We start from the raw sequence: 144,179 nt of genomic DNA on the forward strand, positions 1-144,179 counted from the left end.
TTCCCTCACAGGTCACTCAGTGTTGCCAAAACTCACAAATAACTGACATAGGGCTTTTGTTAGACACTATTAAAATAAATGTAAAACATAAATAAAAGCACACATGCATATATAAAAGAATTCATGATAAATTACGTAGAAAACAATAAAAGATTTATTTAAATAACAGTAAATCAAGGACTGAAAAATTCAGTAATAATTGAAAAAGAATTTACTTGTTAATTAAGGATAAAAAATAGAAAATGAATACAATATAATGTTAAATAATGGGAAATATGAATAAAAAACGAATTAGAAATGATATAAAATATTTAAATAAAACTAAAATGTAATTATTTATTAAAGATAGAAGGACAGATCTTCATCCATGAACAATAGCAGCCCATCATCATCATCATCTTCATCTTTTCTGATGCCCTGTAGTGAAACACTGTGTGTGTGTGTGTGTGTGTGTGTGTGTGTGTGTGTGTGTGTGTGTGAGTGAGTGTTTTATTGTTGTGACGTCATCGCGAACAGAGGCACGCAGCTCTGATTGCGTAACTACAGTCTTTGTGAGCGCGCACGCAGCCCGTCTGTCACACGGCGCGCGCCATTGATCAAAGGTCGCGACCCCTTCATTCCTTAAAAAACCCACAAAACGATTCAGAGTTTGAGAGGAACAGCAGACAGACGAGCTGTTCATGAGAACAAAACCCTACACATCTTCGGAAAAATGAGTTTCATTACCGTTACTGACTGTTTCAGCCGTGTGTGTGTGTGTGTGTGTGTGTACTTGACAATGTGAAATATTTCTCACCAATAGGGGGCAGCAGTTCATGTGTTCTTAAATACAGACAGGAACATGTTCACCCATTTACAAACTCTGCTCATATAATAATAATTATTATTATTTTTGTTAATATTAAAACAGTATTTTCCCAACATGAAAATAACAATGTACATGTTATGTATAACAAGAATATTAATGTTAATTAAATATTTTATAAATATATATATATATCTTATATTTAGATAATATAATAATTTTAAATAATACGTTTGTTTTATTAGAAAATAATTGTTGAAAAATTATTAATTATAATAAAATAAACAGTAATAATAGTAAATAATAAGTTCAAATAAAATAAATATAATTGATCACATACTTTTACAAGTAATGTATTGATGAAAAAAAAAACAATTTACAAAAAAAAGTATTAAGATTAATTTACTATTTTGTTCCAAAGTGTAATATAGATCACGTAGCCTATATCATAAATATATGCATATGTACTATTTTTATGTTATTTCAGCATATTTGTATTTAAATTTCAAAATTTACTTACAAGAAATGTTTCCATCTAAACATGTCATGATTGCATCATAAACATTTGTTGAGTTTGTTTCATTGTTAATGTGAATTTACCTGCCCGCCTGGCGCCAGTGTGTGTGTGTGTGTGTGTGTGTGTGTGTGTTTCCTTAAATGAGACTAAATAGCACAACAACACAACCAGTACAAACACAGTCTTATTCTGTCTGTTACGCTGTAACTTTATAAAACCCGCGTCCCATGCGTCAGTCTGATGGTGCATGTTACTTTGTTTTATGTTTGCGCAACACAATCACTTTTTCCTGCCGGTACTTTTTTTTTTTTTTTTTTTAAAGCGACAGGGTGTCTAGACAATCACGTGACCTCCGACGCGCCAATGAGAGACCCGGAGACACACACACACACACACACACAGAAAGAGAGAGAGAGAGAGAGAGAGAGAGAGAGAGAGAGAGGCGTCTGATCTTCAGCTCGTTCTCAGTCCTTCAGTTCTTCATCGACTCGGAAACGTCGCGCGCTCGCGCTCTGGAGACGGATATTTGTGGATATCTCGAGCGTTGTTTTATCGTACCGTGCGAATTCTCATGAGAGGTTTTCTTCAGCGCGGACTGATGTGGATTTAAAGCCTTTTTTCAGTCCGATCCGAGCTGCAGATTTGATGTCAAACGAAGTAAACGGCAGATTAATCATCCCCGAGCCGAGCGAGCGCTGTGGATTACGACCGAACTCGTCTCTCACGGATCGGTTCCGATGATTGCGCACTGACATCAGATCCGAGCTCGTACCCAGCGAACCCAGACAGTCGTTTCAGCGTTTCCCTTTTGGATTCCGTGGGGTGAAATAGTAAAGTCTGGCGTATGAAACGGATCGCGTGCGCTTCTCCTGCTCGCCGTTTCTCCGCCGTCTGCTCTGCGCCTGTGGATTCGGACCTCCGGATCTTCATGACTTGCGGACAAAATGGCCGTTTTGTAGCCGGGGAACCCTCTTGTCGTCCCGCATGTTCAGGACCAAACGATCGGGGCTCGTCAGGCGACTCTGGAGGAGCCGCGCGCCCGCGGAGGGCGACGGAGACGCGGACACCAGCGGCGCCGCGGGCTGCTGTCTCGGTAAACCGGGCGCCAGTAAGCCGAACCCCGGCACCGAGGCCGAACTGAAGGCGCTGACATACTCGATCCTGAAGAAGATCAAGGAGAAGCAGCTGGAGGTGCTCCTGCAGGCGGTGGAGTCCCGCGGCGGAGCGCGCAGCCCCTGCCTCCTCCTCCCGGGGAAAGCGGACGCCAGGCTGGGTCAGCAGTCGCTCCCGCTGCCGCTGCTGCTCTACAAGGTGTTCCGGTGGCCGGACCTCCGGCATTCCTCGGAATTAAAGAGACTTTCGTGCTGTGAATCTTACGGGAAAATCAACCCGGATCTCGTGTGCTGCAACCCGCATCATATGAGCAGACTGTGCGAGCTCGGTACGTCCTCTCTGAGATCTACAGTGGCGTTTAATTACAGCTTAGAATGGAATAGAATCAAATAGAACAGAACAGAGGTGGAAATAATGTAGGGGATTTGAACTAAAATAATTCTGGTTGTTGTAAATGTTTAATATAGTGCTTATGCAGTACTATAATAACACATAGCATGTTTATATATATTTATAGATATATGCGCGTGTGTGTGTGTTTAGTAGACTAATATAATATAGATTTGAGAAAAGGTTTCAACTAAACGTTATTTTGGCTTTCATATGCAGAAGATCATAATAGAATAGAATGGAATAGAGAATAAAAGATAATAATAAATAATAACAGACAATTTTTCTTCTATTATATATGAAGAGTTCATTTGAAAAAGCAGATTAACTTAGTTTTTAAAAATGTTTCCAAATCATGTTTTTTTAAATCCTGGGTTCCAGTTGATATCAATCAAACTACAGCTTTTACAAAACATAAAAGCATGATTTATGAAGATGAATAAGAACGGAGTTATCAAGATAAATACAAGCAATCGTTTTGACAAATAATGCACATTCTTACATACATCATATTTGGTCTGTCTGGTAGTTTATCAAAAGCTGAACCAACCGTTTCATCAAATATGTGTCTTGGTATGAGCTACTGATTCTAATTATTATTCTTACACACTGATGAATGTTGTGTTTCCATGTGGATAAATGCATGAGAGTTTTTAGCTGGACTGAACCTCCAGTCTGTGGTTGTTCATGTGAAACCCGCCGGAGGCCCCAGAGTTCAGTGAAGTTAGTTTGCAGTGATCTGTGTGTGTGTGTGTGTGTGTGTGTGTGTGTGTGTGTGGAGTCTGGCGCCAGGCGGCCGTGTGTTTATCAGAGCTGTCCTGCCTGTAACCCTCAGCACTACACAAACACTTTTCCCAGAGAATGCCAGGCCTTATCATCAGCCCACATCTCCACTCACAGTCTCTCTCTCTCTCTCTCTCTCTTCTCCTCCAGAATCCCCCCCACCCCCGTACTCAAGATATCCCACCGATTTTCTTAAACCACCTGGTAAGTTGAAGTTTCATCTTGAATTTAAGCAGATGTGGAGGGTTCTATTGACTATGGTATTACCACGGTATTTAAATACCATCCCAATGGTTTTTCTTAAACCACCTTAAAAGTTTAACATTTAAGCTGATTTGGAATCTTACATTTGTTTTGTTTTTTAATTGCAAACTTCTTGCAACTATTTTATTTTGCACATTTATTATGATAATACCATGGTATTTTTGTACCATTTATATACCATACATAAAATTTATTTTACATGCAAACAGATGTGGAGTCTTCAAAAAGTTTAATAAAAAAAAAATTAAATGTTAATTCTTTTTGGCTTTTACTATGGTAATACCATTATATTCTCACAATTTACACACCATTCCAACAGTTTTCTTAAACAGTTTGATATGTGCAAGATTTATCTTAAATTTAAGTCAATGTGCACATTTTTTAAATCATTAGTTTGAGCATACAATGCAAGTTTTTAGACATTTTCTATAGTAACACCATGGTATTCTGTCCATTGAAATACCATCCCACCAATTTTCTTAAACCACCTGGTGTGTTTAAGTTCCATCTTAAATTCAAGCAGACGTGGAGACTTCAAAAAGTTTAGTTTGAGTTAAAAATATGCAATGAAGGTTTTGGACATGTACAGTGGTAATACCATGGTGTTTTTACCACATAAATACCACGGTGCATGAATATGGTAATCATTTACTACCCTGCTATATGTAATGATACTCTTTTGAAAATCTTAGTAAGTTTGCTATGCTGTTTAAACATTGTACCATGGTAATAATGTGGTATATGAAGATAGTAATTATTTTGTGGCATGCTTTCATGTATACTTTAGTGTTTCTACCACAGCACTGAATGATTACCATACTTAACTATCACTTCTCTGAGATGCTAAGTGCTCGTAATTGGAGAAAATGCATTAATAGCACAGTATATGAATATGGTAATGATTCGTTGTTTGGTCCGAATGATGCAAGTGGTTTGAATGTTTGCGAGGAGTTCAGAAACGTGGATCACATGAAGGAAAAGCTGAGAGAGATGATTTATCTGGTGAATTAATCTGAGGTTTTGGGAGTGTCGCTTTGCGTCTTTCCTCTGAGCGTTTGCTTTCTCTTTACCCATAATGCCGTTTGGCTCTTGAGCATGTCCTGTATATTGGCTTCAGATAAGTGTGTTGTGTTTGGCAGCGTCCCGAATTAGATTTCCTGCCGATCGCCCCGTAAAGATCCTTCTCAATCCCGGCCAAATCTGCTCAGTTAAACAGTATCACTTACGTATTGAGAAATTCAGCCTGGTTTTGACGAGCGCCTGTTTCGAAATGCTTTCTTTGCGTCCAAATGTGTGCGTCTCGATAATGTTTATACTTACTAGTGTGTGTGAGTGTGTGTGGGAACGACTCTACGCTGACTGACATTGGCTCTCGATCTTTGAGTCATTGTTCTTCTATGAATCAGTTTGGGGTTTCGGAGCGACTGCGAGAGAAAGCAAGAGCGTGAACGAGAAAAGGCACTGCGGTGGAGGACAGGAAAGACAGTTTGGGGAGGACATTTCCTGTGAGGACACACACACACACACACACACACACACACTTCCATTAGCTGCGTTTGGCTCTTGGACGCGAGACAGAGAACAATAGAAGACGGGCGATTTTCTTTGACTGAAAGAGAGAGTGACACTGAACGCTGGGAGGAAGTTATTCGTCACTTGTTCGAGTGTGTGTGTGTGTGTGTGTGTCTCATTGATAACGTCAGGGTGAGGGAGACAGTTTGACTGTCACATTCACACGTTGTTGATGTCTAGGTGCGACGAAACGGCAGTTGATGCAAGCGCAATTTACATATCAATCACTTTAAGCTCTCAGACGCAAACATTCACACTTATAATGACAATGAAAGCAAAGTTTCGCCAAGAACTAGCGAAATGTCGTTAGCTTTGCTAAATTCTAGAAGGGTTCGGCTGATTGTGGTTGTTATTTTAGCCACGTCACGCGATCCATTTACACGCTAGACTCGTCTGATTTGAGTCTTAAAGACGTCTGGATCTCTGAAGGTTTCAGTAACTGGGTGAAACTTGTGCTCGTGATGGATTGAATGGTCCAAGAATCCCACGTATTTTCCTCTCTCTCTCTCTCTCTCTCTCTCTCTCTCTCTCTCTCTTTGTGGTCAGGTTCAGGTTTGACCGTGTGTCTCATTAGACTGACCACAGCTCAGGGACTGTGTCCAACTCCCAAGGTTGCTTCCCAAAGTGACACCATTTCACAGTTAATGCTCACAAATTGGCTAATTTTTGGAAATACTCTCTAACATTAAACTTAAAAACTCATCATCTTTACATGTGGAAGGATGTCACCATGGTACACGTCCAAAAACTCATGAGAAATCAATGATACGTCTTAGATGTCAATGGAAATCTTCCTAGAGAAGCGATTCCCAAAATTTAGTGATATTGGTGGTTACATAACATCAGATAGTTTAAACTTTTTAGTAAGTGTTTAATTTTGATTGGTTTTATTTTACAATGTAATTAACTGGTATCTTTTCATTAAATCATGAAGTCCTTGCAGTTTGTGAACCCCAATTTTGGGAATACAAATTAAACATTAGATGTTGCTGTGCATTATGTACGTATTTGTGAACTTTTATTTTATCATTATTCATATTTAGGTTGAGATTTACAACTTTCGAAGATTGTCATGACTTTAGTTTATGTAAAGGCATTAAACTGATTCATATTTCATCCTACATTTACTCAGTACGTGTTTCCACAAAAGCTAAGCTAATTTGATGTCAAATATGGTAATATTTGTGGGTTAGAGACTCAAAAGTAGTATTAGCCTGTTGTTTTAGCAATTCAACCCTAATGTTTTTCACTTCTTAATTTTGTTAGCGTAAACCAAGTATTAACTAAACTTCTCCAAATTTACCATAAATCACTATTTACTAGAAAAATATTCATGTTTAGCCACAAATTCACAAGCTTGCAAAAGCTAATGCGAAGAGAAATCTTGTTAAACATAGTAAGTCAGGCTAATGCTAACGTTTGAGGTGTTTTCAAAATGCTAAGCTTGGGTTAGCCTAAGTTAGCAATAGCCTGTTCCTTTAGAATCCTAAAGTTTTTGGCTTCTTATCTTTGTAGCATAAACCATGTGTTAGCTAAACTGCCACGAATCAGATTTATGAATATATTTACCATAAATAACCCCGGTAAGTGATCTGCATTGAGAGACGTTCAGCTTTCATTGAGACTGATGCACTTTCTCCTGCAGTTGTTTGATCACAGTAACTCTAGGATCCTGACGTTAGATCCAAACATATGGAGACAATAATCCAGCCCCGCTTATTAAAGGGTTAACATGAAAGAGGGAGCGACAGAGTGTTTTTCCTGTCTGCTCGCACGCCAATTAGAAATTTTACTGTACACAGTTTTCAAGGCTGCTGCTATTTCCTGACTAGCTCGTTGTTTTGGACTGGATGGAGTATATCCTGCTAAACAGTGTATTGCTATTAGAGTGCAGCCGCTCTCGCTAGTTTTCTTGGCGCAGACTTCGATCTCAGAACTTTATGAATTTTGCATGACAGAAAAGTGGAAGGAGCAGGAAAATGAACGACCCAGAATGAGGCCGATCTGTATTTTTGTTCTAAGAACTGGGCGGGTCTTTTAACCCTGTGATTGACAGCTGTCACTCTGTTTCTCCGCAGATTCTCCAGGTTCTGTGCCTGCTTCCACTGAAACTGGAGGAACGGCGTATTCGGCCCCTATGGGGTTCTCAGGTAAGAGCTCCAGACCGTCTTTGAACCCGTTTGTGTTGGTTTGTTGAATCCTAAACAGAGCTGAGGAGCTGGAAGTCAACATGAAATCCTTAATGCACATTCCTGATCATATCATGCACATAATTCCAGAGAACAGGCATTTGTCTGTGTAATCTTTCATCACAATGTTTTAACTTCCTGTGCATCTAAAAATACTTTCCTGATCCACTGATGTCTGCAAGGCCATGCAGTCTACTGGATGATGTTAACTAATAGTCAACTAGGCTTTTTTTTACCAATTTAAATTGATCAAATCTGTTTGATCAGAAAAAAATAGCAGTATTATTATTCTATTATAAATCTATAAATGAATACTTGTTCTATTTAATATTATTTTGAATTAGCATTTATTTTTATAATTTATTCTTTAATTTTAGTTTGTTTTATTAATTGTTATACACCTTTTTATTTAATTTTTTATAAATTTTTGTTTTATTTTATTCCATTTATTTCAGTTAATTGCCAAGGCAACATGTCAAATTGTAAATTCTGTCGATTTTATTAATGTATTTTGTTAATATTTTGCTTTTTGTAATTTTTGTTAGTTATTTTTTTAAATTGATATTTAATTACATTTTTATTTTTTATTTATATATTCAACTTACTTTTTTTAATCAATAGCCAAGACAACATTTCTAATATTTTTTTTTTGCTTTTGTCATTTTTATTAATACATATATGTATATATTTTTTAAGAATACATATTTATAGTATATATTATTTTTACTCATTTTAGTACTTAAACTTTTTTTATCTCAGTAAATAGCCAAGAAATATTTTCAAATTTTTGTTTATTTTTTTACATAATTATTTACATTTTATTTAGACTTTATTTCAATAACTGAAATTATTTTTAATTCTTAAGTTTACAAAAACATCACAAATTTCATGTTAACATATTTAAGTTAGCAGCCAAGGCAACATTTAATTTTTTTTTTTTTTTTACAAATATTTATATTTCATTTCAGTTTTATTTCAATGAACGAAAACAATGTGTAATAGTTTAATTTTAGTTAACAGTACCATCATGTTGACTTGAGAGAGAGAGAGAGAGAGAGAGAGAGAGATTAGTTTGGTCTAGGCCTGGTTCCTGCATACAGATGCTTCTCATTACAGTGACTTTAAAGAGTTTTTATGATGGTGTTTAATTCAGTGCTGGGCGGAGTGTGTGTGTGTGTGTGTGTGTGTGTGTGTGAGTGAAGGTTCTTTAGATGGGTTTTCAGATAAGAACGGCTAAATGATGGAAGCTTTACATGAACACATGTTAAAGTGTGTGTGTGTGTGTGTGTGTGTGCTGCTCCCTTTCCCTGGCCTCCTCCAGCATTTGTTTTGTGTTTCTTGTTTGTGTGTGTGTGTGTGATGAAAGATGGAGTGCTTCAGTCCCAGACAAATGCCTCCTCCCGACTCCATTTACATTTCTGACTGCGTTTGCGTCCCGCTTTCGTTGAGAAGTGTGTTTTTCCTGCTGAAACGAGTGAATGGAGCTCAGAGAGACGAGGAGGAGGGGAGGAAAAGTTTGAGGCAGAGGAAGAAAAGTCGGGCTCACAGGAAACACACTCCCAGTGAAAGCGTCTCTCTGACCTCCTAATTCACTCGCTGTGATGAGACGCTACGAAACATGCTTGAACTTAAATGTTGTGTGTGTGTGTGTGTTTGGGATTACTGGATGAGAGTCTGAGCTCTGTTTGTCCTGGTTAGTCTGAATAAAGAGTTAACCTTAATATATCAGACAGACTTCCTGTGCTGAGAGACAGATGAAGGGTTTCTTTACAATACTGTCTCCTTTAGGTAATGCAATAGTTAACAGTATGGCTGCTCGATTATGGCAGAAATCATAATCACGATTATTTTGGTCAATATTGTATTATTGCACGATTATGAGAGGACCATAAGACAAAACTTTACATGAGTGATTTATTTAAAGATATGAGCGCTTATCTCTTTCTGAGGAGCAGCGCAGGTTTTCTTTCATGCTCTTAAAACATTAATAAATATAGTTTGATAAATCCATCACGTCCCATTTTGCAAATGTCACGTTACATTATTTTACTGATTTGGACGGGAAATTGGGCTTTTATGGACGAAAGAAAGTGCAGTGCTGCAAAACGGGGCGGAAGGGAGTTCCGTTTTTTGGATTTTCATAATCGTTGCATGCCAAAATCGAAATCGAACCGTTTTTTTTTTTTTTCAATAAATTGCACAGCCCTAGTTAACAGTGAGCAATAAAAAATATTTAAATAAAATATAGCAAATAAAATAGGAATATAAATTCATTTTTTTTTCTATTAGTGTTGTCTTACATTTCTGTTTTTTAAATATATATATTCATTTAATGCTATATATATATATATATATATATATATATATATATATATATATATATATATATATATATATATATATAAATATATATTGGCCAAGCCAATTTTTTATAATACATTTTTATTTTATTTTAAATTTAACCAGCTGTAAATTACTGTGATCTTTTTATGTTTTTAATTTTAGTTTAGTCATTTTATGTGCTTTTGTCTTTTTTTTTACTTTTTTTTTTTACGCATGTTATTTTATTTAAGTTCTAATTGACGTTAACATTTTTAGTAATTGTAGTATGTGCTTTTGAAGTTCGTATTTATTTTTACATATTTTTAAATAATTATGTTAATACCTCAATTTAAATCTATTTTATCTCAGATAGTTACTTTAAACATTTCTAATTTTAGTTTAAAATGAGAACACTTAATGTTTTCACATGCACTTTTTGGTTGGCTACTATTCTTGAGTTTCTTTGCTTGTTTTTCAAACAGATAAAATGTAAAATATATTGCATCAGATCAACTGAACCTCATTGTAACATCTTTGCTTCGATGTGGGAAAATGACTGGATTTTGGAAGAATCTCTCCCAGCGTCCGCCGATCTAGGCCGTTCTAAACGTCCCGTTAATGTCTGTAAGGCCCTCGAAGACCGTAATCCCCCCTTTTAAGGGGACTAAACGCTGTTACTGTGGCAACCTGGTGCCTCATTCCATGGTTGTTTGGGTTAGCCAAGGAGGAAAGGGCAGCACAGGAAATGACATCATGCCTCGGAGGAAAAAGCCTTGAGTCTTGGGTTGTGCCTCCCGGGCGCCTCCGCCGAGCGGAAAGAAAACATTACGAGAAAATGACACAAAGCGGCTAGTTGAACGTCCAGAGCGACTTCGTTTGACGACATGTTTTGAACTGTGAACGCTTTGTTGTGCTTTTCGCTCGCTGCCAGCCACTTCCTCTGCCATCAAGCTTGGAATCTGACTGCAGCTCTTCATCCATTTCAGGCTAGAAGAGGAACATAGCCCTCAGGATCCAGACACCTCAGCCGCAAATATTTTCTTAAACCGCAATCTAATCGCTTAACTAAACACAGAGACAGACGGCATGTTTTCTCACGCACACACGTGATCCGTTCATTCAGAAAGTCTCTTGACTGGCTGCTTGATCGCAATGAACAACTGAACATCCCACTATAATTATTTACCGTCTAAATGAGAATAAAACAGCAACTGGGGCGTCTCTGCTCAACAGGTTCGACTGCTTGTTTAAACCGGGGTCTGGAAGGGAGTGCTGGTGGAGACGGGGAAAAGTTTATGGAAAAATAGTGTCATAAATGTAAACGAATAATCAAATGATAAATATTAAATAAATAGGACTAAAATAAATAAATAAAAAGGAATAAAATAATACAAAATATGATTAAAATAAGATAAGATAAATGAAAAACAGGCTAAAATAAAAGACATTAATTAAAATAAAACGATAGAATGAGATAAATAAAAATGTGATTAAAATACACAAATTAGGCTTTAAATAATTAAAAAACAAGCAAATAAAAAGATGCCAAAATAAACAAATGAAAACAGAATAAAATATATATATGTAATATAACAATTTGGCCTAAAATAAGCATTAATTAGGTTAAATAATAAATTTTAGTTTATAATAAAAATGAGGGAATTTGTTATTTTATTTTTGATTATAATACATAAAACATAGTTTGAAATAATGAATATAAATGAGAAAAAAAATTATAAAATTTTATTATTATAAAATTAGAACTAATAAAAAGAATTACATTTTTAATAAATAATAATCTGAAAATAAGTAAATAAGTACTGTACAGTATCATATTTAACAACATAATTTAATGTAGCTGAACAATGGCGCTAGTTTTTCCGATTATCACCATATCATCACTCAGAAATCAGTCGTGACACCAGATTTAGGCGAGACCGCCATGGCTTTTTATTAGTGGATAGAGTTAAACTGCTGACCTTTGACCTCGTAATCAACATGATGTCATAAAAGGTTTCCTTTGGCCCGACACTCCCACAGCGAGCGTACAGTATACAACCTGAGCGTCATAAAATCCCAGCCGCCTGATCAACGTATTAGAGCACAATGGAGGACGACGTGAAGTATTTCCTGTGTGTGTGTGTGTGTGTGTGTGTGTGTTATGTAATGGCTCTCTGTCTAATTGCCAGTTTCCTTTATTGACTTCCAAACAAAGAAGTTGCCAAACATCTCTGTCCGTCCATCGGTCCGTCTGCGTGTCTTTCGGTGGAGCGAGTGTGAGATTGTTGTTATGATAACGTCGCCCGAGGAAAAAGATAATATTTATAGAGCCGTAACTGACACACACACATCAGAGAAGTTGCCTCCGGGTTTGTTTGTTTAATACTATTGGTATTTTGCCTGACGAATCCCAAACGTCTGCCAGTTGTCTGCAATCATTTCGTCTGCACAAGAACGTGAGCGTTAGCGAAACCCTTGTTTGTAGTTCAGATAATTACCAGAAGAGGCGCTGTGGTGTGGACGTTTTTCTTCTATAGCTAGTTGTAAAGCTGCAAGATTAAATCTTAGTAAATATATGTTAAATATTAGTATTCTGCTTTTGCAGTTGTACTGTAAAAGAAAATTATTATTGTTATTCTTGAATACTTATTTTTCTAATTTACAGTGAAATGTTATAATAATATTAATGTTTCTAATTTAGTAAATTGTTTATTTAGTAATAATAATCACAATAACAAAGACATTTTTAAAATAATTTCTTAAAAAATGATTAATGTTGTTATTCTTAAATACTCGTTTTTATTTTAGAGTGAAATGTTACATGTGTTTTTTTTATTTTGTTAAATTTATGTAGTCGTAGTAATGATATTAATAATAATCATAATAAATATTTTTTTTAAATACTCAGTTTTTTTATTAACAGTGATATATTACAGTTGTGATACTTATTTAAATATTTTTATTTATTATTAATAATAATAATAATAATAATCGCAGTAACAATATTTTTATTTAGTAATAAGAATAATTAAAACAGTAATAATAGTATTTTTTTTTTTTTACAGTGAAACATTACAATCGTAAAGTTTCCTATTTTGTTTAAAAAAGAAAATATATATATATATATATATATATATATTTTTTTTTTCATAAGTAATCACTAAATTGTGCAGCCATACAAAGAAACACAACAAAACTGCTTCTCCGTTTTTGCATACTTGTGTTTCTTGCATCTGAAGACTTCCATCCCCATGTTGAAGATCATTGTGTGCTGCCGTCGTCACTGGTTTAGGTTTAGGCCCCTGACCTCTGACCCCTGACCTCACGGCAGCTCGCTGGATTGACGTCCGCGTGCCGTCAGCTCCGGCTGGTCGTAAATGAGACCGACGCCTCCCGTGAACCTCAGCCAGACGAGAGACGATCAATAAAAACACCGACTTCCCTCCAGTGTGTGTGTGTGTGTGTGTGTGTGTGTGTGGAGACAGACAGAAATAATCATTAACTTCTCCAGACTGCTGAGTGACTTGTGTGTGTGTGTGTGTGTGTGTGATTCCATTAGATGTCCAGACACTTTCTGCTGTTTTTTTGTTTGTTTGATGAACAAAGTGACTGTTTAAAAAGCAGAGTTTCCTTAAATGGAAAAACTTTGCTCTGTGTGTGTGTGTGTGTGTGTGTGTGTGTGTGTGTGTGGTATTCGAGTGCTCAGACCAAAGGGAGCCAGTGTGGACAGAGGAAGGATGGTTTGTTACCTGAGGCAGTAAAGCTCTAAATAGAGATTTGACTTCAGCTTAACCATAAACAAAGACCCTGGGTGTGTGTGAGTGTGTGTGTGTGTGTGTGTGTGTGTGTGTGTGTGTGTGTGTGGAGTCGTTTTGTCCCCTCTAGAAGAGAAAGAAAGAAACTGTTTGGGGGGAAGAGAGAGAGATTGAAAAGGACCCTGTGAAATCAGTGTTATTTATGTATTAGTTTATTTACTTGCTTGCTTACAAATTCTGTATTTCCTCTAGTAGTTTTTCTGGATTCCATTTTATTTTTTTCTCAGATTGTGTTTGTTTGTTTATAAATTTAATGCTTTGTTTAAATTTTTATGTATTCTGGTTTAATATTTTTTTTATTGTATTTTATTTTATCCATAAATTCTGTTTTATTGTTTCCTAATCATGCATTTTCAATTGTAACTTTTATGGACTACGTTTTAATAATTTAATGACATTTTTAATCATTAAACAGCCTGTTTTGAATTCATAAAATGTAATATAATACAGTATAATTTACAGTAAGACTTTTTCTTTCCAAATAGAGTGCTGTGCAATAGATCTTTACTTTATACATTTAAATGTTACAGTAAAAATCTCTTGATATTCTTTAATATATAAATGTTAAAATTCATAGGCTAAAATCAATATTATTTAGTCAGTTTTTGTTTTGAAGACCCTTGAGTTTCTGTTTCTGTGCTCTAGTTGAGAGTGTTTGGACTAATAGAGTTCAGGATGTCAACTGAAGGCTTGAGGCTGTAGAAGACATGAGGTGTGTGTGTGTGTGTGTGTGTGTGTCATGTTGCACGCTCTATTTCAGGAAACTCTCTGCGTCTGGCTGTCACCATGTCATTCAGGGTGACACTGTGGTCATCCAACCGACCGACACAGAGACGCCACACACACACTAGTAAATCCATAACTTACACGCACAAATCCGTTCACACACACACACACACAAACTCAGAGGTCTGTTTGATGTATGATTTGTGTGTGTGTGCTACTCAGATTTGCTTGCTGTTCACGATGTCGTCAGAGAGACTAGTCAACTATTAAGACTGAAATAGCATCAGTGTGGCGCATAGCAACCACACACACACTAAACATTAAACTGCTAGTTGTGTCTCAGTATAATGGCTCCTCTTTGTAAAGAGCTGCCTCCATATAATAGTAAACAGGAAGTAGACGCTGTACTGTGCTTCAGTGATGGTAATACTTTCAAATAATTATATATATATATATATATATATATATATATATATATATATATATATATATATATATATATATATGCCATGGTATTGGATTGGAATTGCTGTGGTTTTTACAGAGTGTAATATGATGCTCATCTGAATGACAATTTGTCATTCACAGAGTCTTTTATACTCACCAAGACTGCATTTTTTTAAGATTAAAAATACAGTAAAAAATACAAATAAATAAATAAACATTTTACAATTTAAAGTAACTGTGATCTCTTTGAATATATGTTACAATTTAATTTATTCCTGTGATAAGATCTGTATTTTCAGCATCATTACTCCAGTCTTCAGTGTCACATGATCATTCAGAAATCATTCTGACACTATCAGAAATATACACAGCATAAAGTATTAACTTGCCGTTAATGATTCAATAATACTGTGTTATTTTAATATATGCCTTGATTCGGTTTGATTATTGTATTCACATACAGTACAATGCTACTTAAATTGCACCGTAAGCCTTTCAAAGCATATAATGGTACTACTATGGTAACATATCCAGACAAGCATGTTTGTAAGGGTTATAATGAGGCTTTACCTACTCTAGTCATCAACTTAGTCTGGGTTGGTGCGTAATTAACTATCCTGCTAAATTACGGCCTACTAACCAAATCTGAGATTAAAGAGAGACTGTCCTTACTGTGGACAAACAAAGATCTTAACTTTAAAATTGTATACTAACCGGACGTCAGATTGATTTTTGTTTTCACTCAAAGCAAAAACATTGCGCAAAGCATGGTGTAGAAAACACAGAGCAAGATGTGGACCAATGTGTTACCAGTAGGCGGCACTAAATTGCATAATTTTCATTGCATTATTATATATTTGGTGTGTCTTCTATACTGTTACATCACAAAGTTCAGAATGGGGGTTGACAGCGGATTTCTCCCCTATCGCTGTTAAAACTGTCGTTAGTTGGTGAGGGCGAGCACCATTGCAGATTTATTGTTGCGTTGACGTCAGAACATTGTCCGGGTTGGCGTACGGAACAGAGGCGGCCCAGACAAATGATAAGCAGTACTGCTAATGTAAACAAGCGCTGGAGGCCAGTGGCGCGGCTCTGTGCGGGGCGGCAGATTCCTCACATTCCGTCGCTGCCTCTCGTCAACGCTGAAATTAAGGATGCAAGATATGTTTGGCAGAGCTCAGGATGGTTTTCCTGGACAGAAGGCATGCACTGGTGTGAATGTGTGTGTGTGTGTTTACCTTTTTGTGGTAGTGTTCCCATCTACTCTAGTCAATTTATCTCCTCAGCTCTCTCCTTCCTTCCTTCCTTGACAACACTTGAAAACTCTAGTAAAGCTAGTTTCTGATGGTTCTTACTGGTCTAAGTTGGTCACAAACTATTGGTGGTTTTGGTTTTAGCCCAATAGACCATCTTGGACCAGCAAGTACCAATTTGACCACCTTGATCTAGTATCTTCTGGTTTTTCCAGCAAGGATTCTTTGACAGTCATTTGATGAAGTTAAATTGGCATAAATAATATTTGGTTCTTGTTGGAAAGTCTAGTAAAGCCAATATTTTATGGTTCTTAATGGTCCAAGTTGGTCATAATCTATTCTAGATGGTAAATCAGTTGGCCTACCCATTGGTGGCCTTGGTTTTAGCCTGGTAGACCATCTTGGTCAGACTGGAAGAGCTTGAGACCACCTTGGACCAGCAAGTACCAATTTTACCACTTTGAGCTCAAGCAGGGATTCAGCGAAGTTCACTTGATGACGTTTAAATTGGCATAAATAATAAATGGTTCTTGTTGGAAAGTCTAGTAAAACCAATTTACTGATCCAAGTTGGATATAATCTAGTCTAGATGGCCTTACCCATTGATAGTCTTTGTTTCAGCCTGCTGTAAACCATCTTGGATCAGCAAGTATCAGTTTAACTCTCTTGATCTGGTATCCTCTAGGTTATCCAGCAGGGATTCATTGAAGTTCACTTTGATGATATATTTAATAATTGGCTGTACTCTTTACTTCCTCAATCAACACTTTGTTCACGTTTCCTCTATTAACTCTAGTAAAGACAATTTTCTGATGGTTCTTACTGGTCCAAGTTGGTCATAATCAAGTTGGTTAATCATTTGGCCTACCCATTGGTGGGATTGGTAGACCAGAAAGTATCAGTTTGACCGTGGTAATCAGGGATTCAGTGAAGTTCACGTGAAGTTAATTTGGCATTATGAATAACCATGTTTTTCTTCTCTCTCTGTAGATTCCCTGGCTCTTCAGGAGCGTGGAGAACAGCCTCATTGGTGTGTGGTGGCGTACTGGGAGGAAAAGACCCGCGTTGGGCGCCTATACTCCGTCCAGGAGCCATCTCTGGACATCTTTTATGACCTACCTCAGGGCACAGGCTTTTGCTTGGGCCAACTCGCCTCCGACAACAAGAGTCAACTGGTGCAAATGGTTCGGGCCAAGATTGGCTACGGCATCCAGCTGAGCCGCGAACCCGACGGTGTGTGGGTGTATAACCGGAGTTGCTACCCTATATTCATCAAGTCAGCCACACTGGACAACCCCGACTCGCGTACGCTGCTGGTGCATAAAGTATTCCCTGGCTTTTCCATCAAGGCCTTTGACTTTGAGAAGGCGGGAAGCCTACAGCGGCCCAATGACCATGAGTTCAGCCAGCAGCCGCGGACGGGCTTCACCGTGCAGATCAGTTTCGTGAAGGGCTGGGGGCAGTGCTACACCAGACAGTTCATCAGCAGCTGCCCCTGCTGGCTGGAGGTCATATTCAATAACCGATAACAGCGAGCCCCACCCCTCACCACGCCCCCCATTCCTTCATGGAGACGGACTAGCCCTTACCTTTTATGGACTATGTTGTCTTTCTGTTTTGTTTTTCGTGAGAAGTTCTCAGAAGGATGCTTTACGAGAGAAATGGAAACCGGAAGCTCACTCGGACTTGTGTAATGAATGACTAAGATTTAAGTGAAATAAAAGCTAAAATGTATTTTATGTTAAATATAAATATATTATTACCTGTAAATACGAAGTTTTATATGCATTGTTATTTATGTATTGTGCAATGTGTTGATGAGAAAAAAAGAGATGCACTTTGCTTAATATAAATGCAAACAAAGAAATGCCAAAATAAAACAAAAAATACAGAATACATCTCTGAATTTGTGTTTGTTTTGCTAATCCACTAGTTATTCTTAGTATAACTGTTCAGCAGTTTTATTTCTCAGTGTTTTTTTTTCTAGTCTTGTTTACCCACAAATTTTTTAGTTATGATTATGGAAATGTCTATAAATGTATGTGTATATATATATATATATATATATAATAACACCTTAAACTGACAAATTAATGATGGACTAAACTATTAAAATCAATGATTTAAAACAAAATATTTTTCTAATGCTCAGCTCTAAATTATTTGTTAAATAATATTTAGTGTTTATTTTTTATTATTAAAAAATATATAAACATAAACATATGTGTTTATATTTTTCTTATGCTAAATTATAAAAAATATTGAATATATGCAAGTATACATATATTAGATATTCATATATATATAATTTATTATATATATATATATATATATATATATATATATATATAATTTATTATATATATATATATATAATAAAAACTAGTCTAGTCTAGTAGTCATGATCAACTCTAAAAGTCATGGAAATGTATTGGTCAAAAGTGGTTCATGTAGATAGAAACTCTCACAACTAATGACCCACATTGCTCTTTATTTTCAGAATCGCATTTTATTTCCATCTGTGTCATGTTTTAATATTTAATGAGGCTTCACAGACAATGTGAATGAGCTCCTGTGAGAGAAAATTCCCTCAGTCTAACTCGAATGCCCCGTGGGCCGGTTGTGTGCCAGGAACAGCAGGTCTCTGGGGGAGGGGAGCGTCTGCGGGCCGTCTAGACGAGCGCCACACCTCCTCCTGCCGCTCCTGATATGGACGTCTGCAGGGGGGATTACAGCGTAAGCCTGTTCTGACCCGACTGGCCGGCCCTGAGAGACCTACATTCACCAGCCCAGACTCCCACAGACCTGAGAGCCACAGAGACAAACACAGCCATTATTTCATGATGAAAACATAACAGTAAAAATGTGGTTTTGGTTCTCAGTCTGCGTGTCTCTCTCAGGTCTGTTCGGAGCGTGTTGGTGACTAAAGGGTATTCCTGGGTATTAGTGTCATGGTGGTGTCCTGGTCTCTGTAATCCAAACTCTCCTAATGCATCTAAAGCTTGTGCTGGCCAGGAAACCTGGACAGATGCTTCGACCCGACACCAATACCAAAAGCTTATTTATTCCCTTTCTGATAAACAACTAACTCCACAAAGAGACTGAACCATGAACACACACCAGCTAATTACACCAAAGACTAAACTATTACAATTAATGCATTGAAACACAAAATATTTGTTCTTATGCTCAGCTCTAAAATATGTGAAAAAAAAAAAAATTATTTCATTATCACTAAAAATATATATGCATATATTTTAAGTGTCTTAATGATTTAAAATATTGGACTCAAAAAAAAAAAACAAAAAAAAACAAACAAAAAAAAAAAAAAAATATATATATATATATATATATATATATATATATATATATATATATATACCTTTATGCAAAAAAAATTAAATAAATATATTTGCAGAATAAAACTGAAATGAATATAAATAAAATATATTCAATGAATAATTAAAACTTCTCAGTATGCATATCATAATACGAATTTATGTAATATGTTTAGTGGTCAGCATACAGACATTTTGAGTGAATTTTGACCCATGAATCATTTGACCCCAAAATAAAATACTTAATTGTACATAAGTAATAATTGCAAAATCCAAAATACAGATAAAACACCTGTGTAAAAATAAATACTTGAAATTCAAGTATTGACCTTAAGTTAATCAATCAATCAATCAATCAATCAATGCCTAATTTTAGAACTTTTTCATGTTAAATTTTAGTTTCATGTTAAATAAGCAATGGGAAATTCAATTAACTACTATTAAAAAATGCATAATATCATATTACTTAAAAGTTTTAGTAGTACATTTCAAAGTAAAGGTGTACTGAATTTAATTTAACATTTAATTCAGCTTTCTTTATTACAAACAAAAATGGTTGTTAACATAGGAATCATTATTGTATTTAAGCAATATATCTTTCTATTTTGAACACAGATGAACGTGTGTAAGTGCATGTTACAGCGACCGACCGCACAAGCCAAAACCTGCTTCACTTCACCACACTAAACCACAAAGTCACTTTATCTGATTTCATTTTCTTTTGCTCTTTCTTATCAATCAGATAATGTCGTTGCCCTCATATGCCGAGTGTTTTCGGTTCGCTCTTCACACGCTACGACTGCTACTGACTCCGACGTGGAGCCGAAGCGTCTGTGCGTCAGTCAGCCACCATCCTCCACCGAGTTCAACAAATGAGTCTGGTCAATAGTCTGCCATTATTTACTTGCCCTCATGTTGTTTCAAACTCGCTTTGAGGAACTTGTCATGGTCCAAAGAAGACAAAAGCATGCTAACAGTCATCTGTATGACTCAAATGCTGTTTTTCTAGACTTCTATATTACATTTTAATAGTCATTTAACAGCTTTGTTTGAGGAAATTTAAGTGCGTTGAAGCTTTAAAATCATTCGTAATATATATATACATATATGAAATGGAACGCATGCAACATGTTTGAATAGAGCAAATGCAGAATTTGAAACAGTGATATTTTACTATCACTGAGAAATTATTATAGTTTAATATTTTGCATAATTTTGTACATTTGTAAAATTTTGTAAGATGTTATTTTCAATTGATTTTTTTTGTCATTTGTATTCTTTTTATATTATATTATATTATATTATATTATATTATATTATATTATATTATATTATATTATATTATATTATATTATATTATATTATATTATATTATATTCTACAAAATATATAAAATGTTATTTCAATTAACAAAAATATATTTTGATGTTTTAATAGTTTCAGTTAACTAAACCTTGTTTGAGCTTAGTTAACAATGCTGCAAAAATCCTGTTGATTTTACAGAAATAAACTAGTTGAAAACTCAAAACAATTGAAAATTCACTGTAATATTAGGATATGTAAGGTTAAATCCATTACAGTTTTTATACAGTAAGGGAATGTAAAACTACAGATTTTTTTTTTTTTTTTTTTGCAATCACTTTCTACAGTGAAGTCACTGTAATGTTTTTCTAAATGAGGTCACATGACTGACTTCTGTTGTTTTTATATGAAGCTAATTATAATTATAACAGACAAACCCAAACCCTGCCCTAAACCAAACCCTTATGAATCATTTTTTACCTTTGAAGTTGTCTGTGTAGTTCATTTCCAATCTTTCAGCTTGTGGTAGTCCGCATGCTGTCTATAAGCAAAACAATTAAACTTTCTTTTGCTCAACAAGGCTGCATTTATTTGATCCAAAATACTATAAAAATTGTGAAATATTATTATAATTTAAAATAACGGTTTACAATGTGAATATATATTAAAATGTAATTTATTTTTGTGATCAAAGCTGTATTTTCAGCATCATTCCTCCAGTCTTCAGTGTCACATGATCTTCAGAAATCATTATAATATGCTAATTCGATTTTTTTTTTTTTTTTGATTATTATCATTGTTGAAAACTTTTAGTTTAGTGTAGGTCCAGGCGTCTGTTCAAATCACTAACTATAACAAGCATGACTTGACTCAGTTACCTACTAACAAACTCCTCAGATCTCCAGATGCTCAGATAGTCACCAATGATAAATAAACACGTCTATAAATGTCTCATGATGCAACATTCTCAATATGACAACAGGAGCCCACAGGACACGAACATACCCCTGAACTCACAGCACTTATAAACCAATGAACGAATGAGACGGAGCCCAGAAATCTGAGAGAGAGAGAGAGAGAGAGAGAGAGAGAGAGAGAGAGAGAGAGAGACTTTTAACACCTTTACACTATAAAGACATTCTTCATAAACATCTATTTTCTCAGATGTACATTGATAAACACATATACCCACTCAGAAACTCCTACATCCTCATAGACATTACAAAGTATTGAATAATTTTTTTTTCAAGTCACAAAAGAAACCCTCATAAATTTAAAACCAGCTCATTTTCATAATCCACTGAGCACAAAACATCATTCAAAGCCCAAATTTCAATAAAGTTGTCCATATCATTCATTAGTTTAAAATATGCAAACTCTGCCTTGATTCTGGATGTTATAAGAGCCATAAGGTTGTTATAAGACAGAGACAGAGAGAGAGAGAGAGAGAGAGAGAGAGACAGAGAGACAGAGAGAGAGAGACAGAGAGAGAGAGAGAGAGAGAGAGAGAGAGATAGAGAGAGAGAGACAGAGAGACAGAGAGAGAGAGAGACAGAGAGAGAGACAGAGAGAGAGAGAGAAAGACAGAGAGACAGAGAGAGAGAGAGAGAGAGAGAGAGAGAGAGAGAGAGAGAGAGAGAGAGTTGTGTTCTCTGGCTGTTGTCAGGGAAAAGCTGAGTTGTGTGAATTCCTTTGTGGATTGCCAGTAATTACAGTGAAGAAACGTACAGAACAGCATCGATTGGATTGTGTAGATTTGTCTCTCTCTCAGAAGTTCAAACCAGAAAATAACATGTCAAACTCACAAACTTCTGTCTCCACAGAAACCGAAGGCTATAGTCAGAACGCTGGATCAAAACATACAAAATCTCTTGCCTGCTTTCTTTTTTTAGTGCAACTGCATTCGTTTGTGTCCTTGATATTTTGTTTCTTAAAGAGAGAGAGAGAAAATCGTTATGCACCACAGAAAAATGACTGTAAAAAATATAAAATAAAATAGTAAGTTTATGGTGCTTTGACAAGCGTTTTCAAATTAAAACTCTGACCTCTAATTTATTTTCTACCAAGTCAAATCAAAATAATGATTTGAGATTAGATTTATGCTTAAAATAAGAAACAAGCATTTGCCAGTAAAAAAATAAACAATTTCAGGACTTTTCTCCGAAAAAGTTTAAAGCATATTAAGACAATATTCTTGAAATGAACTTAACATACTTAAATATTTTGATTTTCAAACTATATTTGATATTTTGTGAGTCATTTTAGGTTTACAAAGCCGACATGCCTAATTTTCTCAATGCAAACTGTATAATCCAAGCGGCAGCGTATAAAAACAGCACTGTGACCAGCAAACAAACAAATAAATGCTGTAAACTATAAATCAGTTCAATAAACAGTGTTCAGACAAACAGTAATAAATGTGTTAGCGCTGATGCTAAACAGAACTAGAGGTCTGGACTCCATCAGACCTTCAGCGTATGGTATAACATCTGTGCCAAAACACAGTCAACTGCCTCGACGTCTACATAGGGAGCAACTTTCTCATTAGAGACCAACCTGAAACACTTACACGAGCAGCAGCAACAGAAGCTTGACTAGCACACACCAGAGAGCATCATGTTAGCATGTTTCTCATACTTATGAGCATTGACTATCCCCCATGATTTCCAGTTTTGAACAAATTGTATGTTTATAATAAGCATGAGCAACTCTAATCTAATGCTAAAATGGCACACTGTTTATATTTTGGAACTGAGTGATAGAATTTGGAATTTACCGCGTTCAATTACAATGTTAACACTAATATTTATATTGTATTTAGCTTGTGTATGTAGTATATTTAGCATAAATACACAAAGTGTGCTAATGTTTTGCAAAGCTTGACTGTTTTTTGGGTCCAGAACATAAACACAGTGGATCAGAAAGTGCATTATTTAGAAATTTAGAAAACTAAATTTTGATTTGAAAAAAATGCATTACTATATTTACAAAAGAGATTAAGATTTTGAAAAATCAGGGAAAGACATTTTTATCTGTATGTTTTTTTTTAAAAGACAATCTATATAAATATAAATATTAGATTAAATATTGCTTTCGCAGCTATTATTAAAAATAACAAAAATGAATAAATAATTGTATGTTGAAAAACTAAAATGAAAAAAAAAAACTATATGGAGATATAAAAACACAAAAAAAACAACAACAGAAAGTGATAATAAAAAAAATTATTAAATTGAAATTAAAATGAAAACTGAAAATACAAATGAAAGGTTAATTTAAAATATTAATGAGCTATAGTAAAAATATATATTATAATATAATAACAATGCATTTTATATAATATTATATATATATATATATATATATATATATATATATATATATATATATATATATATATATAATATTAATTTTATTTTATTTAATAATTTATATATTTTTTAATTTTTCTTATACACTATATTAATTAGTGTTTTTTCTTTGTAGTAGTATTAGTACATTTGTGCTAGACTTATGTTTAAATAAGTCTAAACAAGATGAAATTTTAGATTTGAAAATATGAAAACTAAAAAAATATAAAAAGTTATTAACATATTAAAGAACCAGAAATAGTAAATAATAGCAAAAACCTGAAAACTAAAAAAATACTATATAATATAATATAATATAATATAATATAATATAATATAATATAATATAATATAATATAATATAATATATTTAGTAATGATTCAAATGAAATTCTGGAAATAAAAATTCAAGGTCAAATTAAATTATTTAAATAAGCTATAACATTAAATAAAACAACTCTGAATAACGCTGTTTAAATGTGAACTAATGACTACACCACTAGCTGAAGTGTAAAAGTTATGACTGTTTTCAAAGAGGTTTCCTAAACACACTCCTCGTCTACCATTGGTCAGCCCTAGAGAAAGCCACGCCCTAAACTTTCGCCATTGGTTCAAGTGTTTGCATTCTCAAAACAAACAATTTTGGAAGTGCCACAGAATGCTCAGATGACTCACTTATGATTGTTTCTGCATATTGATTTGCAATTCCAAGTATTTTACCATTGTTAATGGCTGTAGGCTTGTGTGTCTGCTCTGTATCTGTCTGTAGTTCTGTCCGAGTGTGTGTCAGGTTCTCCATCAGTGGGGGGTGCAGGACTGTTGTCTCCCCCACCTGCGGAGCTCCTGACTGGGCAGCTCTGTCTGCTAAAGCCCCATAAATCAACTCTCCACCGCACTGGAGGGAAGTCTGCACTAAGGAACTGCCTTTAATCCAGACGCCTTTTATCTAATTAAAATATCTGAAAGAGGAACTACAGGGAGTCCTACACCCCCGTTACTACACACACACACACACACACACACACACACACACACACACACACACACACATACACACACACACTGCATAAAGCAGAAACACATGTGTCATAAACAAAGACACACACAAACATGAAGCGTGTCATCTAGCCGTGTACAGAGCTGGATCACTATACAACCTTATTTATGGGTCTGTGGAAAAACAAACACACAGAGCAAACACTGAAACACACACACACATATAATACACACACACACGCTTATTTGATTCCTGAGGTCAGGAATTCAATTTCCTATGTAACACATGTATATGCATGTATGAATCCTGAGAAGGACATGTCCAGGTTTTTTTTTTTTTATATACACTTTTTGCATTTTATTTAGTCATTGTACCAGAAAAAATATCTGTAGTTTAAGTATTTGATTCTGTTTTGGTTTGTTTGTTTTTGCTGCAAGAAGACACACAAACAAAAAAGTTGCTATGATAAATAAATTAATATATGTAATATTATTTATTATATATTTATATACTTTTAAAAATAACTTTTTAGGGTAATTATTGGACTTTACACTGATAGAAAATATATTTTTTTGTTACTGTGTGTGTATATATATATATATACAGCAGCCAAACGTTAATGCATGTGAAACACAAACACACAGCAAATTTCAGTAATATAAAAATAAATCAATAAATATATAATGTATAAAGAAACGTGAATACATATATAAAATTTGTGCATATACACATACATATTACAGTAACTTTTATCTATAAATGAATAAATATATATAATATGTAAAGACTAAATAAATTAATATATATTATGATTATATATGATTATATTACATACATTTACATATATATTACAATTTTTTGTTATCAGACATGCAATATCATAATAATGAAAAATAATAATTAAGTTAAACGTTATATTGAAATACATAAACTGTAAATGCAATATATTAATGATACTAATCATTTAAATCAGCATTTAGTTACTCACTTACTTTATTTTGGATTTTAGATTAAAGACAACCCAGATATTTTGTTTATTTTTTTATTTTATTTTTTATGGTTGTGTGCTTGCTTTTTCCTGAGAGATCTATAAAATTCACCAATCAGAATTTAACTATTTATTTTTAAGAAAGGCTCTTTAGAGGAGTTCAAATGTACTGATGTCCTGCACTCTGTGATCGTCTTTATATTTTTAACATATTTTATCATTAAGCAGGTGAATGGCATCAAAATATCCAACAGGAAACTTTTTCTGTAAAATTGTTTAGCATCTTTGTCGAAATGAAAATATGAAGACAAGCTCCTTTCTGAGTGTTTGAGTGTGTGTGAATGTGTTTGGCATTTAAATCACAGTAAAACAATCAACATGCAGGGTTAAAGGCATGTCTGTACATCACATCAACACATCACCATGCTAAAGGAGAGGTGGATTATGGGATGTCATGGGAACACACACAAGCACAATATTGATGTCCTGTCACACTGATTGATGTTAGAAAGAGTCACACCTACTCAGAGGCACATAGAGAAGACACCTGATCATGAGAGGAAGTGTTGGGTCCATCACAGCCGAATGATCAGAATCTTGTGGATTTGAGTGACAGCTCAGATTGAGCCACTTTTGTGCTGAATTATCACTGTCAACCAGATGGAAACTGAAGGAGGGAACAGAGCCATATAAAGACCAGAAGAACACAGACTCGAAAGTGAAGGCTGTTCTCACTTCTGACAGTGTGAATCCACCTAGCAACCATCCAGGACACCCTATCAACCATCTAACATCCATCTAGAACAACCTAGCAACAACCCAGAACAACATAGCAACAATCAAGAATACTCTAGCCACCAGCTGACAACCACACAGAACACACTAGCAACCACCTAGAACACCCAGAACACACTAGCAACCACCTAGAACACCCAGAACACACTAGCAACCACCTAGAACACCCAGAACACACTAGCAACCATCTAGAACACCCAGAGCACACTAGCAACACCCAGAGCACACTATCAACCACCTAGAACACCCAGAACACACTAGCAACCACCTTGAACACCCAGAACACACTAGCAACCACCTAGAACACCCAGAGCACACTAGCAACCACCTAGAACACCCAGAACACACTAGCAACCACCTAGAACACCCAGAACACACTAGCAACCACCTAGAACACCCAGAGCACACTAGCAACCACCTAGAACACCCAGAACACACTAGCAACCACCTAGAACACACAGAACACACTAGCAACCATCTAGAACACCCAGAACACACTAGCAACACCCAGAACACACTAGCAACCACCTAGAACACACAGAACACACTAGCAACCATCTAGAACACCCAGAACACACTAGCAACCACCTAGAACACCCAGAACAGACTAGCAACCATCTAGAACACCCAGAACACACTATCAACCATCTAGAACACCCAGAGCACACTAGCAACACCCAAAGCACACTATCAACCACCTAGAACACCCAGAACACACTAGCAACCACCTTGAACACCCAGAACACACTAGCAACCACCTAGAACACCCAGAGCACACTAACAACCACCTAGAACACCCAGAGCGCACTAGCAACCACCTAGAACACCCAGAGCGCACTAGCAACCACCTAGAACACCCAGAGCACACTAGGCACTAGCAACCACCTAGAACACCCAGAGCGCACTAGCAACCACCTAGAACACCCAGAGCACACTAGCAACCACCTAGAACACCCAGAGCACACTAGCAACCACCTAGAACACCCAGAACACACTAGCAACCACCTAGAACACACTAGCAACCACCTAGAACACCCAGAACAGACTAGCAACCATCTAGAACACCCAGAACAGACTAGCAACCATCTAGAACACCCAGAACAGACTAGCAACCATCTAGAACACCCAGAGCACACTAGCAACCACCTAGAACACCCAGAACACACTAGCAACCACCTAGAACACCCAGAACACACTAGCAACCATCTAGAACACCCAGAACACACTAGCAACCATCTAGAACACCCATCTAGAACACCCAGAACACACTAGCAACCATCTAGAACACCCAGAACACACTAGCAACCACCTAGAACACCCAGAACACACTAGCAACCACCTAGAACACCCAGAGCACACTAGCAACCACCTAGAACACCCAGAGCACACTAGCAACCACCTAGAACACCCAGAACACACTAGCAACCACCTAGAACACCCAGAGCACACTAGCAACCACCTAGAACACCCAGAACACACTAGCAACCATCTAGAATTGCTTTGAAATCACCCATAGCACACTAGCAACCACCTAGAACACCCAGAGCACACTAGCAACCACCTAGAACACCCAGAACACACTAGCAACCACCTAGAACACCCAGAGCACACTAGCAACCACCTAGAACACCCAGAACACACTAGCAACCATCTAGAATTGCTTTGAAATCACCCATAGCACACTAGCAACCACCTAGAACACCCAGAGCACACTAGCAACCACCTAGAACACCCAGAACACACTAGCAACCATCTAGAACACCCAGAACACACTAGCAACCATCTAGAATTGCTTTGAAATCACCCATAGCACACTAGCAACCATCTAGAACACCCAGAACACACTAGCAACCACCTAGAACACCCAGAACACACTAGCAACCACCTAGAACACCCAGAACGCACTAGCAACCACCTAGAACACCCAGAACACACTAGCAACCATCTAGAACACCCAGAACACACTAGCAACCATCTAGGACACCCAGAGCACACTAGCAACCACCTAGAACACCCAGAACACACTAGCAACCATCTAGAACACCCAGAACACACTAGCAACCACCTAGAACACCCAGAACACACTAGCAACCATCTAGAACACCCAGAACACACTAGCAACCACCTAGAACACCCAGAGCACACTAGCAACCACCTAGAACACCCTTGAAATCACACAGAACACAATAACACCATCTAGAACACACTAGCAACCACCTAGAACACCCTTGAAATCACACAGAACACAATAACACCATCTAGAACATCCTAGCAACCACCCGGAACACCCTAGCAACCATTCAGATCACCTCATAAATCACCTAGAACATCCTAGCAACAATCTAGAACGCCCAAGCAACCAATTAGAACACTATCAATCATCCGATTCACCAAAGCAACCACCAACCCTCCAAAACCCTCTTTTTGGTAGAAGACATTCTCAAAGACTGATTTTAAGAACAGAAATTCATAAAAACAGAATGCAGATAATTCAGAAGGGCTGATGATGTGAAACTGAGCCTGTGTTTAAAACACACCGCACCTGAGAAATATTCACATTGCTATGCATCTTTAAAAGTCGTGCTTTGAATTGGCGTAATGAGAGACCATGAACACCACAAAGAGATACAGTCGCCAAGCAACAAAGCGTTTGGAAATAGAGATGATGTACGAGTGTTACTTTTTAACAATAGAGGCGATCGAGTGTAACCCAAAATACACACAACTGAGCTTCATATCCATCAACATGAGCCTGACAGCTCAATCCAGCCTCATTATATCAAACAAACTCAGCTGAAGCAGTTCTGCATGTCTAAGATCAGCTGAGAACAGTCACACACCTGATGAAATGTGTTCGCTGTAGATGGAGTGTTTCGTCCCGCTGCAGTCTGTGCAAACAAACACATTTTTGTAATGACAAACACTTTAAAACCATTATCATCATGATTGATATTCATAACAGCAATAAATATGACATAGCCTTACCTGATGGATGACAAAACTATGATGAACCATTCAGAACACCCTAGAAACCATGTATAACAACTAGCAATAACGCAGAAAATTCAGCTTTGATGACAGGAATAAATTACATTTCACAATATATTCATATAGAAAACATTTATTTTGAATTGTAATAATATATAGCCATTTTTACTGTATTATAAAAAATAAATGTAGCTCTGCGAGCAGAAGAGACTTTTTAAATGTAAGTAAATGTTACAATGATTTTACCTAATTTTTTTGTCACAGATTAATCACTGGCTTCAGATGGTTTATGGGTTTATTCTAGAAATGGGGGAAAAGCTAAAAATAGATCTGAGAAGTTTAGGTTTCAAACATGAACAGCTTGAATGCCAAACTCAGTCCTGACAGTTCTGAACTCTTAGCTGCATTTCACAAAGCCTGGTCTGCTTTTTGATTACAGCACAAAACATCAAGCAGGAGGTGATGATATGTGATGATAACGCATGCATGCAGAGCCAGAACTCATGCAACATTTAAACACACACACACACACAAACCTCAGTGACCTTATCCTGACTATAACACAGACTTCACACATGCACACTAAAAGTGTACGATGCAGAAGCAGACTGAAATAACTGTTTGTGTGTGTGTGTGTGTGTTTGTGTGTGGACTGACACAGCTAACATTGAACGTTCTCTCACGTTATAAAAATGTTCTTCCAATAAATAAATAGAACATTTATTCAAAGTTATTTGGTCTTTAATAATATTTTCAAATTGTTAACACAAAACATTTATACATTTTTTTTTTCTGAAATGTTTTAGTTAGACATTCGTCTAATGTTTTTTAAATGTTGCTTCAGAACGTTCAGAGAACATTCAAAACTAACATTCCCATAATGTTTGCACAGTGAATGGTAAAATGGAATTTTCCCTCAAAATTCGCATAAAAAGTACATTCCAAAATAATGTTATTTTTTTTTTTTTTTTTTTTATTAATGAAAACGTTACAAAAATGTTTTTAGAACATGTTTTTGCTAGCCCCTGAGCTGTCTGGGATCTTTAATAATGTTTTCAAAACATTTACATATGTTATAAAAGTAAAAAAATCAGTTTTCAAATCACAAACTAGCTAACAAAAACTCTGAACGTTCAAAACATCTAGTTTTTAAACTCTGAAAGGATTTTTTTTCTTGGTTATGTGAATGTTAAAGAAAATGTTACAGCAACATTCTGTTTTATCAAGCGTTATGGGAACGTTATTTTTGAATGTTCTCTGCACCATAAATATTTACGTAAAAAAAGTGAACAAATCTGTTTCTGAAAAACATTGAATGATATATAAATAATATTTTTTTTTAATGAAAAACGTTTAGAGAATGCTGTTAAATACCTCATAACTCTATAATAGAACATAACATTCTGGACTCAGAACTTTGGGATAGCATTGTCAGAACATTCTGAGAACATTATAAGAACATTCCATTATTTTAAGAATGTTAGCAGGGTGGAATCAAGATGATGATGATGGTGATGAAGGTGTGTTAGAAGAGGCAGGATGTTGTGATTTCTCAGAACCGCTCTGAAATCTATTTTCACGCTTGCAGATCTAAAGCGAGCTGGTGAGAGACGGGACGAGGTGTGAAGCGAGGTAAGCAGCACATCTCTCACATATCATGTCTATGCCTCCGAGGCCGACGGTTGCCGTACTGACAGGAAACCACAGTGATGTCACTCTTGAGAGAGGTTATTCTCCAGAAGCGCTGACAAAAACACCTCATCTGATTAATAAACGCTACACCCGTGCTGAGATGCTGAAACAGATAAATGGTTGCATAAATTCACCACATACTGCAGACTTCTCTCATATCTGGTTCCAACTCTGCCTTTGAAATAAAGGCATTGATGTTTCCACGAAGAACATTTAACATCCATAGAATTTTTCAATGCACAAAAAGTTTTCGAATGTCTCACTAATATGAATGTCTAAATGTTGAATGTCTTAATGCATGAATAAGGTTTGAAACTTGAAAAAGCTTATTTTAAACAAAGTACACTACCCTTCCAATGTTTGAGAAACACATTAAACTTGTCATAAAAGGAGAATCCAGGCAATACAAAGGATTTCTATTTCAAATCAACTGAGCAGTAAATCTTCATATTAGAATGATTTCTGAAGGTCATGTGACACTGAAGACTGGAGGAATGATGCTGAAAATACAGATTTGATCACAGAAATAAATTACATTTTACAATATACGCATATTGAAATCAGCTATTTTAAATTGTAATAATATTTTACAACATTACTGTTTTCAGTGTATTTTTGAATCAAGTTCACGCAGCCTTGGTGAGCAGAAGAGGCTTCTTTCCAAAACATTAAAAAAATCTTACCAGCTCCAAAATTTTGATTGGTAGTGTACATAAGTACACTGTGCCATTTATAATAAAAATTAAATTCTGACTTAATTAACAGTGAAAAATTTACTTGCAGTGATTATTAATCCATTTTAATCTATATTAAATCTATATTCATATTAAATGAATTAATTGTTAAATTAAAATAGAAAAACATTAAACGTCTAAACTAACATTGTCCATAACAAACAATAATTAATGTAATAACATTATTATAATATATTAAATACATTTTAAATATTAATTTTAGTCATTTAAAATATTAATATAATGAATAAATGTATGAAATGTATTCATTGTATTAATATTTTAAATTATTAATATATATATATATATATATATATATATATATATATATATATATATATATATATATATATATATATATATATATATATATATATATATATATATATAGTGACATTCTTTTTTCTTTTTTTTAATGCAATTTACTACATGAAAAATACAGAAAAAAATGTAGGCTACATATTTTTCCTTCTACAATTGCAAAAATGTTCCACACACACACACTCACTCACACACTCATGCTTCATAGTCTACAGAAGTATTAAAAACATACATCACTGAGATGTCTTGATATGTTGCTCGGCACGTCTGACAATAACTGAAATGCAATATTATACAGCAGAGCTGCAGCATTCATCATGAATATTGCACGCAGCTCTCTAGGTTTTTGCGGGCTGTTTGATTGCTGCTGACTGATTAAAACAATAACAGCATCCGCTCTGGAGGTGTCAGAGATATGAGAGACATCTCAGATGAACAGCAACAGTCTCAGACCTATGAGTGTGTGTTTGTGTACTGAAAGAGGCTAATGCTGGTGTAGACTGTGTGTCTGTTTGGACTCTTGATCACATTAGTGTGTTCTGTTGCTCTTGATGAATATTAATCTGCAGAGATAAACTGCAGTTATCTGATGCAGTGCGTGATGGGTGACCATCTGCGGCTCTCTTGGGGGATTCTGGGATTGTTGGGGGCTGGTGATGAATCTGTGTTTTGTGGGGGTTTCCTATTGTGCAACAATAAAGGCCTGTCAGTCGAGCTAAAGGAAAGATTGATGTGTGTGTGTGTGTGTGTGTGTGTGTGTGACGTCTGAGGATCAGCTGTGTAAAGAATGAAGAGAATGGACGAGAAAAGGCCTGTTAACAGCAACTAAATGACACAAAAATATGACAGTATTCATTACATGTCAACTAAAAAACGTATAAATTAATAAAATGATTGCATGAGGCAATGATTGCACGAGACAAAATTATTAAGTATTAATTTGTCAAACGTTTGTCATTTTCTGAAAAACCTAAATAAATTGTTCGTCATTCATTAATAATGAACGAATGAACAAACAAATAAATAAATAGATGTGATAAAATTATTTTCACTTAAAAAGTGAATACCTGAACACATTTTTCAGCATTCAGACAGTGTTTTTATTTTATTTTTTATTTATTTAAAAAACAAAAACAACAAAAAACAATAACTAATCAACATAAAATATAAAATTTTCATTTAATGTCAAACTTTTTTTTTTTTTTTTGGAAAACCTGAATGAATCATTAATTAATTAATTAATTAATTAATCAATCAATCAATAATCTTTGAAAAAGTACACTAAAAAACAAAAACCATAATGACTAAATGACACTAACATTATCTATCTATCTATCTATCTATCTATCTATCTATCTATCTATCTATCTATCTATCTATCTATCTATCTATCTATCTATCTATCTATCTATCTATCTATAAATGCAGTCCATACATATATATTTAAAAATTATTTAATAATTGGTAAAACTTGGTAAAACTTGACAAACTTTGGTAATTTTCTGAAAAACTAAATTTAAGTTCACTAAGTTCAATCATTAATCCATTAATTTATAAATAAATAAATAACCTGAACTCCATAAAAAACATATATGTAAAATATATATATCTTCAGACTGTATATGTTCACACTGTTGTTTGAAAGCAATGTGGAGAACTGAAATAATTGTTCAGCATTCAAATTATTCTGAAATATACTCTTTAAATAGTAGACATAAAATAAATAATGATAAAATGACACAAAAAATTTAAATAATGCATAAAACGCCCTTAAAATACTTGAAACACGTCAAGCAATTAAAATAATAATAATAAAATAATAACAAAGACCTTTTCAGTGAGTTATGTCTTCATTGAGATGTGCTGCTCTCATGTCTGCTGTGAACAGACCAGAAAGACATGAAAGAACAAGAGAGACAAGAAACAAAGGATGCGGCAGTCAGTTCAGAGCTCAAAATACACCACAAATGATCACTTCTATAAATAATCATTCAAAGAATTCCCTTTTGCTGTGATTCCAGATTAAAAACATAATGATGAATGATCATAGTCAGTGAAATCAGTCCAAACTGCTTGATCTCGTGCTCTGACAAGCTCTGCGTTATGTGTTCAAACCTGAGCCCATCTCTGACATTCAGCGCTGCATCTCTCAACAAAAGAGCACGGGGTGTGTGTGTGTGTGTGTGAGATGTACTAAAGCCTGCAGTTTCCCTCACATGTCTTTGATCGTTTCTTGCTACCATGCAGCGTTAATACAGGCTTGACATTTCCCCTGGTCAATTAGAGATAATTAGTCGAAGAACACACACACACACACACACACACACACACACGTCGTTGGTTATTTAGTTATTTATTTAGTATGTGTTTGACGAGGATGGAGGAGATTAGCTGGAGACAAACATCATTTATGAACTGATTGGTGGTTACTCAGGAGGTTTCACGAACATTAAGTGTGTATGTGACATTAAGAAGAATAAAATACACTTTTGCAAAACTTATGTGGTACAAAAACTGTCTGAAAAACATGGTAAAACTGTCTCAGTAATGTTTTAACCCTCATTAACTATCCCAACGGATTATTATAGCTTCTTCTCATCCTTTATAATTAAACACACTTTAAAAAATAATTTAGAATAATTTATCTACTTATTTATTCACATACATATTTACACATACAAACATATACAATTTTTGTGCCATATGTGAATACATAAATAAATACATGTCATAAGTATGTGATTGCAAATGATTCATGTACATAACTGCATTCGTAAGATAAAAGTTCAAGACTCAAAAGCAGACATTAAAGAGTAATCAGTTTTTTCTCTCAGTTTTGTTATTAACTAGAACTAAAACTGATACAATTAGAAGTTGTTTCCAGAACTTAAAATAAATCTGAAAAAAAAAACTTAAATTAAAATGAAAAAGAGAATTAAAAAGAAATGTTGGCTGTGTAACTGAATGAGTTTTGAAGTACTAAAATAACAAAAAAGAGAAATATAAATATATATAAAACTAAAACTAATTTAAAAAGACAAAAAATCTATATATATTTATATATTTAACATGAAATATTTATTTCCTGTTTTAAATTTAATTGTAACTTTTTTATTGTATTTCAGTTCATGTTTATCTTATTTCACTTATTAAAGTTTAAGCAATTTTTTGTTGGGTTTTTGCTTTTTAAATATTTCTATAGAATTTTTTAGCTTTAGTTATTTTAGTACCTCAAACTAAAGGAAAATGCGAAATGTTGGCAACTATATAGCTGAAATAAAAAAATAAAGTTTAAGTTTTAAAAAATATATTTTAGTTTATGTTTATCTTTTAAGTAATAAAAAGGTTTGTTTTTAGTTCATAATGATAACGTTGATTCATAGAAGGAAAGTAACACAGGTTTGAATCGACATAAATAAATAATGACAAAATCTTCATTTTAGGAAAACTATCCCATAAACACACACACACACACACACACACACACACACACACACACACACACGCACATGCACGCACGCATGCACGCACACACACACACACACACACACACACACACAAACTAACCAGTGATGCTTCCAGATCGTTTTATACATATCTAATATAATCCATCAGCAGTCATAAACCAAAACCGTTTAATATTGCGTGTACATATTACAGCGGGAAACATCACATGCAGGTCATTATATCTGTTTAATTGGCTTTAATTATAACTTCATGAAGCATTACAGGTATTTATATGATAAATTACACGATTCCAGTCATGTAAGCATGCAGAACAATTACTCTGAATAGCTGAATGAAATTGGGTGTGTGTCTGATGCTGAATCTGTACGTGTGTGTGCCTGTACTGTCCTCAAACACAGGGCATTTCCCACAGACTGCATGTGTGTGTGTCTCTGGTTGTGTGTATATGAGTGTGTCTGCTTGTGTGTGTGTGTGAGTGTGTGTGTGTGTCTGCATAAGAGTGTGTGGGTGTGTGCGTGCGAGTCTGCATGTCTATGTTTGTTTTTTAATGCATGTGTCTGTGTGTGTTTCTGTTTGTCTGTATTTTCAGAAGTGAGGGGGACAGAAATGATATTTATTTATATAACATTACAATATAACACATATATTTATATATTTATGTATTACAGTTATATTTCTAATATATAACATTACAATATAACATTTCTGTAATCTATAGCCTACCAGTCAACAGATTTTGAACAGTAAGATTTTTAATGTTTTTAAAGAAGTCTCTTCTGCTCACCAAGCCTGCATTTATTTGATCCAAAGTACAACAAAAGCAGTAATATTGTGAAATATTTTAACCATTTAAAATAATTGTTTTCTATTTGAATATAGTTAATTTATTCCTGTTATCAAAGGTGTATTTTCAGCATCATTCCTCCAGTCTTCAGTGTCACATCCTTCAAAGATCATTCTAATATGATGATTTGCTGTTTATTAATATTTAAAACAGATGAGTATATTTTTACAGTATTCTTTAATGAATAGAAGGATCCAAACATCAGCATTTATCTGAAATAAAAACCTTTTGCAACATTAGACATTATATAATTCAAAAGCTTAGAATGATTTTTATTTTTTTGGAAAAGAATTAGAGAAATGAATACTTTTATTTAGCAAGGATTCTTTTCATTTATCAAAATTGATGATAAAGACAAAAAAATGATTTTACAAAAGATTTCTATTTCAGGTAAATGATCTATTCATCAAAGAAACCTGACAAATTCTACTCAGCTGTTTTCAACATATCATCATAAGTGCTTTTTTTTTCTTGTATATGTGTGTACATGTGTGTGTGTGTGTGTGTGTGTGTGTGTGTGTGTGTGCTCTTGTTTTTGTATCATATCAGGACACAGCTCTGTATAATGACATGGGTATGACACAGGTATTACAAGGAGAGGGTGACTTATGAGGACATAACCCATGTCCCCATTTTTCAAAACGCTTATAAATCATACAGAATGAGTTTTTTTGAGAAAGTAAAAATGCACAAAGTTTCCTGTGAGGGTTAGGGTTAGGTGTAGGGTTGGTGTAGGGCCATAGAATATACAGTTTGTACAGTATAAAAACCATTACACCTATGGGATGAACACACTTTACACTAAAATAAACATGTGTGTGTGTGTGTGTGTGTGTCCACAGAGGTTGACTGAAAGGTTAGAATCTGCTGTGGTCAGAGCGGTCAAACACACACACACAAACGTGACGAGACGAGACTCAAGTGAACACAGAGACACAATGAAGTTCACTCTAACAATATTCATAAATATCTCTCTCCTGGTTGGAGGAATTTAATGCTGGCATGGTCACGGCCAACACATCATGAGCTGCTGAAGCTTCTAATCGTTCACACCACAACTTTAACAACAACGCCACTGAGGAACGGTAGCATGGACGCTTGCTTCTGCCATGGGATAATAATAAATGAATAAAAAGGTCATTGCAACTTTTTTTTTTTTTTTTGCAGTTCTATTCTTGTTAGTTTATATCTCACAGTTCAGACTTTTTCTACCAATACTGAGAAATATCTGTAAGAGCTTTAATTGCAGGATTTGTGTGGTGTGGGTGCTATTATACTGCTGTTATCGTTCTTAGTGTGAACAGAGTGTAAGAGCTTGACATTAGAGTAGCAGCAGACATTTGGTTCATCATGCATTGATCCGCTGATCATAACAGTGTCGTGCTGTATTATGGCAGAGCTTGCAGTGTAGACAGCAGTATTGATTAGAATAGTTTTGCTGTGTTGCATATCGTGGGTTTGTGTGTGTTCAGCTGAAGGAGGGCTGCTCAACTGCTGCTAACGATTTGACATGCCAGACACCGTTTAGCAGAGAGAAATGCAAGACAAGCGCAGAGTGTGTGAAAGGAGTGTGGATGGAGAACAGGAGGAGGATGAGAGAGAGAGAGAGAGAGAGAGAGAGAGAGAGAGATCAGGAGGAAAGGAATGAAGGATGAAAAGAAAGGCCAGCGTGATGAAAAGAGCAGAGAAATGACTGAGGCAGATCAGACGAATAATGAAGCTCTAATCAAAGCCCTGTGCACTCTCTCTCTCTCTCTCTCTCTGTCTCTCTCTCTCTCTCGTCTTGTTAAAGAGTTTTGTTTATATACAGAATTTTCTCTGCAGTTTTTCTTTACAGTTTACATCATTTAATTCAATATTCATATATACATACATAAATATGTATTCATATGTATATATAATAATAATAATAATAATAATAATTAGTATTATTAAAATTATAAACGGTTTTCTATGTGAATAAATCTTAAAATGTAATTTATTCCTGTGATGCACAGCTGTATTTTCAGCCTCATTCCTCCAGTCTTCAGTGTCACATGATCTTCAGAAATCATTCTGATATGCTGCTCAAGAAACATTTCTGATTATTATCAATGTTGAAAACAGTTGTGCATTGTGCATAGAATAAATTTTCAAATGTTCAAAATTATAGAACTTTTTTGTAACATTATAATGGATACACGATAGTTCCTTAATGACATCATCCACCAGGAAATTACATCATTTTGGAGGGAAAATGACAAGAGTACAAGACCAAATATTAGTAGACCAAACAACAAACAAACAGCTTTCTTTGAAATGTTTGGCTTGGAAGTGTGTTAGCGTTGTGTCACTTTACAATAAATGACAGGTAGTTTCATGTTGTGTTATTGAATCCAATCATGTTCATATATTTATAAGTGTCCGCACAGTTTCTGAGGCCGCTGCAGCTGAACATGACGCTGCCATGGTGACGGCCAACATAACATGAGCTTCTGATGCTTCACAGTGAGAAACACTCCGCTCTGTGTGTGTGTGTGTGTGTGTGTGTGTGAGAGAGAGAAGCTGTGACAGAAGGAAATGAGGAATGAGACCACAGACCCCCTAAAACCAGGCAGTGGGGTGGTCTGTCTGGAATCTCTCTTACACACACACACACACACACACACACACAATCTCTGACTACATTCTTAGACAAACTTTGGGAAGTAATTATGTTAGCAATTAAATCTTGAATCAGAGTGGAATACAGTGGGAAACACACACACACACACACACAAACTATTAATTTCATTGCTTTAAAACTGAAGTGTGTAATTTTAGTACCAAAAGCTTAACAAACACTCTTCCCATCCATCATTGGTCAGACAATTAGCCACGCCCCCAAACTCACACCATTGGTTGAGTCAGTGTTGCTGTCTCTGAAGTCATTTCAACATCTAGATCACACATTTAATCATTAATTTACTAATTTATTAATTTATACTCACTCCATTAAGAACCAAAAAGGAAAGTTTTTTTTTTCAGGAAAGTAGATGTATGTGTATGTTTGTTAAAAAGTGTATAAAGACCTTCTGACCCTATTCTGCTACTGAGATGACACATTTGGGTCAGTATTCAGCGGTTATTCAGATTATTTCAATGCAAACACACACTCTCGAGGTGACATGTTTTTCTCTCAGACATCAGTTCTCACTAATACTGCACTGTGTGTTCAAGATTTCACACTTTCTTATTTAGTTTGGCCTTCAGACGCCGTTCAGCAGGCGAGAGTCAGAATGATTCAATCTGGTGACCTGCGCAGCGGTTCATGTATTCACAGCGCAAGGTGAGAAAATCAAAAAATCCTTTCACTGATGTGAGCTGTGATTTTATACGAGCCGACTTATGCAAACACTACACAGTTAAATTATTTCACAAAAAATCAGACTAGAATTTAACATTTTCAACTTGTATGTGACTCTAAAAGATGAAAGATGAGAAAAAAACATGAGCTGAATAATGACACTTTCATAAAGTAAGTAAGGTTATGGTTTATTGCGCAGTAAACCCTACTAGGAAAATCTGACGTGTAAAATCGATAAAATGTCAGGACAATGGCTTAAATAGTTGAATTTCCTGTTTATTACTGTGAAGCTGCTTTAAACTTTGAACTCTGTACTAAAGTGCTACACTACAAAAAAACTGATTAATAAATAAAAAACAATAATGCACAAAATAATAACATTTGAAATCATAATAATAATAATAACAACAATAATAATCTTGTCTTGAAAACTTACAAATCTTTAAACTTTCTTAAATCAAGAGATATTTATAAATGAATGAATGAAAAAAAAAAAAATTTAGTCTAGGATATTATGATGTTCTGTTTTTTGTTAAAAAATTATTAAATAAATTAGATTTTATGTGTTTTTTTAATATGTTTAGCGCTTGTCACAATATTCAATGCTTCAAAGCATCTTTAGAGGAAACCGTTATTTTAATGTTAAAGTGAGTAACTGAGTTTATACTTAATACAAAAAATAAAAAATCTGCAAGTGTGGTAAACACATAATTCAACGGAAAATCAAGATAATTTTTCTCAACAGATATTTTGCTTGTTTATGCATGAACTCAATTAATTTTTACACATTTTTCAGAAAATATTACTTCTTCCCTTATTTTATTTGCTTCTCAAGTAAATGTATCTTTATTTAAAAATGTTCAGATATTTGTCCTGAATTATTGAGTAAGAAAAAAAAAAAAACATTTCAGTGTATACATAAAGCAAAAATCATTTTTGGTCACAATAATCAGAAAAAATACATTCTACATTTAACAGGCTATTGAAAGCATTTAACCAATGTGAGGAACTCAGAGGAATTTCAGGATCTCACACACACACACACACACACACTGTAGGGGACTGAAAGGATTGTTCTGCCAGAGATGAGAAGACTTTGCCCAAGCCAGCAATGTCAGCCAGAATATCACACACAGGAAGAGAGAGAGAGAGAGAGAGAGAGAGACAGAGAGAGAGAGAGAGAGGGAGAGACAGAGAGAGAGACTGACTGTATGAAAAGAGAACGAGGATGTGGATGTCAAGCGATTAGTTGTGTGTGTGTGTGTGTGTGTGTGTGTGATGAATGCGTCTTTGTCTGGCTCACGTGGCGGGGCAGATTCGCTTGACCCGCGTGACCCCTGACCCTCAGCAACGAGGCAACTCTTGACTGCAGGAGACAATGCAGAAGAGCTGTGTTTAGCAGATGGAGAGAGAGAGAGAAAGAGATGAATTATCATATCAATTACAGACAACATCATATCACTTATGTCTCGCTGTCAGTCAGAACTGAGTCAAAATCCATCAGTAAATCAACAGAATGATCTCAAGCACTGTATACAGTAACCAGGCTGTCAATGATGTACTGTATTTCATTACAATCACCTTCTGACAGGGCAAACCAACCCTCTTTACCATGGTCATCATTATTATTGACATGATTAATTCCATTTTTGTCACAAATAAATGCTGTTAAACTTTTTATTCATAACAGAATGCTGAAAAAAATGCATTACGGTTTCAAAAATAAATAAAGAAAAGAATAATAATCATTTCAACATTGATAATAATCAGAAATGTTCCTTGAGCATCAAATCAGAATGATTTCTGAAGATCATGTGACACTGAAGACTGGAGGAATGATGATGAAAATACAGCGGAGCATCACAGAAATAAATTACATTCTACAATATAGTCATATTGAAAATGTCTATTTTAAATTGCAATAATATTTCATATTTTCTGTTTTACTGTATTGATCAAATAAATGCAGCCTTGATGAGCAGAAAAAGCTTCTTTCAAAAACATTTAATAATACAGACTCCAAATGCAATGTCATCATAATAAAGATGCATTACAAAAGCAATAAACCGTGAAAGGCTGTTCATCATCGGTGATTTTACCAGGATTATAGTAGTTTGTGTTCATGTTTGTGTTGTTAGGTGTTCGGTGCCTGAATCCCATTGAAAAATCACTGGTAAAAATCACTGCTTAACACCAATAAAAACACCAGTGTTTACTTATTAATCAGAAATATTGATATTTTAATTATTTTACATTAAGATTATAATTTTTTGTAATTATTTCAACAATTTTAAATGATTTTCTCATATTATTTTATTACAAATTTGACTGCAGACTGCAGTGATTAACCAATCAGCATCAAGTATCAATAACAAGAACAGCACAGAACTGTTTGAGTTATATTTGATATTTCTCTCTGTCAGACCTGAGGACGTTTATATGACCAGAACTGATCCTGAAGAAATACAATAATGTCTGGCAGCTGACAAAGAGACAGAGATGATAATAGTGACCACGCAAAGGAATGCTGTGGGTGAGTGGATGGAGAAATATCTGCTCATGTTAAACGCTCCTCTCTGTCCGTTCCAGCGGTGACCGCGTCAGTCCTCAGTCTGTTTGTGTCTCATATTCTCAGTAGTCTATTGTGGCGAGAAACAGACACGCGTCCTTGGTGCTCGGGCTCCAACGCTGCTGGATAGAAGAGACAGAGAGGAGGTTCTGGCTCCAGACACACACACACACACACAGTCCGCGCCACTCAAGTATGCAGACAGATCCGAATGCCGCTTATCCAATCAGATTTCAGAGAAGGGAATGTTTGTTTTATGAAGAATGTTTTGGAACACAGACTGCATCCCACAATGCAATGCGATTAAATCAACCTCTTGTGTGATGCATGAGCTGAAAGTATTTCTGACTGAAATCCAAAACATTCAGTGCAAATAATAGCAATAATAATAGTATTTAACAATGAACATTTAAAAAAAAGTTGCTTGCCACATATCATCATCATTATGCATGTTTAATTAAAAAAGTGGTCAAATTTTTCAATTTTTATAATCATCATCATCATCATCATCATCGATAAATAGAAATTAATACAAGACAAAATAACCCTAAAATAAAATATTTTAAATAATTGTAAATAATTTTTTAAAACATTAAAAACAATAATAATAATAATTATTATTATTATTTAAATGTCAAATAGTAATAATAAAATAAAAATTTTAGTAATACCTTATAATAATATTTTATTAATATAAAACAAATATAAACAAAATAATTTGTTTTAATATAAATAATAATTAAAAAAGGTATTTCATTACAACTAAAAAAAATTATGAATAATATAATTTTAAAAAAGTAAAAATAAAAATAAAAATTTATATTACGAAATTTTAATTATTTTAATATAAAATAAAATAAAAAAATATTTTTTAAAAGTATTTAAATCTCAGATAATAATTTAAAAGCCATTGGCTGATTTAAAGAGCTACTGTTAACATACTTAATAGAAAGTATAAATGGTCAGTATAAAGACTACAGATTGTGCACTGCACTATATTCCAAACACTGACTGTGAATCTATGATGAGCGGCATTTTGAAAGGGTGAAAAATACTTTGAGACAGTTTAAGTTAAAGTGATGTTGAAGGCTGATGCTGTTTCCTCATCTCAGTCTGTCAGACAGACAGAACACACACACACACACACACACACACACACACACACACACACACAGTGGGAAATGTGAACAGTGGCATGCTGACAGCGCTCACCGTCACACTGTTTCTAGGAGACAGGAAGCTGTTATTCACAGCATGTCAAATCATGCGGTCGCGCTCCCGCCCGCATCATATTCACACGGCATGAGTGTGTGTGTGAAGGAGCCAGACAGAAATGATGAAATGCTCTTTGTCATTCTAGATTTTTTCCATCCATTATCATTTCATCTATAATTGAGTTTAATTAAAAAAGTTAAAAAGATGAAAATCTATTTATATATATATATATATATATATATATATATATATATATATATATATATATATATATATTCATATATAAAGAAGAATACAGTGGTTCACTATACGAGAGTTTGACTTGCATGTGTAAAAGGAACAACTCAGGCATTGTCTTTGTTTCTGGAGATGTTTAGTGGGATGTTCATGCAGCTCTTTTCCATGCAATAGTGCCCAGCATCCGCTAAACCCCTAAACAAACAGAAAACACCATTAACTTGAAAATGGGCTAAACATTATTTAACGAAATACTTATTTACAAAAAAGTAAACTACAAACTACAAAAAGAGAACACACAAAAAAAACATACAGGGCCTTCTAAACAAGCAAAGAATTTAATACAAATATTCTATGATAAAAGTTTAATTTAAAGTAATACATTTATTAAATTTAAAACAAAAATAAAAGCACAAAAGAAAATTACTGAACCATAAATTGGAAATAAATATAATAATAATTCAAAGTATTAATAAATAGAAGACCATCGGGTTCAGAATATATCTATATTTTTGATTTTTTTTTTTACACTTGTCTAGTACAAATATGTGGCTTTGTTTGATAATTACAGTGTGTACTTTTTTATGTATTTACCCTCAAAAAATGGAAGTGAAATGTGACAACATGCCCCATAGGTAGAGTACATTTTAAAATGACCATATGACAGCTTAAAATTTTATCTGATCAAATAAAAAAAAAAACTAAAATATTTTAGAATTTGACAGGAACACATTGCAACCATGCTTGGGACGGCCCACATTAAAGAGCCAGTAAGATGAAAATTCTAAGCTTCCTATCACTGTTTATAAGTCCTGTACATTAGGTTTAAATCCATCCAAGGTTAAAAAACATTGTCATTTTGTCAAAATATCATTTTAAAATTACCTCAATTCTCAAAGATCCCCAAACAGTTCGCACGAAGCTGTTCAAAAGATTCAGTTTCCTTAAACCCCACCTTTCAGTAGCATACTGTGTTCTGATTGGTCAACTGACATAGTCAGGTTTTGATTGGTTGTTCCGCACACAACTTCACGGTAAACTATGCGTTAGCATCTGTTTGAGGTGAATTATGTCTTATTCCTCTCATCGCGAAGCAAACAGTAAAATAAAAATTAATGTTAATGTTTCTGCTAGTTATCAATGCATTAAAAAACGATCTGAACTGATAAATAACAGATTGGAGATCAAAATAATAGCAGATTCGTCTCATTTTAAATGAATAATAATAACTTAGATAAGCCAGAATGAAAATTTTACAATGGTAAGCGATATCTTCAAAAGATTTTAAAATTTTGGCGCACATTTTTTCTATATAATGTTGGTATGGTAACTAATAAATACTGTACATTTTGTTATGTTAGCATGTGTGGAAATATTCAAACCCTGTGTTACTTTGTGCCCCGCGCTCCCCTATACAGAGTATTTTGTCATTTTCACAGTCTCTCTCTGCGGTTTTCTCTCTTTTTGTCAAGAATATATTTGAACAGTCTGTTAGTGAGATGTAAAACCCCCAGTGAATTCTCAGCAGCGGTAGCAAGCGAGTGAAACATGTTTATTCATTCAGGAATATTCTCAATCAAAATCCAAATAAAAATCTGTGCAAACCATCAAGAGCATTGATCTTGAAATATTCTGAGATGTGCGATGCATCACAGTTTTTAAACCTGTTTTATGGTCCAGCAGGTGAAAAAGGTGCGTCTAATAATCAATATACACACTGCACGTTCACGAACACTAAACATGAGCAACATTAAACCTGATTCTTGACTTAGCAAACATCTCGAATTACTGTCATCTGGAAGCAAATCTCCGCTTATGATTTGTAAGCTAATAATGTCACATATTTCGCACTAAATCCTGATAAAATCCACCATCAAAGACTCGGCGGAGGCAAATAATCCTGCCGTTCACACAAACACACACCTGTGTGTGCAATAACTGACGGCCGGCCAAATCAAACCTGCTCACGAACAACGGGGTTCGTTGTAGAGCAGATCACGTGGCCGTGGTGTTGGGTTCAAACTTTCATGTGGAGCTGCTTTAAACATGCACGCTAACACACACACTCAATCTTCGAGACCCATGCCACCTTGCAAATCAATGAGCTGTGTGTGTGTATGTGTGTGTGTGTGTAGCTGGAGATGTTTTGAGAACCTCCTGACCGGCATGAAAACTCAAGCGCTCGGCTGAAGGGACACGGCTGTGATTTCATCAGTGTAAATGAGAGCTTGGCTCAGCCAGCAGAGAACTCGAAGAAATATTCTGGGTTATTTTCAACTTCAATTAAATGCTAGTGTAACGGAGGCCAGCTATAAGACCTGTGGAGGTAACCATTACTCCCCTGACCTCAGGAGGGATTGACAGAATAGACACTGTTGCTTGGTTTAGGCTACGCTCACACCAGTGTGCTTTCTTTTCAAAATGCATAACTTTTGCTAGAGTTACACCTGCTGTTTACACTACACCTTCAAAAATGGAGACTTTTGAAAACTCAGTTTTAGTTTGAAAACTCTGTGGTTGCGTTTCAGTATAGGCAGACCAAAGCTGAGACCTTTACAAGTCAAGATCAGATCACGCTGCATCTTAAAAAGGTTAAATCGAATCATTAGCTGCTTCATATGTATCTTTAATGTATCATGTAGATGTGCATCACATCGGCCTCAGACTACAAGTTATACATTAAATCAGTTCCTGCGTTCCTTGGGAATCAAACCCATGATCTAGTGCCTAGCGAGCTATGGGAATTTTAAATATTCATTCACCCACTGTGTATTTACTCTGACAACAGAAAACACACCTCAGGATGAAGTTGGAGAGACGAGATGAGAAGGACACGCTGCTGCCGCTGTCACTGTTGAGCGTAGCAGGGGTCAAACTGTCAGCCGGTCACCAGAGTTCACATTGCATAGCGACAGTGGCACACTCCCAGGATAGTTTTGCGGTGACAGTTGCTAGACAGGAGCAGAAGCTTAGCAACAAAGACATCAGGTGCTACTGCCTGCTGCTCATGAGCTGACACCTAAACCACATGCCGACACACACCGGGTGTGTGTGTGTGTGTGGGACCAACATAACACTGCAGAGTCAAACATAATAAAATAATCTCCTGCTGAGGAAAAACAGACAGACAGAATGACGGAAAGTCAGAACGACAGACTGACAAGCAGACAGAAAGATATACAGATATACAGACAGATAGACAGATAAATAGATACAGAAAGAAAGACAGACAGACAGACAGACAGACAGATATATAGATATATAGATATAGACAGACAGACAGACAGAGATAGATAGATAGATAGATAGATAGATAGATAGATAGATAGATAGATAGATAGATAGATAGATAGATAGATAGATAGATAGATAGATAGATAGATAGATACAGAAAGAAAGACAGACAGACAGAAAGACATAGACAGACAGACAGACAGATAAATAGACAGATAGATATACAGACAGACAGACAGACATATACCTGTATTAATTAATTTGGTGACATTTGATTAATGTTTTTGTATTTACCTTGTCTGATTAGAATTTGTTTTATGTGTTTTGTAATTATGTGAAACTTGGCTATCTTGGCCAGGACTCCCTGGAAGAAGAGATTTATTTTAATCTCAATGGGACCTTCCTGGAAAAATAAAGGTTAAATAAATAAAATAGATAAAGACAGATAGATATACAGACAGACAGACAAATCAGACAGACAGACAGATAGATAGATGGATAGATATAGACATAGACAGACAGACAGATATATAGATATAGATATAGATGGAGGGACGGACGGACGGACGGACGGACAGACAGACAGACAGAAAGAGATAAATAGATAGATATACAAACAGACAGACAATCAGACAGATATATAGATATATAGATATAGATGGATGGACAGATGGACGGACAGACAGACAGACAGATATACAGACAGACAGACAGACAGACAGACAGACAGAAAGACAGATAAATATATAGATATAGATGGATGGACAGATGGACGGACAGACAGACAGACAGATATACAGACAGACAGACAGATAGATAGACAATATACTTTTTCTACGGAAAACAGAAAGTCAAATTTGGAACAACATTTTTGGGGTGAACTAGAAACCTTTTTCTCAGTGTTTCTCTATCGAGATATCTGAGCGCTCAAGATTAACCCTTATAGCCAACGCTGTCACGCAAGTCTTCCCTCTGCAGGCTGAAGAAAGAAGCCTCTTTGAGTTAATCACTGCTGAAATACGCTCCAGCGCCTCTGTGCTCCGCACGGACGGCCTGTTGGTGTTGGCAGGCAGGGCAGGGAGGATTTGGAAACGGATCAGGCTTGGCTGGAAATGAAGAGAGGTTTGGGTTTTCAACAGAAAGCCATAGCGGGATTGGGGTGGGTGGGGGAGCGCGAAGGGCTCAAAAGAGAAGATGAAAGCGGGAAAAACAGAGCAAAAGTGAGAGGGATTGAACAAGAGAGAGAGAGAGAGAGAGAGAGTTCCAGGCTCCAATAGCAATACGTTATGTGGCAGAAAAACAGAACCATTAAACAGTTCATTCAGGAAGTGAACAGGTCATGACATCATTTCCTCGCTGGCAGGGGCAGGATGTGGCCCGATGGTTGTACAGTTCCTCCAGAGAGAGAGAAATATAAACGACAAATGGCTGTAAAACAGAACATATCTGAGTTACATATTTGAACACTGAGTTACTCAAGCCATCCAAGATGTGGATGAGTTTGTTTCTTCATTAGATTTGGAGAAATATAGCATTAAATCACCAATGAATCCTCTGCAGCTGAATGGGTGCCGTCAGAATGAGAGTCTTAACAGCTGATACAAACATCACAATAATCCACAAGTAATCCACACCAATCCAGTCTAATTAAAGTCTGCATGTTTCTAAGTAACTAATCCATCACGAAGACATTATTCAATTCAAACCATCACTTTTAGCCAAAATACCAAGTCCATAATCCATAATAATGCTTCCTCCAGTGAAATCTGGTCTGAATCAGGAGAGAAATGTGCAAAGATCAAGCACAAGACAAGAAGCACAAAATTGTGTGGATTTTTGATGTGAGTGTGAGAGACAACAGGAGATGGACCTTTTCACCGGAGGAGGTGTTCTTATGGATAGAGGACTCACGTTTTAGCTGAAAGCAACAGCATGAAGTTAAATGTCTTGATGGATTTGTTTCTTGTAAACACACAGCTTTTGTCTTCTCCAGATGTTAACTTGATTGACTGGAATGGTGTGGATTACTTATTGTGATGTTGTTTTCAGCTGTTTGGAGTCTTATTCTGACGGCGCCCATTCACTGCAGAGCATCCATTGGTGAGCAAGAGATGCAATGCTACATTTCGCCAATTTTGATGAAGAAACAAACTCATCCACATCTTGGACAGCACAATTTCACACCACTCACTCACTCACACTCTCACACTTTCTCGCTCACACTCTCACTCTCAGTCTCTCTCTCAAACACACACACACACACACATTTATTTTTGTGAAAAGTGTGTTCATCCCATAGGTGTAATGGTTTTTATACTGTACAAACTGTATATTCTATGGCCCTACACCAACCCTACACCTAACCCTCACAGGAAACTTTGTGCATTTTTACTTTCTCAAAAAAACTCATTCTGTATGATTTATAAGTGTTTTGAAAAATGGGGACATGGGTTATGTCCTCATAAGTCACCCTCTCCTTGTAATATCTGTGTCATATCCATGTCATTATACAGAGTTGTCTCCTGATATGACACATACACACACACACACGCACACTTTCTCTCTGCAGGTAGCTGATCTCTGTCCTCCTGCACAGCTGTCAGATCGCTGCGCTTGAATCTGTGTGGCAGCTGCACCAAGCGTCCAGCTGTGTGTGTGTGTGTGTGTGGAGCCAAATGCTCCTTTGTCAACTACAAACAATAGAAACAATCGGGCGACACACTCAGCCCGGACATGGCAATTAATCACACAGAGTGGGGGGTGCTATGGAGATTATGATGATGAAGGAGTGTAGAAGAAAACAAAAGGGCTGCTAGATGCTAATAAAGACACAGATACAGAACCTTTCAGTCAATATCTGCTTTTTAGAGCTTTTGTCATTTTATATTAGTGTTTTCATTAGTTTTATTAGCAATTGCATGAATATGATGTTCAAGAGGAGCTGGATGGTGTACTATTTCTAGTTGAATTTTAAAGTGTGCATTCATGCATTTTGAGGTAACATTACCCACAGTCCTTTGCACAACCAGGTTTGATGAACTTGAACAAAATGTTCGGAAAAAGGTATTTTTTTGCAAACAAATATTATTTTAATACTTTAAATACTTGGAAATGCTTGAATAATGTGAACAGTAAACCTAGATGAAGCAGAATTGAATATATAGAATAAATAAATAATTTAATTATATCACCATAAAAAAATTACAATATAAAAATCCTAAGCTGATAATATTTTTATTTTATTTTTTTATTATTAATGTATTTATTTAAACATTTTGAACCCAGACAATACCAGAAAAAAAAAACAAAGTGAAAATATTTAGTAGATCAATTTGTTAATTGGGATGTGAAATGTAGGGCCAAAAAAACCAACACAAAACAGCAGTGTTGTTATTGTTATCTGTTAACTGTTGTTAAAAAAATTATTAACAAAATTATTAAATAATTTTAAGCTGCAGAAAACTTCTATAAATCGTAATACATTTTTTTATTAAACTATAAACAACTAATTAAAAACCCAAAAGCACATAAAATCAGCCAAATTTAAATTAAAAAGAAAACAAATAAAATAAAATCTCATTCAAAATATGAAAAAATACTATAACCATCTATAACTCTTAATAACAGAACACTTGAAGTTCTTCACTCTGCACGAAAGGAAGATAAATGGATAATAAACACGACTCTGAGCAATAATCACCAAAGAAAAGGACAAACACTTCATCTTACACTCCTCCTCAGTTTATTTTCATTTGCATAAAAAACAAAACAATCGCTGACATCTTTGAATGAGTCCAGATCTACAGTTTGGTCAGCTGACAAGGCTCCCACATCTGCTTTGCATGACAATAAGATGCAAATGAAGATGGTCAGCATTGAATAGTCTGGTGGGTCGCAACACTGAAGAAGTCAAAGGTCACATGATGCCTGCTGCTTGAATGGCGCGGAGCCTAAAACCAACCCTGATGATGCTGAGAGCAAATCAAAGGAAACTCTAAAATACAAAAAACAACCCAAATCATGTTTGAAAGACAAACACACACTCACCGAGCATCAGCTATTCAGTATGCATGGATAAATCACTCTATGAGGGGAAATCTGACCAAAAAAAAAATAATAATTTGAAAGGAAAAATTGCTAAATCATATTTTGCATGAAGAAAACTTCAATTTATTTAAAATCATGAATATTCATGCAAAATATTAAAATATTTTTCCTTTCAAATTTAGGGTGAAATATGGACCAGATTCAACCCTCATGTGTGCATTCGTCTTTTCTAATGGATTCTTGATGCAAGACAGAAAATACACAAACCCCAAACCGGCCGGCAAACCACGAGGTTCTGCGTGTGTTTCCTCCCATAAATTAAGCTGGAGGCCACCGACTAGTTCAAAAACACTTCCAATGTTCCTCCTCATGGTCTAAAACTCATATTCATATGCCGTTTACAAGATTACATGTACTGTAGCGTATTTATAACTAGATGACTGGCTCGTGTTAAATCAATATCAATGCACACAGTTGTCAAAGCCAGAGAAATTGACACGTAATAGCTAGATATACCGTTAAAAGATTCGACCACCATCCTCGGCAAACAAATTTATTTCAAAGTAAATGGTTTTAAATAGAACGACTTGCAAAAAACGACCACAGCAAAACGGCTTATATACTCAACAGCCATTGTTGTTTAATTTCATTTCGATTCATGCTTGATTTTTTATGTTTTTCGACATCTCACATTGTCTATTTAGGAAGCTGAACGTCGCAGTGCGATAAAAAGAAACTGGTCTTTGCTGCACAGGCCTTTCTATCAGCTAGAGATTCAACTCGCAGGGGTTTCCAAGGCCACTATTATCTCCCAAAAAACCTGATTCTACGAATCATTCTAGCAAAAAGTGTTCGACTAACATTCGAAATCCTCCACAACCTGCATTACCTTTTACATACACATTTATCTTCATTTTCTTTTTTTTTTAAAGCAATCGCCTTAAAACAGTGCAAAACGAAAGTAATCCTGTGCAACAGATCTACGACTAAAAACGCAAACCTCACGTGAAAAACGAGTAGGTGAATCATTCAACAACACAACGTTACGGATGATTCGTGTTCCGCTTGCATTTCACAAACGAAGCCTATTACATGGACATTTATACGTTGTTTGTAAAAAAACACGACTTTGAGAGAAAAAGAAAGAGTAATATTAATAATAACAATAATGCATAATATCAAGGACACTATAACACATTATAAACAGGAACGCGGCCCGAGATGGAACGAGAACAGGAAACTCAAGCGATCCGACTGATGTTAATGAAGAACCTGACCACTTCTTGTTAAATGTTGAGTGTCCTCTCACACACACACTAAAGTGTGTCTCCCATCTGCTGTGTGTGTGTGACAAAAGAAAGGCTCGCTCCTGTAGAGAGAGTGTGACTCCAGCTGGACGAAGAACAGCCCCCGGGCCAAAGAAAAGACGCGAGAGCTCGTCCCGTCTCTGGGGCTCACAATTCTGCCAGAGAATATCTGACAACAAAGTCAAAAGAAAAAAATAGAACAAGGAATTTTGATTTTGCTTAAAGAAAATGAAGCCTATTTTGAGGAGCTTTAAGACTTTGTGCACATTGGCATTATTTCCATGAATATTAAGCACATACCAAGAATGACCCCCAAAAATGGTTAATTAAAACATATTTAAAAATTATGCATAAAAAGATTTAGGCAAGTGCCTGACTATGAAAATGATGCAAAAACATTAAAATAAATCATTTAAGTTTTTGTTTAATATTTTTAGGAACAATAAGTCAATTCTCATGAATATTTGTAACCCAAATTCTCAAGAAACACAAAACAAAACAAAATAATATTTATAAATAAATAATTCTCAAAATGAATATCATTAATGTAAAAAATAAAATAAAATGTATTAATAAAACTAACATTTATGATGCTTTTTTTTGGTGCTTATTAAAATAGTTGTGAAAAAACAAATTTGAGTTAAATTTAAAACTTTTAATAAAAATGATTTAATTCTCAAAATTATCATCATTACTCGAATGCGAAAATATTTATTCATTAATTAATTAAAATGTAAAGTATTTATGCATCATGCTAAATTTTGGGGAATGAGGATGTGCTTAATTGTGAGGAACAAAACTAAATTAAACTAATTTCATTCTGAAAATGAGCGTTCATGCAAAATAATAAAGTATTAATTTAATTGTAATTGAAGTAATAAAATAATGTATGCATCATGATAGATTTTGAGGTGGAAATGTGCTTAACTGTGATAAAAATAATGCAAAAAATCTAAAAACCTAAAAGTGATTTCTTAAAATTATCATTATGCAAAATATAATGATTTATTAATTAAATTGTATTTTTGCATCATAAAGAAAAAAATTGGGGGTGGGGGTGGTGGAATGTGCATAGCTGTGAAAATAATCGCAAATGAAAAAAAAACTGATTAAAAATAGGCTTCATTTTACTGCAAAATATTCTTTTTTCTTTTGATTTTCTTCTGTCTTTCTGTGGAGGTTTGGTCTGAAAGCATGACAGACAGTGACTGGCGTCTGAACGTATGCGTCTAATGACTGTCTGGTATCACTTCTGCACGTCTGGCTCACCTCATGAATATGCAGATGTGAAATGTGAACATAATCATATTAATTTCAATCTGCATATTTTACCCTCTGACCTCTGACCCAGCCCCATATCCCATAATGCCTCATGCCTCATCCGTCCATGTCCGATTCTTTCCTCCTACTATAGAAAGCTTGTGTGTGTTGTAGTGTGTCCGTGGCCTCTGTGGTTGGTTTGCATCTCTGGATGGTTGTGTTGTGGGTCGCAGTGGTCAGGGCCTCCAGCGGTGCGTGTGCGTCACGCGGTGAGTTTCTGGATGGTTCTGTTGTAGTAGGCGGTGGTCAGCGCCTCCAGCGGGCTCCAGCGGTGAGCGTGGAGCTCGATGACCTCCATCAGGAGCGAGCGTGTCAGCTGAGACTCAGACGGACACAGCATCTTATCCCGCACGGCCGCCAGCAGCTCCGTCATCATTTCAGGAAGCTGCTCCTCCAATAACCGGCCGGTGCTCTGGAGCTGCATGAACAACACAGAGACAAACATGACTGACAAATCCTCCCAAACAGAAATTATTATCCCAGAAAAACTGTGAAACTGAATGTTTGACTATCACAGAGTTTTTAAAGTACAGTATAACCGTAATGGTAAATAATGGCACAATGCAAAGGAATTACAAATAAAATAAAAAACTAAATGTGTTTAATTTCCTTTCCTTAAATTAACAATAAATAAAAACTCATGAAATGTAAATTCTCAAATTCAATATTATTATTCAGAAAAAGTGTGAAATTGTGATGTTTTTTTCATTGCACCACAAAATACACAATTAAAAAAATAATTAACTGATTAGTAAATTTAACAATTGATAACTTTATAAAATGGATATTTTTAATACTCTGTAATATATATATATATATATATATTTATATCATTATAGTTTTTAAAAGTATAATTCAATACTAAATCTTTAAAACAGAAAATATGACAATTAAATTCATTAAATATAAACATTTAATTATCAAAATTATCATCATTACTTTAAAACTTTTGTGATCGTTCTCTCTATATATAAATGACAATGCAAAATGTTTTTTTTAAATAATAAAATACATTGCTATCATTAACGCAAAACATTCTGTATTAATTCAATTCTCAATTGTCAGTATTCATTCATTATGCATCACTTGTGTGATGTTATTATGAGACTAGTTTTTAAATGTCATGAATATAAGGTCACAAAAAATAGGGTTAATTTTCTTCATGTAAATATGTTTATAGATATTTCATGTGAGATTCACACTGAGGCTGGAGCTGAAATGACTCTGTGCACTGACAGCACGTCACGGATGCGGTGCATCAACATTTACTCCAAATATCCTGTCATACTACTTTAAAGCGGGGTGTTGATGGACAGACAAAGAGAGGCAGGAATCACTGAGTGGCTTCTGAGAGGAGATAAGATGTTCAAAGGGAGATGGACACACTCAGGCTCAAGCAAAGGTCAGAGGTCAACTCCACAGGGGGCACAGAGAAACAGATGCTAGTCTGAGAGAAGGAGAGAGCGAGACAGAGAAAGAGAGAGAGAGAGAGAGAGAGAGAGAGACAGACTGGAGGGAAGCCGTCGGATGTCGAGACAAACTGTCTGCTGATGATCCGGTTTGTGGGCAGATGGGACATCATCTACTGGATGGATGGAGCCACACTCAAGTACACACTGAAGGCCACTATCAGAGCAACCTGTGCTCTCATAACACCTGAGCAGTGACACAGACTGATCCACTCCATGCCACGCCGCATTGCTGCAGTCATTCAGACACAAGGAGCTTTTTTATGATATTCTAATTATATGACCGGCACCTCTGTGTGTGTGTTTGTGTGCGTGTGTGTGTGTGTGTGTATGTGTATATTATAAACACAGTGTAAAATTATAAACAAAGTTTTTGCCCCCATTTTTCATGAGCTGATCTCAAAGACTTTTTCTCTGTAAACAAAAGGTTTATTATTCTCAAATATTGTTCACAAATCTGTCTAAATCTGTGTTAGTGAGCACTTCTCCTTTGCTGAGATAATCCATTCACCTCACAGGTGTGGCATATCAAGATCTGATTAGCATGATTATTGCACAGTTGTGTCTTAGGCTGGACACAATAAAAGGCCACTCTAAAATGCAGAGCAGTTTTATCACACAGCACAATGCCACAGAAACCGTCTCAGGGAAGCTCATCTGCTGCTCGCTGTCCTCATCGGGTTCTCGACCTGACTGCAGTTCCTAGTCGTAACTGACTAGAGTAGGCAAATGCTCACATTCGATGGCGTCTGGCACTTTGGAGAGGTGTTCTCTTCACGGATGAATCCTGGTTTTCACAGGACAGTGCAGATGGCAGACAGTGTGTATGTCGTCGTGTGGGTGAGTGGTTTGCTGAGGTCAGCGATGTGGATTGAGTGGCCCATGGTGGCGGTGGGGTTATGGTATGGGCAGGCGTATGTTATGGACAACGAACACAGGTGCATTTAATTGATGGCATTTTGAATGCATAGAGATACTGTGACGAGATCCTGAGACTCATTGTTGTGCCATTCATCCACGACCATCAGCTCATGTTGCAACATGATAATACACAGCCATTCATATATATATAATACATATATATATATATTTTTTTTTTTTCAAAGGATAATGTTATTTTAATCTAGCCTTTGATGTGAATAAACGCTGGTAAGCCTGGCCACCGCAAACACATCTAAAGACTTCTGCATTGTGCTCAGCTGAACACAAGAACACGTGCGCTCTCACAGCTGTAAACAACTGAGAAAACAAACCAAACGGAAGGAAAAGAAACAAACAAACAGATAAAACCACATCTTCCTCTGAAGCAGATAGTCAGAGCGGTCTCTGGTTCATCATGAATGTTAAACTCACCTCCATCGAACAGCAGAGCACCGCGTCCTCCTTCACCTCCGGAGACTCCAGCAGCTAAAACACAGAAAACAGCTCGCTTCAGCGACTGACCAATCACAGCCGAGCACATCATTAAACATTCAACATCTTCAGTACATTCACATTTATGCTTTAGGACATATTTTATCCACTGCATCCATTGAGTCTATATTTAAGTCAATACATTACAGGTGAACAGATTAATAACTAATACTGTATATCACTATGATTATCAAAACCTAAATATTATTATTATAGAAACCTTGGTTTTATGATATTCTTAAACAACAACAACAACACTAATAATAATAATACTAAAACTAATATATATATATATATATATATATATATATATATATATATATATATATATATATACAGTATTGTTCAAAATAATAGCAGTACAATGTGACTAACCAGAATAATCAAGGTTTTTAGTATATTTTTTATTGCTACGTGGCAAACAAGTTACCAGTAGGTTCAGTAGATTGTCAGAAAACAAACAAGACCCAGCATTCATGATATGCACGCTCTTAAGGCTGTGCAATTGGGCAATTAGTTGAAAGGGGTGTGTTCAAAAAAATAGCAGTGTCTACCTTTGACTGTACAAACTCAAAACTATTTTGTACAAACATTTTTTTTTTCTGGGATTTAGCAATCCTGTGAATCACTAAACTAATATTTAGTTGTATGACCACAGTTTTTTAAAACTGCTTGACATCTGTGTGGCATGGAGTCAACCAACTTGTGGCACCTCTCAGCTGTTATTCCACTCCATGATTCTTTAACAACATTCATTCACATTTCTTGGTTTTGCTTCAGAAACAGCATTTTTGATATCACCCCACAAGTTCTCAATTGGATTAAGGTCTGGAGATTGGGCTGGCCACTCCATAACATTAATTTTGTTGGTTTGGAACCAAGACTTTGCCCATTTACTAGTGTGTTTTGGGTCATTGTCTTGTTGAAACAACCATTTCAAGGGCATGTCCTCTTCAGCATAGGGCAACATGACCTCTTCAAGTATTTTAACATATGCAAACTGATCCATGATCCCTGGTATGCGATAAATAGGCCCAACACCATAGTAGGAGAAACATGCCCATATCATGATGCTTGCACCTCCATGCTTCACTGTCTTCACTGTGTACTGTGGCTTGAATTCAGAGTTTGGGGGTCGTCTCACAAACTGCCTGTGGCCCTTGGACCCAAAAAGAACAATTTTACTCTCATCAGTCCACAAAATGTTCCTCCATTTCTCTTTTGGCCAGTTGATGTGTTCTTTGGCAAATTGTAACCTCTTCTGCACATGCCTTTTTTTTAACAGAGGGACTTTGCGGGGGATTCTTGAAAATAGATTAGCTTCACACAGACGTCTTCTAACTGTCACAGTACTTACAGGTAACTCCAGACTGTCTTTGATCATCCTGGAGGTGATCATTGGCTGAGCCTTTGCCATTCTGGTTATTCTTCTATCCATTTTGATGGTTGTCTTCCGTTTTCTTCCACGTCTCTCTGGTTTTGCTCTCCATTTTAAGGCATTGGAGATCATTTTAGCTGAACAGCCTATCATTTTTTGCACCTCTTTATAGGTTTTCCCCTCTCTAATCAACTTTTTAATCAAAGTATGCTGTTCTTCTGAACAATGTCTTGAACGACCCATTTTCCTCAGCTTTCAAATGCATGTTCAACAAGTGTTGGCTTCATCCTTAAATAGGGGCCACCTGATTCACACCTGTTTCTTCACAAAATTGATGACCTCAGTGATTGAATGCCACACTGCTATTTTTTTGAACACACCCCTTTCAACTAATTCAACTAATTGCCCAATTGCACAGCCTTAAGAGCGTGCATATCATGAATGCTGGGTCTCATTTGTTTTCTGAGAATCTACTGAACCTACTGGTAACTTGTTTGCCACGTAGCAATAAAAAAATATACGAAAAACCTTGATTATTCTGGTTAGTCACATTGTACTGCTATTATTTTGAACAATACTGTATATATATATATATATATAATTATTTGTATTATTAGTAGTAGTTTTGTATTAGTTGTTGTTGTTATTATTACTACCAAACAATAATAATAATTAGTATTAATATATGTATTATTATTATCATTATCATTACATATTTTAATATATATGATGATTATTTTTATTAGTAGTAGTAGCAGTGTTTTCAGACAGGTCAGTTTTGAGATTATATTATTGTAACTACTACTACTACTACTAATGATGATGACGATGATGATAATAATATATTATTATTATAAAATAAATCTTGGTTTTACGATATTCTTTTATTTATTATTATTTGTTGTTGTTGTTACAATAACTACTACTACAAATAAGTAATAAGTATTAAGATATGTATTATTATTATTATTATAAATAATAACCCATTTTAATCCTCATTATTGTTGCTGTTATTATTAGTAGCACTACAGGGTAAAATAACAGATATAAGTGATATAAAATATAAGAATTAGTTGATTAATCACGGTACACTAAGACAATGTTTTACATCTCAGAAACTGCATGAAAAAAAATCATGTTTTTTTTCTGTAGAGTTGAGGCTACTAGTACATGCATCATTAATCTGAGCAGACTTCAGCTTTCAGGAGGTCACTGCTGGTAATCCAGACATATATCCAGACCACACATCACTGCACCAATCATCTTTCACTTCCTCTTTCACTGTTCCTCATGAACCAGCAGCCGACAGACGCCAGCGAGAGAGATATCGGTCTGAGCCAGAGACGACTGCTGTGACAGACAGAAAAAGCGCTGGCTCGGACCACAAAAACAGAAGTGCAACTCACTCAACAGGACTAATACACTTCATTATTCTGCAGCTGAGCCTGACGCAAGGATTATTTCTGTGTGTTATCAGCAATTTTAAATGAACAACAGAAAGTTTACTTTGGTGCAAAGATGATCAATGCATGAATGCAACTAAAAAGAAAAGCACCTCAAATAAGCAAACAAATGCATGCGTCTATTAATACATTTTTAGCATCTATTAATGTTCCTAGCATTATGCATTTCACAACTTCGTGACTATATTTGCAGCCTGCGGCCTGGTTTCCCGTATGTTCGGCTGTCTCTTCCCGCAACAGACACGATTATGTCATTTGACACATTTGTAAGAATGTTCTTTTGGTCTTGGCTAATGTGCGTGTGTAATGCAGAATTGCTGATATGACCCAGAGACACATGAACTCTGTTCAAATCATGAGAACTCATTAATGACTCAGTGATTCATTGAGAAATTAGTTCTTTTCGACAGTTCTTCTTTTGTAATTAGCATTTCTACAGCTTTCTCATCTGAGTGGCGACACTGCACTAAAAACACACACTAGATATGAATTATAACTAGAGATGATTCTGGATATTGACTGGGTCTTCACATTAAAAATGTCTTGGTTTTACTAAATTATTTTAGTGTTATTATTATTATTATTATTATACTTATAAAATGTATTAAAACATTATTATTATAATTATATTTGTTGTTGCTTTTGTTAATAATAATAATAATAATAATAATAATAATAATAAATATTATTAATATGCAATAATCTGTATTATAAGTATTACTATTGCTAACAATATATTATTATTAATATTAATATTTTTATTATTATTATTATTATTTTTTTTTTTTATGTTGTGCATCACCTTATTTGACATAAAATAAAAATGCAGTGTTTTGTTGTAAATTAATTGTAATACTGTATTTTCGTTTGATAACATTATAAAAAAAAAAAAAAAAAAAAAACGTAATTCAGTCCATAACACATTTTTTAAACTTGTATATTATTTTTAGATCCAGAAAAAAATTACTACAATTATCTGAACAATCTGAATTAATCGGGCCCTAAATGAAAAGGAAGCATATTCTAAGAAGTTTCCTTTAAACAAACAAACAATGATTACATTCATAAGCTCCAACAAAAAGGTGGAAATGTATTCTTTCCCTATTAGTGGTATAAAGTGAATGCTGTGTATATATATTTATATCAAATCATATGGAAAAACATAGCGCGATAATATTTTTGGCCAGATCGCCCAGCCCTAACTATTAGTGCAAAATTCCCCATTACTATTCCTGAAACTAAACGTGACTTAGTTAAGAAACTTGTACAGCTATCACGTGACTTCAGATGATACATGGACAACTTTAATAATAAGTTCATGGTGTTTTTGCTTCTTTTTGGAGCTCTCGCCTCTGAAGGTGGGTTGTCTGTGGATCAGTGTGTGTGTGTGTGTGTGTGTGTCTGAAGAGATCTACTGAGATGACTAGCAGAGCGGCAGGCGTGTAAAGCGATCGGGCAGCGACACAGGCAGCTCTTTGTGAGGCAGGGGGCCTTCAGGAGCTGATCAAAGCTGACGCGAGCGGCTCTGGACTCTGTCTCAGAAAACAGCTGACAGCTCCCGCACAAAACCACAAGAACCAGGAATCTCATTCAAACAGACTCGCTCTCAAAATACACTTCACTTCACTCATGGTGACCACTACAGCAGACCTTTATACAGATCAGCTACTTTAAGAGCCACAACCTACACTTGTTTGCCTAATGTTTACCTATAATGTTACTGCGAGCTCTTTCAAACAGGTGGTTACTGTTCCTATAAGACTTTGTATGTAACTGAGCTCTGTTATGACTGGCTGATCTTCTATTATAGTACATCTACATACCACGTCACTCTTTGCTTTCAAAAGACAATATGATGCCTTTTGGTCTTGGTTCTCTGTAAAATTAAAGATAACATGCAAGCAGTGATTCTTCAGAGAAACATGAAAAAATGGCAGAATGATCTTTGTATGAGCAAATGTCAATTAGTGGGATGTTGAACAGACGGCAGATCTGGCCTGTTTGTTACAGCTAAGCTCTGCTGTTACGTATCTTGTCCATACAAAAGCAAAACTGTGTATTTGTTGAGCAAATCAGTGTCAAAATGACAGTACAGCCTGCAGTTCATGTTAAAGAGTCTTACAGGGTTCCCACATTTGACTTCCAATCATTTCCAAGTACTGGATGTTTAAATTAAAATAAAATGAAGAAGAAGAAGAAAAAAATAATTAAAATGAAGGACATATTTTTTATAAAATAAGTAAAATAAATAAAAATATAGTATAAATAGTAAAAAAAAAAAAAAAAAAAAAGAGAGAGAAAAAGGTAACAAAAAAAGGATGCATTAAATTATTCACAAGTTACAGTGAACAAAATAAATTCTATTGTTTTGAACTTTTATGACAAAAAATATGAGTGGGGAAAAACTATTTTCAACATTGGTAATAATCAGAAATGTTTCTTGAGCAGCAAATCGGCATATTAGATTACATTTTACAACATATTTACTTAGAAAACAGCTATTTTACGCTGTAATAATACTTTAGAATATTACAGTTTTTTTTTAATCAAATAAATTCAGCCATGATGATAACAGACCTCTTGTATATATATATAAACTTTTTAAAAATCTTAACGAGCCACAAACTTTTAAATCATATACTGTATATAAACATTTCACAATAGAGGCTTTCTGAACTGTAAGACTTCATTATATTCATGACATTTCCAGCCTTAAAAATTTTAGATATCTTCAATTTTTCCTCAACTAAAGAGATCTGTTCTTAAACTTTTTAAACTTTTCTCTTTATTAGAAAATTTCACCTGCAAAGACTTAAGGATCTTTATATGCCAGCATATTATGACCGAAAACCAGCCCAAATATATCCAAAACATCATTTCCAGAGAAACGGTCTGAATATATGAGGAGCTAGCGCAGACGTGCATCCATGGCCAGCGGCGTTTGAAGGAGTGAAAGTGTATATTGGTGTCTGGAGGGATCTAGTCCTGGTGGTCTGGGGTCTCCAGAGAACCGGCTGCTTTAAGTCTAGAGTTATCCAGTCCATAATGATGTCCCCAGAGAACAGCAGCAGAGCTCAGTTACACACACAACACACATCACAATCAACATGCACCAGGCTCTTCAGTACCAGAGACGTATTTCATGATTATATTCATGTCTAAAAACCAGTCCTTTAAGAATGCAAATAAACCTTTCAGTTTATGCATTTCTCGTCTCCTCTGCTTCCTAATTCAGTCGTGTGATAAACCCGTCATTTGATCGTATATTACGAACATTATTGGCTCTTTGACTAACTGCTTCTGTTCCTTTCTTGTAAGTCACTGGATAAAAATGTCTGCGAAATGCATAATGCTGCTTTCTTTGACTCTGAAAAATAGTTATTTTTAAAAATGAGTCATCTGCAATGCTGACTCATGTCACAGAAATAAAAAAACAGTATGGCTGCAAGAAGTGCAACTAATGTGCAAAGGTCTAAATCAAAAACACAAACCAAAAACTTCAGATTTATCCTTTGTTTTTACATCTCGAGTTCTCTTTTATAATCTCTGATTGAGGATTTCAGGACACAATCACATCTCAAAACAAATAAAAATGTATAAAATATAGTTATAACATTATAAAATTATAAATATTATAATGTAACATAACATGGATTACATATATATATATATATATATATATATATACGCATACACACACAGAGTATATAAAGTATTATATTTTAATAAATATAAATTAAACATAATTATAATATAACTTACATCAAAACATATATTAAAATATAACAAATATATCTCATTATAATTTATATTTATTAAAATATAATATAAATGTGTTAATATATATTATATGGGACTGTTTTAAAGACAACATTCAACAATTTTAAACAATTCTTTCAAGTTCATTGTATAAAAGGTAATTCTACATTTTTCCTAGATTAAGAATTAAAAGTACATACACTTTCAAAGAATTTCGAATTAATTTTTTGTGAACTGTGTAGAATGTAAAAATGTGTTCTCTTTAAAAAAAAAAAATTCAAAGTTGTGAAAGACAAGAAAACACTATTCAGTTTTCTACTTGAAATCGCATTGTTATTTCAATGCATTACTTGCGGTTTCTTTGCAACTGCTTGTGAAATGTACTCTCAATTTTCTGCATGAACATTTTCAACAACTTTTTTAGTGAGAAAACAGTGCATACAAAGTCCTTTTAGAGACTACGTTTTGCATGTATACTTTGATTCCTAACTGTATGCAACTGTATGTAAAAGTGGTGAAACTGCACAAAAGACTCCAACAAAAGGGTTTGAGAAGATCAGAGGCGAGTCCAACCCTTCCAAATGAACAAGAGACGTCTCTTTTCACCCTCCCTCCATTCATCCTGTCTTTTATTTTCTCCCACACCCTCGGTGCTCCAAATACACCTGTCAGCTCCAAACTGCAGCTGGATCACCTGTAATTAAGCAACCTGCTCTGCCGGTCACACACTTCACACCTGGCTGAGACAGGCTTATAAAAGCACCGTAATCACTGTCACACACCGACACAAAGCGCCTGCTAGGACTCTCAGACCATCGTGTCAGGACGTGCCGATACGAGCGACGAATGTGATGTTAATCCGGCTGCGCTCTTGAATAGCAGCATTCATACGGCACAAACACACGCTGAACTCTCACCCAGATCACGGCTCTGTGATGAAGAACCACACTCGGGCTTTTGACGGATCGCGTCTGTCTTCACCTGAACAACTGACAGGATTCATCACAGACAGGGAAGCCCTGTTCAACAGCCGAGAAACATCCAAGTCTTAAAGGCATCCGATTATAAAAAAAACTAATTTTTCCTGAGAGTTTGATGTCTTGTATATAAAAATAATGACAGTAAAACAAACCTGATAGCAGTTATACTGTACTTACAGCACATACTCTTCAACTGAACCCTCAGATATGACCGCGCACTGTAGTCTGTATCATGTCAGATTAAAGCCAGAATAAAAATGTGTGTCAGATCTGCGTTACACCGAGCAGTGGCAGCTCTTAAAGTAATAGCAGCCAAATAACCTTATAACCAACTACTGTGATGAAAAGAAAAAGAAAAGAGGAAAAATCTATAACTTTTGTAGCTTTAGGATTCATCTTTATTTAACTGAGACTTGTTATGGCACTTATATATCATTGCTCTTTTGTTGTTTTCGATTGCTTCCATTGTCCTCATTTGTAATTTGGCTTAGATAAAAGCGTCTGCTAAATGACTAAATATAATGTAAATTTAGTGTTTGATAACTTTATTCAATTTCTGTATATCTTCTACTTGCTGAAAGGCACAGCAAATATGATATTTATTATAATGGGTTAATGTAAAGATTGTGTTAAGTTTACTTAAATTAGAAGTTGTTGTCACACTTTATTTTAGGGTCCAATTCTCACTATTAACTAACCATTAACTATGACTTTTGCCTCAATTAACCCCTTATTTGCTGCTTATTAATAGTTTATAAGGTAGTTGTTAAGTTTAGGGTATTGGGTAGGATTATGGATGTCATGAATTATGTGTACTTTATAAGCACTAATAAACAGCCAATATGTTAATAATAGACATGCTAATAAGCAACTAGTTATTAGTGTGAATTGGACCCTATACTAAAGTGTGAAGTTGTTATTTTTTAAAGTGTAATAAATGTTAAAATCGATAGCTCTTGATTACACGGCAATGTTAGTACAGCCAACATTAGATATAGTTAGTGGTTAAATATTAAGAAAAAAATTAACAATTTCCTGGGAGATCATTAGCATCACTTCAGTCATAAAAATGATATTATAATATTGAAAATATATTCAAGTTGTTTCTACATCCATTTAAAGATTGAATGTTAAATTATTGCAATATAAAAGCATATTTAAATACTTTGATGCTATGTTGGATTGATCACGATTCAGTTTGAGACGAAAAAGAGTGAATAATTTTTTTTTTTTTTTTTTTTTATGTAATCGATTGACAGCACTAATTTAAATACAAAACATTCACATTTAAACAAAAACAAGGTCTGTCCAGTGTTCAGCTCGGGCTGTCTACAGTGAGCTGATGATATACAGGAAATAGATACCCTTTCAAAACAGCAGAAGAAGTAAATGTGTAGGAAGTCTGTCTTGATTTCCATCTCTGTCTGGCTGTGGTTCAGTTCACATGTCATTTGTATTTCACATCTATCAGAGCGAGAGTGTGTAGCTGGTGAGGTGTTGTGTACAGTGGTTTGTGTACCTCTCTCAGACAGGAGTATATGGGGCAGACCAGCACCCTGAACGGCTCTCCAGCGCTGCTCCTCATGGTGCCGAACACTTCACACAGAAACGTGATGAAGCCCAGCCAGCACTCCACATCCGTCTGCTGCAGCTCCTCGCGCCGCGTGAAGTCCCTCTGCAGACGCACAGAGAGAGAGAGAGAGAGACTGTCATGATGCACACATCAACACAAACACAGAGACATACAGGTGTTCCTGTGGCGCAGTGGTACAGCATTGCATTTCCAGCGCAAAAGGTTCTGGGTTCAATTCCCAGGGAACACACACAGTGGTAAAAAATGTATATCCTGAATGCACTGTAAGCCGCATCTGCTAAATGCATAAATGTAAATGTAACATTCAGTTTCCCAGCATCTACATTTGGATTCCTTGTTTATTATTCTAAATCAGGCAACTCCTGATCAAATCTGCTGGAGAGTTATCTAAATATTTGCTATCAGGAAAAATATATTGTTAACCTGGATCAGTGAAAGTGTTGCATAATATCATTAGAGAAATTATTATTCTTTTATTATACTGATATATATTGAAGTATGGTATTTCATAATGCAACTGTATATATATATATATGATTTGTATTTTTATGTATGCATCTATCTATCCATCCATCAATCTATCTTCTCTTTTCAATTTATGTGAGTTGTAGGTAATGGGCTTTGTTTATGCTGTAAATGGTTAAATGTTATAAATAAATACAAAAGACAAATTCCTAGCATGCAGACACATTACAAACGATACAAATGCATACCAAAACAATTTGGTAAATTGGCATCTTTAATGCACTTATCAAAATAACAAAAGCAGTCTTCAAATAAATAGAATACTGTATGTGGAATCAGGATTTGGCTTAATATAATGAAATGACGCCATGCATGTTAAATTGACAGGACTCGTTATTTTGTGTCAGTTTTTCTGCTGCTTAAGGGACTACATAAGACAAATGGTCAACAAAGGCAAAAATGCTATCAATTGCATCATATTTTTGTAAAAAGTGTGACGCACTTGAGCAAAACAGCCACTATTTTTGAAATCAGCAGCTTAAAATGATTAATGAACATGTATTGGGTCTCATCCAGCAGATATGATTGGGTATGATTATGAAGCTTCTGCAACAAAAATGCTGGAGAGAGAGAGAGAGAGAGAGAGAGACAGAGAGAGAGACAGAGAGAGAAAGAGAGAGAGAGAGAGAGACAGAGAGAGAGAGAGAGAGAGAGACATTTCTGAGGCATTTCTGGAAGATTTGGTTTTCACTTCAAACAGCATCTTATATGAGTGTATCTGTGGCAACCAGGAGTTTAAAAAGCAGTGTTAGGTGTGAAACAAAAAAACATATTAACTATAAATGGACTTTCACTCACACACACTCAGTTCTCTGATAAACCGCGTGTGTGTTCGAGGCAGATTGCTAAATAAGTGGCAGCAGACGTGTTCCTCCAGTGAGGTCAGAGACGGCTGCATCTGTGTATCTGCGTTACATAACCCCGTCAGAACCAGAGCGTCTGCTCCAGCGCCAGACAGCTGAAGAGCCAACCAGATGATTCATCCTCCACACAGGGTTAAAGAACAGAATAATCATTCATAATTATAATATATTATTATGACAAATTATTTTTATATTACCATGATATTATTATAATAGTATAATTATATTTTTAGAATTATTTTGTAATCATATTGATATATAAATAACTTTTTAATACTTTTGATTTTATCCGTTAAAACATTTAGAATTATAATTTTTTTAAATTCATACTTTTATTTAGGAAGGATGCATTAAACTGATCTAAAGTCACAGTAAAGACATTTGCAATATTGCAAAAGGTTTCTATTTCATATAAATGCTGTTCTTTTGAGCTTCTAATTCATCAAACAATCCTGAAAAAAAAATATATATATTGGGCAGCACAACTATTTTTAACATTGGTAATAATCAGAAATATTTCTCGAGCAGCAAATCAGGATATTAGAATGATTTCTGAAGATCATGTGACACTGAAGACTGGAGGAACGATGATAATAATTCAGCATTGCATCACAGAAATAAATTACATTTAACTTTATATATTCACAAGGAAAACAGCTCTTTTGAATTGTAATAATATTTCACAATTTCTGCAGTTTTTACAAAATAAGTGCAGCTTGGTGGGCAGTTTTCTTTCAAAAACTAAAATAATAATATGAAGTAATATGTGTATGACAATTACCAGTCACTAAGCTATTGATATTAAAACAAACTAGTTGATCAACATGATCAACAACTCAAATTTCATAAAACAGTCTATACTATAAAATGCTAAGAGAAAAAAAAACCTTCATACAACTACAGTATATGCACAAGAAACACCTAAAAACAAAATTAATATCTAAAACCAGTATGAAATAAGCATCACTATGTTTACTATATGAGCGTGTCACTAAGAACACTGCCTTTGATTGATGTTAAATAATGGGAATGTTATGACTCATAAAAATAAATCATGAAAAATAAATGCTATACATTATTTATCAAAGGTTGGTAGCTGATGCAGTACAATCCTCTCACAATCCTGTTGCTGAAATGTTAGCAGGATCGTGTTTGCTTGATATATGCAGTGTGTATTGGTCGTTGTGTATTTGTGAGTGTGTGGAGAAGGATGTGCATTCGCAGGTCAAGTTCTGGTGTCACATCACAATGAGAAATAAGTATAACAATCAGTTCCTAAAAACAATGACAAAATACTTGAACAAATACAGATATATATCCCTGCTGCTTCAAAGCATCACAAATCAAATCAACATAATCATATTCTATTTTTTTTTACTGTTAACTAGGACTATTTTAATAAAAAATATCTATATTATATATCTATATATTATATAACAATAATATTTATATTAAATATTTATATATAGACAAAAACTAATACAACTGACAAAAGCACATAAAAGAAAAAACTAAGATGAAAAAGACTACTAATATAAAAAGTGAACAAAAACTGAATTTCTTAAGTTTAATCAAGATTAATTATGATTAATCACATCCAAAATAAATAAAACAATATTTACATAATATATCTGTGTGTACTTTATATATTTATCACGTATATATAAATACACACAAATACAATTTAGAAAATATTAGAAAATATACATGCATATTATTTACATGCATATATTTATATAATTAATATTATATATAAATATATTTTATATATAAACGTAACATTTTTCTTAAACATATACATGCATGGGCGTGTATTTATATATAAAATATACATATACACAGTACACACACATATACTATGTGAACACATTTTTTTTTTGGATGCGATTAATCGTGACAGCAATAATATATATATATATATAAATAACAAAGCACATTCAATTATTAAAACTGAAACAAAGCTAATTTAAAATGTGAATAAAACTATAATAATTATAATTAATATTAAGCATAAATAAAGTAATAGCACTTTTCCTGAGCTCAATCATCTAACTATGATAGCATATAAATAAGACTTGAGTAAAACTAGATCACAAATAATGTTAGCAAATCTAAACATAATTTAGTTTGTCATGGCCATATTCATAAACGGCTGTTCTTGTTCATGCAAAATTGTAATTGTGCGAGTCACTTTCTGGGTGTTTTTGATTATAAGGGGGAAAAAAACAAACAAAAAAACCCTTCAATTTCTGCATTCCACAGGAAATGAGGCTGAACAAACGATGACACAAATACATTTTGAACTATTTCTTCAAAATCTATGCGTTTGCATGCAGAAATTCTTCATTTCAAAATGAGGTGAAAGCGTTCGGGGCCTAAAAAGTCCCTTTTGTCCAATGAGGAAATTGTAGAGGGTCACTCAGCTTGGATTGCAGGCGTGAGTCACATCCTGATACTTCGGCTTCTTCAAGCCCTTCAGAAAAAGAGGAAGAGGACAAATTGCAGATGGAAAAGAGGAACTAAAGAGCGGAGATGAATCTGGTTGGGCAGCAGGTGGGATAATGTTTGTGAATCGTGCAATCCGATTGGTCCTCGGAGACACAGCACTGGCCAATAGGAGACAACCTGCAGAACATGATCAAGTAAGTTACAAACATTCAGCTCTTACCTGTAACATGTTGAGTAACAGAGAGCGGAATTTGGTTCCTTCCACCATGAACAGAGCCATCTTGTCACAGAGTTTGGCTGCCGTTGCCGCAAAACTTCGGTCGCTGACTGCCTTGCGGTAAATAGTGTGGACAATCTGGTTCAGCGTCTCCTCCGAATCGGCCGAGTTCTGCGCCTCCTCCATGAACGTGGTGAGCTGGTTCTCCACGCCGCTGCTGTTGTTCCTCAAGCTGTTCAGGATCTCTAACAGTCTGTCCATTCGGTTCCTCTGTGGCCCGGCCGTCGCCACGGGAACATCCTCCTGCCAATCAGAGAACAGCGAGAGCGGTCACATGACTTAGAACACCGTACACTACGTTTCAAAGCTAGGGATCAGAACGATTATTGAAAGAAATTAATACTTTTATTCAGCAACAAAGTGTCACATTGATCAATAGTGACAAAGACATTTATGATGTTAAAAAAGATTTCAAATCATATTGCTTGTTTTTGCATGTTATTTGCATGTTTTTCCGCAAGTGTCTAACATATTAACCATGTTAATATTAACCAAGCTTCTTTTAACGTTGTAAGCATTGTATATTTATAGTCTCTAGCTTGTGTAGCATGATGCTAAAGTTTTACCACTGATAGTGTGCTTCTAGAATGTTTATCACATTTCTAACTTGTTTTAGCGTGTTTTACCACACTGACAGTGTGCTGCATGTTGCTAGCATGTTTTAACACATTGGTAGTATGTTGTTAGAATATTTAGCACATTTCTAGTTTATTTTAGGACATTTTACCACATTGACAGTGTGTTGCTAGTATATTTAACATGTTGCTAGTATGTTTTACCATATTGGTAGTACTCTGCTCATGTATTTCTATCTTAGTTTACATGTTGCCAACATGTTTTACCACACTGATATTTTTCTAACATGTTTTACCACACTAATAGTATGTCACTGACATATTTAACATAGTTGCTAGCACTTCATACCACATTGATAGTATGTTGCTAGCATGTTTAATATGTTTCTAGCTTGCCTAAGCATGTTGCTAAAATATTTGGAACAATTCTATTATTATGTTAATATGTTAATATGTTGATAAAATGTAGCTAAAATATTTAACATGTTTCTGGCTTGTTTTAACATGTTATTATTATGTTGAAAGTATGTATTTAGCAAGTGTCTGGCTTGTATTAGCATGTAATTAACATGTTTTACCACTGATAGTAAGTTGATAATGTATTTCGCAGCAGTCACCTTCTCTTTCAATCTCCTCCTCAGTCTCTCTTTAGACGACTGCAGTAAGCAGATCTTCCCGCTCTCTGTCTTCTCCTCCTTGTCTCCTTTCTTTCTCTCCTCTTTCGCAGGCTCATCCTTCGCTCCTTTCTCCACGTGGGGCTCCGGCTCCCCGTGTTTTACAATCTCTGGCTCTTTGGTATTGCGTGTTAGACCCCTGTCGGCCCCCGAGGGCCCCTGATTAAAACTGTTCGTCTGGTGTTTGGGATGCTGATGCCAGCGCCGGTTCTGGCTGTAGCCGTGATGTGGGCCGCCCTGCCACCCGCCCAGGTTCTGCTGGCCCTGGTAACCCCGCCCCCCAAACTTAGTGCCAGCACCTGATTGGTGGTCTGCGTTGGGCTGCTGCATCTGATTGGGCTGCTGTTGCTGCTGCAATCCCTGCTGCTGCAGAGGATTCTGGGATTTCAGGGGAGCCCCTCCTCCTCCTCCTCCTCCTCCTCCAGGAAGGCGCTGTTGTCTCCTAGAACAACAACAAAAAGAGCCAGTTATCTTTATGTCAATGAGCTTTTTGTGGGGGTTTCCAGGGTGTTGCTAGACAGTTGCATGAGTGTTTAGAGTAGTTGCTAGTGTATTGTTAGATGGTTGCCAGTATTTTGAGAATGTGTTGAAATTAGTGGTTAATGCATTGTTATGCAGTTGCTAAAGTGTTCCTGAGTAGTTCTTACGATGTTGCTAAGTGGAAGATAATTAAATACAGAAAAATTAATTAATGCACAAAACAAACAAACAAATACATAAATAAATGCACAAAACAAATAAATTAATGAATGCATTAAATAAATACTGGTGGATGTTGTGGTCAACATAAACAAAAACTAAAAACTGAAAAACACAAATATATAAATATATTTTTATATATTATATTCTATTTTAAATAATAATATATTAATAAATACATTCATAATTATTATTATTCATATAACAAATATTCATCATAATTAATTAACAATAATTCTGGTCAACACCACAGCGCAAATTACACAGATTCAATTTTAAGTGTGTCCTGCTGGGTGGTCAAGATTAAAGAAAAAATAGATTTAAGCAAATACACAAACACAATAAATCAATAAATACATCCATCCAAATTCTGATAGACAGTGCAGCACAACTCACATGCAATTAGAGCGTTTTGGTTGGTTAAATCAAAATGAATAAAATTAAGCAAATAAATGAATAAATACACAAAATAAATAAATAAAACAATGAATTCATTAATTCAGTTATAAAATAAATAAATAATAATAATTTGAGAATGGATTATGTCCACACCACAACTATAACGATAACAATAAAGAGGAATGATACCACAGGAATGATTTTTACTGATGATTGACATGATACACTAACAGCCAATCAGAATCCATCAGGCTTCAAGAGCTTGAACAATTAAAGAGGCAGACGACGCTTATAATAAACAACATCTGTGTGGACATTAATATCTAGTTATCTTCATAGCTGTAGTTTGTGGTGTGAATGGGCCTTAACCCTAAATATGAGCAATAGTAATAGTGAGGATTAATTTAAACACCACTAATAATAACCGCAGTCACACACAGTGTGTTAATGTGTGTGTAATGATTTACAGCAGATGTGAGTCAATATGTAAACTCCCAGATCTCCGTGTTTGCAGCAGGCTGATGGGATGAGTCCAGTCATCCTAATGACCGACACTGGATTATGGGCTTTACTGTGTGTACATTACATGTGTATGCATACTGACGTGTGCATTCAGAGCGCGCCGCGTCACGTGTGAGTGTGTTTGTGTACATTATGAGAAAAAATGCTGTGCACCACTGATTGCAATAGTCTGACCCTTTACTCTTTTCAAGAAAAAAACTATATTCGGATTCTAGAATTAAAACATTTCACAAACAAATTGTGAAGCACTTCATCTAAATTAGTTGCAAACTAGTTTCAAAAGCATCACAGAAAGCGAAATCCCAAACAATCAAAATGTGTGATGTATAATTTACAGGATTTTGGACCAATGACAAAATAATATGTCAATATGAAACAGTATGAACATTATGAAACGTTTGCATGTTATGCTGCTTCTTTCAGTGTCAGCATTGTAGAATATTTATAGTAAACTAATAACATGCAAAAAGATATCTGAAATAAAAAGTTTAAATGGACGTACTAAAATGACTAAAACTAAGCTAATAATAAATAATTAATTAATAATAGCTTACAATAATAAATTAAGTAAAATAAAATAATATACAAAATATTTCTTTTATCAAATACAAATATTAAAATATTTAATATTTTATCAATTAAATATTCAATATAAAAACTAATAATTTCAGGTAATTGTCAAGGCAACATTTCCAAATTTCATTTAATTTAACTAAGTAATAAAATGACTAAAATTATAATAAAAAAAATGCATTATACATAAATAAAATACTAACAAACTAAAAATAATAACTATAAATTAACAAAAACTATATAATCAAAAATTACTAAAACTTTCATTCAAAAACTATAATATAGCATATAAATAATTCTAAAATAACACTGTTATAGAGAAACAAGGTCATATTTTATATCTTCAACAGAGAATAAACAAGCACGGAGAATCCTGTAGCGCACATAATCTATAACATCAGCAGACACTTCAAAGACGAACATCTTCACTAGTGACCGTGAACAAACGTAATTCTGTGCTCTTTTAAACCCTCAGACAGACAGGAATCTCCCCTCTCAGAGGACGGGCTTCACGTTTGACTGACAGCTTAAGAGCGAGGCGTCCAGGTTAAGGTCATGTTTGACTCTGGTGTTCTGGTTTTACTAGGGGTTAATTTTAGGGGAGACACACACTGAGTGTGCTGAATGACAGATCGAAAATAAGACGTTGAGGTGCTGACCGTCACATTCTTCAGGCTTTACGCAGGTTAACCCTTGACGTCGCTCTGAGGGAACATGTTTTACACAGATGCTTCACGTATCTATTCCAGCAGTGCCAGAAATACAGAAACAACATATATACTGTAGACTATCACTGAAAAGTCTGAAATGCTTTGAAAAAGTCTTGTCTGCTCACCAAAGCTGCATTTATTTGATTAAAGACACTGTAAAGATTTTGAAATATTATTACAATTGAAAATAACTTGTTTTATTTGAATATATTTTAAAAGTAGTTTATTCCTGTGATCAAATCATCAACATGATCCCTCAGAAATCATTCTAATATGCTCATCTGCTGCTCAAGAAACATTTCTGATCATTATCCGTGTTGAAAACAGTTAATCTCCTTCATATTTCTGTGGAAGCCATGATGCATTTGATTTTTCAGGATTATCAGATGAATAGAAAGTTCAAAAGAACTGATTTTTTTTATAGAAATATTTTGTAACGTTATACATTGTAAATGTTACTTTGGATCAATTTAATGCATGCTTGCTGAATAAAAGCCCTTTCTTTAAAAATATATCTACATTTACAATAAATGTAATTTTAATTTAAAATTTTTATTTTATAATTAAAAAAATTATTTATATTATAAACAATGTTATAACACTAATATACTGTATATACATAGAGAGCAGATGATGATGTCCTTGAATGTGTTTTTGAGAAAATCAAAGCACTTCTATTATTTTAAAATTAGACATCTGCTAACAGAGTCCATCAATATCTCAACTAGATGTAGAAATTAACCTTTGACTTTGAAAAAGATTAAACAAAAGTTGGAAACAAATAGTGTTTCAATAGTGTTTCATCTAACATCAGAATGCATTATGTTTCAAATTTGTACTTATCTTAGTGCTTATATGAATAGTGCTCATTCAATAATTTAAATGCATGTTGTGCACTGTGTTGTGTGTGTGTGTGTGTGTGTGTGTGAGTGTGTGTGTGTGTGTGTACCTCTCACTGAAATACACTTATAAGCAGCTCGAGAGCCAGATTGAATGTTGTCCACACCCAACCCTTCCCTTCCCTCCTTCACACACACCACAATACAACAAAAAGCTCTGAGAAAACCTCTTACATAACATTAACATCAAGTGTTTGCTTTACACAAGATAAACCCTGACTGACAGGTCTGTCATCAACGGGAATCTTCACACTCCACGCCTGCATCATGGTCAACTTAAAGATCTCGCTCACAATACACCATACTTAAATTAACACAAATAGAAATAAGACTGAGGAACAGAAGAACAACGCATACGATATCTCATATTTCTGATCATAAATTCAAACTACATCCTTCTAAAATGTTCAAGGAGACAAATAACACACGTGAAACTCGTCATGTGAGAATGACGGCATAATGAATAGAATAAAAAAAGCCAATTTTCTCCATCACAGAACACTAGTTCTTCACCATGTACAGTATGTAAAACAGATAATCTATAGAATATTCTAGAAGCAATTACCCCCATGTCTGTATTTTTAAGTAATGTCTAGAAGTTGTTGAACAATACATTGCCAAGACTGAATATCAGCTGATATTTGGCGTTTTTTTTTTTAATTTCTGCATTGAACCGTTAAGTGTCAAACCTTTATTTGACAGCATTGGGACTTTTATTTTGACACCAACAAACTCTAAAAATAAAACCAATTTTTAATTATCGACATTGGACGATATGTTTTTCTGTTTGACCTTTATTTTGACAAAAGTGGGACTTTTATTTTGACACAGCTACAAATTCTCAGAATAAAGTTGTATATCGCTCATTCAAACTAAAAGATTTCATTTACAAAAGACAGTAGTCCATTTAAATAGGCTCAAACGAACAAATTGAAAACACATCCTTCTAAAATGATCAAGAGGAGGAATAACTTGGGCTTTGAAAGTTATGACTGAACAGACTGTATTTCTGAGTTTTGACAAATTAAATAAGGCATTTACAGTACACTGATTAAAGTCCATAGTACATCAAATTCTCAATCATACAGCACACTAGTTCTCCTGCATGTTCATCTACAGAATATTCTAGAACCATCAACATCTATTGGTAATATCCAGTAGTTGCCGACATATATATCATAAACACAGATAAATCACCCGATATTTGCCATGTTTTAAAATATTGGCATTGAATGATACGTTCCATTTCCCTGTTAAATATCTAACATTTAAGATTGAAGTAACATCAACCTCCATTTCTGTATTTTTTTGGTAATATGTAGTAGTGGTAAACCGATATATCACCAAGACCTTATAAATGGACCGATATTTGGCAATTTTTTTTTAATCAGTAATGGACTATACATTTTTCTTTGAATTCATTAAATTAAGTGTTAGATTTTATACATGTATGTCTAATAGTGGTGAACCGATATATTGCCAAAACCGATAAATCGGACAATATTTGGCCTTTTTAATAATCAGTTTTGTACGACAAGTTTAATATATATATCATCTTGGCCATCAAAATATCCATAATTTTTACACAAAATGTTTAGCACACCTTTTATTCGACCAGAACTTCTCCAACCACTGCAGCTGAACGCGGTTAATGACCTTCATTAAAATCCCTCAGACCCGTCACCTTAATGCCTTTGGATTTAGATTTCCGTCCTGGACTTACTGTACGGAGATAGTTTGCAGATTAATGATGACTCAACTGACGAGAGGCAGAAGAGGATGAGAAAGTACTGTACAGAGGATTTATGTTGTGCAAGTAGAATAAAGCAAACAGGACCTCAAGGTCACAGATCCAGTCAGAAGGTGGTTAGTTTGAATCCCAAGAGCGGTTCGGATCCCATAAGTAGTTCAGAAGTCCAGTTTTCGTGAGCAAAGCTTGTAAGTGGAAGAACAAGAGTAAGGGGACAGGATTCGGGAACTGGACCCATTTTGAGACACTGCCCTGGACACTTGCCTCTTCCCCTCGGCTGAAAGCAGCACCATCAGCTGGTCCTGGGGCGGATCGAATCGACTATGGGTACCACAGGGAGACGACACATGAACAATGTGGATGCGAGGGTGGAAACAAGCAGGGATGGAAAACAAGAAGATACGAGAGAACTAAATAGAGCAGGAAGAACAAGAAAAAAAGGAGGAGATGGAACGGATTCAACTAACACAAAAATGCAGGAGTGAATGATTGGGACGATTATTAAAAAAAATCTACTGAGAGCTAATTTATTAAAAAAGATCTACTGAAATCTATTGGAGCTAAAACAAAATAAATTAATAATAATACATAGTTAAGGGTATCTACATAATGCTACAAAACAAAATAAATGCTGCAAAATAAAAACAAAACAAAAATGCTAATAAATAAAATAATAGAAAAAGGTTGTAAAAGTTTACAGGAGCTACAGGATTTAAGGGTGAGTACTAAATACATTACGCTGCAAAAACCAATGAAACATCGCAGTAAATAAGAAACGACAGGATGGTTGTGGAGAGGAAAGGTGGGAAAATGCAGGAATATATGATTAGGACTATTATGAAACCTACTAGGGACAAAATAAAAGAACCTTCTTTAAAAAATAAATAAATAAATAAATACAATTTAAAAATGGAGCCACAGAGTTTAAGGGCATCTAAGTAAAGCTGTGAAAACCAAAGATATGTTGCAAAAAATATGAAAAGACATGATGGTTTCGGTGATGAAAGTTTCTTCAAAATATGAAACAATAATGAAACACTTTCTGTGAGCAGCATGTGCTATGCCAAGGATCCTCAAAGAAAAACTCTTGATGCTTTTTGTGCCCATATCGTCCCTCTCTCTTCAACTGTGAAGGTCCTCATCTCTCCTCATCCAGAGGATGAACGGTGTGGGTTTATTTCAGTCCATCAGAACGTAGATTTGAGTCATCAGCTGTGAATTCACCTGATATTGAGCTTCTTTAAAGGCTCTGAACTACTGAAGCATGCCAAAAAAGCCTACACAGTCCCGAGAAGCAAAAAGTTTGTGGTTAGTTTGATTTATAATATATAACGGTTTTGAAAGAAGTGTCTTGTTCACAAAGGCTGCATTTATTTAAATCAAAATTACTGTGAAAACAGTCAAAATGTGAATTATTATTACAATATAAAATAACTGTTTCCTATGTAAACATATTACTCCAGACTTCAGTGTCACGTGATCTTCAGAATCTGATCAGTAAAGGCTTTCCTGTCAGCGAGCAGTTCATAAGTGACTGCCAAGATGTTTCGATTTAGATTGTGCAAACTAATCTACAGAGAGAGACTGAGAGAAGCGATGCCAACAAACAACACGACCGCAGAGTCCTCTCTGGCAGGAGCAAAGCATTGTGGGTGGCCAACAGCAGCAATAACAGGCTGAGAAGCCTTCTGTTGGAGGAGTGGGAGAGAGAGAGAGAGATGTGGGAAGAGAATAGTATGTAGTGATGCACACACACACACACACACACACACACACACACACAGATAAATGATTCCCTAGATTGTTTTTTCTCTTACATCCAACTTTTGCAGTCAAAGCAGACATATTCTCATATTCTGTGGTCTGAAAGCCAAGTAAGATGTTAAAAATGACACAGTATGCTATTTGTGCTGTTTGCTAGTGCAAAACTCACAAACACAATGCTGGATGCTGTGGGTGTTGCTATGCAATTGCTAAGGCATTCTGAGAGGTATTATTGCATTGCTATATGGTTGCTAGGGTGTTTAGAGTGGTTGCTAAGCTACTTATCAATGGGGTACAACAAATATATTCAAATTTAAGATCAATAATCATCATAAAATGTACTTTTTAACCTTATCTTACAGTAAATAACTAAAATTTTTTGAAAAACAATAATTGATAGGCTACTATTTTTACATTACTTTCACCAGATTTGTATATTAATATTTATTCATTTTAATATTTATACACACTATTAGGAACAGCATACTAATACTGTGTTTGACCATCTTTCCCATTCAGAACTGCCTTAATTCTACAGAGATCGAGACATCCTCGAATCCGGCGGCATCACAAAGCACACATGAGAAGCGTCCAGTGAAGTCACACACAAGGACATCAGAGCCTTTCTTCACATCAACAAAACCCTGAATAACACAAAGATGTTGCTTTCTTTCTCAATCCTTTTCTTTCGCACAAGTTTAGACCAAAATATTAGATTTTTTGCTGTTTCTTAGCAACTGCAAATTACAACAACTTCTCCGATGAGGTCGAAGTCAAAACGTAAAAGAAAAAGAGTGGAAGTGCTTTAATGGATTAAAAGAGAAGATCCTGAGTAAAGAACATGCAGAGACAGAGTATTACGTTTTACACACCGCATTAACCGTCTGACACGTGTGGAAAGTGTGAGCTGCTGTTTTCTCTGCTTTACGAGTCTAACGTCAGCGTTCTGTGTGCAATGTTTGCGCTAAACAACTAGAGGAGAGTTACAGTAACAGTAACACAGACTCACCGGCGGTCATTCCTGCGGCGACGAAACAGTTTTTTTGTGTGTGCGATCTCAGCTTCATTAGGCAGAGGAGGAAAACCTGCGGAAAGAAAGAGAAAATATCACGAGAAACGCCAAAACAAAAAGTCTGGACAGTTTGTATACAAGCGTGAACCTCATAAAAGTACCAGGAAATAAATATAACATTTTGCAGAAATTATGCAATGTTTAAAACATTTGTTAGTGTATTATTTCAAGATGTTTACTATTTTATTTTCATGATAATTATGCAGATGGATTTTTTCAATGGTGATTTCCATTAATGTTTTATATAAATAAATAAAAAAATTTAATACAAATGTTGTGCAGCAACAACAAAAAATGTATTTTATAAAACTAGATTTTGTTTCTGGAAGTATGCATGCATCTTTTTTGTATTTGTAAAAAAGTAACTGTTTTGTATTAATATTTTTCATTACAGAATATTTTTGAAACTTTTTTTCATGATAATGATTGCGCACTTCCTCAGATACTCTCATTACTGTAATGTTTTGTTTTAATTCTCATTATTTTCAATGGTGATTTGCATAACAGTATATAATTCAATAAAAAAAATGCATAAAAAAACTTCTACAACAAAAATTTAATTTTGGAAAACAAATACAACCAGGATTTAATATTTAAAAAATATACAGTATACACACACGCTTAAAAAAAATGTGTCTGTATGATTTTAATATTAATTAATAATATTCTTCATATCTTTTTGTATCAATTATTATATTAATATAATTACATTTTAATGTAAGCTATTATACAAATGTTAATATAATTTACAGAAAGTATATATTAATATATATTAAAATGCATATACACTGAAGAAAATGATAAACACAACACTTTTGTTTTGCCCCCATTTTTCAAGAGCTGAAAAAGATCTAAGACTTTTTCTCTGTACACAAAAGGTTTATTATTCTCAAATATTGTTCACAAATCTGTCTAAATCCATGTTAGTGAGCACTTCTCCTTTTGTAGAGATAATCATTCACCTCACAGGTGTGACATATCAAGATCTGATTAGACAGCATGATTATTTAGACAGATTTGTCAACAATAACTGAGAGAAAAATTCTTAGATCTTTGAGTTAATTTTCATTATGCATGCATTTTTGTTGTATTTGTAGCGTTGTATCACTATTTTGCATTACAGAAATTTGATCACTGGACATTTTTGATAATATTGTCAAACTTACTTAACAATTAAGCAATGATTACAAATTCAATCAAATGCAGATGGTTCAAATCAAATCCCAACTGTCATCATTCATTATACTGTTTCACGTGAAAGTACATCATGAAGATGTGAATGTATCTGTGTGTGTTTGTGCATGTGTTTCAAACACGCCACAAACTACAGATAAAACTTTTCAGTCTCTCTTGGATACTACAGGAGGTTAAAACGCCAAGGTTTATCGACAGGATCTGGGAAACAAGTACTGGTGCATGATGGGTAATAAAACCCTAAACTCTGACACCCTTCCATTTCACAGCATAATGGAACATTCTTGAGCTCTGAGCTGCGGTGGCAGCATCTACACACACACACACACACACACACACGGTCCTCAGGGTTTCTCTTTCTAACCCTACTGAGGCTCTGAAGCCAAAACCACTGTATGCTGATTGGCTGTCTCTGATTGGACACAGATGTGGCGGGAGATTAGTGTAATTGGCTGCTTTTCCTCGCCGGCGTGGTAATGAGGGCTTCTAAAGCTTAACCCCGCCCCCCACACAGACAGCCTGCCAGAGCCGGACACTGAGAGTCGCCAGCCATCACATTTATTACAAGAAATGACAAAAACAACCGAAACTTAAGAAAACACAACCGCAGGATGTATTCATGATGATAAAACACCACGTCAAACATCTGGCAGGGATACACACACTCGACTGGCTCAGACTAAAGTGAGAAATAAAAAAGAAAACGGAGATGTTAGAAAACTGTATGAGACTCCGTGTCTTCTGCAGAAACAAGCAGTGAATGTCTGAAGAATGTTCTGCTCTCTGTTTTTCTCTTTTACATTATTACATTATTAGGGGAAAAGGACATTGCATAAAAACAACTTGACATTTCTAAATTCTCCTGCATTCGAAAAACGTCACAATAGCCAGAAATAATGCACATTTTTCCAGAAACTCTCTTTAAAACTTTCAAACTGACAAAATTACAGACAACAGATAGAAAAACACTTTGGAAACTTTGCACAAAATATTATTATTAATATATATTATAATATACTCATTCATATTAAGTGATATTTTAATAATTTACTCATTCAAATGCATTAATATATATTTGCAATACAGTATTGTGATGATTACAATCCAATCAAATACAGATGGCCAAAATTAAGTCCTTACATTATTCCTGCAATTGTTTCTCGTGCCAAAACCCCTGCATTCAGAGGACAACTAGATAAGGGTCACATGTCCGTATGCATACACAGATGCCAAAAAGTCTCATCTTATAATCAATTTGCTGTTTACATGCAAGAAAAGGATGTGATGTGTGCCAGATGTCTGTGGAAAACTAAAATGCATCCATCTGATGGTGTGAAAGCAGCCATAAAGACAACGGAAAGACTTGTGAAGATAAAACTGTAATTTTGGGTTTGGTCCCATCAGAATCCATCAAGTCTACGAGTTTCTAAACTTCATGAGGAACTTCCTTGTGAGAGAGGCACGGCCTCAAGTGTCCATTCATCTTCTGTGTGTGTGTGTGTGTGTGTGTGGAGCTACTGTTGCAATCCTGCAGGATGTCACAAGTTGGACGTCTCCGCTTTAATGTTCTCCAGATGATAATCGCAACCACACCAAACACATTCAGACTTCAAAGCGCCTAAATATGTCAATATTTGCACAAGCGTGAAACTGAGGAAAGCGAGGCACCAGTTTTCGTTTGCCATGATTAAAGTCCTCAATTCTGATTGCTGTGCAAAAAAAGTAAACTATTACAAGGAAATCAGGTTTTTTTTTGGAGACGTAAGGAATGTGATGAATAATCTGCAGGGAGGAGACCCACGGTTTATTTGAAATAAGGGCTGATTGTTTTTATTAAAAGTGAAACAATGCGAGTAAGCGTGTATGTCCTGTGCGGATCAAAGTCAGTGACACATAGATACACATCTGCACTCGGCTCGTCCCCGCTGAGCATGACCTTTGACCCCGGGCTGTAGGACTGTTGCATGCGTGACTGCGGAGGGCCGGAAGGCGGGGGAGTCGCCCGCGGCAGGAAACTTATGCATACCGCCACATTCCAGAGGTCAAAGGTCACAACAGAATCCATGTTCACAGAGTGGGGAATGATGACTCCTCCCACTCAGACCTGATTGGTCTGCACAGAGATACAGGGGTGAGGTAATGATGAAGTAACGGTGAGAAGTCCAGGACTAGGTTATGGGGTCAAGCAAATGTCTCTCCACATATCAGATAAAAACCCACATCCAGGATTTCACATCGACTATATAACAACATCTTTCTATGGTGTGTGATATAAAATAAAATAAAAAAACATTTAATATTTTAAATGGGGAATTACAGGTATAACAGAGAGCATTTGTAGAAATTGTACAAAGATTGAGTATGATTATGTAAAGCAAACATGATAGACAAGCTACAATAATGCACATCATAACACAATTTAATTGCATTTTGTAACTATAGTTAGACAAGGTGTATAATGTATAATATGATTTATGATGTAATGCTAAATCATACTTACTAAAATCATATAAAAATACTCAAAAATATAACATCTAATAAAAACTTTAATAAAGAAATAACATTAATAACAACATTTGTATTTAAACAATAAATTGAGAATAATTTTTTTTATAAATATTGAAATAATTTAACATTTTCCTCTCTCTCTCTCTCTCTCTATATATATTTATATTTATATATATATATATATATCACATTGAAAATCAAAGGTTTTTTTGCATAATATGTGTGTGTCCTTTGTATATGTATTATCTATATATTTATTTATATGTCCATAGTTTTTATTCACATAATTTATATTATAAATGTGTATTTTGATACAAAGTAATTATATATTTATAGCCAAATTTGTTGGATTGCTAAAAAGGGTTTTAAAAAGACAAAAAATAAAGACATGTTTATTTTGCCCAGGGGTACTGTTTTTAAATGTGATGTGAGAAAAAAGACACGTAAAAGGTGTGTTTTACTTGACTTTCTGCATTTTCCCATCCAACGCCACGTCGTTTAATTAACAAATGGTCTATGGCGCAATGTTTTTTCTTTGTACATTCAAGAGCGTACATTCTGCTTATTAAACATAGGGACGCACAGCAGCACACAAACATGTCAAATAAAAAACATTTAAAGGATATATATATATATATATATATATATATATATATATATATATATATATATATATATATATATATATATATATATATATATATATATATATATATATATATATATATATATATATATGCCTGCATGTCATAATGGATAGTCATCACATGTATCATAATATATTTGCTTGCACACGAGCAGCTCCATTTCATCTCTGAGACACGTTCTGTTCTAGCACTTGCCAAATTCGTGTCGTGCGTATCTGCGTAATAGCAAATCCGTCATGGCACGAGTGCAACTGGCTCTTAAAGGGAATGGAAGATGAGTCTCTGATTGGTTTATTGCACGTTACGCCCAAAAAACACCCATTACTCATTAAGAGAATAGCGACAACCTGTTTAGACCATGCATCCGGGCAAAAAGTGGATTTGGACATGCCCTGAGTGCACCTGTGCCGTGCCCTTTACACTTTGCGTTTAGATCGTTAAAATAGGGCCCTCTATCTTCTATCCAGGGGAAGTTGTTTAAGGGTGCAAGAGAGTTTAGATTTGTCAAGGAGGTAGGATTACACTTGACATCAGTCCTGAAATCATCACAACCATCACCGCTAACAAGATCTACCCACAGAATCTGAGCTCAACATTCACTCGGGCCAATAAAACCACCCGAAACAACATCAACTTTCCCTGCACTAGATGATATTAGAGAATTATGGGATTCAGACGCCGTGGATCATGAAAGCGGGCATTAACCTGAAGTGAGCGAGGACGTCTCCCGTCACAGGACACTGACGAACCGTGACAGAGAGACTGATTTAAACAGTACGAGCAGAACTCATTTCAGAAAGATTAGCCAGAGAGACTACAGGTCTTCAGTTAGACACTCCATCAGCTTTAAAACCCAGACATCTGGAAAGAATTCAAACCGCTGATTTCAGATCATTTCTAGAAAAGTGGGTTTCTTAAGCCCACTTAGTATTTAATTATATTATATAATTAATATATAGCAATAATTTATCTCTCTCTCTCTCTCTCTCTCTATACATATATATATATATATATATGTATAAATGATTAAAGAATTTAAATTAAGGTTTAACTTTATATTAAGGTTTAATGTAATCATTTAAAAATAAGATAAAAACATGTATAATATATAAATGTCTTTTTTTTCTCAACATAATTGTTTGTGTATGTCTGTTTATATATAAATTATATTTATCATGGAAATAAGCTGGAAACATCTATAAATAATTCAAAAGGCTGCTTCCCAACAATTCCTTGAAAAAAGTGTTTTACATATTTAATCATGTTTCTGTGTTTAGCTGAAGTATCCAGATGATTTCTGAAGGTTGGATGAACAACTCTGATTTGGTAAAACGGAAACAAATTTCATGCTTTTATTTTGCTTTTCAGACAACATGCAATGCGGATACACCAAAAAAAAAAAAAAACAACAAAGAAAAAAAATCAGATATTTTCAGGCTGTTTGAACAAAGCCAGAGCGTCCCGTGTGAGATCTGTGCTTCTAAACTTAGCGTCCACCGGACAGAGAAAGCTCTTTGTTAGCCTGACTATTGCAGGATGACTGAAGCCGTCACCTCTGGTATTAACGTGACCCTTTTCCTGTTCATGAGTCTGTGTCACGACATTCCGGATGATGAGGCGGAATTCCAAGAGGGAAAGTGACACAGGAATTCCTGCGCTGCTAGCGGGTGGAATGAGGAAGACAATGAACCATCAGTCAAAGAGCCAACACTTGGCATGCGACCATGAGACTGGACGCCTTCCAATCGAAGCAACTGCACACACACACACACACACACACACACACACTAAAGATTTCCAAAGAGAAATAGGGACTGAGAATCAGGGTTCCCACACCTTTAGACCAATGAATTTCCATGACTTTTTTTCAGCCGTTCAACTTAAACTAATAAGATATAATAAGATATAGTTTTTGTTAATTGAAATATAGATGAATTCACATAAAATATAAGTACCAGATAAAAACCCTAAACGTAGTATATTTCCGTTAGTAGCAAAGACAATTAATAATAAATACTATAATAGTACAGGTATATAAATACTAACACAGTTACTGGATAAGCATCGGGAAGAATCATTTTATAGTTGTTACACTCACAAACTGCAATTTCTAGTTTTGCGATGAGCATGACTAGGAAAATGATTAAAGGGGTCATATGACAATGCAAAAAATAACATTATTTTGCGTAGTTTGTGTGTTTAAGGGGTTCAAAAACATACTCTACATTATTTCCGCATCCCGTACATTATTGTTGCTCCTCTGTGCCCCGCTTTTCTGAAACACATCGAAGTTTACAAAGCTAAAAAAAAAGGTGTGGTCTGATTGGTCAGCTATCCAGTGGTTTTGATTGGCCGAATACCTCAAGCGTTTAACGGAAATGTTATGCCCCTTACAATATTTGGAAACACACAGCATCTCCACAACATTGCGGTGTTGTCAACAATACTACAGCGAGAATAAATGATACCCCTTCTTTATTTGCGTAAATATTTGGGAGGTGTTATGCAAATCTTCCAACACAGTAGGGCTGAACGATATTGGGAAAAAATGACATTACGATATTTTATTTTTCTGCGATATATATTGTGATATTTTTTCTTACAAACAAAAATGGGGTGAGCACACTTACATTCTCATTTTAAATGATTTAAACATCAACACCATCGTGTCAATTGATTAATATGCGCGAGGGAGAGAGAGCAAGACAGCGCTCGTGTTGTTTGAAGACGGCTCTCTCTGTCTCTCTCGCGCGCGCTCTCTCTGCCTCTCTCTCTCTCTGCCCTGTTAAACTTGCATGTGGTTTTCAGTCCTGTCAATGATAAACTTTCACTCTATGATGGTTAAGCTGTGCAATTAATCCGCGAATCACATTCTTCAAGGGCCGGGGAGCAGCTGGCCCGTATAGTTAATGAATAACGGATCAACTACGACAGCCTACATCGCACATCCTGCGATGTGACTATCGTGGATTCGTACATTGCGATATCGATGCTTTAACGGCACATCGTGCAGCCCTACAACACAGTGATGTAGACATGTGGGGGCGTGTTTAAATGAAATGTTTTAGGAGGCCGTGGACTAGTCTTAACTATTATAAAAAATATCTCTTTGGGTTTGAGACTTCGTCTTTTCAACGTCACGGATCTTATAAATCCATGAACAGCTTGTAACACTCCAAAGAGAAAGAAAAACTTGAAATCGCATCATATGACCCCTTCAATCCCCATGACTATCACAGGCCTGGGAAACAGAGTTTTAACATTCCCTGATGTTTCCAGGTTCTGGACACCTGGAGAAAAATGATTGACCACTGAAACAAAGGCTCCTGCAGAATCCAAGGCTATTCTTGTGTAATTTCAGTCTGGATTCTTTAGCTCCTGAGATGAAGACTGTCTCTCGGTGTATGAAGTGTGTTCAGCAGTGACCCGTGTGTTGTTTACAGCAGCCTGAGCTTTACGTTCCTTTGGACACGTCTGCAGAGAGTGTGTTGGTCTGGTTGCCGGGTGACGCGGGATCGAGTCTGAGCGTTTATGATGGGATAGACATCATGGCTCTCTCAGGCCCAATTAGGTAAAGAGTCAGCGCATGATCTCACACTCAAACACACTCCTCAACTAGCAAACAAAACTACATCACTGCATTTTCAGATTCCCGGATCATAGCAATTCTACACAGATTTCGGTAACACTTTATAATAACAACATGCTATTAATCATTAGTTAAGCATTAGCAAACAGTTAATTCATCATTTATAGATCATTAATAGACATTTATAAGCAGTTTATAAATACAGATATAAATGATTTATACCTGATTCAAAGGTATATCTATTATGTATTTAATAATTGTTTTAATTAATGATCAATTTATCATTTCTAAATTAAGTATAGCATTATTTACACACCAGTTATTAAGGAGTTGTCAGTGGTTCATAAGATCACTTAGAAATTGTAAGTAAATGATTAATAAACTATTTAAATGTGCATTCATACATCTTTTTATTCAGACATATAGTAGTTACTTATAGTGTTAATAAATGGTTTATTAACATGTATTTCTACTGTAATTCAGGGTTAATTCAGGTAGTTGTTAGTTAACTATTTTTGTGAGCTCATCTAAATTGAGGACTATTTATGCCTTGTAAAGCTTTTACAAATGAGATTTAAAGGCTGTTAATATTTCTATGTTCTGTATCACTGTGTGGTGTTTGTTTCCGTCTTTGTTTAGAAGATAACTGAGCCTTTAAATATCCTTTATAAATGCTTTACAAGGCATAACTAGTCCTCACTTTAGATGAGCTCACATAAATGGTTAACTGAACACTACTAAATGCTTTATAACTACCTGAATTTACTACATTTCTTGTGATCTTATGAATCACTGGCAACTCCTAAATAACTGGTTTGTAAATAATGCTATACTTCATTGAGAAATGATAAATTGATCATGAATAAAGTATGAAATTACACATTATAGATATGCTTTTAAATCAAGAATAAAGCATTTATATCTGTATTTATAAACTGATTATTACTGTCTATTAATGCTTTATAAATTATGAATTACCTGTTTACTAATGCTTAATTAATGATTAATAGTGTGCAGTTATTATAAAGTGTTACCAAGATTTCTAAAACACTTCTATTATTTTGGGAGTTGCTATGCTCAGTAAATAAACAACAAGACACATGACTGAAGCACAACCTCTCACTATGAGTAGCAGTGCTAGTGATGCCCTAATAAGACACTGTATATCTCTCTCACATGCACTTTAAAATAGATGTATTTTATCTCTAAAGCGGTGGGGTTTCGTAACAAGACACGTCATACAGTCGCTTGAATCGGCCAACAAGCATCCGCCCACAAATTCCTCAACTCCCAACAGATGAATCCGCATCCAAGATTCCCTCACTGACCTCTTCATTCCCGCGTTACGACAGAGCGAGCAGGTAGGAGCTGTGTGTGACTGACAATCACAGGAAAGGGAGGGGTGTCTGACCTCCTCATTGTTGTGTGTCAGATCTGCCGGGGTCTCTCCGCTCCTGTCGGGCCGCACGTAGCTCAGGGGAGCGAGCGCTCAGTGTCTGGCCGCTGGAGGCCTTTTGTTCTGCAGTAACTAGACACGTCTACAATATCTGAGCCATCGCAGACGCACACACACACACACACACACACACACACACTATAGAGATGCATATGAATGAGTCAAAACATATGACGCAAAAAATATGAAATCAGTGTTTTCACCCAAAATACACACACACACACACACTTTTGATCTATTTAAATGAGGTCATGCTACTGATTTTTTGTTATTTTTAGATAAAAATATAATGACTATTACACAACTTCTAAAAAAGAATCAGATTTACTGCTTTATGAATAATTTTAGACCGTTATCAAAACGACACTCTACTGAAAGGCTTAATGTATAATGCATTATAAAATAATTAGTAAAGAAAGTTGTGAAGCATGATATATTTTCATAAATAATTGTTAGTTAACATGCATTACATATAAAGGTTTGTTTTTCATGTGTTTTAATGCATTATACTTCATCATACAATGCATTAAAATGTGCATTACAAGGCACAATTAATGCATTAAAATTACTTTCATAATGCATTATATATAAGGCTTTAAGTAAAGCGTTACCACTAAGTTTAGTAAGTTTAGTTAACAGGGTAAAAAAAAAACATGAACAAACGTCTACAGCATTTATTACTCATAATGTTAATCTCAGCATTAACTAACGACTTTTTAAAATCAAAAAGTATAAATACATACTTGCATACAAACACATACATTTAATCTATTTAGGTGAGTTACAGCTATTGATCTCCAGAATGATTACATCAATTATAGACATTAAAGACTATCACAAATACAAAATTTAATTAATTAATTAATTTAATTAATAATTTCAATATGTTAATGAAAAAAAGTACATCATTATCAGTTAATATGTTGACAAAGATTATAAAGATAACATTAATGAAGATAAGTAAATGCTGATTATATATATTATATATTATATATATATATATATATTAGGGGTGTAACGATACGCGTATTCGTATTGAACCGTTCGGTACGACGCTTTCGGTTCGGTACGCGGTACGCATTATGTACCGAACGGTTCGTTGGAGTAATTAATTATATTTGAAAAAAAAAAAAAAGAGAGAGAGAGAAATATAATGATATGCGTTCAACAAGGTAGCCCAATAACCCAAACAACGTAACAGGCAACGCCCCTGACACTCCCGAAGAAGAAAAAAACACCATCTTATATGTTTATGTTAGGCTACTCAGCAGGCGCTCGCTCACTCAGTACGCGCTGAAGGCTCGTTGCAAAATAGCCAATGCATTTAACAGACTAGAAATGAGAAGATCCCCCAATAACCAACAGGTCTGGTGTTTGGGTGCACTTTGGATTCCCTTTAAGCTATAATGGTGATGGCAAGAGAGTGGTGGATAAAAAAACAACGGTATGTCGCATCTGCAACATGACAGGGTACACCAGCGGGAATACAAAAAAAAAGAAAAAAAAACACCAGCGGGAATATCTGGGATATATGCGTCAGTACTATCTGGGAAAAGACGAAAAAAAGGAGAAACATGCACGCAGCAAACTATCCCTGCAGCATTTAGAAACTATAGCTTACAGGGAATCCAACCCAAACACCAGACCTGTTGGTTATTTTAGGATCTTATATTTCTGGTCTGTTAAAGGCATTCGACATTTTGCAACGAGCCTTCAGCGCGTGCTGAGTGAGCGAGCGCCTTAGGGGCCGTTCACATATCGCTCCTAAAAACGCGTGGAAAACGCTAAGCGCGTCTTTCTCCTCCTTTCCAAAGCGCTCGGGCAGAAGCGCTCATGAGGCGTCTGTCTTTGCTAAGCAACAATGACGTGCTCTCTCCATGAGACGCGGAAATTTCAGCGAAGGATAAATGGATTTGCAGCTCTAAAAATCGCTTGCAGTAGCGCTGCTACTAAATTTATTTCAAAATTGCAATCCATATACAACTATGATCAGCTGATCCTTCATCTTGGCTGAGCTCTCAACGTTGTTACGGGAAAGGATGAAGCTGATTGGTTGGTTCTTGTCACATGACCCGCGGTGCGCTTGCGGCATTCTGAAAAGTTGAGATGTTTTTTACATTTTGCTGTATCTAAAACGTATCGAACCGAACCGAACCGAACCGAACCGTGACATCAGTGTATCGTATCGAACCGAACCGTGAATTTTGTGAACCGTTACACCCCTAATATATATATATATATATATATATATACATATATATATATATATATATATATATATATATATATTAATTAAATGCATTAACTAATGCTAATTTTACTGTAAAGTGTTACCAATTTAACTTCAGGGTCAAACACACACACACACACACACCTCCAAGACGGAAACAGACAGACTGACTCTGACCTTATTGGAAACGAAACCTATTTTGTGGGAATAATGGGAAGAGTGAACGTGATGAAACACACACACACACACACACACACACACACACACGTTGTATCACTTCCTTCTGCTCTGTATTAAAGACAATAAAAGTTTACAGTGCACAGAAACATCCGCTTACACTGAATCAGACAACACACACACACACACACACACACACACACACACACACACACACAGAACAACAGCACACAATATAAACACACCAGCCAAACACTTAGATTGTGTGTGTGTGTGTGTGTGCCATAGGGCATGTGAATCTGGCAGGATATTGTGTATCAGGTGACAAACAAAACAGCTACAAAAATGTCTAACCTGACACACACACACACACACACACTTTAGTGCTCAATGAGGTCTTGGATTAGATATGTAGACTATGTGTGTGTGTGTGTGTGTGTGCAACTAAAATAAATTATTCATGCCAACAATTATTTCACACAACTCTGACTGGAGATTCTTCAGCTCAAGCTCATTATAAACACCTGTCAGTCTAGTATTCAAATGAGCTCCACTGTGATTGGCTGACCTCACAGTGTTGTCTGGAAACTTTCCAATGTGAGTATAATTAATACTCCACAATTAAATAACCACAGTTAATATCATCATAAATCTAGTTTTTTTTTGTTGTTGTTTTTTTACATGTAATGTACATGCATTATATTTTAAAATAAATTAATATTTTTATTGCATTAAATTTATCAAAAGAATTTGATGCAAAATAATTCTATTTAAAAGAAAAACTGTTCTTTAGAACTTATGATTCACCAAGGTATCCTAAAAAATGAAATGCATCACAGATTCCACAAAATCAGAAATGTTTCTCGAGCAGCAAATCATCATATTAGAGTGATTTCTGAAGATCATGTGACACTGAAGACTGGAGGAATGATGCTGAAAATACAGCTGTGCATCTTTGCAAAGAAGAAATTACTTTTCAAAATATGTTAATACTATATTTACTGTATTTGTGATCAAATAAATGCTGCCTTGGTGAGCAAAAGAGAACTTTCGAATCATTGTCTCTCCCAACACCTTATGTAATTTTTCCTCTTTTTTTTGCATTGTGAATTTTTTTCTTTTGCTTTTGGAGAGAATAGAAACAGAAATTATATATGCTATGGTTCTCCATGTACCTCTATAGATTTTTACTCAGCTATCATTTTTTTCAATGTTCTGAACCCAAAAAAAAAAGAAAAAGTGTTCATTTTAACATCCAACAATCTGCACGTTCACCTTTAAAGTGTTTAAATAAACAGACACACTTAAAATGACAGAGAACAAGGGGAAAGACAACAGATCACTTGAGTAAGAACAATGGCTGGCATCACACACAGTCCACCCTGTCTGCCATCACCGCGTCCAGACGCTGCCCACAGATGACCTTCTGACCCGCCGCTGCCACGCTAACAACATCCTGCTGGGTGGAGCCAAGAACTCACCGGTGGCCAGACACAGTAGAAAGAACAAAAAAGAAACCTATGCTACATTACAGTGGATTGGTGATGGCATTATGAAACCAGTAGATGGCGCTAACAGCGCTGTTATTTTACCATCTTTGTAGCTTTAATTATTTATTTTTTATTCTATTGTCTTCTTCATTTAATTTTACGTTTTTGAATTTTGTTGTTTGTTTTTGTCACTTTTTTCATATATATATATATATATATATATATATATATATATATATATATATATATATATATATATATATATATATATATATATATTTTTTTTTTTTTTTTTCTATTTCCATATATATATATATATATATATATATATATATATATATATATATATATATATATATATATATATATATATATATATATATATATATATATTACTTTTTTTTTTTTCTATAAATATATGTCCACAGAGTTTTTCATATTCTTTTCATTTTAGTTTGGTACATCAAGTTAGTGACTAAAATTAAAAAAAATATATATATATTGTCTTGCCAACAAGGTGAAATAAGTTCTTGTTTAATATTTAATGGTTTTAATAGTCCTATCAAACAATTAATCACGATTAATAACATCCAAAAGAAAAGTTTTTATTTATTTTTGTATATATAAATACACACACATACAGTGTACAGTATATATTGAAAATTTTGGCATGTATATGTTCATAGTACAGATAAATATATGTAATATTTAAACAGCATGCTTTTCTTAAATATATACATGTTTGTGTGTATTTATATAAACATTAAAAATATACACAGTAATTATGCATATATTATTATTATGTTAACAAAATTTTTATTTTGGATGCAGTTTAGTTGTTGGATAACACCAGTTTTTGGTTTAGTAGCTCTGGTCAACAGTGCCAGCACATCATAATTTCTTTGTTTTGAAATATCCTTTTTTCATCATTCTCTCTAGACTCCTTCTGTAGGTAAATGGACATGAATCTGAAGCTAAAGTTGCTACAGCAGTTCATAAATACATGAGCGTTAAATTCCAGGCTAATGTAATGACTACTTTGCATGTTAGTATCTAGCTAAACTCATTAGCAAAATTCACCTTAAAATTAGTAATCAATGCACATTAATAAACTGCTGTAGCAACTTCATAATCTCACATACTGTTTGTGAACAGCTGCATTCAAACACTTAATTATGCATCTCAGAACAAGAGGACTGTAGACAAACTCAATTTAGCTTGGATTAGACAGATAAACTAACTCTAACTCAGAAGGCTGGCGTAATTCATACCATTCTCGGTGTTAAGAGCACATTCCTGAGCCTGAGCCAATCCAGTAAAATCCCACACACTGTCATATCATGACTTCACCACTAGATGTCAGTGTTGGATCAGTTTAAACATGTTTCAGCATCTCTCCAGCAGAGGGCGCACTTCTAAACACTCCGATGGTACACAGCAGAACACATCTCTGCTTCAAATCTTTATTCTCCTGATCGCAGACAGACTCCAGAAAGCTGAAGGATGAGTAAAACCTTGAGATAGTTTCTTACCGGAAGGCTGGGCAGGAATTTCTCCATGTTGTCCAGGTCAATACCATCATCGTCGTCAAATTTGCCCTTTATCATCCTGTGAACAGACAGACAATACATGACTGACAATGTTCAGCCAGACAAAGAGTCTGCAGGCTCGTATAAGCGACAACAAATAAGCTGTTATGTATAATGATGGGCTTTTGAGTTTCCATACTGACTAACTAAATAAACCGGGCTGTAAAATGTAACTCTGTAAAGCCTGACATATGAAATAATAGTGATAAAATATTTTCTTTCTTTTTTTCAGACAAAAATATACATTTTATATTTTGTGCATGTGTTTTTTTTTTTTTTTTGGTGTCATATTTGATCCATTAGGCTTTTATGGCTCATATAGTATGATATAGTGTGAACGTGGAGGAAAAACCAGTTGTAAACAATTGTACAATTATATTAAAAGGCCTTTTACTTGCTAAAGGTCTAAACTATCAATCAGTTGACAGAAGGCATGGAGTAGATTGAGTGCAACAGGTTTTTCAGCAAAAGTTTGATCATTTAATTAGATGCCTTAGAAATATTTAGCAAATTTGATCCAGTCGTGCATCTCTCATTCATCCAGTAGAGGGCAGTAATGAGCCGAGGGCCACATTAACACACAGCCACACCCATCCTGAACACTCAAAACTCCCTGCACTGCAGATTTACATGCAAATAAATCCACTTTCGAGTGCATTCGAGTGAAGTGATTCAGACCGATGATCTGAGGTCAGTGTTATTGACGGTATCGTCTGTCTCACCCCTCTCGGTCGATGTGCGGCAGGTGTTTCGGTGTCCCTCTGTATGGCCTCCTGTGAAACTGTGACAAATCCAGTTTCTCCGGCTGCATGTCCCACGTAGCACCTCTGTGAACACAGAACACAGTCAACGGAAATCCTTAACTGCTGTATATTTATTTACACTTAACTAAGGTCCTCAAGTATTACACATATTTGTATATTTATACACATGCATCAAGCTCATTGTAAGCCTCCATTTCTCCCTGATCCGGGCTGTAAAACTCTGCTAATCAGCTGAAACGCTATAAAGATGCTAATTAGCTCAGGCACCTTTTCTTTTTCTTCTTAAAATACGCTGAATAGGTCAAGACAACCTCAGAGCTTGTTTTGAAAGGTAATATGATAGTGGTGTAACTCTAAATGAAAGCGTTTGCAACCTGCAAACTCGAGAAAAATATACTAAACCACAGCTTATGAAATATAGAATGTACACTGATGTTCAAAAGTTTGCACTCGGTATGTATTTTTGCTAAAGATATTAATACTTTTATTTGTCAAGGATGCATTCAATTGCTGAAAAGTGGCGTTGAAGACATTTATAATATTGCAAAAGATTTCTATTTCAAGTCAATGCTTTCTATTCATCAAAGTAGCCTAAAAGGTGTAACAGTTTCACACAAATATATGAAGTATTGTTGATAATCATAATGTTTTTCGAGCAGCAAATCATCATATTAGGATGATTTCTAAAGGAGCATGTGACACTTCAGCCTTAATCACAGCAATAAATGAAACGGTTATTTTTAAATACAGTAACATTTTACAATATTACTGCTTTTCCTGTATTTTTTTTTTTAAATCAAATGCAGCCTTGGTGAGCAGAAGAGACTTCTTTCAAAAACAAAATCTCAAACTTTTGGTCAGTTTTGATTTGATGTTAACACAGATGTTTACACACAGCTCAAATCTAATATAAGAAGAACTAGCCTCTAGTGTGTGTGTGTGTGTGTGTGTGTGTGTGTCCGAGGACTGAAGGTGACGGCCTCATTAATTAAATTTAGCCGGTGATGAGGTTTAAATTAGACTGTGAGTCAGCAGCACTGCAAAGCTCAAGCAGAACCAGAGCAGATGAAAATATGGACACACAGACACTCAACAGACTGTTTTACATGATTCACTGAACAAAGAAGTAAATGAAAATCACGAGTTTGGTTTCATTTCAATGAATCATGCAGCCCTACTATTACATGTCCTTATTTAATGGCTAGATGTATTAAAAGTATGAGTGTGAATCTCACCCATGACTGTCCAGGTTTGCAGCCCAAATGTCCGTCCCCAGAACATCGAAAGAACAGTCTCTGTTTCCATTCTACAACACACACATCGTGAAGATTTAAAAACATTGAAAAAAATGAGCCAGATGATATTAATGTATTCATATAATGTCACCTTCGCTGGGGCACTGAACTGGTTGTTTCGTCCTCTGCTGCCCGATCTAGAACCAGAACTGGGTCTAGAACCGGTGCTGCCATTACTGCTGTGCTCCCACTCATCCTGAGAGAGACGCTGGAGGTTAAACATGGATACATTTAAAAAGTGATCAGGAAACTTTCAAGATGATTATTTTCATGTTAATGTAATGATAGAACAATGTATGCAACATGGAGTAGGTCAAATGAGTTTTCAGTTCAGTCAAACGCAAAGCAGTGAGATGATCACACACACACGTTCGGTGACCTCATCGCATCACGTGACCTCAGACACAATACTGTCACTGTGTCATTCACAACGCTCTCTCACACACACACACACACACACACACACACACACACACACACACACAATACAACAGTGCATCCAACCTTCTCACATGTGCCATCTTTAATATTTCATATACACACAGTACTTGAAACCCACTCACACACGCTATAAGACAAGAGTCCCCACGGAGGAAAAAACTGACATGGGAAGGGAAATTGTAATATATTTGCTTTTGCATTCATTCACAAAATTTTTGCACTCTCACTTTCTTGAACACAAAGAATGCAAAGACATTCAGTTGGTTGCAAATGCTAAGTTTGTCAGGAAATGCTTAACTTTTGATATAAAAAATCTCTTATTTTTAACTATATAGTGCCCCTTATGACAACAAGTATGCAGTGCACTCTTGCATTGTTATGAGTACGACTGACATTTCTAAATGATGAAGCATGCAAGAAATTCTTGCATACAGTGCACTTACGGTTTGTGTTTTCAAATGTGACCCTGGAGCACAAGTCTCTGGGGTATATTTGTAGCAATAGTCAAAAATACATCGATTTTTCTTTTATGCCAAAAATCAATAGGATATTATGTATAGATCATGTTCCATGAAGATATTTTGTAAATTTCCAACCATAAATATTTCAAAAATTAATTTTTGATTAGTAATATGCATTGCTAAGAACTTCATTTGGACAACTTTAAAGGCCATTTTCTCAATATTTAGATTTTTCCAGATTCCAGATTTTCTAATAATTGTATCTCGGCCAAATATTGTCCTATCATAACAAACCAAATCTCAGATGATGTATAATTCTCAATTTTGAAAAATGTACCCTTAACATTAGCATCTAGTTACACTGACAAACATCATGCCATCTAGGAACCTGTGATGTAATACTTTCAGCTATGATTTGGGACGCTCTAACCCTAACATTGCAGTATCCAGGACAGATATTATGTGAACTGGGACCTAGCACTAGTTAGACGTTTCTGTTGTTTTCTGTGTCCATCCATTAATACGCTTGTCTGTTAAGTTTTCTGATGACAAACACATCTGTTCCTGAACACCTCGAGTCAATTTCAAACATTTCTAGAGATGGATCAGACGCACATACACACAGATGAAAACTCACTGGTTTGGACGAGCCCCTGCCCCGTGAGGACGACCAGCTCCCGTCAATCTTATCACTGCAGTCTTCTGTCCACTGAGAGACAGAGACACACCATTACTGTCACATTTGATTTATTAGTTTTTGTTCTGATTATTACTTCGAAAAACAGAATTACTGTACATCATTTTCAACATAGCTTTTGAGGTGCACCATTATGATTTTCTTTTTAAAAACTATAATTGACAGCATATACAAAGTAAAATCTATACATTTTAATGAAAAAAATAATAATTTACATAATAAAAAGTATTAAACATTACAATTCCAAAAATCTGGACAAAGGAACAGATGTTCTCTCACTTAAACAACTTTCAAAATAAAGTGCTAAAAGAGATAGAAATAAAGATTAACTGAAAAGGAGTTGCTTTACTATTTAACAAAACATATTTCATTTCCCACAGTTTCTTAAATTGTAATTTTTTCACTAGCCTTATTAAATGTGTAATTTTTGCATTATTTAAATTAGTTCAGTTAGAATAATAAGAAACTGCAGAGCTGTTAACATTCCAATGAAATCAGTTTGAAGAAACTATCTTTCCACTGCAGCAAACACAGAAGCGGCATCTGAAGCAGCATTAGATGTATTTACACAGACTGTTCAATGAAGCTGAGGTGCTATGCATGCATTTACACTTTTTTTGCATTTTTAATGCACACATTTTTTTATAAGGTTAATGTTTTAAACATATTTTTTTAAATGTACATATAAGAAATGTTGGGCTAAACCATGATAGTTTTAAATATGAAATCAAACCAGTAGGCGGCAAATGACTTTGTCTTTGAATGAGTGAGTCATTTAGTCAACAGATTCGTTCAAACGCCTGATTCATTCAGAGATGAAGCAAGTGTCTACTGTCTTTACGAATGAGTTACTGAATCATTGACTCACTTGATTCGTTCAAAGACGTGGATTTATTCAGTAACGAAACACAGCTGTATTGCATAGACACACAAAATAGTTCTGCTGTGGCTTTGATTGGAACTATATTCATCAGCGAAACTGAGCAAAAACAGTCAATATTGACAAGCTTGTAACTTTTTGTTTATTGTACTACTATGTTTTTATATAATTATGATTATTCAATCTATGTGTTTATATTTTGATTGTCTTTTTAGCTATTCATTGTACAGCACTTTGGTCAGTTTTGCGCTGTGTGTAAATGTGCTTTATAAATTAAAATTACTTACTTACTTACTATTGTGTAAAAACGACATTGCAATCATGTAATGTCGCATACATAAATCATATATAATAAATGTATTTTTTTTTACTACAGCAGTATGCATCTATATCGTTCGGTGTGCTGTTGCGCTGGATTATTTGAGTCTCTCTCACACACACACTCGGGCTCCGCGAGCCTCATGTGACACGACGTCAAAACAGACTCGAAATCAATGAATGACCACTTGATCATGTGGAAAATCGGCTAATTCCGGTCCCTGGCCTGTCGATCAGTGCATCTCTGTGCAGTGTGGGACGGGGTGTGTTTTACCTGTGAGGTGTGGGACGGTGTCTTGTCCACATCCTGGTCTGTTTCATTTTTGTCGCTCAGGAGTCCTTGCACCTGGTACTCCAGCACGTAGCTGTCGATGAAGCGCTCCAGCTCCTCGATCTCCTGCGAGCGCGTGCTTCCCGCCTCTGACGACGCTGATGCTACTGATGAGCTCTCCATGGCAACAGCCCAGTGGGGGGAGGGAGGGAGAGGGGGGGCTGTGGGCGGGGCAAAGAAAGACATTAGTAATGTGAAATGACTTTACAAATGGAGAATATAAATTGTATAATATATTTTGATGATTTCCACAATGATTTTTTATGGCACAATGATTTAATATGACATTCAAATGTATATAAATTATGTTTATTATATTTAAAAAAAACGGGAAAACTGTAGTGTTCATGCTGGGTTATTATTGTAATATTACAGATTTCATTGCAAAAAAAAAATAAAAGTGCCATGAAAACAAATAAAGAGATATACACACACACACACACACACACACACACATATACGTACATACTTATGTATTTATGTATGTATGTATGCATGCATTAGTAATTTATTAATTTGGTCAATTTATTTTTACTTTTATTTTTCAAAATACAAACTTCAGCAACAGTGTAATTAAAATTAAACTTCACATTTCTTTTCATTGCTTTAGAACTTAACTAATCAATTCAATTTTCATTCAATAATTATGTAAATATTCAGTACTAATTCCCCAAATACAATACTTATTCACAGCATCAAAGTAGCATTACTTCACACACTTGCTTTAATTTTTACTCATCCATTTGTTTTTGCACTACATAATGACAGCTCTGGGTGGGACGACATGCCCCGCTTACACCAGGTGACACAGAGAGAGAGAGAGAGAAAGAGAGAGAGAGAGAGAGAGAGAGAGAGAGAGAGGGAGGGAGAGAGAGAGAGAGGGAGGGAGAGAGTTTAATCTGGTGTTAAGTCAATACTTTTGGCCAAGCAAAGAGGATTTACAACTGGAGCAGCACCATCTTACCAGCACACCTCCACAATAACACTCCCGCTTCCACTTATAAAACACATCTGCTCTTATTTAAGATCATTTACTCAGTTTAGCAAACTTTTTCACACCACACAGGATCTGTGCATGGATCTGTTGTGTACATATTCATCATGTTACCAAGCAGAGAGCATTAGAGTAACCAGAGATCTGACAGAGAAACTGAACTTGAGAGAGACAGCTAGTGTGAAAGAAAGACTGACAAAACCAGACCGGTGGAAATTGAAACAGGAAGCACAAGCATATGGCAGGAAGTCAAACTGCTGGAATACAATAAATGTTCTGAAGATCCACATCTGCAGCTGTTCGATCATCTGTCCAATCTATATGATCAATACTGCTCCACAGCACCGCTTATTCTGGTTACAGATTGACAAGGAAGACGCCAACTGACCCAGAGTAATAACAACACAGAGTAATAATAATCAGAAATGTTTCTTGAGCAGTGAATCATCATATCAGAATGATTTCTGAAGATCATGTGACACTGAAGACTGGAGGAATGATGCTGAAAATACAGATTTGACCACAGAAATAAATTGCAATTTAGATTACAATAGAAACCAGCTATTTTAAATTGTAATAGTTTTTACTGTATTTTTTTCAGACACACACAGACTCACGGAAAGTGCATTGCTTTATTATACTGTTAAATTACATTACATTTGTAAGATTAAATAATATTTAAAGTGATTTCATCATGTGTCATGCAGATTTCACGAATTCCTCTGATAAGCATGGATTTATTTTCCTGTGTTGACATATTTCCCGTTGAAACAGGAAGTTAAGTAGCATCCAGTTAGCTCACCACTCTTTCATAAACAGCCAATCGTTTTTATTTCTATTTCAGCCCTGAACCTTTATTTGTTATTCTGTGGTTTTGGGGGCGGGGCATTCTCATTCTAGAGAGCATTTGATTGGACAAAACTCTGTACAGTGCAGGATGAGTCATGAATAGTTTTGTTTTTTTTCCAGAAGAGAAAGACTGTAAAGTTGTTAAAAAAAAAAATAATATATCAGTTTATAGATTGACCTCAAAGTTCACAGACATGAGCTGAACTAAAGTCCACTTCTGACCTTATGACCACACAGATTCACTTACAAACCCTGTCTAATCAAAGACACAACATGACCAGGTTACAATAAAAGAAATAAAACAATTCATATCTGCTGGTGCCTGTTTGTACTGCCATCCTATAGTTACCAAACTAAAACAATGAAAAAAGAAAAATGAAATATAAAAAGAAACATTTCTTATTTTCATATTCTCATCTCTCGGACAAAAACAATAATAGAAAATAATAAAAACTATGTAGATAAACCAAATGTTTTATTTTTATTAAACTAAATAATTACAGATTAAAGATAAACTAGAATAAACTAAGGATAAGCTAAAAGATAAAATAAAATAAACTAGACTACAATAAACTAACAGTAACTCGACATAAAGCTGCCATCCATAAATCAATGTTCACACGGTGCAAAGTACAATAAGAGGAATTATGTCAAAATTATGTCACCTTACAGCTCAAAAAATAAACAGCCTATAATGCTTTATATAATGTGCATTATAAGAGCATTACTACAGGATAAATTACTTTTCATTTCATTTATACAAGTGCATGTGTAGGAATGAGCTGAAAATATCATTAGGTTGGAATGAAAATCAGAAAGAAGTTTTAGGATAAAACAAAATAAATAGCATTTGACAATGTCTTTATACAGTCTTGAACATAGTGGCAGAAAAATAGCCTAAACATCTGGGGGGAAATCTGCCAGAAATAAGATTAATTGAGCTCTCATTAGGGCTTTTCCATTAGCTGGTCACATAATGGTGCTTGTCACAATGAATGTATCTGGCTCCGTGCAGAATTTGATCACATCAAGGGTAAATAATCACATGTGTCTGACCGGACAGTCACAGCAGCCTCGAGCGCTGCGACACATGATCTGCTAATGGAGCCGCTCTTTACACACCGTTCAACAACACACACAGAAACACAGCGTTTCAGTTCCATACTGTGACGCAGTTCTGAGTAATACAGATTTATTTTGTGGGACAATATTTAGGCCCAAATGTCATTTGTCATTTGTCATTTGAATTGTGTACAAAAATTAACTAGTGAATTTAACTAGTAAACATAATGTGACGCATATCTATCAGTCATACATAAATAAGATAAGAAAAGATTTCTGTAATAGTGCACAGGAAAACATTTTGGGCATACAAATAATACAAATAAAATAAAAAAATAAAAAAAATAAATGGCAAGTAGCACATTGAAAAACATGAGATTTGGAAGCAGAAAGACTTTGAAGAAAAACAAATCTATTTTATGTATGTGTTATACACAGTTTACCAGGTTTATATATTTATTACAAAAATTGTGTTGATTAGAAACTATTTTTACTAAAATTTTAAAGATATTTACTGGCCATTAGAAAACTAGAAACACTAGAAAACTGCAACATGTTGAATTAAACCGACTGAAATAATATTTTCTTGTATAATTTTGTTTTATTTGCATTTGAAAAATCATTTATTACAGTGTAGCCATATTTTAGCCATGTGTTTAATTTTTAACAGAATAAATGTAATTGTTCAGAATCAGCAGATATTCTAATCGTAATGCATTTTGAAAATATGTCTTTATAATTTAAATATTTAATTTAATCCAAATCACATTAAGGAAATTAAATATTAATGAATACTTAAAAATACTTAAAAATAAATGAATTACTTCTAGGATCCAAATACATTATTTTTTGTGTTTTTTTACTGATATTCTTAGTGACTAGCGAAATCAGGAACTAAAGGAGAAACCCCCTGCACCCTCATGGACAGTAGTGGTTGACCGATATATACCCAAAGGCCGATATATCGACTGATGTTTGGGACTTTTCAAATATCGGCATCGGCCCGATAAGTTTTTCTGTTTTGCTGATGTGTTAGGGTTTTATTTTGCCGGCGCTGAGAGCGGCTGCGCCTGAACACACAGTGCTCACATTCTCTCGTTCACTGTCGTTGTTAAAATTTGTGTCCATGGACAGAAGTCTGTTTATTCACTGGTACAAGCCTCCCTTCTCTCCAAGAACTGTGCTCATCCAGAGTGAGCAAAAGGGCTAGTAAAATCACTCTAGACCCCTCACATCCAGCACACTCCCTCTTTGAACTGTTGCCATCTGGTCGACGCTACAGAACTCTGAACACCAGAACAGTTTCTTTCCTCAGGCAATCAATCTCATGAACACTTGAGAATAAACATGGAACACACAACACCATTATATATCTATCTAACACACATTTTCACCTATCATGTGCACATACTAAAGTGTTTATTTTGTATATTGTGTTTTATATTTTATTTTGCACATTGTTTATTTTGTATGTTATTATTTTTAATATCTGTGTCCTGTCTTGTCGCTGTCATTCTGTTGCACTTTGGAGCTTCTATCACTAAAACAAATTTCTAATATATGTTTAAACATACCTGGCAATAAAGATCATTCAGATTCTGATTCTAAAAACATTTACTAGAGACAAACCACTAGAGGAACTAGTAATTTAAAGCATTAAAGACACTGGAGGTGTTAGAAAATTCAGAAATGATAATAATAAAACGTCTTGATTATCCAGAACAGCTTCCATCTACACACACAAACACATTAAACACAAACAATGACAACAGCACAGCTACACTAACAGAATTAGGAACAGAAAAAAACACAACAGTATGAGTGTGTGTGTGTGTTCAGCTGTTTAACACGTAATTTCCCATCAAAATAGTTCCTTCTTGCAGCACTGCAGTAAGATGTCACTACTCTCTGATCTGATCTGCAGACGCTCACAAAGACCCCCGAGATACAAAGACAGAATCTGACAGAGAGGAGGAGGAGAAAAAAAATCAAGGAAGATTTTTTTTTACAGAAAAAGAGGTTTCACATTATTTGACTTGCTTAAATTCTAATTCTTATATTTATTTATGTTTATTTTATTTCTAACTATGGCTGAATTAATAACTCCAGTCTTCAGTGTCAAATGATCTTCAGAAATCATTCTAAAATTCTGATTTGGTGCTCAAGAAACATTTCTGATTATTATCAACATTTGTATATTTCTTTCAATGAATCACTTCAAAAGACAAGCAAAATATATATAACAAAACATTGGTTTATCTTTTTCTTAATACTACCACCCACTGCTTCTGTATGAGAAATGTACAATCCCGGCAGTAAAGTACATTAAACTGACCACACACTGGAACTGAATGGAGCGAGTGGGTGGATGGAGCGATAAATAGAAGCATATGTTCAACCTGGAACGACTCGATGTGCAAACGTGGAAACAAAATAAGAGAAGGGTGACAGGACAGCAGAGAGAGACTCTGTGCGCTGATGGCGATGTGTGTCTGGTCTTTGTTGTCTGGTGCAGTAGAGTGTGTAAAATCCTCCACGTGTGTTACATTCGCTCACAACAGCTGTTTGAACAAAGAGCTCACAGACACGCCCCACACACACGCCGGCATCATCACAGCGGTGACATCAGCATGATGCATGACTTTCCCAACATGTTCCATCAGTGCATGTTATTCCAGAGAAAACTCCTCCGTGTTTTCATGATCATGCATCAAAATCTAATAATGGAACATAAACCATAATATCCAATGATATGATGCATGTTTAATTATACACGAGCAAACCTGTGGACGTGCCAAACACTCAAACACACACTGACGGGAAGTTCAAAGTCTCCTGTACACTTTGCCCCGGTGCAATATAAAGAAATATTCCGCATTTACTATCAGACAGTTATAACTGAGCAAACACTTTTAAACAGCATCACAGTCCCTGATAGACACACAAATGTGCTCAAGAGACAGAGAAAGAGGCACTTTAAACACACACTACAGATGTTGTGACACTGAAAACTGGAGTAATGATGCTGAAAATTAAGCTTTGTGTCACAATAATAAATTACATTTTTATAATTCATTTGCATAGATAATAGTTATTTCGAATTGTAATAATATTTCACAATATTTCTGTTTCTACTGTACTTTCTAACAAATAAATGCAGCCTTGATGAGCAGAAGAGACCAGATTTTAAAAGTTGAAGTTTTATCTAAACCCAACAGACTGGTAGCTGTTCAGCTTTTCTAACAGATGTTTAAACTGCTTGTCTTGCAGTGTTGAGTCAGAGTGTGTGTTCCAGATCTCCTGACATCACAGAGGATGGAGCTCTGATTGACAGCTGTGATGATGTCAGCTGGTCGTCAAGACGACACCTTTCAGTCACATCAGCACCAGAGCAACGCTGACAACAGGGAGTCAGTCAACCGTTCTCATCCAGCATTATCACAAACAACATCCGGAGCAATTCTTTCTGATCCATGGCCTGATTTTCTGTTCCAGAAGAAGTGTTGTTTAAGTCCGCCTTTTTGGCCTACATACATAATCACATGAGCGGTCATGATCAATGCTGTGAGTTTTCACAGGTGGGTAGGGCTGCAAAATAATCAAATTCAATTTAAAATAGCGATACGACTTGGATCAAAACAAATCACAAAGACTGTGATTTAAGGAAATAAAAAAAAATCTTAACATTTTAATGGTTTAGCATTTGAAAATGAAAAAAAAAAATTAAGAATATAATGTTTTTGAAATATTAAATATTAGTTTTGTAATATCACAGTTGCAATGTTAAATTTAAATGATTACTATTTTCTTATATTCTAATTTGTACAGTGAAATATTAAAATAGTAATATACATTTTTCTTTTTCTTTAATCATTTTTATATTTATATTTAGAAGTAATACTAGTAATATTAATTTTGTTGGTTGATGTATTGCCACGTATTGCTTTACGTGGCAAATGCAGATTCAACATTCAACAATATAATATAATAAATACAATAAAATAAAATAAAAACATTGTTGAAAGGACATTTGTTGTCGTGACGTAAAACATTAGGCCAAAAACATGTTTTACAGACAAGTCAGGCATACCGATAAATAATCACAAAATTATTTCCAAATTGTTCAGCCCTACAAACTAGCACAGCGAACCTGGTAAATATTTTTAATCACATTTTAATTCACAATTTTATTTTTTACTTCAGGAGAGGGCTTTAGTGCTGGAAATGATGATGTAAATATGTAAAACTAAAGCCCAGCAGCACCAAAACAATACTTCTGTTGTTCTGTTCTACAACAGAACCTCAACTAGAACAATACCAAACCTTATACTACAAGATATAATCAGTGTACAGTCTTATTCTTCATAATGTGATCACAGCTTAACTCAAACAACCCAAGAAGAAGAAATCAACAGTGAACAACATCAGCTCAATGAATGACGGGCGATTCACTCACTCTAGACATCAGGCTCATGATGCCTCACTGAATGCCATTGTATCTCAAACCTTGATGTGGATCATCTTAAAATGGTCAAATACTGGCTGATTAGCTGATTTAATCAGTTTATCATAGTACACTACCAACCATAGTATAGTAATCTTCTGTTGAACTCATCTTATCATTATCTAATCACATTAAACTATGACCAAACAGATCTTCAGATAATATACACAGAGAATTTATTCTCTAAATGTTTAAAGTACAACCAAACAGAAGTCAAAAATCAACATCTACAATGACAGACAACCACAGATGAAACTTATACAAAAGCTTTTTAAGACAGATAATGCCACACTTTCCCGTACTGTATATGACCTATAATGAACAACATCACCCACAACAATGCTTTTTATTTCAGTTAAGGTGTTCAGTGGCACACATGCACACTATTATCCAGGATGCATAAGCGTTGACACTATTAATTTGCATTTAAAAGAAATAATAAACACTAAAACATACAGCCAGGAAAATCCATACGAGTTTAGTTTCTCAATTTAGCAATTGTCAATGCATTTGTAGAGACTGTCAATATAAAAGTGCCGTTTAAATGGTCTTTCTGTACAACAAGCAAAGTAATATGAGAATATGCTGAACGTGCGTGATATGAAACGACCGCAGTCTTTTAACAACGGGCCCACAAAACTCAATTACAGCCGGAAAGGCAGAGACAACACACACACATACACCGATGGCTCTACCTCTCTCACACACTCATGATGTGATCTGAATCCCAATGGAATGCGATGAGATTCGGCAGCTCTGATTGGCTGAAGAAGCAGGAAGTGAACACATTCCGTACACGTTCCAACTCACACAGCACCACAAATGACCAATGAGAAGCACAGACACTGTCGGACTGAGCCAATCAGAATCTTCAGTTCATGATGAGAGCAGCTGGGATTGGATAAACAACGGTGGGCGGCTAAAACAGCCCTATCAGCACTGCTCTATGAGACAAACAAAGACTCTCTCATCAACGAATAGATCTTATACAGCAAGAGGTAAAAATACAAGTTATTTATAACATTATGATGTTAGTGTTCACAGTATGCACCATTCCTCATCATAAAGGGATTTTTGTATACTTGCATTCTGTTCTATTGTATCCAGTTAACAGTCTCTGCACTATTTTAGGTTTACTAATTTTTTCATTATATGTTTATCTTTTTATATATTTTATAGTCAATGAAGCTGAAAAAATTAATATTTCATTGCAGATTGAAATACAAATCTTGAATCTGCATGACTATGAGACAAATTAATTAACTAAGTTTTTAATTGCTTTTTCGTATTGAGCTTTTAAAGTTCGCTCATCAGATCTGACAGTCCAGCCATCATCTGCAAACATGCACACAATTCTCAATAAACCTGCCATACACGCAAGCAGAGGAGAGAATGTAATCTTTCACATCTAATCACACTGAATCCTCTGCTCTGAGATTGATTGATTGGTCAGACTGAAGCATTACAGATACTATAAATATATAGAGACGAAGGACATTTTATGCTGCTGATTTAGCATTTATATCATTAATCTTATATGACGTGTTTAACTGTTTTAATGCAGAGTGAAACTGCAATGCTATATGATGTTCTCAGACTGACATGTGCCTGTGTAGACATGTCTCTCTCTCTCTCTCTGTATACTGTACACACATACCTCCGTACATCAAAAAAAATCTCAGTGATTTGTGAGACAGCTGCAACCCCTTCAAATATTTCCCCCTATACATTTAAAACTGACTGAAGATACATCACTAAAACATTCATAAATCTTTGACTATATATAAATATATAAATAACAGCAGACTAGTTGTCATGCTTTTTCCCTCCAGTGTAGGGCTATTTTTTTGTTATTTGTAAAGATGCATACCATGCAATAGGAGCTAGATTTAATCAGTACTACAATTATGCAACCACAAAAACAGAACTGTTAACACAAACATTTGAGAGGTTTTCATTCATGAACAAGATATTTCGTTTAAAAATCTTACATACATTCGTCAACGCCAGCATCACACATGCATTATATATGTATGCAGATCTATCGCATTTTATCAAGTCAAAATTATGCAACAATACATATGACAATGCAAATGTGTCTGACCATGATCTAGGACTGGATAATAATTCTGATTACAAATGCAATCACAGTCACAGCTAAATAACGCACTAATGCCCCAGTAAGAGAAGAAGATGATTATATACAGCATATAATTAGTACAATTATGCTGAATACAGCCTACCTAACAACCAAACTATTGGCCACAATGCAGGTAACAGCAAACCGAATAGACTAGACTCTCTGATAACTACTGCTTTATGAGCTGAATCAGACAAATCCAGGATCTCCTAAATTACCACCCGGCCAAAGGACAGAGAGTGAATGAATATAATCAGACACTCTTAAAGGAATAGTTCAACCAAAAACAGTCACTTACATTACTCACCAATGGATCCAATACAGTGAATGGGTGCCGTGAGAATGTGAGTCCAAACAGCTAAAAAAACCTCACAATAACCCACACAACCCGTCCATCAATTAACATCTTGTGAAGGGAAATGCTGTGTGCTTGTAAGAAACAAATGCATCAAGACATTTAATTTTAAACTGATACTTCTGGTCAAAATATGAGTCCATAATACCATTATAACGCTTCCCTGGGAAGTCCATCTCCTGTTGTCTTTCACACCAAAATCACCCACATATTCATTTAGTCTTGTAAATGGTGCTTGATCTGTGCAGATTTCTCTCCTGATTCAGACCAGATTACTATTTTTTTTACAACAGAAGACAATGTTATGGACAGAGGAAGCAACAGAAGCAATGGTTTGAATTTTAAAAGGCCTTAATGATGGATTTGTTTCTTACAAACACACAGTTTTTGGCTTCACAAGATGTTTACTGATGGACTGGATTGGTGTTGATTACTTCTGGATTATTGTGATGTTTTTATCTCATTCTGACGCACCCATACACTGCAGAGGATCCGTTGGTGAGCAAGTGACTTAATGCTACATTTCTCCAAATCTGTTCGGATTTTTTTTTTATTATTTAAAAATATGAATAATTCTCTCTCTCTCTCTCTCTCATTTATATATATATATATATATATATATATATATATATATATATATATATATATATATATAATATAATAAAAAATAAATGAATACAAATAAAGCATATTTTCATGTGAACTACACCTTTAACAGGACTAATAAGTGCAGCTGAAAAGAGGGGCCTATATATATATATATATATATATATATATATATATATATATATATATATATATATATATATATATCACTAGTGTAAAAGCAGCCCAGCTGCGTGTCACTGCTGATGAGGAAGGTGAAGCAGCAGGGGAAAATCAGGGCTGTTTAACTGCATGCAGGCATGTGTTTGTGGCCCTGCCAGTGTCTGATGCAACCACACCGGAGATCGATGTGATATGAAACCGGTAATAAGGTCCAGAACCGGTCAGCAGAATACAGCTCTGAGACTGCAGGAACTCTCATGGTCATCAAGATGAGGATATTTATACTGACACCGACAGATCCCAGATCAGTTAATCACTTAACACTAGTACATCTGACAGTTCATAACATTTGGGCCTTTATTGCTTTAAATTAGTTCTCTATTATGGCTGGAGACTTTCAAAACAGCAACAATAAAAAACAAAACAAACATCGATCAGAAGAATGTGAGCTGTCATCAGGTTCAATCAGAACGCCAGACATCTGTCATTTCTCTGTGATCAAAGCGCCTCCGCCGCCGCCGCCAGATCAAACCGATACATTCTATCAACAACAAGATAGAAAGTTGCAGAACACAGCTCGTGTGAGGCGTTACAATGTATCACAGACGTTCCATCCGGTCGCGCGCTGTTACTACAGGCTGCGCTGGATACGCCACAGTAAACACCCCAACCCGGCGAGACCTTCAGATCTGCGGAAAAACACATGCAAATACTCACCGGAGATCTGCAATCGGGCCTGCGGGGATCGCCGGGTGTCCTCCGGGGTTAAATCCGCCCGGTCATGAGTGTTTCCCGTGGACAGAGACGTGTCTGGGAGGGAGAGATTGAGATTAGCCTGCGTCCCTCTCTCTCTCTCACACACACACACGCGTGCGCGCGCGTAGGGATGATAATGCAGGAATGTGACGTTTAGTCCGGTTTGCTGACAGGACACGGGCACGTGGCAATCGGGGATTGTGGGAATTTGAGTTCAAAGACAATGGCTATATATGGTATCCTTTCTCAATGTTAAATATTTTTACAGTTTATTTTATTCTTGTACTAATGCTTTGGAAATATATATATATATATATATATATATATATATATATATATATATATATATATATATATATATATATATATGTTACTTATAAATAAAATAATATTTTTTAAAAATGTATTTATCTAAAAATAAAATGTAAGTATTTACTGACAATAGTTACTATTTTATTATCAAAAAGTTATTTCAACTTAAAAAAAAGTTCTATGGTACAACTTTTTGTAGTGTTATATTTATTTTCCCTAACTAAAATGTAATATCATGGCATTTTGATTCATACAGTAGTACTAAAGTTAATTAATTTTATTTTATTTCTTTTTATTATGTTATATATATTTAATTCATTTTGTTTGTGATATGGCAGTTTGATGTATACCATAGTACCAACATGTATATATTTGATGTTTATATTTTATTTGTATTGATACACTGAAAGTACTTTTAAAAAAATCTAATAAATACAATTTATTTATTTATAAATAACCTGTGAAAGATACATAACATAAAACAGTTTGTTATTGTCCTTATTTTGTTTTATTGGTGCTTTGGAAATATCTTTTGTAAAAAGGTCATGACAATACTTAAACACTCAATAAGTAATAAATAAGTATATAATATAATAAAATGTATTAATCTATAAATCACCTGTGAATGATGCCTAACATATAAAGAAAAATAAAGAGACATTTTGTGTAAAATTAGGTATTAAAATAAAATTTTCATTGTATTATCAAACTGGCAGTCTAATTAAACAAATATGTTTCAGAAGTATCATGGTACATTACTTTTAGTGTATCACAGTTTTCATTACGTTACTAAAAAATAGCACGATAATTTGATAATAATAAAATGAATTTAACATGGTATTTATTTATATGAGACTCTAAGGTATTTCCAAGAATACCCCAGTGTTGTCAAAGTTAATTGTGCAAAATAATTAACAGGGTACTCTAGTTTCTAAAGAGAAAACGAATGTATTTTTATACACAGTCGCATAATAGATGATGGCATATAAAAGTGCATCAGTCTCTTTCCTTGTTTTCTGATGTCCCCTAGTGGTCATAAATATCCTCTGTCGCATTCTGTGGATCTTTGTGCGTTCACTGTCGCCCCCTTGTGTAAGTTCATTAAAAGACACGTGTTTTAAATAATACTTGTCATTTGGGCTATTAAACTGGAAAATATATTTCTTTAATTTATAATGAAGACATAACCTAATTATAGACATAGCAAAGAAAACATTTAATTTGTTGAGTTGCACTGAACTCCACGTGACGTTTTTGTTTTAGGGTTTGGCAGTGTATGTTAAATATATATGATCTTTGTTATAGTTCACTTTTTTTTCTGTCTAGGGCCCTGTTGTGGGGCATCATATGAAAGTAAATCAAGTTATGAGGAATAGACTAACAGTATTTACAATGCAAGGTCCTATATTAATTTCCACAACACATAATTTCCAGAACTGTTTTATGGAGTTTTGTCCACTTTTTTCAGAAAGACATTTCGTAAACTGAACAAGCTGTTAAACTATGGTTGCCAGGTTTACCTAACAAAACTAACCCAAACGGTAACACCCAGGCAATGTCCCAACTATCAAAACTTGAAATATAATATAAACTTTAAATATAATATGAACTATAAATATAATATAGACTTTAAGTACATATAATATACCATATCTATTTTATACAGATCAAAAAACACTATTTCATAGTTATTATAAACTATTTCATAGTTATTATAAACACCCCTCAAAGGCTCCATAGCAGTGGCCCTGCTTCAGAAAACTTAACATCTAGCGCAGTTGTATCAATGATAGAATATAAAATATCTCAATGCAAATATTTCAGTCAAATATAATTCATGCAATATGTCAAAACTTACACCCGCGGGGGAAAAATCATTTTAAAAGTAGGCAAATTTCGCGGGAAAACAGCGGACTTGGCAACCCAATCCTTCACTCTGCACTTCAGTCTCTCACAGCCTCATTATCATTCCTGTTAAAAAATGAAACATGGCGCTGCCCTGACTTTTATGTATTCTGAGAAGATTTAAAAAGACAAGTGAAAAGTCGCCTCCCTCTACATGCCAAATCCACATGTTCACACGCACACACACACAATTATCACTTTGTTTGTGAAGGTCATCGCATGTGATGTCCTTCTTCGACACCTTTCAGTCGCTTGGCCATTTTGGCGAGAACTGTTTTCATCAATAACAGCACTGCCAAGCTCATGTCTTACACACACACACACACACACACACACACATGACACTCAGAAGTCTCCTGAAGTTCCACACTCTCCAGATGGCAATAACACTTGAGCTGTCGCTGTCAGAGACTAATTAATCTTCCTGGTGTGATCCATCTTCCTGCAGACTGCAGACTCTTCCTCCATCCTCTCTATCACTCCATCTCTGGCCCGGCCTGGACAGCCTGTCACCAGCACAGGCTCCACACACACCGGCCCCCGTTCTGTGAGAGCACCTCCAAATCTCCATTTCCTCCTGAGAGACTCCATGGTGCCAAAACTCAGCAGCATCGAGACAGTTCTGATTTAAGTTTAAGTTTGTTGTTTGGGGTTGTTACTTACTTATTACCCATTATCCTCTTTTCCTATTTGCTGCTTGACAATTACAAAAACACTTAATTTGCCATTGCAATCAAAACAACTGATAAAAATAAACACATAGAAATAAACATTACAATAAACCAGTGCTATTTTAGTATCACGAATGTACTCGATTTTGTTAATATTTTAAATTAGACTTTATTTCTATATATATATATATATATAATTAGGAATTTTGTTATGTGTTTTGACATTTTCATGTATTTTGTTAATGTCTATTTTTAATTTAGTAACTTTAAACAAAATGAGAAATGTTGCATTGGCTACAAGCTGAAATAAAATAAAATTAGTTTAAGTTTTTATATTTTATTTTATTAAATTTTATATCATATTATTTTATTTGTTCTTTTATTTTACTTTTTAGTTTTTTTAGTTTTTGTTTTAGTTAATAGACGTCAAATGGATAAACAAACAAGCAAACCAGTATTATTTTAATATTACTTTTATAGTATAGTTAAAAAGTTACAATTGTATATATATATATATATATATATATATATATATATATGTGTGTGTGTGTGTGTGTGTGTGTGTGTGTGTGTGTGTGTGTGTGTGTGTGTGTGTGTGTGTGTATGTATATATATATATATAAATTATTATTATTTTTTATAAATTTTAATGTTGTTAAAATTAATAAAAAAATAGGTTTTAGTAAATGTTTATTTATTTATTTATTATTGTTTTTTATGTCTATTTATCATTTTATTTATTTTCTAGTAATTTTAGACCTTCAACTTATACCAAACTAAAACAATAAATGTTTCCTTGGGTACTATCTGGAATAAAATAAGTTTGTTTTTTGCAACTTAATTTCAAGCAACAACATTTATAAGGAGTTTAGATTTAGCTAATGATAACAACCCTGCAATAAACAACAACAAACAAACAAATAAATACATACATAAAACACAGCAAAACGCTATATGAAGGAAATGCAATATTAATTTATGATTTTACAGCAGTATAACTGCTTCTGTACTGTGGTGATATTATAGTATAACACGGTATGTCCACTGTATTTAAAAGTACCATAAAGAATTGTATTAGGACTGTACCATGGCACCATAGTATCTTTCTTTTATTAAGGTGCTATTGGATGTTTCATATGTGATTTATAAGCATGAACTAGTGCAGCTCAGATCTGGTGTGGCTTGGAGCCTGACTGTTTTATATCTGCCATCTGAGCACTGGGTTTGTTTCGGTGATATAACACACTTTATTGTAATAGTCTGTCATTAGCTGGTGAGTCACGCGGGCGTCGTGCCAGCCTGTGTGTGGGCAGTGGGCTCGGGCGGCACAATTTGTTGACTGTTTATTTGTCATGAACCTTTGCGTGTGTTCCGTTCAGTTGTGACACACAAACACACACATTCCCACACAATACGACCACTACATGTGTGATATGGGTCATCCCTAATGCTCTAATATTTTGGATAAAATATTAAACTGAATGTTTTTAAAGATGAAAATCATATTAGCTTGTTTTATTTTTTGAAAAAAAGGTTACATTTCATTATTTACTAATCAAAATATTGCAAACAAAACAGTAATATTTTTAGGAATTGTTTTAAATTGTGCTTAATTTGGCTTTCCATCATGTTCATCTTTAACTAATAAAAGCAGATATTAGCAATGGATATGATCGATTTTGTGATATTTTGTGGTATCAGTTAGTTTGTGTGTTTATGTACATTCCATTCTCTTTTGTTAAATTACAGAAGAAAAAAAATATATATATATGTAATAATAAGTTATTTTAGTACTTTAACTATTTATTTTAATATTTCATATTATTTCAGTCAATGTATATTTAATTTCAGTCAATGATTTTTGTTTTATTGATATTTTTAAAACATTTATATAATCATTTACTCATTTATAAAAAAATTATGAACCAAGAAACTGAAACAAATCTTGTAAAATTGAGAAATAAATTAGAATTAAAAATATATAATTTAATTAAATAATATATAAAAAAATCGAATCCTTTGTAAGATAATTTTAGCTCTTTATTTCCATCCCATTTTTTTTTTTTTTCATATCATCTAAATATCCAAATTATAACCAATATACCTGAAGTCTCTATTTAAATGGCTTTTTGAAGGTTACAGAGTTCAAATAACAGGAATGACCCATCCGTTATTCCATATTTCCACGTATCACTCAAAACGGTCCCACTTTCCAGACACAACACAAGTGGGTTGATGTAAAGACTGTTTTGCATTTGTTTTCCTCTGTGAATACTGCAGCTCTGTCCAGAGCGAGCGAGCAGAGCCAGTGGAGGGTATGCAAGGCAGTAATTAGCGAGGGAGAGCCGGCGTGATGATATTTCTGTGAGGCTGTGGCCTGCGTTTAAAAACTGAAACCTGGAATTATGCAGGACGGCCACCTCCCTTCCTTCTGCTCCACGGCCCCGTCCCAAACATAAACAACATCAGGCCCTGCGTTCAGCCAGGGCCGCACCTGCTCACGACAACATCACTCGCCCGTCTGTGGAGCTGAATGTCAGCCAGATGAACTATCAGCATCGAAAGTAACCTGTTGACCATATCCCATATCAAGTCAGCAAATGCATAGCAACTCCCTGGATCCTCACACAATATTTTAGCATTATATAAATGAGGAGTTTTTCAGCAGCACATCATCAGCATGTTTCTGTCCAGCTCCAGACAGAGAAATGACTGACAGACAGGCGGTTTTCAGCTTAAACGGCTGAACATTTAAACATAATTGAAGATTAGCAGGTGTTACAAACACACAAATCGTCACTCAGTGTGTGTTTGGATCTTTAGCCAGCAGGTGGGGACAGAAAGCCGGCCAGACCATCGCAGTGTGTGTGTGTGTGTGTGTGTGTGTGTGTGTGTGTCAGCGGCTCTCAGTCCGTTGCTGTCCACCATATGTCATCAGTCCACACCAGCAGAGACCCTTAAATTTACTATTATACGCTATACTTGTTTTAATTGTGTTTAGACTTTAATGCAACTCTAGGCCCCACTTCATACTATTCTTTTTAAGTGAAACAGAATTCAATAGGCAACAAAAAGATTCCAAAAAGTAACATGCTGCATTATTGTGACATGACCTCATTATTTCCCGTATTTAATTGAGTTGCATGTAGTTTTACATATTTTACAACTCTCTAATCACAGACTGTAAATCATTAAGTTTCAGTCATTACACTGGGAGTGAAAGGAAAAGTGCATTGCATTGTTGTAATCTGCTCATTTTAAAGGGTCTAAAATAGTGCGTGCATAAAAGCATGCTGCAGAAATAGTAAAGTGGCCTAGTATGCTGAACGTAGTTTAGAATCACTCCGCTTTAAAAATGTGTCTTTTTTTCTGTTAGTATGCATGCGCGTCGTGTTGCCCCCTGTTGGTGGTCGTCGGTACTGCGTCAGGCCCCCTGCTGCGGCCGCTGGCGGCGTCGGGCTCTGGGTGAGTGTGTGAGCACCCGTTGAGTAGGTGGGTGAGCTGGAAGAGTGTGGGAGAGGTGGTAAGGGGGCAGATGGGCCGAAGAGAGAAGTTCATGGAGGATGTAGAAGGTGTCAGGTACAGGAGAGGGAGGGTGAGAGAGAGAGAGAGAGAGAGAGACAGACAGACACTTTCCCATCTAATTCACAGATTCAGTCATGTAGGTGCAGAAAAATAAGTTTTTATAAACACACTCTTAAAAATGCAGGCTGCAGTTAAACCCAAAGGGGTTTTGGAGTCTGATGTTACAAGACGACATAGTTTCACTTTTTGTTCTTTAGTTTAGGCCTATGTATTTTTTTCCTTCTTCTGATTTTCTTATTTTAATACATACAGTCTACACATTTTAATACATACATCTATGAAACAACAAAAACTTTTTAAAAACAAGGTACTGGATAATAAGCTTATTTATTTACCGTACTTGTTTCATTCTTTATTTCATTTCGTAAAGCAAACACTGATGTGAAGAAATATGATTCTTGATAAGAATCTTTATTTTGTTTTCTTATTTTCTTTTTTAGATGAATATTGCATAAACCAAAACACTGATCTGAAGAACCTACAAAACTGACTGTATTACCCTCTTACAATATATATATAACTGTAATGATGACAGACTCGACATGGGATCCATTTGCAAGCTTTTATTAGAACACTCGTAGTCGTACAGGCGAAGGGTCAGGATCAGCAAACACAGTATAGTAGAGATATCAGAATCGTAGTCAATACCAAGCAGTGGGTCGGGGTAACCAGCAAGTATCACAGTCCGTATTACAATCTGGGTTCAAAGGTAGGCAGCAAAGGTTCTAGGATCGATAATCATCAAGGGTTGGCAACTGGGATAGCAAGACAGGGTATAACGCTCAGAAATGTTAGCCGTGGCAGAAACAAGACTTCGCAATGAGGTGACGCCAAGGTCTGGCTTATATGGCAGTCTCTGATATGGAACACCTGGCCGGTGATCAGTCCAAGGTACGGGGCTGTTGGGTAATGTAGTGCGTATCAGTGTAAGTGAGTGTTTGGATGCCTGTAGGTGTCAGTATTCGGGCGATGGTGCCCTCTGCTGGCCTCTGGAGGGACTCACGGGGTTCGTACTCGTGACAGAGCCCCCTCCCTGCGAACGCCTCCTGGCGTGAGGTGGAGGGCGACGTCGGGGTCTTCCTCGAGGTCGAGGGGCCGGTTTCTCTGGATGTTCTCTATGGAAATCCGTGGTTAAGTTGGGGTCAAGAATGTCCTCGGCATTGACCCAGGAATGTTCCTCTGGACCGTACCCCTCCCAGTCAACCAAGTATTGGAGAACTCGTCCCCGACGTCTTGAATCAAGCAGCTCTCGCACCTGATAGGTCTCCTCGCTCTCCACCTGAACCGGTTGGGGACTCTGCTCACGGGACCTCCCCTCACCCTCCTCCTCAGGGGCAGCAGCGGGCTTGAGCAGTGACATGTGGAAAGTGGGAGAAATACGATATGTGTCAGGCAAAGCAAGGCGGAATGACACAGGAGTGATTTGTTGTGTGATTTTGAATGGACCCACGTACCTAGGACTTAGCTTTCGGCATGGCAATCTCATCCGAAGGTCTCTGGTGGACAGCCAGACCCATTGACCCGGTTGGTAGGTGTGTCCAGGGCGTCGACGACGGTCGGCCTGTTCCTTCAGGCGCCGTACAGCTTGTTGAAGATGTACATGGGCCTGATTCCATGTGTCCTCGCTTCGTTGAAGCCAATCAGTAACAGCGGGAACATTGGTGGGTTCACCTGACCAGGGGAACATGGGTGGTTGGTACCCTAGAACGCATTTGAAGGGGGTGATTCCAGTGGAAGGCTTGATCAGGGAATTCTGAGCATATTCGGCCCATAGGAGAAAACGAGACCAGTCCTCTTGATGGGAGCTGCAGTAGGAGCGAAGGAACCGAGTGAGCTCCTGGTTGAGGCGTTCCACTTGACCATTGGCTTCGGGGTGATAGCCAGACGTGAGACTTACGTTGACCCCTAGGGCTTGAAAGAAATCCTTCCATAAACGAGAGGTGAACTGAGGACCTCTATCCGAAACGATGTCGTCAGGTATGCCGTAAAACCTGAACACCCAATTACACAGGAGTTCGGCGGTCTGAAGAGCAGTAGGGAGTTTGGGTAGAGGTATGAGGCGACAAGCCTTGGAGAATCGATCGATGATCGTGAGTATGACCGTGTTACCCTGGGATAGGGGTAAGTCTGTGATGAAGTCTATGGCAAGGTGTGACCAGGGTCGTTGAGGGATAGGAAGAGGTTGAAGGAGTCCAGCTGGCAGTTGACGAGGGGTTTTGTGCATGTTACACGTCTGACAGTTCTGAATGAATTTAATGGTGTCGGGGTTAATGGTCTCCCACCAGAAGCGGTTCTTGAGGAGATGGAGTGTGGCTGTGATGCCGGGGTGACCGGAGGCAGGAAGACAGTGAATATGACTCAGGACCTGATCACGGTGAGGGGCAGGTACGTAGGTTTTATCCGGTGGACAGGCGGCTGGTGGTGCTTCTTGTGAATTGTGTTGTTCAATAAGAGTCATGATATCCCACTGGATGGGAGCAACCACCACATGGAAGGGCAATATGCGTTCGGGGACTGAGATGGAAGGGTCGTCATCATGGATACGTGACAAAGCATCGGCTTTAGTATTCTTGGAACCTGGGCGATAAGTGACATTGAACTGGAACCGGGAGAAGAACAAGGACCATCTGGCTTGGCGTGGGTTGAGTCTCTTGGCGGAGCGTAGGTATTCCAGATTTTTATGATCAGTAAAGACGGTGAAAGGATGAATAGCCCCTTCGAGCCAATGTCTCCACTCTTCAAACGCTGCCTTCATGGCTAACAGTTCTCTATCACCCACATCATAATTCCTCTCCGCTGGGTTGAGCTTGCGTGAGTAGAAAGCACAGGGATGAAGTCTCTCCTGAGGGCCTGGTCGTTGTGAGAGAACGGCCCCAATGCCAGTATTGGAAGCGTCAACTTCGACTAAGAAGGGAAGAGAGGGGTCAGGGTGATGCAGGATAGGAGCGGTGACAAAGCGTTCCTTTAATTCCTTAAAGGCTTGACGGGAGGCTTCGGCCCAGGTGAGACGATGGATACCTCTTTTGATCATGGAAGTGAGAGGACTGACGACTGTACTGAAATTTCTGATAAAGCGTCTGTAGAAGTTGGCGAATCCCAGGAACCGTTGTAGCTCCTTGAGAGTCTGAGGCTCTGGCCACCTGAGTACAGCAGAGACCTTACTGTCGTCCATAGCAACTCCCCCCGGACTGATGACATAACCCAGGAAGGTAGTGGATGTGGTGTGAAACTCACATTTCTCGGCTTTGGCGTACAGTTGATGTTCGATGAGGCGCTGTAGCACAGTTCTGACGTGTTGAATATGATCCTGTAGGGTGTTGGAGTAGATGAGAATATCGTCAATGTAGACCACAACAAACTTGTTCAGCATGTCCCTGAAGACATCATTAATGAACGCCTGGAAGATGGACGGACTATTGACCAGTCCAAACGGCATAACCCGGTATTCATAGTGACCGTTGGTTGTAGAAAAGGCCGTCTTCCACTCGTCACCCTCTCTGATGCGAATCAGGTTGTAGGCACAGCGTAAGTCAAGCTTGGTGTAGTATTGAGCTGTGCGAAGTTGTTCTAATGCAGCTGGAACCAGAGGAAGGGGATAACGGTACTTCACCGTGATCTCGTTGAGACCACGGTAATCAATGCAGGGTCTTAAACTGCCGTCCTTCTTTTTGACGAAGAAGAAACCAGCGGATGCAGGGGAAGTGGAAGGACGTATGAAGCCTTTCTCCAACTCCTCCTTGATGTATTTAGTCATGGCTTCGGTTTCTGGGAGTGACAGTGGGAACACACGACCCTTGGGTGGATTGTGACCTGGTAGAAGATCAACAGCACAGTCATGGGGTCGATGAGGTGGTAAGGTGTTTGCTTGGGTTTTGCTGAAAGCTGCCTTGAGGTCGTGATATTCCGCTGGTAGGTTGGGAACCTCGAATGACTCCTTGTTAATCGCCAACGAGCGCACTGGAAGAGGAGAAACGGTAGACAGGCATTTTGTTTGACATTTAGTACTCCACTTTATTATCTGACCTTCCCTCCATGATACTAGCGGATCGTGCAGTCTCAGCCATGGTAGTCCCAGAATTATGGGTGTATTAGACGTGGGCAGAACGTAGAACTGAATGACCTCCTGGTGCAGTAAACCGGCTGTGACGGATAGACTTTGTGTAAGGTGAGTGATGATACCAGTTCCCAGTGGACGACCATCTATGGTAGCTACAGACAGAGAGTTAGCACAGGGTATTAATGATACGTTGTTTGTTCTTGCAAACTCAGCTGACATGAAATTCCCAGCCGCTCCAGAGTCCAGTAAAGCGAAGGTGGTCACTTGAACGTTGTTAATGGTCAGCTTCAGGGGTACAAACACACTGTTTACTGGATGGAGAGAGTGTAAGGATTCACTCACCAATTTGGATGAGACAGATGAAGGACGTGAAGGACAGTTGACTCGTTGATGACCAGGGGATCCGCAATACAGACATAGACGATTTGCCAAGCGGCGATTCTTCTCCTCAGATGAGAGATGATAGGTATTAACTTGCATGGGTTCAGAGTCCTCGACAGACTGAGCTGCTTTAATGACAGTACTGACATGAGAGCGAGGTTTACGTGAACGCTGCAGATTGTCAATTGCTATCGTCAACTCGATGAAATCGTTCAAACTTCTCCCCTCATCTCGACATGCTAGTTCAGTTTGTAACTCATGACTTAAACCCTTTCGAAACAGAACTTTTAAGGTGTCACTCACCCAGGTCGTTTGTGCTGCCAATGTGCGGAAGTTCATAGCATACTCAGCAGCTGAAGATCTCCCCTGAGAGAGCTCTAGCAAGCGTTCGCCAGCACTCTTTCCCTCCTTGGGATGATCGAAAACCTCACGGAAGCGTGTGAGGAAATCATTGAAGGAGGAGAAGGATGATCCATCCGTGCGCCATACAGCGGTAATCCAGTCAAGAGCCCTTCCGGTTAACAACGAGCAAACAAAGGCAACCTTACTGTTGTTAGTGGAATAGAGCATGGGTTGTTGTTCCACAAACAGCGAACATTGTAGTAAGAAGCCTTTACATTTGTTAGGGTCACCGTCGAATCTCTCAGGAAAAGCCAGTCGTGGGTTAATCTGAGAGGGCGTGGGAACCGCATGTGCAATGGCGGCCGCTTGTGGCGCGGGTGTCGTGACAACAGGACTATGGAGATTCTGAATAGCCTTCACCAATTCCTCCGTGACGGCGGTAAGATGATTTAACTGTTGCTGATTAGCAGCGATCTGACTTGCCTGAGCTGCCAGGTTGGTGCAGAGATGTTCATGGGCTGCTGGATCTTGTCCTGGCGAAGTCTTCTGTAATGATGACAGACTCGACATGGGATCCATTTGCAAGCTTTTATTAGAACACTCGTAGTCGTACAGGCGAAGGGTCAGGATCAGCAAACACAGTATAGTAGAGATATCAGAATCGTAGTCAATACCAAGCAGTGGGTCGGGGTAACCAGCAAGTATCACAGTCCGTATTACAATCTGGGTTCAAAGGTAGGCAGCAAAGGTTCTAGGATCGATAATCATCAAGGGTTGGCAACTGGGATAGCAAGACAGGGTATAACGCTCAGAAATGTTAGCCGTGGCAGAAACAAGACTTCGCAATGAGGTGACGCCAAGGTCTGGCTTATATGGCAGTCTCTGATATGGAACACCTGGCCGGTGATCAGTCCAAGGTACGGGGCTGTTGGGTAATGTAGTGCGTATCAGTGTAAGTGAGTGTTTGGATGCCTGTAGGTGTCAGTATTCGGGCGATGGTGCCCTCTGCTGGCCTCTGGAGGGACTCACGGGGTTCGTACTCGTGACAATAACACTACAATGTGAAAACTAGATCTTTTTAAAATCACAAGCAGTCCTTAAACACATTAGGGACAGAGTGAGCTGGTGTTCAGCATGTGTCCCAGATGTTAAATGAACTCTGCTTCTGGTTAATTTCTTCTTTAATGAGCATTCCTGTGAGACTGATGCTCGTTTGAATGTGGCTCTTGCTTGGACAGTCACATTTTATTGCTGTTTTCTATTACAGTTTCTGTCTGGACACCTTGTTAAGCACAGATTGGCACATTTCTGTGTGTGTGTGTGTGTGTGTGTGAGATCCTTCAGCAGACAGTCTTTAAACCTCCACGTCTCTGCTGCTCTCAGCCAGAGGATCATGTCATCAACTTTATATGTTAAAATGACCAGATTTCCACAAACTGTCCCACTGTTTCAGCGACCCACGTGTCTATTTGTTAAACACATTCACTCATTTTCTTTTGTATTGTGAAAGCAGAAACAATCTGGTGCTTTAGCTGCCAGACGGCAAAAAGAATGACTGGTTAAAACATGCAAAATTATTTTGTGTTTTGCATTAACAGATTCTCATACACAATAATTTGACAATTTTCAGTCTTATCTTTTAAAGCAGTGGTGCTTCTAAAAAGAAACGAGAGCACCTGACAGAAACTTAACACACAAAAATGAGACACTAATACTGTATTCAGACATTTCCTGATTCTTCACATATGAGTTGAAAATCACCTGGCATTATTTAACACATTTAACACAAATGCACCATTTCATTTGATTATTGTTCATCAAAATTATGAAAACATTTGCAGACAAGTGCTTTCTATATTAAAGATACCATTTAAATTAATATGTAAAAGCAATATTTCTGCTATGTCCTGACAAATAAAAAAAACATTACATTGTATATATACTGTATATATAAAGTAATGATTTTTAAAATGTTTTTGAAAGAAAATAAATGACTTCCGCTCATCAAGGCTGCATTTATTTAATAATAAAAAATCCAAGTAATATTGTGAAATATTATTACAATATTTTTTTATGTAATTGATTGCAATTAATTGAAAACAACTGAGCTGCCCAATATTTTTATGGAAACTTTGATGAATAGAAAGTTCAAAAGAACAGCATTTATTTGAAACAGAAATCTTTTGTAAATGTTATTATAAACATCTTTAATGTCACTTTTAAACTCTTTAATGCATCCTTGATGAATCCAAGTATTCATTTCTTTTAAATGAAATCTCACTGACCCCAAACTTTTGAAAGGTAGATGAAAGAAACACTTTTAAATCAGTTTTGAATGATTATCACTGGTGAGAATGAAAATTTTCATAAATATAAGTGTATTTGGTACAGTATTTTGCATCTGGTTTTATAAATATTGACCTATATTGAGTGCTAAGAAAAACACATTCTATAAGTAAAGACTTCAGACAAGAAATGTGATACCAGTGAAGAGAAAAGATCTTGTATCTACTAACCAGATACAGACACTCGATCTACTGCACTGACATTCATTCATTTTTAAAAAAAAAAGTATTATTATGCAAGACATATTTTTTGTGGCTATTGTGAGCAAATGCATGTAAACTCCTTTTTGTTATTCTTTAGAAGGCACCTTTTTACTAAAGCAATTTACAGGAAAGTGGACAATTACAGCAGGTTTATAAGAATAAAACGTCAATCCCCATAATCACACCCTGATGATTAATTATGATGCTATTGGAGTTTATAAAAGGTGGCGACAGATGAATTAAATCAGAAGAGCAGCCAAACCCATCAAAAACCCGTCAGTTAAGGTTAAAGAGCTAGAATAATCTGTATTTATCAGTTTAATCTGCACACCCATCTTAGATGTTGATCAACGGTGCTTTGATTTCAGTCGTGAGTCGTTTCAGTGGGAGTAGGTTTCAAGCCATGAATTTTGAATCAACCAGGTTTTTGAATATGAATAAGACTAGTTATCAACCCACCGGATCGATATCAGGCCGGAGGCGGCTGGGGAAGGAAAATAAACCAAAAAATGGTACGCACGATGAGGGTCAAAGCAGAATGCATCCCAGTTGAGGCTGGTGGAGAACAAACAGTCACCCCACACCCTGCGCTCGTGTCTTAAAAACATGCCCTGTTGTGTCAGAGGGGCGTAAAGTGAAATCAAGTCTCACTGGATACACTGGCTCTCGCCAAAACCGAACCCACATAAAGACTAACGGCTTTACCAGCCTAATGTTTAATTAGACCAAACCCCTGCCCTCCTTTCCTGCCCCGAACAGACTGGAATCCTGCACATAATCACCCCAGCGTCAGGCCAGGACAAAAACCACATGGTGTGACTGCAACCTCGCTTCTGTGGGGGTTTTCTGGGCAGAGCCCAAGCTTTTGTGAATGCATTTCAGCAGCATCCGGCGTTCCTTCGTCATCGTGTCTGGGTTTGGAGGACGTGAACACCGTCCAAACTATTTACACTAATTGCATATTTACTGTTGGTAAATCACAGTGGATTTCTGAGGGAGGGAGATCATTTAGCACTGAAAATACTGAGCACAGCAGGTGGAGTGACTTACAGTATACATACAGGTCTATAAACTCCTTTTTACATTTGCAGTGGTCTTGGACTGTTAAGTCACACCTATAACTGTCAGTGGATCTCTCTAAAACATGCCTTGGATTCACACTTTACACCAAAATCATGAGAAAATATAGGAAATTATATTTGTATGGGTTAAATAGAATGGGTGTCATTCATGAAACTAAAGATGAAGAGAAAAAAATGGAAAAAAATTGTTCATAAATCAACTTTAATTGCTGCATTCAGTTCAATGTGATGTAAGAATGGTTTTACAATAACATTTCAGCAGATTTTGTACTTATAATTCTCAGTGACGATGCTCGATGATAAATTTTGTAACATTATTACTGCATAGAAAGTAATACTATGTAACATTAGATTAAAATTAAATTAAATACATTAAAAGCATTTTAAAAAACGATTTGATCTACAAAATACTGGATAACTAACTAAATAATAATTAAAACGTAATTGTTCTAAATATGTCAAATATATGCAACATATATTGTGTACTCATTCTCAAGGATGATGCTTATTAATGTAATAAAATAAATAATTTGTACCTTATAGAAAATAAATACTGTACGTGAAAGTACATTTAAGTCAGTATAACAAATACCAATTATGATTTGTGAAAGATTGGATAAGTAAATAAATAAACAGTTCATCATTTTAATGTGGTGTGAAATATGAAATATTATGTAGTTCACAATATACTTTTTTGTATCTAATGCAAGGACATTCAGTTTTACAATTACATTTTAGATTTTGAACTCATACTCAATGTTGATCCTTATTAATGTAATACAGTAAATAGTTTACCTCATTATGGACGGATAAATAAATAAATGCAAATGAGGTCGAAAGAATATGATTCTGTTCATAAAATTTACTATAAATATTTGTTTCACTTTGTTGAATGCAATGACATCCAAACGAACATTTGAAGTGTCAGTAAACTCTACTGTAGATTCAAAGTATTTAGTCATAATTAAACAAGTGTTGTTGGGGCATAAAGGGTGTCTTCACATCACCGAACACCTGAAGGGTTCAACGGACTTAAAATAAACCCCCCAGACCCTAAACCACAGCCTGCCTCTGTGTGTGTGTGTGTGTGTGTTGAACAAAGAGGGTTTCGAGTGTGTTTGAACTTGACTTTGTGGGCAGATACTCTTTTTAGGGAAGCGTTGAGGGTGGGTGCTGTGTTTGTTTGAGTGTTTGGGTGGAGGGGCCATGTGTGTGTGTGTGTGTGTGTGTGTGTGTGTCAGCAGGCAGATGCTGAGGCCTGCAGTGTGGTGTGCCATGAGAAGGGTGTGTGTGTGTTACCCGTGGTCTCTTAATGAATGTCTACAGGCTCTGGCATGGATGTGTGTATGTGGGGGTGAGTGGGTGGGTTTTTTGGGAAAAGGTATTAAAAATACAAATGACCACGATGCAATGACTCACTTTTGTTGGGTTGTGTTAATTTGTACGGCTCAGTGTTAATGCTAGACTCTACAGCTGAATAATCAATTAAAATTCTCAATTCATTTCTCAAATCAAGAAAAATGTCTCTGCTTGTTTGAAATGAATTCATCAGGACCAAACTCTTGCTGCTTTCACATTTAAACTTCTATTTTCAATTCTATCCAAGGGTTAAATTAAGCTGGAATGATCCAGATCTCAAACAAATTAAAAAATATATATATATATTTGCAGCTCATTTGGAAACTCAATTCAATAGCATACTCTAAATAAGGTTTCAAAGCATCTTCACAAAAAAGCAAGTTTCAGTGTTACACTCATGCAATCCACTTTCCATCTTGTGAACGATCCAGTGCAGGTTTTGTTTGCTCCAATATACTAAACACAATCCATTTAGTACCTGCTCAAAAACTGTTTTCACGTACTCGCCCTCATGTCATTTACGTCTGTAAAACACAAAAGGAGAATTTTTCCAGTGCTCTGCAAGCTTCACCATGCAGTGACAGTGAATGATAACTAGAGATTTAGACTGAAAAATGACACAAAAGCACAACATCGGGGGACAAATAGCTTTGTTATGTCACTAGACTAATTATGTGAGTATGTTAACAGAAATGCATTGTTGCACAGGAATTCAATTCAAAATATTGACTGCAAATATTATGTTCTGGTGTGAACAAGCACACATAGTTATAGGCAAACATATGGATCCTGTATCATAATCACGCTTACAAAATGTACACGCCCACGTCACACACCCTTCAAAACATCTACCATGGTAACTGTAGTTTCCCACAAAATACTCTGCAGTGAATGGGTGCCGTCAGAATGAGAGTCCAAACAGCTGATAAAAACATCACAATAATCCACAAGTCATCCAGTCCAGCAGTTAATGTCTTAATAAAAAAAAGCAGCATGTTTGTAAAAAATAAATTCATCAAGACCATTTAACTTCAATCACTCACTTCTTTCTAAAATGCAATTCTATAATCTAAAATACTATAATAATAATAATCAAACGATAATAATAATTAAAAAAAAATTAACTGTTTTGGCTTTTAAATTATATTTGATTTGTGCATATTTCTCTCCTGATTTAGACCATATTACTTTTTTTTGCCTGACGAAGACAATAAAATGGAATAAAAGACTGTTGCTGAAAACAGCTGTTTGAAGTTAAAAACGTCATAATTATGGATTTGTTTCTTACAAACACACAGCTTTTGTCTTCTCAAGACATTAACTGTTAGACTGGAGTGCTGTGGATTACTTGTGGATCATAGTGATGTTTTTATCAGCTGTTTGGACTCTCATTCTGACGGCACCCATTCACTGCAGAGCATCCATTGGTGAGCAAGTGATGCAATGCTACATTTCTCTAAATCCGATGAAGAGGGTTAGGACATTTTCAGCAAATTGGTGGACTATTTATTATGAACTTTAATACAATAAAACAGCAGCAAAGAAATAAAACATTGCAACACAAAGATTCATTTACTTTTTGGAAAGAGATCAAATGCGTGTGATTTTAACAATAGCTTTAGACTATTGTTACCATGGTAAAGTTCTGCAAGGCCTCTCTGTCGATCTGTCCTTAGCTGCGCCGCTGGTCTCATTTGTAACTCTGCTAACCTGCAATTGTACTGAGCTCCACATTTAGCAGCTGGAATGTTAGGGTGGGCTGAGTGTGTGTCACACAACAAAGCTGAACACAAGGGTGTAGCTCCCCGCTTCACATCCTCCTCCGAAACCACCCGCCTGGCCCGTCTGCATGGAAACACAGCCATCACGGGCGTCCAGCGCTCCCCACCCTCAGTTCAGACTCTAACCTCTCAACCTTTCTCATTCGCTCTCTCTCTACTCCTCCCAAGATCACACTGAACCATAACTCATGTTTAAGCATACATGTGTCACTGAAGAAAGAAATGAACACTTTTATTCTGCAAGGTTTTATTAGACTGATCAAAAGTGACAGTAAAGATATTTATAATGTTACAAATGTTACTTTGTATTCATCAAAGAAACCTGAAAAATAAAATCGATCAGTTTCCATAAAATATTGTGCAGCACAACTGTTTTCAACACTGATAATAATCAGAAATGTTTCTTGAGCAGTAAATCATGATGATCCATGTGACACTGAAGACTGGAGGAATGATGCTGAAAATACAGCTGTACATCACAGGAATAAATTATAATTTACTCTATATTAACATAGAAACCAGCTATTTAAAATTGTAATAATATTTCACAATATTAAAAATTTTGCTGTATTTTTGTACCAAATAAATGCAGCTTTGGTGAGCAGGAGAAACTTATTTTAAAACATTTCACTTGTCAATTGCATTCAATATTAAAATATATTGAATAAAATATTTATTATTTTTGTAAACTAGTATTTACATGCCATTCAAAATATATTTATGCATTAATAAAATTTCGATAAAGTGGTGGAGATTACCTTTAACAATGTAACAAATATTAGGAAACATTAAATAGAAACAATAACAAATGTTCTTATGATGATATAAGGTTTTATATAGAACATTATATAATATATTATACAATACTCCCTTCTAATCATTTAAAGAAAAAAAAAAAAATCATTTTTTAAATGCATGAATTGAATCTGTGGCCATTATGTGATTTGGTGCAAATAGTTTGTCGTGCTCAGATTCATCAGGTTTGTCTATTTCTGTGAGTGTAATATATAGTGTTACATACGTTTAATTACTTTGAAAATGACTTTAATTGAATTTATGCGTGATTTGGAATCATCTAGAATTCTAGAGAATCAAGATGAGACTCAAAATGATCTAGGACCAAATCTGCGGTTTACATTTTTAATAAATTCACAATAAAACTAATCTCACCCCATACTGCTCTATGAATATGCAGATGCTCCCAGTGTGTGTGTGTGTGTGTGTGTGTGTGTGAACACGGATGTGTCAAAATCCTTCATAACATTCTGTGTGACTCTGATCTGACTTGTGTGTGAGGAAGTGTGGAGCTGCAGTCTGGACACCTGCGTGGAGAGCACTTAAAAACACATTTGTTTTATCAACACAGAAGTGGAAAAAAGACATTTGGCAATAAATGTTATTTGGCTTTTTTGATGAGAGACGAAAATGAGGAAGATTATAGCGTTTGAGCTACGGCATTCAGAACGGACAACCACACTGACCACACTGACTCACAGGGAAACACACACACACACACACACACAGAGACAATTATAAGACCCATAGGCAAGAAAATCACACATGAGATTTTTTAATATCTCAACGGCTTCTACTAGACATTAATGAAATTAAATCAAGAACAAATCTCCTACTCTTCAGATGTTTCTCCTGAGAAAAAGACCATAGTAATCTCCCGTGTGTCTCCTTTATCATAGTCAAAATAAACTTAAAGATTTCTCATCAAATGATCTGAGCTGCTCCATATTCATTTTAGAGCTCTTGATGATAACGACTAGTGACTGGAGTCTACAAATGAATATATATAATAAAAAAAACAACACTGCTACACTGTTACTGAGACATTAAGCATCACAATTTCACCACTTTTTGTCCACATAAACATCAGAATTTGCACAAAATTGCATATATTTGCTTGAGTTTGGGCCTCTGAATAAAACTGAGCTGTTTCTTCCTCCCTATTCTCACTATATCCGACTAAATAAGCCATAATGTATCAAATAAACACCAGAGCAGTGTAATATTTCTCGTGTTTGGGTCTCAAACCACACACTTTCATACACCCCGAGTCTCTGTATGGCAATTAATCCCAGACCTAGACTAAAAAACTTTCCTTTGGCAAATGGTGAAAGCTCCTGAGACGTTCAAAGCTCAGGAAAGCACCTGCTGAAGGTGTTTGAATGAAGGATGACAAGCAAACGCCCCTCCCTGACGCCATATCATCATTTCTCTCTATTCTTCTCTTAATGCATTGCGTTGTCAAAGACGGCGGCGGCGGCGGCCCTCCGTCGCCAGCGTGCATTAACCCCGAACAATAGCGAGATTTCACTAATGCGTGTGATGATAAAAGCAGGGAGGGTGTCTCACTCCACCCCAGCTCAAGCATCGCCCGTCTTTCTCGTCGGGTGACCGGGCCCTTGAGATGTCTGTCATCTGCTGCCCCCCCCCCCCCACACACACACCCTCCCTCTCTCTTGGGACGCGGGGAAGGAGGCGCGAGACGCCTCCCACCATCTTTAATTTTCACCTCGGTTGCGGCGCCGACACCATGGCAACTGAAGGGTGGCGACCTCGTGCATCCGGATGCTGTCGTTACCCTTCGATGCCCCGAGAAGCCATGACCACTACGGGCCGACGGGGGGAGACCAGAGCCCTGCCAAATATAGTTCTTGTCAAAGAACAGACGAGAGCGCAGGTACAAGGACTGAAGTACAGGTTGTTTAAGTGTAAACTAGTCTAGAACTATGTTTCACAAACATAAAACCATTCGACAATCTTTAGCGTATTGTGGGAATGTTCATGAACATTTGTCACGAACAAAAATGTTTTTGATTTGTTTTATCAATAGTTTTAGTTTTAGATAACTAGAGTAAACCGGTTAACAAATCAAAAAATAAAAATAAAAGTGTTGGATAAAATAGATTTGAACTAGAATAAAATATAGAAAAGTAGCAGCTACATTTCTTATTTTCACTTCATCTTGATACTAAAATAACTTAAACTAAATTGAAACAAAAATATTAATATTTGTTATATAGTAATCAATATAATTATATATAAAAAACACTATAAATATTTTAAACTGATTAAAAGGATAAAAACTACATACAATTACAAACACTTTAGAAGTTAAAAATTAAAATGATTCTCAATTAAACTCAAATAAAACTGGTTCAGGTAAGTATACTTTCAAGAATTAAAGTATATATATATATATATATATATATATATATATATATATATATATATATATATATATATATATATATATATATATATATATATATATATATATATATAATAAAGTTTAAAAGTGTAAAGGTTTAGGGTTGGTAACGTCTCTGTTAATTTATTTGATTAAAAATACATAAACAACTGAAAAATATTATTCCACCTCAAGAGCTATCTTCTGTTTGCAAATATTTTAACTGCATGCAACTTCATGAGCATCATTCAGTCATAACCATGAAATAACTAATAATTTATTTTTCTGATCAAATGAGTATGTAAGCTGTTTCTCTCATGGAATAAAAAAAAATATATATAATTGTTTTTTTTCACAATTCAGACTTAAGATCACGCCATTCTCATTTTTTTTTAATAAAAGGGTTTTGCAACTTACCTCTCTTATCTATTAATTCTTTCTTTTTTTTTCTCAGAACTGTGAATTATTTCTCACTATTCTGAAAATTGCAAGAAAAAGTCAGAATTATGAGATAATTTCTTTTTTTATATTTTTATCCCATGGTATAAATAAACGTTCATAAATGAGTCAGGTAAGAGATGCATAGATGCATGGAGAGTATAGAAATGGAAGTTCAAGTCGAATGCAGTAATCTGTTTAATGCGTTCAGTTTGCATGCTGCATATTTTTTATCAAATGCAGCAGGTCATCTGTGTGCTGCTGCATGCATATACAACATTTGCATACTCTGCACAGTATGCATTGCATTGTGCAAAAACACTATAAATCGTATCGTGGTATGCAATTCCAAACACAGCCATAGGGAAAGTTTGTCCAGATTATGTGGGTCAGTCAAAGCTTTTAACCGTGTGACCTTAAAATAAAAGAGCGATTGGTACAGTACCTGGATTTTAAACATGGTAAGTTCAGGCTATTATAGCAGGACATGAACAATCTGGTTTCTATGACGATGTATGTGAGCGTGTGTGTGTGTGTGTGTGTGTGTGTGTGTGTGTGTGTGTGCGTGTGTGTGTGATAACTGAGTCTGGCTAATCAGCTGATGAGGTGTTTACAGACCCCCGTCGCCTGGAGGGGCCCCGGTGAGCATGAGACATGACTTACACTAACACACACATGCATGACACAGGACACACACACACACACACACACACACACACACCACGCCGAGCTCTCATTACTCTGACAGTCATTTGCAACGCTGCATGCTGAATTAGGCACCAGTAGTCCAGAAACCTCTCTATAATGGTGCTGCCTGCCGGATGGGCCACAATGCAAATAAAAGCATTCTGGGTAAAATCAGGTCAGAAATCCATACGGATGAGATGCATTCCTGATGAAACAGGAACCTCACAAAGTCTGTGCTGATCCGGTGACGTTATGTTAATAAAAACCTGTTCATTTATGAACCACTTATTGATTTATGTGTCTAATTAAATGTTAAAAACATTCATTTGTATGTTTGATCAGTCATTCATGTGCTGTGCTGCAAAACAAGCACATCTGACAAGGATCAATGACATATTTGTGATGCATTATTGTGCTTTACTTATAGATATATTCATGTCACTATAAAATAATTTATTACAAATAAATTAAATTACATAATATTCATTGTAGTTTCAATTAATATTAAGTCATTTATTACTGAATGTGTATAAACACACTATTTTTTCAAAAAATGTGTAAGATTTTTTAATGTTATTAAAAGAAGTCTCTTCTGCTCAGTGTGCTCATACTGCATGTATTTGATTTAAAATACAGTAGAAATTGTGAAATATTATTACAATTTCAAATAACTGTTTTCTATGTGAATATATTGTAAAATATAATTTATTCCTGTGATGAAAAGCTGATTTTCAGCATCATTGCTCCAGTCTTCTGTGTCACATGATAGAAGCCATCATAGATTTTTTAATGGAAAATGTAAAACACTAGTTATGTAAAGTATGTAAAGTATATATATATACTTTACATACCCCACAGAACATGTCATGTGATCTGGCCGTGTGGTCAGTGTGATTGATTATATACATTAATGTCCGAGTCTGTTAGCGTGAGTCTATTTCCAGAATCAGACAGACAGTCAGACAAAGAAAAGACTCTATAAATGGCTGGCGTTTCCCGCTGAGGTCATCTGAGAGGTCACGCGGGCCCTGATTCCCACACTGATGGCAGTTCATCACAATGACACGATGGAAAAGAGAAGCATGAGAGAGGAACAGCCAATGTGTGCCCAGCGAACATTATCAGCCAACTCTCTGAAGTCCAACCAGGAAGTCAGAAAGGAAGTGAGCGATGAATCACCCTGGTGATAACCTTAACTCCTGCCTATCCAGTGTAGTATCTATAGTGCACTGAGTCATGCACACACTCGCACTTCACAAGAAACAAAAATAGAAAGTGTACTTGAAATAAAAACTGAGGTACAAAAAGTCAAAAAATAGAGAGAGAGTAATATGTGTGTATTTTTGCCAGTCATTTAAAATGCATACAAATTGTAGGCTATATTTCACTTTATATTATATTTTATTATAGCACAGAAGATTCTTTAAAAGTCTTTGGGTGAAGTAAAAACTACTGCTTTTTAGATTTTAATCCATTACCAATAAAATATGATCCAGCAATACTGCAAGGAAAAATCAATTAAAGCAACTTTTACTAAATCTGATTTGAATGTTTCCACACCCTTAAGTGCTCACAAATCATTCCTTCATTCCATTCATTCTCCTAATGCTTTTGTTGAAGGAAAATGTAATTGTTTCTAGGTGAAATCATTTTATTTGTTTCTTCTGTAATTCATATGTCTGTTTTTTCTTTGTGAGTGTGTTTTCAAACAAAACCTCACTACTGAGAAAACAATAATTACATTATTTTTTAGAGTGAAAATGTGGATTCAAAGAAGTGAGGTGGCAAAGCCTTTATATTTATCTTTGCCATGTATGTTGCGTATGAGCAAAAGGAAACTGGTTGCAAAGGTCTCCATTTAAGACCACAAATTACAAGCCTGCCTCTCAAAGAAACCAGAGCTCAAAACAAAAACGCAGGACAGTGGTCTCTTTTGAACATTAAAACCTGTTAAAATAAAACTGGCCACAGTGGTGGCTGCACAGAAGGTCTGAAAAACCATAGCGGTAAAAAAGAGACACAGGAAACCCCCCTGTGAGAGGTTTTCCTTAAACACACACCAGTTCAGGAACAGGAAGCTATTTTAAAGATCTCCACCGAATGTGATCCTAAAAGATCCATAAATCCCAGCCATCCAAGATGTAGATGAGTTTGTTTCTTCATCAGATTTGGAGAAATGTAGCATTGCATCCCTTGCTCACCAATGGATGCTCTGCAGTGAATGGGTGCCGTCAGAATGAGAGTCCAAACAGCTGATAAAAACATCACAGTAATCCACAAGTAATCCACACTACTCCAGTCCAGCAGTTAATGTCTTGTAAATAGAAGAGATTCGTGTTTATTAGAAACAAATCCATCAATAACATATTTTAACATATTGTGATGTTTTTATCAACTGTTTGGACTCTCATTCTGACGGCACCCATTCACTGCAGAGCATCCATTGATGAGCAAGTGATTCAATGCTTTATTTCTCTAAATCTGATGAAGAAACAAACTCATCTTCATCTTGGATGACCTGAGGGTGAGGACATCTTCATTTTTGGGAGAACTATTCCTTTAAAAATGTCTGAATGACATTGCATTAACTAAAATGTAATTTTTGCATTAACTGTTAAAAATAAAATAAAAAATTATGATCTACTGACAATGTCATTAAAAATGCATTTCCCTTTCCATGTATTCATGTCAGTTTCAGAAGTTTCTGAAAAACAGCACAGGTCATCTGTCCTCGAGTGCTGCACAAGTTTTTCTCCAAACTAATTTCACTTCTTTGAGTCACTTTTGCGGTCTAATGTAAGCAAATCAAAACTCTGGGACACTGATGATTCAGTTTCCTGCAACAGCATGTGACTGTGCATTAAAACATTAATGGTTTTTATCAACATCATCACTGCAAAATGCCAGGACTGACACATATCTAGACGTTTATCACATATTTCCGTTACAACTGTCTAAAAGTTCGTCATCCTGAATTGTGCACATCCTCCATTTCTGTTGGCTCAACACGTGATCTTTATCGTTGCAAACCTAACAAACGTTTTAAATGTAATGCCATTCAAGCATTTTAAAGTGTGCCGTAAGTGTTTGAAATACCCGCTGGCACACTGGGTAACAAAGATTCAGGCCAGTCACATGAATATATTTGCAGGTGAGATTATCTAAAGAGGTCATCAAACCCTCCGCTCCTCTGGAGGGAGTTTTAGGGCCAGAACCGTGAACCCCAAACCTCTACAGTGAACTGTAAAAGCCGCACGATTGACTCCGATCAAAGGCTGAACACACAAAACGAGAGAGCAAAGCCTCTTCCAGGACCTCACCGTGGGAAATTCCAGCATGAAATAGCGCACAGTTAGAATATTTCTCTCATGTGAGTAAATAATTGAGGTTCTACTCACCAACCACTTCTCAAAACAGGAAACACACACTTGTTTGGTTCATTCATTTTCCACTGATGTTTTCCTTAGAGCAAGATAACAATAGCACAAGTGTTATTTTTTTTTTGTATCGAGATTTTATTAGTTTTTATTAGTATTTTGAATTAGATTGTATTTTTATGGCTTGTTTTTATTTTCATTTTATTTAAAGTTTTAGTATTTTTGGGTCCTTTTTATTATGATTTTTTTTTACACGTTTATGTATTTTCTTTTTTTTCACTTTTAATTTTAGTTTAGTACATCAAGTTAAACTAAATGAAAACAAATTTCTTTCTTTATCAGAACAGATTTGGAGAAATCCATCACTTGCTCACCCATGAATCCTCTGTAGTGAATGGGTGCCGTCAAAACGAGAGTCCAAACAGCTGATAAAAACATAATTCAAACCATTATAACCCTTCCTCCAGTGAAAAAAGTTATCTCATCTGAATCATGAGAGAAATCTGAACATATCAAGCATTGTTTACAAGCCAAAACTACACAATTTCTACACAAATGTGGGGGTGTATTTTGATTTAGGAAGACAACAGAAGGACTTTTCACTGGAGGAAACATTAATATGCATAATGGACTTTGACCAGAAGCAATAGTTTAAAGTTAAAGTGTTTTAATGATGGATTTGTTTCATACAAACACAGCTTTTGGTTTCACAGGTTTCACAGTGTGTTAACTGCTGGACTGAAGTGGTGAGGATTAATTGTGGATTATTGTGATGTTTTTATCAGCTGTTTGGACTCTCATTCTGACGGCACCCATTCACTGCAGAGCATCCATTAGTGAGTAAGTGATGCTGTAGTGATGACCTGAGAATGAGCAAACTTTCAGCAAATTTAAATTTTGGCTAAACTATTTCTTTAAGAAGAACATAGAGGTTTTGTATTTCAGATTTAAACATTAAGGCTGATTTAAAGGGTGCTATCAAAAAAAAATCGACCAGCCTCTCCTTCCAGACTGTGGTAAAGCAAACTGATACCATCATCTTCAGGCTCTGGTCATGTCTGAAGAACCGGCCCATGTTCCCCTCACAGATATAATCTGACCTGGTTTCCGGGGCTGACAGTGATGTCTGCTCCAAACGGCCGGTGATGAAGGGTTAGATCTGACTTCCGTCCCCCCACGGGTCTCTGTAATGACAGCGTTGAGGCTCTTGCAGGGTTGTGTTTTTACCGTCACTGTCGCTGGCTTCAAAACAAAAACTCGGACGACAACCTACATTCAGCACGGGTCTCCGTTTCCCAGGCTTTCATCTCGAACACAGTCCAGAATCATAAAATGTGTCACGGTTTGATTCGAAACACTATCGGCATCAACACTATGAAAGAAGAAACCTTGAGATGTCAAACTTAAAGATCAGTTAGACAAAAGCGAACGAGAAGGTAAAGTTCCATTTAGAACCAAAAAAGGTTCTACAAATGATTAAAATCCATTCTATATTGAATTTAATGTTTTTACTCAATCACAAAGTGCTGTTAATGCCAAAAAGTTCTGTATTAGCTAAAAAGGCTAAACACTTATTTATTAACCTTCATTGATTAACCTTAAATTACTACTAGTGAACAAAGAAACAGCAAGTAGCACATCGAATTAAACATGACAATTTGAAGCAGAAGACTGGAATAGCCTTCATTTTATCTTAATTTTTTATTTTATTTATTTTTTTGACAGAGTTATATTTGTCAGTGAACACTATATTAGTTCTGAATCCAGTGTTTGGAAACATTTTGACTTACATATTTTGAAATAAATCCTTACAAATAGCCTAATATCTAACAAAATATATATAAATTATTATGGATAGATCACTAAAAAAGAAAATTCTGTCCTATTTACTCACCTTCATGTCATTTCAAACCTTGTTGGTGTTTTATTGTCCATTCAATGAAAGTCAATGCATTTCAATGTTCTTTGAACTCCAAAATTCTTCAAAACATCTTTTGTGTTCTGCAGGAGAAAGTAAGTAAGGTTTGGAATGATATAAAATTTCATTTTTGAGTGAACTGTCCCTTTAAGGCTTCCAAATAAGAAGTGAGTAATAAAAAACATTTCTTGTAAGGGTGTAGTTAGAAAACCATTTAAGAAGTTGTAATTTACCTATTCCATTAGCATTCCCATTCATCCCAGAGAAAGCTGCAGTGTCCACTTGGTTTAATGGCGACTTCTGTGGAAACTAAATGCCATGAGCTATATAACGACAAGCACAAATCTTGGATAAGTGGCCTGAAAGATGAAAAACAAACACTTGCTATAAACAAGATCTTTTTTTAAAATGTGCTTTAAAAGAAGTACAATATTTTGTCAGAATGCACAGCTTCTTTTCAATGGCTGTCAATGGAGTAAGATGCTTTTTGTCCCTTTAATACTGTAGTTACAGCACCTACCAGTAGGGGCTAACTGACGCATGCCAACCACACTATGAACCCCTAAATGTTTAAAACTTGTACATGAAAGAACCCAGAAGGCAATAAATACAATGAATCATATTACATCTCAATAAAGAAGGTCGCTCTTTATGAACAACATGCACAAATGAATCACGCACACACTTGTGAAAAAAAGCATGCTTCACTGTATTGTATGTGCACTTGTAGTGTACTTCAAATCTTGAGGGCATTCTCAATAAGCTATACTTGTAGATTATTAAATATTAGTAAAAATAGAATAGAGTTTCTTAACACTTTAGTGCACTTTTAAAAAGTGCACCTTTGAAAAAAACATAAAATTAGGCATTTTACTTTACATTTCTGTTTTTATAATCTTTTAAAGTATGTTAAGTACTTGATGTTAACTGTACTATTGTGCAAATCTACTGTGTATATCATATTGTATTGTTTAGATATATTTAGTGAAAAATGTGAAACCACGTGGATTTAGATACAACAGAAATGACATTTAAGTATACTTTACTTTCCCATGCATGCTTGTCAGTAGATTCAGTAGTGCACTTTAACATTTCATAGACAATAGAAGTAATTATGAAAGTATATATAGATATAGTATTTACTCACGTGGGCCAAAAAAGCACTCTTACGTTCAACAAACTGCATTTCATATACATTTAAACTATAATGCATTTTCATTAAACTGCAAATAACATGCAATTAAGTGTCAGTAAACGTTACATCCATAATAAGTACTGTTTTTGAAAGCATGCTTTTAAAGTGCTTTTTCAGAAGTGCAATAAGACCAGAAAGGCATGAAGAATTTAACCAGGGCCAATTCTGACTTTAGGAGTACAAGAGAAAGCAGCGCTCGCTGTGATGACATGAGTGCAGCTTTATATTGCTTCATGGCCTGTGCGTTCCTCAGTGACCGCAGGTAAACAAGCTCATGCCATTGGTCATTATTGGCTTAGTAACAATAGAGACAGACAGAGACTGAGAGAGAGCCAGCCGGAGACAGAAAGAGAAATGAAATGATATCGGTGGTCCCCGAGCATACAGTTTGCCTTTGGGCAGAGCAGACATGCCCTCAAACCCGTGCTGATTAGAGACTGTCACCGCAGCAGGACACACTACACACACCTCTCTCTTCATCACTTACAACACACACGCCGGTCTAAAACAATCACGCCGAGAAACACTGCGCAGGATTTCAGGACATTTAAAACATGATAGGCCTCGTTCACAGAAGACGAATAGAATGAATTTCCAACAAATAATTACGAAATCCTTTCATATGCAGATCGCCGCAGTGAATTAAATGCAGCGGTTATATAAAAATGATTTCATGCATGTATTATTTACATAGAAATTAAAGGGGGGGGGGGGGTGAAATGCTATTTCATGCATACTGAGTTTTTTACACTGTTAAAGAGTTGGATTCCCATGCTAAACATGGACAAAGTTTCAAAAATTAAGTTGTACGTTTGAAGGAGTATTTCTGTTCCAAAAATACTCCTTCCGGTTTGTCACAAGTTTCGAAAAGTTTTTTTCGAGTATGGCTCTGTGTGACGTTAGATGGAGCAGAATTTCCTTATATGGGTCCTGAGGCACTTCTGGCTGAGAGCACAACAGACTTCACTGATCAGAGCGAGAGCGTCGCCAAATGTCACAAAAGGAGTGTGTTTTTGGTTGCCAGGGCAAGACAACCCTGCACAGATTACCAAAAGAAACAGCACTATGGGACCAGTGGATGGAGTTTATTTTTACAGAGCATCAACGGAGTTGTGCAAGTGTTTGTGTTTGTTCCCTGCATTTTGAAGATGCTTGTTTTACAAACAAGGCCCCAGTTTGACGCCGGATTTGCACATCGTTTATTTCTTAAGGATAATGCAGTCCAAACGAAAAAGGGTCATGATCGTGTGTTGGAACCGCAGGCGGTGAGCAAAACTGCTTCAAATATCTCTGCCTCCTTGTTAGTGCATTCCCTCCCATGCCGGAGACCCGGGTTCAAGCCACGCTCAGAGCGAGTCGTTGCTGCTGCTGCTCTCGTTCAGTTTCAGCCGTCACAGCTTCCAAACGCTCTCAACGCAAAATCCTACTCGCGCTCGTGATTCTTTAGCTCCGCCCACACGTCACGCCTCCAGCCGCTTGTGTTTTTCCGGGAAAAATCAGTACAGACTATCTTTCTCTTATGAATATAATAAAACTAAAGACTTTTTGGAGTTATGAAGGATGCAGTACTACTCTATAGGTACTCAAGATTAACAGGATATTGAGTGAAAACGAATATTTCACCCCCCCCTTTAATACATTTTGGTCTAATTTAAGTCTATAAGAAAAAATTCAAACATGCATGTAAAATTCTTGAAAATACTCTATTAATACTGAGTTTTTTAAATGCCACAGGTAGCGTTACTGCTCAGATGTTGCTCTTTTATAGCTCACAAGATCTGAGAAAGAGAGTAAGAGATATAAAATGAAGAATCTGATGAGAAAAGTTCAGAAGGGTTCATATTGAGGTCTTTGACTTCGGATTGCAAATGCTTCATTGAAGCATCACCTTCATCTCAGACGCTTCTTCTCTAACTCCATCAGAGACATAAAACCAAAATAGACACAATGAGAAATATTCGAGTTCATATTGAGATCTCTGACCTTTGATCACACACTTGACGAATCTGAACACTGGAGTCTCTAGAGGAGAGATATATGTGATAACATGGGTCTTCTCTCAGGAGAAACATCTCAGGCCTTCTGTAAAAACTAGGAGAATCAACTGAGATGCTGACTGCTCTTTCTTCCAGGTGTGTTTGTGCATGATATATCAGTATCATATTGACCGTGCATGTATTCATTACAGCAGCTGAGATTTAATGAAGCTGTTATGGGATGTGTGTGCATTAGCTGCTCATTACTGTCTGAAGACCATCAGGCATCTCACCTCCACAAGATAATCAGAGAAGACCTCAGAAACCTCCTCCACAGACTCTCCTCGCTGAAACCCTTGAGCTGTACCAGGTTTCATGTATATGCAGATGTGCGGCTCAATTCACACGATGTTTTAACCCAGCGATGCATGCAAATGATGCCCTCAATACACAAGGGTCACAAACCATCCTACTCCTCTCTTTCACACACACACACACACACACACACACACACACACACACAAAACAATGTTCCATTAGTATATTTAAACTATAGAAACTGAAGGAGAAATCTAGAAGTAGTATGGAGTCCGGAGGATGTTTTGGAAAGAAGTCGTTTCTCCTCATTGCGGCATTTATTTGACCACAGATACAGTAACAATTGTGTAATATTATTACAATTTCAAATAAATGTTTTCTAATTGAATATATGTTGCTGTGATGCACCGCTGTATTTTCAGCATCATTCCTCCAGTCTTCAGTGTCACATGATCTCCAGAAATCATGGAAATATACTGATTTACTGCTCAACACACATTTCTGATTATTATCAATGTTGAAAACATTTGCAATGCGCAATATTTTTGTGGAAACCGGGATCCATTTGATTTTTCAGTATTTTTTGATGAGAAGAAAATGTAAAAAAAAAAAGCATTTATTTGAAATAGAAATATTTTGCAAGAGTATTAATATCTCTATCTTTTTTCATTTTTATTAATATTTTGAAGTAATATTTATTTTCATATATTTTTTATTATAGTTTTAATTTTAGTTAAAATTTTAGTAATGTTTTATTTTTTTACAACTATAGTTTTTTTTCTTTTTACTAATATTTATTTCATTTTTTAGTTTTAGCTATTTTAGTTATCACATCAAGTTAAGTTAAATATAACTGAGAAACCTTGGCAACTAGCTGAGATAAAATAAGTTTGAGTTTTTTATATTTTGCTTAATTGCAACTAATGGTCATTTTATTTCAGGTAACACATTTTTTTATTTATTTCATGGTTTTAAATTAAACTACTGTATAATTAACCCTGCTCTGGATATGATACATGCAGCTTTCAGGTGATGTTATCATCAACGTCATATGTACAAGTGTGAAACGCAGAATTCTCAACAATACACGAGTTGGATATTAATTGCATATGGTGGAAAGCAAGTCTTCAGTCAATACAATAAAGTTTCCATTTCAGTTCTGTATGGCAATGATATAAATGCCAAAACCTCTCAGGGTGCACATGAAGGCGGCAACATTTTCATTAGATCTGGAAAACCTTGGAAAGACAGTAAGAGAAAGATAATGAATAAAAAAGAAAATAGTTAATTTCAGTCAATACAGGAAAGTTGCGAGCAAACATGAGGGACAGGAGAGGTGTGAGGGCATCAGTGGGTGGATGTGTGCTGGTCAACAGCCGTTACACTAATCAAACCCTCACTAATGCTCCATTAAAACACTAATCGACATCAGAAAACCCACAGCTCACCCAAGATCTCAGCAGAAGTGTGAAAACA

The 144,179-nt window shown here is 35.7% G+C and overlaps 2 protein-coding genes across 2 annotated transcripts; one reads left to right on the top strand and one right to left on the bottom strand.

The window, feature by feature from the left end:
• The first annotated feature begins 1,737 nt into the window (after positions 1–1,737).
• LOC113039053 (mothers against decapentaplegic homolog 7-like) lies at positions 1,738–18,048 on the top strand. The gene is made up of 4 exons (XM_026196925.1): positions 1,738–2,763; positions 3,759–3,812; positions 7,523–7,594; positions 17,187–18,048. Exons 1-4 carry the CDS (start codon positions 2,307–2,309, stop codon positions 17,723–17,725), a joined length of 1,122 nt encoding a protein of 373 aa, XP_026052710.1. The 5' UTR covers positions 1,738–2,306; the 3' UTR covers positions 17,726–18,048.
• Positions 18,049–51,318: 33,270 nt separating this feature from the next.
• On the bottom strand, positions 51,319–111,709 carry LOC113039054 (CBP80/20-dependent translation initiation factor-like). The gene is made up of 14 exons (XM_026196926.1): positions 111,530–111,709; positions 100,084–100,301; positions 98,552–98,623; positions 97,104–97,220; positions 96,953–97,023; positions 95,676–95,780; positions 94,897–94,972; position 93,256; positions 80,011–80,086; positions 71,629–72,127; positions 70,380–70,679; positions 66,249–66,404; positions 57,090–57,143; positions 51,319–54,685 (listed from the first exon to the last, which is right to left on the bottom strand). The coding sequence occupies exons 2-14, from the start codon at positions 100,261–100,263 to the stop codon at positions 54,470–54,472; spliced, it is 1,923 nt and encodes a 640-aa protein (XP_026052711.1). The 5' UTR covers positions 100,264–100,301; positions 111,530–111,709; the 3' UTR covers positions 51,319–54,469.
• Positions 111,710–144,179: the final 32,470 nt, after the last annotated feature.

This window comes from Carassius auratus, chromosome 21 (assembly GCF_003368295.1).
Source record: "Carassius auratus strain Wakin chromosome 21, ASM336829v1, whole genome shotgun sequence".
In the NCBI taxonomy this organism is placed as follows: domain Eukaryota; kingdom Metazoa; phylum Chordata; class Actinopteri; order Cypriniformes; family Cyprinidae; genus Carassius; species Carassius auratus.

Coding starts and splice junctions, on each gene's coding strand:
- LOC113039053 (XM_026196925.1), top strand. CDS start 2,307: ATGTTCAGGACCAAACGATCGGGGCTCGTCAGGCGACTCTGGAGGAGC. Junction 2,764..3,758: donor GAGCAGACTGTGCGAGCTCG/GTACGTCCTCTC, acceptor CTTCTCCTCCAG/AATCCCCCCCACCCCCGTAC. Junction 3,813..7,522: donor CGATTTTCTTAAACCACCTG/GTAAGTTGAAGT, acceptor GTTTCTCCGCAG/ATTCTCCAGGTTCTGTGCCT.
- LOC113039054 (XM_026196926.1), bottom strand. CDS start 100,263: ATGGAGAGCTCATCAGTAGCATCAGCGTCGTCAGAGGCGGGAAGCACG. Junction 94,973..95,675: donor CCGCACATCGACCGAGAGGG/GTGAGACAGACG, acceptor GTCTGTTCACAG/GATGATAAAGGGCAAATTTG. Junction 54,686..57,089: donor TGCTCTGCTGTTCGATGGAG/GTGAGTTTAACA, acceptor TTGTTCATGCAG/CTCCAGAGCACCGGCCGGTT.